The following is a 144,179-nucleotide window of genomic DNA, read 5'->3' as shown; positions in this document are numbered from 1 at the left end:
TGTACCACTCATGAATGAAATGTCAGAGAGGGATACAAATATCAAGCTTGACAACACATTACAAACACCACTTGTTCACAACAGAAACATTAATTTGGATAGTATGGCTGACAGCAACCACAGTAGTACAACTGAAGCACTGCTTTGGCAGTTACTATGTAACATAAACATGAAATTTGATCATATGAACACGAAACTCAGTGATGTGAAACACAATATGAACACCAATTTCAGTGATATAAAACAAGATATGAATACCAAAATTGATGATTTGACTCACAATCTGAACAATTTCACACAGGATCTAAATATAATGAAACAAGAACAAAAGCAAGTATTCAAGGATTTGCAAGACACGTTCTCACAGAAATTCAATGACTTAGCCAAAAATTTTCACACTGAAATTGACACAAAATTGAATGACATGAAAAAAACAAGTTAAGCATGAAGTACTTCCTGAAGTTAACAGTAACATTATGGAGTTAAAACACAAGGTAGAATCTTTTAATGACCATCATAATTGAGTAGAACAACAGATAAGGAAAATCACAGGTGCAAACACATATATTGAAGCCACACAAAACCAGTTGTGTTCGATAGTAAAAAAGGTAATCACTGTCATTAAAAAACTAAATAAAGACTATGAAGCTGCACTTCTAGCTATAGAAGAGCTTACTTTAAGAGTAGCAACATTAGAAGTTGACTCGGCATGTGCTAAACTTTCGTTTGGTAAGTTACATCATCTCTGAAAACAAAGATTCTGTAACTTGGTACGGTGATAGAAACAATAACAAACACTAACACACACACAACTTTAGAGCTTTTGCAACCCAAGGTTGCTTCATCAGGAAAGAGGGAAGGAGAGGGAAAGACGAAAAGATGTGGATTTTAAGGGAGAGGGTAAGGAGTCATTCCAACCCTGGGAGCGGAAAGACTTACCTTGGGGGGAAAAAGGGACAGATATACACTCGCACACACACACACATACCCATCCGCACATATGCAGACACAAGCAGACATATGTAAAGGCAAAGAGTTTGGGTAGAGATGTCAGTCAAGGCGGAAGTACAGAGGCAAAGATGTTATTGAATGACAGGTGAGGTATGAGCGGCGGCAACTTGAAATTAGCGGAGGTTGAGGCCTGGTGGGTAACGGGAAGAGAGGATGTATAGAAGGGCAAGTTCCCGTCTCCAGAGTTCTGATAGTTTGGTGTCAGTAGGAAGTATCCAGATAACCCAGATGGTGTCACACTGTGCGAAGATGTGCTGATCGTGCACCAAGGCATGTTTAGCCACAGGGTGTTCCTCATTACCAGCAAACACTGTCTGCCTGTGTCCGTTCATGTGAATGGACAGTTTGTTACTGGTCATTCCCACATAGAAGGCTTCACAGTGTAGGCAGGTCAGTTGGTAAATCTCCTGGTTTCCCACCTCCAGAAAGGCAACTCACTCACCCTCCACAACCTTTCCAGCAAACCTCAACCTCCTCTCATTGCACACAGACCCAGTCTCTCCCATCTACTCGATCTCCCACTTCCAGCTCCACTCCCACCAAAACCTCAAATTCTAATCAACGCTATCTGGAACCACAACACCCCAATTCAGTAGTTAACCTTTCCTCCAAACCTCTCTCCCAGTCCGAAACCTCTGTCCTATCCAAAGGCCTCACCTTCAGCCCTACTCCCAGATTCAACCAAACAGCCCTCATCAAAGATTTACTGTCCTACACTCGTACTCTCTGCTGGAAATATCACTTTGCCATGAAGAAAAATAACCCTGATCCTACTCCTAATAATCCAACTCCCCAAGACACTATCCAAATTGAACCCTGCCTGGAACAGTTCCGTCCTCCGTCACAGTGGGACCCACCTCCTCTTCCTCAAAATCACCCTCTCCAAACCTTCCAGGAATTTCTCACTTCCAGCCTTGCCTCTCAATCCTTCTTGAAAAACCTAAATCGTACTCCCAACATCATCACAGCTGAAGCCCAGGCTATCCGTGATCTGTAAGCTGACCGATCCATCGTCATTCTTCTGGCGGACAAGGGTTCCACGACCATGGTACTTGATCGTCGGGAGTATGTGGCTGAGGGACTGCATCAGCTTTCAGACAATACTACATACAAAGTTTGCCAAGGTAATCCCATTCCTGATGTTCAGGTGGAGCTTCAAGGAATCCTCAGAACCTTAGGCCCCCTACAAAACCTTTCACCTGACTCCATCCACCTCCTGACCCCACCGACACCCCGCACCCCTACCTTCTACCTACTTCCTAAAATTCAGAAACCCAATCATCCCAGCCGCCCCATTGTAGCTGGTTACCAAGCCCCCACAGAACGTATCTCTACCTACGTAGATCAACACCTTCAACCCATTACATGCAATCTCCCATCCTTCATCAAAGACACCAACCACTTTCTCGAATGCCTGGAATCCTTACCCAATCTGTTACCCCCAGAAACCGTCCTTGTAACCATTGATGCCACTTCCTTATACACAAATATCCCGCACGTCCAGGGCCTAGCTGCGAAGGAGCACTTCCTTTCAAGCCGATCACCTGCCACCCTACCTAAAACCTCTTTCCTCATTACCTTAGCCAGCTTCATCCTAACTCACAACTTCTTCACTTTCGAAGGCCAGACAATTAAAGGGAACAGCCAAGGGTACCAGAATGGGCCCCTCATACGCCAACCTATTTATGGGTCGCTTAGAGGAAGCCTTCTTGGTTACCCAGGCCTGCCAACCCAAAGTTTGGTACAGATTTATTGATGACATATTCATGATCTGGACTCACAGTGAAGAACAACTCCAGAATTTCCTCTCTAACCTCAACTCCTTTGGTTCCATCAGATTCACCTGGTCCTACTCCAAATCCCATGCCACTTTCCTCGGCGTTGACCTCCATCTGTCAAATGGCCAGCCTCACACATTCGTCCACATCAAACCCACCAACAAGCAACAGTACCTCCATTATGACAGCTGCCACCCATTCCATATCAAATGGTCCCTTCCCTACAGCCTAGGTCTTCGTGGCAAACGAATCTGCTCCAGTCCTGAATCCCTGAATCATTACACCAACAACCTGAAAACAGCTTTCGCATCCCACAACTACCCTCCCGACCTGGTACAGAAGCAAATAACCAGAGCCATTTCCTCGTCCCCCCAAACCCAGAACCTCCCACAGAAGAATCCCAAAAGTGCCCCATTTGTGACAGGATACTTTCCGGGACTGGATCAGACCCTGAATGTGGCTCTCCAGCAGGGATATGACTTCCTCAAATCCTGCCCTGAAATGAGATCCATCCTTCACGAAATCCTCCCCACTCCACCAAGAGTGTCTTTCCGCCATCCACCTAACCTTTGTAACCTCTTGGTTCATCCCTATGAAATCCCAAAACCACCTTCCCTAACCTCTGGCTCCTACCCTTGTAACCACCCCCGGTGTAAAACCTGTCCCATACACCCTCCCACCACCACCTACTCCAGTCCTGTAACCTGGAAGGTGTACATGATCAAAGGCAGAGCCACGTGTGACAGCACCCATGTGATTTACCAACTGACCTGTCTACACTGTGAAGCCTTCTATGTGGGAATGACCAGTAACAAACTGTCCATTTGCATGAACAGACACAGGCAGACAGTGTTTGTTGATAATGAGGATCACCCTGTAGCTAAACATGCCTTGGTGCACGGCCAGGACATCTTGGCACAGTGTGACACCGTCTGGGTTATCTGGATACTTCCTACTGACACCAGCCTATCAGAACTCTGGAGATGGGAACTTGCCCTTCAATATATCCTCTCTTCCCGTTACCCACCAGGCCTCAACCTCCGCTAATTTCAAGTTGCCGCCGCTCATACCTCACCTGTCATTCAATAACATCTTTGCCTCTGTACTTCTGCCTCGACTGATATCTCTACCCAGACTCGTTGCCTTTACATATGTCTGCTTGTGTCTGTATATGTGCGGATGGATATGTGTGTGTGTGCGAGTGTATACCTGTCCCTTTTTCCCCCCAAGGTAAGTCTTTCCGCTCCCGGGATTGGAATGACTCCTTACCCTCTCCCTTAAAACCCACATCCTCTCGTCTTTCCCTCTCCTTCCCTCTTTCCTGATGAAGCAACCTTGGGTTGCGAAAGCTCTAAATTTGTGTGTGTGTTTGTGTTTGTTATTGTTTCTATCAACGTACCAACACTTTCATTTGGTAAGTTACAGAATCTTTGTTTTCAGATATATTTTTCGTCTCTGTATGTGCGGATGGATATGTGTGTGTGTGTGAGTGTATACCTGTCCTTTTTTCCCCCTAAGGTAAGTCTTTCCGCTCCCAGGATTGGAATGACTCCTTACCCTCTCCCTTAAAACCCACATCCTTTCGTCTTTCCCTCTCCTTCCCTCTTTCCTGACAAAGCAACCATTGGTTGCGAAAGCTAGAATTTTGGGTGTATGTATGTGTTTGTTTGTATTTCTATCGACCTGCCAGCGATTTCGTATGGTAAGTCACATCATCTTTCACCCCATTCCTTTAAATGACACAAAATGCATATACTATGTTTATAGATTTATTTATTCCTATTCAAGAATTCATTTACGGTATTGAAGGAGTTGTCAAGGAGATACGATTTCAATTTATTTTTGAAACTATTACTGCTGTCTCTCAGACATTTATTTCATCTAGTAATTTGTCAAAAATTTTTATAGCAGCATATTTTACCCCTTTCTGTGCCAAAGATAGGTTGAGTAAAGGTTAGTGTAAGTCTTTCTTTTTTCTGGTATTATAATCATGAATGTCACTGTTGTTTTTAAACTGGTCCATATTGTTGAGAACAAATTTCATTAGTAAGTAAATGTAGTGTGCAGCTGTAAGAATTCCCAATTTTTTAAAAAGATGCCTACAAGATGTGCGACTATGAACCCCACACATTCTTCTAACCACTTTCTTTTGAGCAGTGAATACTTTTTGTCTAAATGTTGAGTTACCCCATAATATTATTCCGTATGACATCAGAGTGAAAGTATGCAAAGTATGTTAGCTTACTGATTTCTGTGTCCTCAAAATTGGCAATTATTCTGATTGCAAAAGTTGCTGAACCTAGTCTCTTTAGAAGATCCAAAATATGAATTTTCCAATTAAGATTCTCATCTATGTATACATCCAAAAACTTAGTATGCTCTACCCTGTCTACTGACTTCTGTTGATGTTTATTGAAGGAACTGTACTTTTTGCAACAGAAAAGTGGATGTACTGTGTTTTTTCAAAGTTTAGAGCAAGCCCATTTGCAGAAAACCAATTAATGACTTTTCCAAAGACCTTATTTGTATCATTTTCAATTGTAGTTTCTTTTACCGGATTAATAATGATGCTTGTATCATCGGCAAACAGTGTCAGTTCAGCTTCCTGTTTCAGATAGGAAGGGAGGTCGTTCACATACATCAAGAACAGAAGGGGATCCATGATTGAACCCTGTGGAACACCTAATGTAATTCCACCCTGGTTAGATAAAGTGTCAAACTTATTTAAATCACTTGACCCATATAAGGAAACTTTTTGCCTCCTGTTCTGTAGGTACAACTTAAACCACTCATATGCTATTCCATTTATACCATAGAACTGTAATTTCTGTAACATAATGTCATGGTTCACACAATCAAATGTTTTGGACAAGTCACAGAAAATTCCTATTGGTGACATTTTACTATTTAAAGACTCTGTTATGTGGACAGTGAAATTGTGTATTGCTGTCTTAGTGGAACAGCATTTTTGAAATCCGAACTGTGATTTACTAAGTATCCCATAACTGTATTATTGTAAGTTATACACAGATGTAGTAGAAAGTGAAAAAATTAAACATTAACCTACAAGCAGTGGAGGATAGGATACACAATCTTTTAGAAGAAAATATTACCGTATCTCAAAATATGCACATAAATAATGCACAGGCCACAGTGAACAAACCACAGCCTGTCAGTATTTATCCACAAATTGTCACGAGTCCTACAGCAGGTACCAGTGCCAGTTGTAGAGTGCAAAATGTAAACATACCCACAACTCCAATACCTGAGCAATTACCAATCGGAATTTCGGGTAACTACAATAACAACATACATACGACCAAAAATGCCATGTGTCTATCAACAATTTTTGCAGATGAAGGTTTGCTGAGACATCGACAGTTTCCAACATTCACTACTGTAGGTAAAAGAATGAATCCAGTAGTATTTATCAGTGCTTTTCGTCATGTATTTCCACGCAACTGGATGGAAGGACAGAAAATCAGATTTGTCGTGGGATATATGCAAGGTGACATTTTTTTATGGGCGGCTGAATGGTTGAATGTTTCAGCACTTATATTGAATTTGAATGAGCTTTCCTCGACAAATACTGGTCTGAGGCGGTGCAAGAAAGACTCAGACGCAAGGTTTTCAATCCGCACCATTCAATGGCAAATACGGTAGTCTATATGGATACTCTGAAAAATACCTGAACAAGACAAGCTACTGGATGAACCCAATATCACAGGTAGACATGTTAAAACATTTTGAAAAGTCATTTACCATCGCACATTAGAGGAAAATTAGTCACAACGCCAGAGCACAACGCTGAATATTTTCTGTCAGTGCTTGATTCTATCAACTTAATCTATGAGGAAAGATCTGTATCCAACAAAGCAACATAAAATCAGCACAACAACAACATAGTTATGTAGATCAGTCAGTAAAACGTGATCTAAACATACAGCAAGGGTGGTACAAACAACAACAAAATTACATACCTAGAGGTAATGAGTATGGTAATGGAAATAGAAAAAACAAATGATTTAGGACTAAAGGAAATTTTCAAAACAACAGAAGTAATTTCAGTGCACGAGCAAATTTCAATCCACCAGCAAAAGGCCCTATGCCAAACACGAACAGAAACAGTCAGCCGCAGCAGTGGCCGACGCGTGTCAACAATGCCACTCCTTACGCTGCACCGCAGCCGATCTTTGGGCAGCTAAATAATGGCACAGCAGCTAACGACACAAATTGGTGAAGTACCCACACAGTGCAACTGACTGAAATTACTCCAGGTAATGAATTAAGTCACACTACACCTCCAGAAAACACAAACTGGTCGTAGTTAAGCCCCAGGCTATTGACCTCTCTGGGTGTGGGAGCAAAGCAAAACTACAAGCATTCAAACGCATAACAAACAAGGTGACATCAAGGATGATCTGTATCAGCGTGAGTTAGATACAACAAATAATATCCAAGAAGAATAAGTACAAGCAATCATTAGTGTGAAAATATTGAATATTCACATACAGTTAATTTTAGATACAGGTTGAACTACCAGCCTAATGTCAAATGCATTTTTCTGTGAAATGAAGAGAGTCAAATTCCCAACATATCCTGTCCAAAATTTCAAGGTGCAAACTGCTACAGGCAGTACGACTAAATTGGTTAAACATCAGGCACTTATTCCATTACAAATTGAACATTTTACAGTGAAGTGTAATTTTCTTTTATTGACAAACTTATAGTTAATTGTCTTATTGGCATGGACATGTTGAGAACATACAAAACACAGACTGACATAGGTAATGGTAAATGAGACTTTTATGTAGAGGATCAGATTTTTTAAATTGATTTAGTCAAAACACCTGATGAAAGAAATGAAAACAAACCAGAATGAAACATAATAGCACAATATTCCTTTCCATCTGTATGTCTCACAAACAAATGTGATACTGAACAGAAGCAAATACCGAGGTTAGTTACGAAATGATAGAACGGAAACTAAGTGAATCACAGATATTAAATGATATGCAATGACAAGAACTTTCTAACTTGTTATTTAAGTATGCAATTTTTTCACTAATGAGCCAGGAGTAATCAAGGACTATGAATATAAATTTGAAGTCCATCCACATGAAACATTTTGTGTTATGTCCTATCCTCTTCCATGGGAAAAACGAGAGGCAGTAAGGAAAGAGATCAATCATATCATTAAACAGGGAATTACACAACCTTCATTTTCACCCTATTGTAGTCCTATATTACCAGTAAGTAAACTGGATGGTTCTGTAAGATTAGTTCTCGATGCTAGAGGTATCAATAAGATTATAGTACCAGTATGCCTAAGACCAGACAACTTGGACGAACAGCTTTTAAACTTTTACAATACAAAATATTTCAGTATACTCAATCTCAAGATGTCCTACTGGCAAATAAAGCTTCATGAAGAAAGTCAAAAATATACAGCAATTTTTTGTGGTGACAGAAGTTACAAACTCCATGTTCTACCTTTTGGACTGAACATTAGCGCAGGTTTGTTTATGTCTGCATTGGACAAGGTTTTAGGACCAGAATTGTTTAACAAAGTCACTGTTTATGTAGATGACCTACTAAGAGCCACACCCACTTAGAACATATCAGTCTCATTGAACAGGTGTTTCAAAGATATGCAGATTATGGTGTAACAGCCAATTTAAAAAAGGTTTGTTTTGGTAGAGAGCAAGTCAAATTTTTAGGACATGTTGTGTCACAACACGGTATATCACCTAATCCGAAAAACATTTGATGCCATACGCAATTATCCAGCTCCAAGGAATAAAAAACAACTAAAAGCTTTTTTTAGGACAAGCATCTTTTTTTCGTAAATTTGTACCGCAGCAACTGATGAACAGTGATGCATCGCTCAACTTGTTACGAAAAAATAGGTCTTGGTTTTGGGACGATAAGTGTCAAGAGGACTTTAATAACATTAAGCATGCATTAGTCAATGGAAACATTCTTAGCCATCTTGATATGTCCAAGGATTTTTGTCTATGCACAGATGCCTCATCTCAGGGGCTGGGGGCATGCTTGTTCCAGATGTGAGAAGAAGAAGGTAAAGAAGTACAAAAGGTCATCAGTTTTGCTAGTCAAAAGCAGAAAGATCTTACTCTGAGTCAAAATTTGAAAGTTTAGCTGTAAGATGGGAATTTAAAAAGTTGGAATTTTTTTGTGGGGCGAGAATACCAAAGTTTACTGTGACCATCAGTCATTGTAATTTCTTTTACCATGTAAACTATTACACTGTAGATTAGCTAGGTTGTGTCTGTATTACAAGAATTCAATTTCGAGGTCATTTATATGAAAGGAAGTCAGAATGTTATTGCAGATGCCTTGTCTAGGTTACCACAAGGTTTAGAGGAATTTAGTGAATTAACAGAGCAAGACGCAGAACTCAGAACATTATTAATGTAAGGTACAACACGACAGTCTGATTACCATAAGTTTTGTAAGCAAATGAAAATTATACAACCACAAGATTGCAGATGGAGTAAAGTCATGCAAAACCTTAAGCAGGATGAAGGTAGAGAGATAAGTAAATGGTATCAGGAATACAAGGGAGTTTTGTTTCAGAGGAAACATGAAAAACCTGATCAGTGGTGCGTGTGTGGTCCTGAAGATTATATCGACAAATTTATAAGACACACACATGAAGTATGGGGACATTATGTAGGCAAATGTACTGAAAAAATTGCAACACTTTGTTATTTTCCAAATTTGAGAGAGCGAGTCCTACAGGTATTAAAAAAATGTGCAATATTTCAAAAATCAAAACAGTCTGCTTTGTCAAAATATACTGAACTACACCCAATACTCACAAAATACCCTCTAGATATAGTATCCCTGGACAAAGCTGGTCCATATCCAAGAAGTAAAGGTGGAGTTAGATACATAGTAGCACTATACGATATTTCCTCGAAACATAATGTTTGCCATTAAAAATGCAACAGCCACAAATATCAGAAAAAGAATTGAGGGAGACTATTTGAGAAGAGTAGGTAAACCAAAGGTACTACTAACTGATAATGCTTCATATTTCGTTGGGCAAAAGTGGAAACAAGGCATAAACAGGGCATAAAGCACATATTACTAAGCTTTTTTCATCCAGTAGCAAGCCCAGTAGAACAAGTCTTTAAAGAATTCAACTGGTTTATTAGGACATACACCCCTCACAAACACACCCAATGGATAGAATACATAATTCCTTTCATGCAAGTTGTCAATAACCTTCCACATTCTTCAACAGGTTTCACACCTAACAAATTGATGTTCTGGACAAAACAAACAAATGAGTGGGAGTTGCCCATACCGAAGGTACCCTCTACAGAAATGACACTACAAGACAAAATCAAACAAGCCATGGTTACACTAGAAAACAGGGCCGAGTAGAGAAAGAAAATTTATAATAAGACACTGAAACGTGTTACATAATTTTTTGAAGGGCAACGAGTCCTCTCACGGACGCACCCTAAATTGACAAAATTTGGCAAACTGAATAAGAAGTGGCAATTACTCTATCCAGGACCATATGCAATTTACAAAATACCATACCCTGGGATGTACAGATTAGTCTATGAGAAAATAGGGGGAGACAAGGGTCTCCACCCTCACAAAAATATAAAAGCTATTATAGAATGATGAAACTAGGTAGCATTTTTTCTTTCTATCACAAGATACTTGTACATAGTGTAGATAACTCTTAAATGTAATTTTTCTTCTGGGGTGTATTTTAAGATAAAATAATGTGTATAGGCATAAGTAATTCTTTTGATTTGTATACGTAGGCATAAAATTAAAAGCAATGAGAAGTAATACACCACTTCATGGGAAGCAAAAGGATATACAAAATTAGCTTATGTCTCAGCTGTCCATGATCTACAATATGCACTGACGTCAGTGGTAGGAGAGGGGGTATTGACCCGTGTTCAAGTGCAACAGACTGGCAGAAGGCACAACCAAATAGGAAAGAAATATGTACAAGTACCTAACTTAAATACAAAGTAAACGGAAATACTATGCAATTACATCTATTGCCTAAGAACTAAGGAACCAATTGATATGTGTACACAGAGATTTAATTAAATACTAAGCTATATACAACATATTTACAAGCAAAAGGAAACATTATGAAAAATTATATGAGACATGTAAGCTAAGGAGAGACGACAAAGTACCATTAGAAATGTCAAATAATTTTCTTTGCAGAGCAAATGATCATAAAGGGAAACAGAATAATCGAATGTCTATAAATTTAAACAAAGTATGGAAATATCTGCAGGTGGATGTAATGACCAAATGTATCAGTGGCACTGAGCTAAGTAATGAAATTAGTTTTAAGTTTTTTTCTTTCAGTGACCAGTGCATCATCATGGTGCAGAAGAAGAGAATTATGTTGAGAGTTGCAGGTACCAAATGAAGAAATGGATTGCACCTCAAGTAAACTATTTAGTTATAAGGATATTTACACAAAGGTCATAAGGCAATGAAAAATAAAAATATGTAACATCACAGTATATCTCCATGGGATTTAGCAGTAGCTATTTGCTGCAGAGTACACATGAACATTTAAGCATGTGATTTTACAAAAACCAATTAATTTTTATCATATCACATGAAAGCTTGAATAATGACATTTCCGGGTATTTGATAAAGATAAGTCTATGATGGTAAAAACTTCATTTTTCACACTAAGCTACATGTTAACTGAAGTAAACAGCACTAACACATGAAAAAACAACACGATACTACATGAATGATTAGTCAGAACACATTATTTCCTTGAAATAAAAGTACCCTGTCAACTAGTCTATGACTGCACAAGTAACATTTCCTCATAAATCCTTGAACCAGTAAATGATTATTTCCTTTTTTTCCCTCCCAAACAAAGGAGGTGGCACCAAGCATAGTTAGGCCAGAAATGCGCAATGTTTTGTTCTTATTTCCCATGTTTTTCTCCCTCCCCTACCTAAGGAAGAAATGAGCTCCCATAAGTGTTAAAAAAAACTATCTACAAAATGAAGCATAAATATATCATACACTTGTATTGTATCATGATAATGTGTATGTAATTAATTTGTATGTGTGATGTGAACGAGGAGAAGTTGAAGCTAACAAACAAACTGTAGTAACAGAACCCAGTTAATGAAAATTTTATGACATTTTAAAACTTAAGAAGTTTATGTTCATAGTATAAGCAATGAATGGAATGTCAGCCATAGGTATAAGCTATCATGTTGTGTATATTGTTGTAACTCAAAACTAGTATGAATTTTCATTGGAAACCAAACTCCGTATGAAGAAATGAACTTTAAATACAAGCAATTTATATTGTGCTTTGGACAACTATATGAGGTGCTATCCAAAATTTTTGGGACTGGTGCTGCCACCTGTTAAAAACCTTGCCTGTGGACTAATGGGCACCATCACCCTCGAAGTAGTTCCCATCCACAGGTACACACCGGTCCCAGTGCTTCTGCCACTGGTCAAACATTTTCTGGAAGACGAATTCTTTGAGGGTGTTTATCACCGCCAGCAATGCTTCTTGAATCATCTCTAGAGTGTCGAACTGATGGCCTTTCAACTTGAGTTTCAGTTTCGGGAATAGTGCAAAGTCACAAGGTGCCAAATCTGGTGAGTACGGTGGGTGGGGTACAACCACCATGTTGTTTTTTCCAAAAAGGTCCTGGTGAGCAAGGACGTATGACAGGGAGCATTGTCATGATGCAGCAGCCACTTTCCTTGATTCCAAAGTTCGGGCCATCGTTGCTGCATGTTTTCACAAAGCCGACGCAAAACGTTACATTAGTATGTGGAATTCACTGTTTGGCTGGGTGGGATGAATTCTTTGTGCACAATTCCCTTGGCATCAAAGAAAACAATGATCATGCTCTTCACTTTGCTTTTTTGGGTCTTGGAGAGCCTGGGCTCTTCCACTGGGATGATTGCATGGCTCATGCTCTGTCCCCCAAACACTTGTTGAATCATTGCAAAGGTCTCTGTAGCATTTTTCCCGAGATTCGCACAGAATTTGATATACACGCACTGTTCTGTTCGCGGATCCATCGTAAAACTGCCGCACACCAAACACAGAGTATTATGGAAATCACTGTGGACACACAACATGTCCTCCCAGCTGAATGCCACTCCGCACACTGACTCATCAGATCTGCAGCTCTCGCCATCTAGCAGTGCAAAGATCTACTACTCCTACTTTCCAGATGGTAGCACGAGTCTCAAAAATTTTGGATTCCACCTCGTATGTGTCTTTCAAATAGTGGATGGTCAATTGGGGTGACATGAACATGCATGTGCAACAAAATAATTTCTGAGTATCATGACTCACAATGCTTGACACATAAACAAGTGAACTATATTTGTTCAAGCCACTATTTACCTCTTCGACATATGCTGTTGATCAGGGTTCTCTCCACTGAAAATGCGAGTATGATGGGTAATAATGATACCCAGGCTGTAAAAATGGAGATATTCTGCCACAGCATCGGATTTTGAACAATAAGCACACATCCTCTGCACCCAGAATGAAGACAAATACCACAGCAATTCTTCAATATGTGACACTCAGGTGAAAGTGTGACACTCAATGTGAAATCAAAACTAAGAAAATGAGTGTATGCACATGTGATGGTAGTATCTAACATGTTGGCCATTAGCATCTATCTCTTTTGCCACCAAATATGCCAGTGCGCAAGCGCGAAACCTGGCAGTGAGACTGAAGCAAACTGAACAATATTGTCAGGGCACTAAATTGAAATATGTAATGGACTATCATATTATGTGTATAATCTTTAATTTCCTATAGAACTCTAACATACATAGGATAAGCTGACTTATCCATTCGATTAAATAAAAGAGAAGCAGACGAATAAGGGGCATCGACCCCCATCGGCAAAAGTAAACGTGCACAAGCAAAAAAACACTTTATGTCTCCATACCATGTCAATGTGCAGTGTGGGGGCCATTGTGTAGGTACATGATGAAAGACCCCCAGGATATTGTAAACTTAAAATTTATTAAAAACAAAAAATGAAACACCGATCGACCATAAGCGTTAGCAAAGACATTAAGTAAGAATGCGCAGTAAGGCACGGATAAATGAAAAAAAAAGAAAAATCATAATTCTTTTTCTTTATACATGGTTTTGTTTCTCACTCTCTTTTATGCAGAAGTTCTATTAAGAAGTGCCGTTCGGAGGATGAGGGGCTACGAGTTTTGTATCATATATGTTTCAAAATAAAAAAAAATTAAAAAAAAAAAATTGATATCAGTATTAAGTATTTTTTATTCAAGGGAAGTGAAACTGAGTAAGGAAGATTTTCTTATTTATGACACACATTGGTGTACGTGAAGTCTGTTGCCTGCAACTGCAATTGAAATGTAAGAGAATAAGTTCGACAGCCTAAAATTTGTACAAGCACAGAACATTTCTAATAATGCAGTTGTGTCATCCCTTTAAAACGTTTTTCATACTCATATGTATTTAATTACTTATTTTTCATTTTTTTTAATACAACACACAGTCTGCAAACTTGGAGAAGCCATATTCGATTTACATACTTTGTTGTTTTCATATTATAAGTTCCATGTTATAGCAGTATGCCATTTCAGGGTAGTGGCACATTGAAGATTTATCACAAACACATTTCTCATTGACAGAATATGAAAGATATAATGCAACATCCACCCAGACCGCTAACAATAAAACAGTGAAGAAACAGATAGAAAGATAGAAGACAAAAGGAGCAGCATTGAGTGTAGAGGCATGCAGTTACAGAGTAGAAAATGGCAGCTTTGCATCATGCAGTAAGTTATTTCTTTTCGTTTTAATCTTCACTATTCTAACAGATTCTGAACTCTTTTTATGTGTGTAATACAAGTATGTTCTGGAACATTCAATGTTACTTATATACTATACAAGAGCACACTTCCTCAGAAATGAGTTTCTTCAATTTTGTTTCTTCTGACTGATTAAAATACAAAAGATGTAATTGTTGCAAGTGAAACAACCAGCAATAACATTTTTATTCTTGCTTGTCACAAATATTTGTCCATTGTTCCAAATATTTCACAATTTCGAATAGTGTGATTCGGCATGAACTTAAGAATACAGTTTAAATAACATTCACATTCTTGCTTGTCACAAATATTTTGCTGTTTATTTCTGAATACATCACAGTTTCCAAGGGTGTGGTTATACAACAACCTAAGAGAATAGCTTAAAATGTTGTGAGTGAAATGAGGGTCCACTCACACACAAGAGAACCTTGTATCAGTGTTATGTTCAGCATACTCAAAATGTGTCATTAACATGTCTCCCCACATGGAGCTGATATCTACCATGGTAGTTGCCCAAAAGCTTCTGGTGCTCTGATACTGAGTGTCATGGAAACATTTTGATCAAAAATCCCAGCTAACATCATTTATGGGTGTACTAATTGCTCTGACTGTTGTTGTTGTTGTGGTCTTCAGTCCTGAGACTGGTTTGATGCAGCTCTCCATGCTACTCTATCCTGCACAAGCATCTTCATCTCCCAGTACCTACTGCAACCTACATCCTTCTGAATCTGCTTGGTGTATTCATCTCTTGGTCTCCCTCTACGATTTTTACCCTCCACGCTGCCCTCCAATACTAAATTGGTGATCCCTTGATGCCCCAGAACGTGTCCTACCAACTGATCCCTTCTTCTAGTCAAGTTGTCTATATATAGTCTAGACTATAGTCAAGTCTGACTATAGTCTAAAATGTAAAGGCACCACATTTCAATTGTAAGTGGACTGGTTCAAGTTAGGTCTATAAAGCCCAACAAGATGATGTCAGATCTTACAAACATAGGTAGATCATGTAATTACAAACAGTAGGTAAACAACACAAGTAATAAACAACCTCAGATCATTGTGGACACATAGCTGAAATATCAGGAATCAATGTTTGCTGTACAAAAATACTGTTAGAATTTAGACAGCTGAAGCCAGAAAAATTGAGAAAACTAAAAACACAGTATTGCTAAAGCGAGAACATTGGAAGAAAATACACTCAGTAAGAGGGGAGATGGGAATACTTGCACTCAATATTAGGCTTTCAGGAACTGCAGACAGTGAAGCAGTCAAAAAACATAACAAAGGTACAAATTGTAAAAAAACAACCTATTTGATGTCTGCCTGAGGCAGGTTAACAGATACTATCTTTGCTTCTAGCAGTGTGGCTCTGACTTCTACTCTATTGCTTGCACCTTTGTCCCACAGTTTCGCAGGGTTGGCATGGTTAAGGTCGGATTTGGGAAGGTTAATTTAAGGGGTGGCTCTGAACAGTTGCACTGCACATGTGCTCTGGCTGGTTTGTATTATCCTGGTGGGACACTCCATTACTTTCCCCTTCGATAATGTTGTAACTCCTTGTCCATCATTACTGCATGGTTGCTACTGGCAGATCTGTGTGACATCCTCATCTGGCACAGCTCCATCATCTTGGTTGAGCTGTGAGGCTCAGAGTAATTCTATTACAAAAATGACCAGTACTTGTATTCAGCAGTGGTACACTATCAGTCACATATCCTGAGATACTACTGTCACTGTCAGTATGGAAATTTGCTTTGCCCCTTACTGCACTAGTATGTGTAGTACAGCTGGGTTTGCTGTTTCAGCAAGCTAACCTATCTTGCAACATTACATGAGAATTGTTGAATTACTGCAGTGGCAACATCTTACATTCACCTGATGTCAGCACTGCTGCAATACACTGCTCAGGCTCACACTATAATGCTCATGAATGGACATTACATTACATTATGTTGTTTTATATTGTAACACGTAGGCTATATATTTTATGATATTAGGTTAAAATCAAACAATGGAAAATCCAGGATGGAATGTAACAATACGAGAGAAGGGAAGTTGCTACTCACCATATAGTGGAGATGCTGAGTCGCAATAGGCACAATAAAAAGATTCACATAATTAAAGCTTTTGGCTATTAAGGCCTTTGTCAGCAATAGACACTGCACACACGTCTGCAGTTTCAGAGAACTGAGACCACACTGCGAACAGCAGCATCAGTGCCTGATGGATGTGGCGACTGGGTGGGGGTAAGGAGGAGGCTGGGGCGGGGAGGGGGAGGGATAGTATGGTGGTAGTGGCGAACAGTCAAGTGTTGCAGCTTAGACAGAGGGAAGGAGAGAAGGTGCGGAGGGGGTAAGTAGCAGAAAGGAGAGAAATAAAAGAAATTAAATGACTGGGTGTGGCAGTAAAATGACGACTGTGTAGTGCTGGAATGGAAACAGGGAGGGTGCTGGATGGGTGAGGACAGTGACTAACGAAGGTTGAGGCCAGGAGGGTTATGGGAATGTGGGATGTATTGCTGGGAAAGTTCCCAACTGCGCAATTCAGAAAAGCTGGTGTTGGCGGGAAGGATCCATATGGCACACGCTGTGAAGCAGTCATTAAGATGAGGGATATCATGTTTGGCAGCATGTTCAGCAACAGAGTGGTCCACTTGTTTCTTGGCCACAGTGTGTCGGTGGCCGTTCATGCGGACAGACAGCTTGTTGGTTGTCATGCCTACATAGAATGCAGCACAGAGGTTGCAGCTTAGCTTGTAAATCACATGACTGGTTTCACAGGTAGCCGTGCCTTTGATAGGATAGGTGATGTTAGTGACCGGACTGGAGTAGGTGGTGGTAGGATGATGTACGGGACTACCACTCTGTACATAATCTAACCATGGGACCAAATAAAAAAATCAAACAACCACTCAATTTCAATTGGTCAGGTTTCATGGCAGTAGATACAATGAGCATCACATTCACTTTTAAGTCATTCCAAGCTATTTCTCTCCCAACAGCTTCATTTACCTCAGTTTTGCAACTGATATTTTCACAGCCAGAAATTCTTACCATAAAATTCCTGGATACTGCAACTTTTCAATTTATTCACCTTCATGTAAGTTTTTCATGTAAACCTGAATGTAAATCAGACTTACATTATCTAATTAGTTCAGAAAAGCAGAGAAGGCTTTCAGCAAAAGATCAGTGAAATATGACAGTTTCAGAATTTTAACATCCATACTTGAGCATCATGTTCACTTGAATAAATCTGTGACCTAATGCACTGAATTCTGAGAAAACATATATAGGCATGTACGATTGCCTTGTCCCATAACCTAATGCCTGTAATTATTTTATGCAGAGAACCACATAATGAAACAGATTTAGAGTCAAATAACAAATCACTCTGTTACTAGAACCAAAAAGTGACACAGTGACCATGGAGATAAAGAAAATCAAAGATATATTTTTATAACATCACACAACACAGTTAAGCACAGATTAACATATAGAAGTGCTCAAGACAACAAGGCCATCAACAACACTCAACGTAACCAGCTCATTTTTGTCCATCAACAAACAAAATACTGAGGTCTTCAAACAGACAGTGGTGCAAGCAAGCTTACGAGATACCATTGAGATACAAAAAGTCAGAGTATATGACTATAATTGAGGAACTGACAATGATATCTACATCTATACTCTGCAAACCGCCATGAGGTGCATGGCATAGGGTATGTCCCACTGTACCAGTTATTAGGGTTTCTTCCTGTTCCATTCACATATGGAGCGTGGGAAGAATGATTGTTTGAATGCCTCTGTGTCTGCAGTAATTATTCTAATTTTATCTCAGTTCAGTACCTTCAGTATCTCTGTGACACCCTCCCATGGATTAAACCTGGGACCATTTGTGCTGTGCTTTTCCATAAACATTCAATAGTCCATGTTCGAACTGTTTATACAAGTTATTTGTAAGCAATCTCCTTTGTAGTTTGATTGCACTTCCCCAATATCCTACCAACACACCAAAGACTACCATCTGCCTTACCCATGACTGAACCTAAGTGATCATTCCACTTCATAACCCTATTAAGTGTTACAATCAGGTTGGCCAATTCCAACAGTGGCTCATTGATATTACAGTCAAAGGCTACTATATTTTTTCGTTTTGTTAAGTGCAAAATATTGCATTTCTGAACATTTAAAGTTTATTAATGGCCAAAAGAAATTTCATAACAGATATTCTTGATCAGTTTTGTATGGTAAATTGCTGAGAAGTGATACAATATTTAAAACATGGACATTTAGTTGCTAGTGAAAATATATTTCAGAAAGGTTAGGAATGTGGTGTAGAAACAAATTAATTTTGCATCTCAAAGTAATCAGCCATGCTGGTACATGAAATATGGTGCATAAATACTTTCACAACTGCCAGGCACAAACACAAATGCAGTGGAAAGCAATCACAAACACTACATCAGTTCTCTCCAGGGAAATGGAGCATTGTCCAAAAAATGTGCAAGGAGGTGTATGCATCATTCAGATCTTGTTGTGCATTCTGTGAGCCATAACTCCCACTGATACCTTGTTTCACTCTGTTTTATCCACATCAGTGGAGAAGTTTGCTGGCTACCACTGCAGTCAGTTGGCAGTGGCTTAAAGAGAGGGTGAGGTGGCTTGTGAGGCAGGTAATTGGTACCGAGCATTGGGCAGTGAGTGGCACAGTGGTTAGTTTGGCAGCATGACTCTGTGGGACATAATGGTGTGGTGGCTTCTTTACAGCAAAACTAATGTTTGGCAGGGAACGTGCCAAGGGCTGTCGGTATTTGTCTTCACCAGCCATAGTTGATCTGGGGAAGAGGTGGAGTTGCTGTCTTGCTGCACTGCTGACATTGATATTGAATGGTGAGCCATATTCCCTGCTCCACATCTGACGATCTAGTGGGCTCAAGCTCTATGCTGTCAGGCTGTTGATGCTGTTATGTCTAGCATTAATAGTTGTAACAATTTGGTGCCTCATCTGAGCTTTTTGTTTGGTTCAGACTGTACTCTGGCTGTTCTGAACATAATGTTGAGAATATATCAAGGAAGCTGACTGCTTTCTTGTAGTGCTAAAGGGACATATTTCTTTCTGTGAAATCTCTGTTGAGGGTTATAATTTTTTTTTGTCAGTTGTTATTGTGCGACTGTCCCAACTAACATGTTAAACAAATGCTGTTTAAGCATAGTTCAAAACTGTTTGATGGGTTAATATTTCTAGTTGTTGTTATGCCTTGTACAAAAGATGCTGTTGTGAGAGAACCAAACTTGACAGTTACAGGTGCAAAATTTGTATTCGGTGGCATGTTTAAGGTTCATGCTTTCTGTTCCTTTGAAAAATAATTTGGAATATGAGCACTAACTATAACTGTGCAGATAATTTAACCACTAGTGCCCTTGTTTACGACAGTGCCCAAGGTTGTAAATTGCCTGTTGGCTAATGTAGCAAGGTTTAGTTGCTGAAGCAACTTTTGTGTGTTACTAGTGTTTTCTTATGTTGTGGATCTAGCTGTTTGTAGTCTAAATGGCCTACCTAGGACACAGAGTGTGATTGTGTGACAAAGTTGGCTAAGCACCTTGTGCTGTCATAACTGGCCACTTTTTGCTCTTGCTAGTACTACTAGTAACTGTAGTTTGTAATTTGTAAAAGGGGTAAGAGGTTTATTGTTTTAAATTAACACCAATTGATGGGAGTCAGGGTTCACTGTTCAGCTGTAACCTGTTTTGTGCCAATTTGTTTAATTTATGGTAACCAGAAAGGTTTTTACAAATAAGTTTGCACCTAGTAGTAAAATGATTGGTTACCCGCTTCTTAATTTGACCTTATTGAGATCAGAGCAAGGCAATGTTTGTGTGGGGATTTTCTTTTATCATTATTAGTTGTCATGCACAAATCTTTCAGAACAAATGTCTCATTAAATTGAGTGATTAGTAGTAATCTGTGTTGCTGTTACCAGATAATTTGGTGCCAATAAATGCCTGAAGTTATTTTTGTAAAATTGTGCAACAATTGTATGTAGCAAAAGGCTAGTGGAACAAAGAAAAGAGAGAAACAATAACAGTGTTATTCAATTGCTGTTAAAGCTTCATTTTTTAAAAAAAGGAGAAGAAGAACTTTTAAGAGTGTGCTTCTTGTAAAATTGTTGCCTTGCTGCTTTATTTAAAGCTGATTTAATTGTAATAAGTTTGAAATGTTGGATGTTAGTCAGTCATTGTATATGCTAATACCAGTGGAGCTCGTTTAATGTCTTTTGGAATAAATTAGAAATTAAAATGTGTATCCTCTATTGGACTCAGTATTTCTATTCCAGCAGCCCCTGTGCTCCACTTTCCTATCTACCATTAGCAGCAGTGAGAGTGGTTGAGTTTCATTGTGGTGAAGATACAAAACTGCACACTGGTACTAGCATAATGTTGGTGTATTTGTTTTTGTATATTATATTTGCTCTTTTCTTGCCAAGCTCTGGTTCTGTTGTATCATTTTATGTTTCAGGATGGGTACTGTTGGAGTAAGGAAAGTCATCAGTGCAGTCATCCTTCAAAAGCCATGTCTCCAATATGAGCTGCGTATATGTAAACAGGATGAGGAAGGCAGTGTTGGTGAACTTGTCAAGGCTTGCTTGTTTTCTTAACCTTGTGAATAAACATTTTGGCAATATCAGTGGGACAGGTGACTGAGGCAATTCTGTTTCATAAAAATTTGTTAGGCGAGCTCCAGTATGATGTGTTGGCATTCAAAAATACCTCCCCATATCATAAGCAAATTTGGTGAGCACAGGCTCTCTATGACCATTTGGGTAAAAGAGTCATGATATTTGTTCTGTCAGTAAAGAACCCTTGGTGTTAACTGAAACTCAAAAATTGCAGGATGAAGATATCTCCTGCAACAACAGATGTTATCCTTAAGTTGATATGTTGTTGTTGTTGTTGTGGTCTTCAATCCAGAGACTGGTTTGATGCAGCTCACCATGCTACTCTATCCTGAGCAAGCCTCTTCATTTCTGAATAACTACTGCAACCTACATCCTTCTAAATCTGCTTAGTGTATTCATCTCTTGGTCTCCCTCTATGATTTTTACCCTCCATGCTTCCTTCCAATACAAAATTGCTGATCCCTTGATGCCGCATAATGTGTCCTACCAACCATTTTCTTCACCTAGTCAAGTTGTGCCACAAATTCCTCATTTCTCCAATTCCATTCAGTACCTCCTCATTAGTTACATGGCCTACCCACCTAATCTTCACAGTTCTTCTGTAGCATCCCATTTCAAAAGCTTCTATTCTCTTCTTGCCTAAACTAGTTAGTGTCCATGTTTCACTTCCATACATGGCTACACTCCACTCAAATACTTTCAGGAAAGACTTCCTGACACTTAAATCTATACTCAATGTTAACAAATTTCTCTCCTTCAGAAATGCTTTCCTTGCCATTGCCAGACTACATCTTGTATCCTCTCTACTTCAATCATCATCATTTATTTTGCTCCCCAAATAGCAAAACTCATTTACTACTTTAAGTGTTTCCTTTCTTAATCTAATTCCCTTAGCATCACCTGATTTAATTTGACCACATTCCGTTATCCTCATTTTGCTTTTATTGATGTTCATCTGATATCCTCCTTTCAAGACACTGTCCATTCCATTCAACTGCTCTTCCAGGTTCTTTGCTGTCTCTGGCAGAATTACAATGTTGTCAGCAAACCTCAAAGTTTTTATTTCTTCTCCATGGATTTTAATTCCTGCTCCAAATTTTTCTTTTGTTTCCTTTACTGTTTGCTCAATATACAGATTGAATAACATTGGGGATAAGCTACAACCCTGTCTCACTCCCTTCTCAACCACTGCTTTCCTTTCATGCCCCTTGACTCTTATAACTTCTATCTAGTAGTTTCTGTACAAATCATTAATAGTCTTTTGCTCCTTTTATTTTACCCCTGCTATCATCAGATTCTGAAAGAGGGTATGCCAATCAACATTTTAAAAAGCTTTCTCTAAGTCTTCATATGCTATAAATGTAGGTTTGCCTTTCCTTAACCTATCTTCTACAATAAGTCAAGGGGCAGTATTGTGTCACGTGTTCCAGCATTTCTACAGAATCCAAACTGATCTTCCCCGAGGTTGGCTTCTACCAGTTTTTTGATTAGTCTGTAAAGAGTTCATGTTAGTATTTTGCAACCATGATTTATTAAACTGATAGTTTGGTAATTTTCACAACTGTCCACACCTGCTATCTTTGGGATTGGAATTATTATATTCTTCTTGAAGTCTGAGGGTACTTCACCTGTCTCATACATCTTGCTCACCAGATGGAAGAGTTTTGTCATTGCTGGCTCTCCCAAGGCTATCAGTAGTTCTAATGGAATGTTGTCTACTCTTGGGGCCTTGTTTTGACTTAGGTCTTTCAGTGCTCTGTTAAATTCTTCATCCAGTATCATATCCCCCATTTCATCTTCATCCACACCCTATTCTATTTTCATAATATTGCCCTCAAGCACATCACCCTTGTATAGACCCTCTACAAACTCCTTCCGCCTTTCTGCTTTCTCTTCTTTGCTTAGCACTGGTTTTCCACCTGAGCTCTTGATATTCATAAAGGTGATTCTCTTTTCTCCAAAGGCCTCTTTAATTTTCCTGTAGGCAGTATCTATCTTACCCAAGTGATACATGCTTCTCAGTCCTTGTATTTGGCCCCTAGCCATCCCTGCTTAGTCATTTTCCACTTCCTGTCACTCTGATTTCTGAGACATTTGTACTCCTTTTCATCTGTTTCTTTTACTGTATTTTTATGTTTTGTCCTTTCATCAATTAAGTGCAATATCTCTTCTGTTACACATGGATTTGTACTAGCCCTTGTCTTTATACCTACTTGACCCTCTGCTGCCTTCATTATTTCATCTCTCAAAGTTGGTGTGATGAGAAACCAAATGCTAGTACTAATTTCAGTGAAGGTAAACGTGAACTGGAACTTCAGACTCCATTTGGAAGACTGCCTAATCCACTAATGGCTACTCTCAAAGGAGTGATGAGCTTATCTGTTGATAGTACTGACCAATTAATGGAACTTTTATGGTTACTGGCTACGTTAAATGAACAGACAAACATGTTGCAGGTAGATCATAGTGCTGTGTTACAACTTTTTTATCCATTTGCTGTGGGTCATTTAGCCAGCATTATTGCTGAGGGGTCAGAGAATGAGGATATGTTGAATTCCGGAAGTCACTTTTGAGTAAATGTCTTGGGAATCATGAGAAGAAAGAGCTGATAAATAAACATATGTATCAGTGGAGTGTGTTTTGCCATCTTAGCCTTGTGTATAGAAATTTCTGAAGTTGAGGTGGTGGCTAATATCCTAGAAGGGATGAAGCTGGAAGACAGATCAAGGGTTCTCTTTTATGACAAGCTTTTGTGTTCTACTGACTTAGGCAAAATACTGGTCAGCATTGAAAATATTCATTACGGTGACAGTAAGTGGGGAGTATTAGACATAGATTGTTGTCAGGACAGGGTGAATAATATCAATGTTCTACTGGGATGGTCCTTTGTGGCTGCTAAATAGGAGTGTTATCGTTGCGGCAAACTGGAGCATTTTGGGAGGGGGTTTCTGGTCCCTACGAATATGTACGGAAACAGCTGATGCCAAAAGAAAAGGGTCTCTTTGCCATTGTGTCAGAGGCCCCTGGTGGGTTGTCATAGAGTGTATGCTGTAAGGTGTTAGAGGCTACCATATATGTGTACCTTACTGGGTATGGAACCTGTCTGTGCCCTATTGGATTCCAGCTGTAGCGTATCTCTTCTAAATTATGCCTGATGTAAAAGTTATAGGTGAATTTCTGGGTTGCCAGGCTAAAATTAAAGAATCAATTGTGTATCGCTGCTCATGGTTGCCCTCTTGAGGTAGTAGGTCATGCTTTCTTTGAGTTAAGAATTCAGGGTTTTACATGGCCTCACAAGTGCTGGGTTGTCAAGAGATTGTCAGCTAAACTTATTCCAGTTTATCATATTTTGCAGTTGATGAAGTGTTTGGTGGGCTATACTGGTGGTCAGTTTTCCTTTTAAGTTCAGGCCTGGGGAAAGTTTTAAAATGTGCTCCCATGGGGCAGGAATCAAGGTGTTTGACATTTACCAGAAGCCCAAGCCTCCTAGTTGATTGATTTATTGGGTGACTTTCCAGAAGCATTTACCAATTGTTTAGGGGTGACCAATAAAATTACGTATCTCATAAGACTTAACGATCAGAACCTCATATTGGTTGTTTCTGCCTAAAGCGGAGAAGTTGTGCAAGGTTATTAATCAGTTGCCAGCAAATGATGTGATTTGACCTTCAGTTTAATCCTATGCAGCCCCAATTCTTTTAGTCCCTAAAAGTCATGGTGAAGGATTTAGGCATGTGGTTAATTACTGTATCTTAAACCAGAAGATTTTTTTGGAGTCTGTTCCACTACTGGAGTCACATTAATTGTTTTACCTGGCTTGTAACCAAAGTTTCTTTGGTCCTGGATTTAAACCAAATTTCCCTCACAAAGAGTCTAAACCAAGTATGGAATTTTGTACAGATTACAATCTCTCTAAATTTAAAAAAAAACCTTCTTTGGGCTAGCCACCAATGCAGGTATTTTCTCGCGTCTGTTAGATTCTTTTCTAGACGACTATATTCAAATTTCTATATAACTATTTGGGTGATATAGTTGTGTATAATGCCATTTTGAGGAACATCTTGGTCACCTATGCCAAGTTTTTGAATGGCTTAGAGAAGCTGGTTTGACAGTAAAACCTACTAAGGTAACCTTGGTTCGGAGTGAAGTTTCCTTCTTAGGACACATTGTCTCGCAAAAGGGAGTTGCTGTTGATCAAAGCTAGACTAAGGCCGTCTTACAGTTTCTGGTGCCATGTGATTAAAAAGCCATTGCTCATTTTGTCAGCATGGTAGGGAAGAGTCATAACATGTAGCATTCCAAGGATAGGAGCAGGCCTTAAGTATGGTTCTGATGTTAGGGATTTTCGATTTCAACCTTCCTTTTATTGTACAGACTGATGCTTCCAGTGTAGGGGTGGCAGCCATGCTGTTACAAGAAGAGAATGGTGAGGATGGCCTCTTGCATTTGCCTCAAGGATGTTATTGGGCACTGAGTCTAAATATTCTGTATATGAGTTGTAAGCTATGGCTTTCCTTTTTGCCCTGGAAGGGTACAAATTTTATTTGAAACATCACATGTTTTGCTTTGAAATGGACAACCAGGCCTTGAGCTGGGTGTTGGCCCACCTATGTAAGACTGGATGGATAGCGCAGTGGGTGGTGAGGATTTCCGCATTTCAGTTTAATGTCTTCCATATTAGAAGAGGGGAAAACCAGGTTTTCGATGCCTTAAGCTAGAGGCTGAGTCCAAGCAAGAGTGAAAGTCTCCTGGGGAAGCAAAGTGCATGATAGCGATTTTAACAGAAATACCATTCTTTTTTGTGAGTCCTAAGGATGAGCAGTGATGTTATCAAGAATTACAGTCCATCTGTAGTAAGTTAGATGAGGGTAAAACTATGGGAAGCTACTCTGCGCGGAAGGGCTTGCTATGGTTTCAGCCCCATGATAGCAAGAGAGCTAAGCTGTATGTATCCAGTAGTTTAATCCCTGGCGTATTCAAGTACTTCCATCAGCCCATGTGTGGGGGGCATTTGGGGTATGACAGACCCCAGCTCAAGGTGAGGGAACAACTGGCTCGAAAGGGAATGGCCTGCGACATTCATAGATTGGTAGCAGAATGTGAGTCATGTAAGGTGGTGAAATCGGATATCAGCCCTAAGCAAGCTTTACTGCAGTCAACCTGTGAATACTAACCTATGAACAAATTGTTTGTCGATTATCTAGGTCTGTTGTCCCATACACAGAAAGGAATCACTATATTTTGGTTGTGGTTACAACACCGTGGCCTTTGCTTCTAAGAGTTTTAGGAAGTTTTGTTTTGTTCAGGGAATAACACATATCATCACTACACCTTACTACACACCCAACACTCATTTACTGGAAGGATTAATCGAAATCTTAAGTCTGCTCTCATCGCATATCATGTGGGGTCACAGAGGCGATGGGATGGATCATTGAATTCATTATCCTTTGCCTTAAAAAAAATGGTTCAAATGGCTCTGAGCACTATGGGACTTCACATCTATGGTCATCAGTCCCCTAGAACGTAGAACTACTTAAAACTAACTAACCTAATGACAGCACACAACACCCAGTCATCACGAGGCCCGGGAACCGAACCCAGCAACCCGGGTGTGGGAAGCGAGAACGCTACCGCACGACCATGAGCTGCGGACTTTACCTTCAACATAGTGACCAATGAAGCACATAAGACTACTTCTGCTAAGTTGATGTTTGCATTTCCCTTGTATTCCCCATTAACCAACCTTTGGTCACTTAATGACCTCCTACTCTAACAGTGGGATCTAGAAGAGATTAAGCAAAAATGGGAGGCTGCCAAGAATAATAACAAGCTGGCACATTACCAGGAGGAGGTTAGATACAACAATGGCAAATGGGTCGCCTCTGTTGTGGTCAAGGACAGGGTTTTCCTGAAAGCAGAATCAGGGCAGCCAAGGAATTACTGATAAGTTGTTGCCCAAATTTGTGGGACCTTATGTAGTGGTTAAGAGGCTCTCACCAGTGAACTTCCTGCTCCACGATACCCAGCCTGGGAAGAGCACCAGGGCTCATCTGAGTCAGATCAAGAAGGGCTATATGAGCGAAACAACTAAACCTTCAAGAGATGGGCACTAGGGCAAAATATCTGGTTCCTTCCTCCCCAAGTTCTGCTTTAAGGCAGGGAAAGCTAACCTGTAACTCCCACAGATATCTTTGTTCCATGCTGGTTTGTCTGTGAGAGGGGAGAAGGCAACTGCTGTGGTTTGTTGGAGGCAGATCTGCATTGGGTGCTGCTGATGCTTATGGATGAGGCTGGTTCCATGACACATCAGTTGGCAGTACATTTTAGGACATGTACATGGTTTGACTTGGTCATTGGAAACTGAACAGCATTTGCCATTTACTGGTACACCCATTGTTCATGCTCGTCTTCGTAAGACACAGTGCAGATCTTTGTAAGGTGGCTGTAGTGAGGACTTAACACTGTCAGTACATAGTGTTATGAACTTGCATGTTTCCAAGTCATGATGCACATAACTTCATGTTATACCATGTATCAAAGCTTTGCAAGGGTGAATGCATGCTATATATATGTTTTCTCAACTGATCAATGAAGTCTGGCTGGTTTTGGCCAGGAGGATGCAAGGAATTCACATTAATAAATTCTGCAGCAAGCTGCAGCAATTTTCCATAGCCCTCTGATGAGGAGTCCTGTTTTCTGTGTTTTTTCGGAGACCAAGTAGGACCATTGATAGAGCTATCATCCAGTTAGCTTCATAATACATCAGTGCTGCTTTTAGGGTATGGAGCCAACATTCAGTTGTACCATTGTTCACCAGATGATAACTTGTAGTTTTGTGGTGAACAGTGCTTCAGAATTTGTAAGCTGGGCAAACAGATCACATTCACATTGCCAATGTGGTCCATTGTGACATGTAGAAGACAAACAAAACGATATATCCAACTTGACACGAAGGTGAAGGCTAGAGTTCTTGCTAAAATGTTGTCAACTGACTCTATTTCTGGCCAGCAAGTGAAGCAGTCAATCATTGTTAGAGGATAGTGTTCTAGTGGGCCTACAACATTGATATATAATCACAGAAATCATGAAATTGTGTGAGGGAAGTCTCCCAATGGTGCATGCACATGGCAGGATATCTTGTTGTGTTTGTGTTGACACTGGCTACACACAAGTCCATTAGTGGGGTTCTTTTTGCTTTTTTGACCAAACAGATTGTTTCAAGACCAGGCAAGATAATGGTCTGATGCCAGTATGCAAGTTGTTGAAGGTACATCTGCAAAATATAGTTGGTAAGAAGGGATAAGGCCTTTCACTTGAGACATCACAGTGTATCTTAACATTTGCACAAGGAATGTCGACTAGTTGCAACTCTAAAATTGAAGATACATCATTAAGGAGCTTGTGGAGCTCCTGATCTTATGTTGCACTTTGGCAAGTTGTGTGAAATCGGTGCTGCTTAACACACTGCTGATGCAAGACAGAGAGTCAACTATGACATTGTCCATGCCTGAGACATGCTTGATATTGATACTGAACTGAGCAATAAATTGCAAATGGTTGCAGTGATGCGGTGAGCAGTTGCTGCTGCTTTGTCATTAGTCATAGGTAAGTAGCTTATGATCCATGAAGAGAGTGAACTCTCTGGCTTCTAATTGAGGGCAAAATTACTTGATTACCTCACAGACTATGAAAAGTTATTGATAATACATGCACGAGTTTTTCTGACAATGGTGAAAGCTTATGTGTATAAAAAACAAGTTACTGCCATACACTATCGTATGACTGTTGCAACACTGTTCTGATAGCAGTATGGCTTGCTCCTATCACTGACACAAGGGTTGCATCCAGCTCAGGGTGTGCTAGAAGTGCAGCATTTGCTATGCTCTGTTTTGCCATTTTGCAGGCAGAGTTCATCATGTCTGTCCACTGAATTGGAGAATTTCCTTTGGCTTTCGGACCAGCAAGTGCTGCAGTCGAAGGTTCCTGTAGTTCAGCTGTATGTGTCAAATGATGATGGCAAGATTTCAACATGCCTGAGGAGCAGCATAATTCCTTAACAATATTCAGTTGTATAGTCTTCAGACTGAGTTGTGCTTTTTCTGGCAGTGGTAGTGAGCCTAAAGAAGAAATCTAGTAGCCTAGAAACTTAATTTGCGACTGGCCAAACACAAACTCAGCAGTGTTAAGAACCATTCTGTGTATTCTAAGAGTTTCAGGACTTCAGTTAGGTGGTGTTGGTGCTGTTCTGCAGTGGCCAAGAAGACAAGGATGTCGCCCAGATAGGCGAAAAGGAATAGTGAACCCTGCAGTACTGAGGCGATAAACCTTTGCCATGACTGTGTAGCATTATGTAAGCCAAATGTCATAAAAAACACTCTAGTAAACCAAATAGAGTGATGATGGCTGTATTAGGGTTGTCCTTTTTTACCACCAGAATTTGAGTGAAGATCTTAGTATAGTCAAGCACACTGAACACATTTGCACCACATAAAGCATCATTATAAACCCAAAACCAGGTGTCCCAGAAGTCTTCCCCTGATTACAAACATTCATAAGGTATAAAATATGACAATTAGACAAACACTTTTTATCTTGGATTGCTTGTGACATATTAAAATTTTTGTGTACACTGTTACATTGTTTGTTACAGGGTCCAGTGATGTAACAAGAGTGGAATTAGATCCCATTTGCAAAAAACATGTACTCAAACCAGGAGAAAGCCCAATGTGTCATCTGGTATTGTGAGACACAGTCACAAAAAACAGCCCAAAGAAAAATTCCAGATGGCATAGCAAAGTCATCCACCAGATGGTAAAAACATCGAGATGTAGTACGCAAAGTTTAAGGAAGCAGAGATTGTCAGTGATCTTCCTAGAACAGGCGGCCTAGACCTAGTGCCAAGACTATGCATACAGTGAGAAGCAACTTTTTGACAGGCCCTAAGAAGTCAGTTTATTTATTTATTTATTTATTGTTCCGTGGGACCACATTTAGGAGAAGTCTCCATGGTCATGGAACGAGTCAATACATGAAATTATAACACGATTGTAGAAACAGATAAAATGAAATATAAGAAACATATTCAGGCGACAAGTCGTTAGTTTAAATAAAGAAAATCAAGAATGTAACACTGGAATTTGCTTAATTTTTTATCTCTTCCAGGAGCTCCTCGACAGAATAGAAGGAGTGAGCCATGAGGAAACTCTTCAGTTTAGACTTAAAAGTGTTTGGGCTACTGCTAAGATTTTTGAGTTCTTGTGGTAGCTTATTGAAAATGGATGCAGCAGAATACTGCACTCCTTTCTGCACAAGAGTCAAGGAAGTGCATTCCACATGCAGATTTGATTTCTGCCGAGTATTAACTGAGTGAAAGCTACTAACTCTTGGGAATAAGCTAATATTGCTAACAACAAACGACATTAAAGAAAATACATACTGTGAGGGCAATGTCAAAATTCCCAGACTATTGAATAGGGGTCGACAAGAGATTTTCGAACTTACACCATACATAGCTCGAACAGCCCGTTTTTGAGCCAAAAATACCCTTTTTGAATCAGAAGAATTACCCCAAAAAATAATACCATATGACATAAGCGTATGAAAATATGCGAAGTATACTACTTTTCGTGTTGAAATGTCTCTTATTTCAGATACTGTTCTAATGGTAAATAAAGCGGCATTTAGTTTCTGAACAAGATCCTGAACATGGGCTTTCCACAACAGCTTACTATCTATCCGTACGCCTAGGAACTTGAACTGTTCCGTCTCGCTTATAACATGCCCATTCTGTCTGATTAAAATGTCAGTTCTTGTTGAATTGTGGGTTAGAAACTGTAAAAACTGAGTCTTACTGTGATTTAGCATCAAATTATTTTCCACAAGCCACGAACTTATATCATGAACTACATTATTTGATAATGTTTCAATATTACACACAAGATCCTTCACTACCAAGGTGGTGTCATCAGCAAACAGAAATATTTTTGAATCACCTGTAATACTAGAAGGCATATCATTTACATAAATAAGGAACAGCAGTGGCCCCAGCACCGACCCTTGGGGAACGCCCCATTTAACAGTGCCCCATTGGGACTGAACATCATTACCACTCTCAATATTGCGGAGGATTACCTTCTGCTTTCTGTTCTTAAAGTAGGAGGCGAACCAATTGTAAGCTACTCCCCTTACTCCATAATGTTCCAACTTCTGCAGTAATATTTTGTGGTCAACACAGTCAAAAGCCTTCGTTAAATCAAAGAAAACACCTAACGTTTGCAACCTTTTATTTAATCCATCCAAAACCTCACAGAGAAAAGAGACTATAGCATTTTCAGTTGTTAAGCCATTTCTAAAACCAAACTGTACATTTGACAGCAAATTATGTGAATTTAAATGCTGCAGTAACCTTGTATATACAACCCTCTCGATAACTTTAGCAAACACCGATGGCGTAGAAATAGGTCTATAATTGTCAACATTATCCCTGTCTCCCTTTTTATAAAGTGGCTTCACTACCGAGTACTTTAATCGGTCAGGAAACCGACCACTCCTAAAGGAAAAGTTACAGATATGGCTAAGTACTGAGCTAACATACGTGGAACAATACTTCAGTATTCTGCTAGATACCCTGTCATATCCATGAGAGTTCTTGGTCTTTAGTGATTTAATTATTAACTCAATCTCCCTCTTGTCAGTATCATGGAGGAGCATTTCAGGTAACAGTCTCGGAACACTTTTTTTCTAAGAGCGCTATATGATTCCCTGTTGGGACTAGGTTTCTATTTAGTTCACCTGCTATATTCAGAAAGTGATTATTAGAGTGTGATATTAGAGTGTTATGGGAGTTGCAAATTCCGAAGACATTAGTGCACCACATCCTACAAAAATAACTTCCTTTCCATATGTACAAAGTCCTAGCCATAAGTCGACCCCACCAACAGAGTACAGTGCACATTATGACTTAGCTGTTGACATCCTGATTGAGACAGAGGAAGGTGATGACTATTGAAGTATGTCCTTTTCTCAGGTGAAGTCACATATCAACTGAATGGTGGTGTTGACCAACACAATGCCAGGATCTAGCAATCTGAGAGTTCCCATGCTGCTTTAGAGACCATCATAGACAGCCCTAAGCTGAACATGTGGTGCGATCTTATACACAATAAAATCATATGACCTTCTTTCTTCAGTGAAATGACAATCACAGCCAGTAACTATCTGTACATGTTGCAGTTATTTGTTATACCACAGATTAAGGACATTCTCGACATAATTTTCCAACAATATGGTGCACCACCTTGTTGGGTGTTAGATGTTCATGCCTATTTGGATACAACATTTCCAAGATGATGGATCAGGCTTGGTGGTCCCATCAACTGGCCTCTGCAATCTCCAGACATAACATCACTGGATTTCTTCCTTTGTGGTTATGTCAAGGACTAGGTTTACCAAACAGTGTTGAACAATGATGTCAAATCATTGTGGTGCAGAATTAATGACATTATAACTTCCACCCCCCATGAAATGCTGACGAACACTTGGGTGAAATTGGAGTATTGCCTGGAAAATCCTTCTGGCAAAAAGCAACACACATCAAATGTTATTAATTGTGTGTGTGTGTGTGTGTGTGTGTGTGTGTGTGTGTGTGTGTGTACACAAATACCTAAATATGTTACCAGCACTTCAAGATAAGACCATATGTTTTCTGTCTTCTGCATGTTTGTAATCGGGGAAAGAATTCGTGGACACCGTTTAAACTTTTGTGCACTGCAGAAAAATATATTTATTTAACACAACACAGAAGGAATATAACCTTTTAAGAAAAGCAGCTTAAGAGAAGATCTAAATATGAGTAGAACTTTCTCTTTAGTCGAATACTGTGTAACTACTCTATTGACACTGAAGAAGGTTGCACTCTTGATTACTACATAGATACTTACAAACACATCAAACAATATTTATTAGGGAACACACAGAGCCTCTTTCCCCTATCCATTATATATTTTTTTCCTACATAGCAAATAACATCATAAACTAAGTTACTCTGAAGACAATGAACTCTTCCAGGACAAACAGCAAGGTTCTCACAAAGGAAAGTGAACAGTTAGTGCAGCATTGGACTTAATAATTACAAAGATAAGGCATGGGCAAAAGGACAGAGAAAGTATAGCACCGACACTCTCTGACCTCAGCAAGGCATTTGACTGCATCTAGTCACCAGAAACTGTTTAATACAGTGGCATTGGAGATGATGTTCTGCAGCTCTTCAGTCTTATTGTGAAAATCAAAGGCAGGTAGTATCAGTCCACTGAGCCATTTCTCTAGAACAAAACTTGGAGCATGGCATAGCCCAGGCAGACTCTGACATGAGGTTCATGTGTATCAAGTCATGCAACTGCCAGTTTGTCACTTCTGCAGGACAGGATAGCGCTCGTCACTTCTGCAGGGCCAGATAGCGCTCCTCCTTGCACACCTGGAGTAGGTCACACGAGATCATTTTCAACCAGTATGTGTTTATGTGTCTCATCAGTCCAATACGAAAATCAAGCAGCTTTCAGCATGCTGCAAGAAATACGTAACAGGAACATTGAAATAGCAAGCTATCAACAATGTGAAACACAAGATAGTTTTCTAGTGGTTACTGTAAAAATATTCAACACTCTGCCAAGAAGTGCAATGCCTGCTGCCAGAAGCATTCAAAAGGAAATTTGCACTTGACTTGAAACAGTAGCCTTTATGCTCCCTTGAAGAATTTTTCAACAGTGACCAAATTGATTGGGCGAAATAATATTATTTTAATCCGTTTTGTATGACCTTATTGTGAACAATTTTCTTCATAGATTATATGAAAAATTGTATCTATCATCTCCGTAACGCTTTCGCGATTACTAAATGATCCTGTAACGAAGCGCGCTGCTCTCCGTTGGATCTTTTATATCTCTTCTATCAATCCTATCTGGTACAGATCCCACACTGCTGAGCAGCATTCAAGCAGTGGGCGAACAAGCGTACTGTAACCTACTTCCTTTGTTTTCGGATTGCGTTTCCTTAGGATTCTTCCAATGAATCTCAGTCTGGCATATGCTTTACCGACGGTCAACTTTATATGATCATTCTGTTTTAAATTACTCCTAATGTGTACTCCCAGATAATTTATGGAATTAACTGCTTCCAGTTGCTGACCTGCTATTTTGTACCTAAATGATAAGGGATCTATCTTTCTATGCATTCGCAGCACATTACACTTGTCTACATTGAGATTCAATTGCCATTCCCTGCACCACGCATCAATTCGCTGCAGATCCTCCTGCATTTCAGTACAATTTTCCATTGTTACAGCCTCTCGATACACCACAGCATCATCTACAAAAAGCCTCAGTGAACTTCCGATGTCTTCCAAAAGGTCATTTATGTATATTTTGAATAGCAACGGTCCTATGACACTCCCCTGCGGCACACCTGAAATCACTCTTACTTCGGAAGACTTCTCTCCATTGAGAATGACATGCTGCGTTCTGTTATCTAGGAACTCTTCAATCCAATCACACAATTGGTCTGATAGTCCATATGCTCTTACTTTGTTCATTAAACGACTGTGGGGAACTGTATCGAACGCCTTGCGGCAGTCAAGAAACACGGCATCTACCTGTGAACCCGTGTCTATGGCCCTCTTGAGTCTTGTGGACGAATAGCGCGAGCCGGGTTTCACACGACAGTCTTTTTCGAAACTCATGCTGATTCCTACAGAGTAGATTTCTAGTCTCCAGAAAAGTCATTATACTCGAACATAATACGTGTTCCAAAATTCTACAACTGATCAACGTTAGAGATATAGGTCTATAGTTCTGCACATCTGTTCGACGACCCTTCTTGAAAACGGGGATGACCTGTGCCCTTTTCTAATCCTTTGGAACGCTACGCTCTTCTAGAGACCTACGGTACACCGCTGCGAGAAGGGTGGCAAGTTCCGTCGCGTACTCTGTGTAAAATCGAACTGGTATCCCATCAGGTCCAGCGGCCTTTCCTCTTTTGAGCGATTTTAATTGTTTCTCTATCCCTCTGTCGTTTATTTTGATATCTACCATTTTGTCATCTGTGCCACAATCTAGAGAAGGAACTACAGTGCAGTCTTCCTATGTGAAACAGCTTTGGAAAAAGACATTTAGTATTTCGGCCTTTAGTCTGTCATCCTCTGTTTTAGTACCATTTTTGTTACAGAGTGTCTGGACATTTTGTTTTGATCCACCTACCGCTTTGACATAAGACCAAAATTTCTTAGGATTTTCTGCCAAGTCAGTACATAGAACTTTACTTTCGAATTCATTGAACGCCTCTTGCATAGCCCTCTTCACACTACATTTCGCTTCGCGTAATTTTTGTTTGTCTGCGAGGCTTTAGCTATGTTTATGTTTGCTGTGAAGTTCCCTTTGCTTCCGCAGCAGTTTTCTAACTCGGTTGTTGTACCACGGTGGCTCTTTCCCATCTCTTACGATCTTGCTTGGCACATACTCATTTAACGCATGTTGTACGATGGTTTTGAACTTTGTCCACTGATCCTCAACACTATCTGTACTTGAGGCAAAACTTTTGTGTTGAGCCGTCAGGTACTCTGTAATCTGCTTTTTGTCACTTTTCCTAAACAGAAAAATCTTCTTACCTTTTTTAATATTTCTATTTACAGCTGAAATCATTGATGCAATAACCGCTTTGTGATCGCTGATTCCTTGTTCTGCGTTTACTGTTTCAAATTATACAATGCTTGGTCGCACAGATTACGAAGTTTATATGACTAGCTTTTTTTTGGTTACATATATTAAGTTTGTTTGTTTATTCATTGGATATGTCATCGGTTTACACACACACACACACACACACACACACACACACACACACACTGTAGTGCCTCAAGGGTTTTGGGGTAAATTCTAGAAACATGGATTTCCACCATCTCGAACACCAGATATTTTTGGTACGAGTGTGGGAGAGTGAGAATGTTTCTACCGATCCACCTGTTTTTATGTGCAGGTCGAAAGTTTGTTATTAGAAGACTGTAAGAGGGGCGAGTCACTGACGACAAGTATTAGCCGCCAACGCCAAGATGGTGGCTAGTGTAAGAATTCAATATGTGTTTCAGAGAAAAAGTGTGAATTTTGCTGTGAAAAAGAAAAATTGTGACAGTTGTAAGGATCAAATTATAAAGCTCAGCGGATGTGTGTCTAGTTTACAATTTATTACCAGTTCCTTGAAGATGGATTTCAAGAAACTTAAAGAAGAAAAAAGTGAACGGAACATGACAAAATCGTACGAATATGTCGGAGAATAGGACGAAAGTGAAGTACAAAAGACGCAAACAGATAATGCAAGATACAGAAAATGGCGAAAGAAACATAAATGTAGTGAACGAAAATTACTTTCAAGCTCTTTCAACTACAGATTGTGACAGTGTTCTTGACAGTTCAAGTGTACCATGTGGAAAACCGAACAACTTTGTGAATGAGGTAAAACATGGAATATTTCCGCAGCAGTTAAGTAAAAGATCATATGCGAAAGTGCTCACGAAAAATCTCCCACTGTTCAGCTGTTCTACTGAGATAATATCGACCTTTGTTAACAAAAAAGACATAATATATAGTGCCAAACACGACTTCGCTTACTGCAAAGGTAGGCAGAAAACAGGTAATCTCGGAACAGCAGCAAATACCGGTAAAATTGAACTGTATGCCGACAGCCAAGGGCGAAGTATAGCCACTGAATTTCGGCGTACAAGCAGTCAGAATTTTAATTTTAACTGTACAATAAAAACCAGGAGCAAAATTCACTGCTGCTACGTAAATGAGTCAAGAAAAAATTTCCTTATTGAGCAAAAAGGACTTTTCCATCTTCCAGGCGGGATCAAATGATGTCACCAGGAACCAAAAAAATGATCTCTTTATCTCGCTAAAAAGAAAACTGTATGAGCTGAGAGGAACAAATGTTATCGTTTTTTCAGTGCCACGCCGTTACGACTTGATAGAATGGTCCTGTGTAAATAAAGAAAGTGAAACTGCAAATCAAGAGATGCAAAATATTTGCAAGCTGTTTGAAAAGTAACATTTGTGAACGTCAGCAATTCAGGGAAAAGATTTCACACAACACACGGTTCTCATCTAAATGTGCTTGGAAAAAAACGTAATAGTAACAAAAATTTTAGAACTAGTAAATAAAATCTCAAATGTGCAATGTGATGATAGAAAATTCATACCTCTCATGGACATGAAGTGTGTGTTACCTGGAGACTCAAATGTGAAATCTGCTGTCAATGAAGACAAATGTGAAATTTTATTAATGCAAGTGAACACTCCAAGTGTTAATAATTCACAGAAAGGCACAGCAGTTGTGGAACAACAAACACCAGAAATAAGAAAAACAGCAGCAGCACCATCATTATCAGCAGAACCAATAACAGCAGCAGTATCAGAACCAACAACAACTGGAGCAGTAAAACAGCAATGCTTAAGGAGGAGCCAAAGGAAAAATACATCTGTGTCATTCAGTGATAATTTTTTATGATTTCAAGCTAAGAAGAAAATAAAAATGCGAAAAACCAACCAGCTAACTCACAGATGAGTCACAATAACATCCTATTTTTAAACATTCAGGGTCTTGAAAGTAAAGTTGAAATTCTGGAGGAGTCATTGCCACAGAATAAGTATTCTTTCTTATGTCTATCAGAACATTGGCTTAAATCAGAACAAATACAATACTATGTACCAGAGGGTTATAAACATGGAAACAGTTTTTGCAGTACCGTAATGGTGGTACTGTTATCTATGTTTCAAATGAAGTAGACTTGAGGAGCACTAGATCTTAGTTGGGCATATGTAGAGAAACACTTTGAAATTACCAGGATCATATGGGATATAATGAAACTTATCATAGTATGTATCTACCATTCCCCTGACTCAGATGACAAAACTGTTTTAGATAATTTAGACAGTGTACTCTGCTACATAACGAAGTGGAAACAGTATGTAACTGTAATTCAAGCTTTGATGTAACATGTAACAAACACAGTGTAAATAAGTTACTGAATATGCAAAGGCAGAACAACTTCCATCATGTAAATTCAGAACCAACAAGACTAAAAGTGTGCTTGGATAATGCTTTTGTCAACTGTGCTTGTGAAATGTACTCCCCCAAGGTAAAGGATTTTGTTTTCTCAGACCACTTCATATTAACAGCAGAGTTAAGACATTTTATAAAAGGGGATGAGAGCAACAAAACAATCTCATAAAACTAACACACCAGCTGAGCATAACAAACTGAGACAAATTATTTCAAAACTGTGATTCGAGTGCCCAAACAGTTTATGAAACATTCCACAATTACTTTACAGGTACTTTAAAAGCCTATCTTGTTCAAAAGAAATATCATAAAACAAGAAAGGATAAATTGTGGTACACGAAAGAACTGGATAATCTAAAAAAAATAGGCTACTGCTGTTGAAGCACCTTGCCAAAGTAAACAATTCTAATGAAATTAATTATCTCGAAAAAACCACTAAGAAACTGTATAAGAAAGAGTTAAAATTGGCGAAACAAAGATACAACACAAATCTCATAAAAAATAGTAAAAACCAATGCGAAACAGCCTGGTCAGTAATTAATACTGTTAAAGGTGAAGTCAGAAACTTTGACAAGACAGTCCCAATACCAGCAGGAACATTCAATAAATATTTTATAAGCTGTGCTGATGATATAAAAAAGTCGATCGGTAAACCCAATGTAACATGTATAGATTCTCTTAAGAGTGCAAACCTATATCATAATAGGGCCAGATCATTATTGAAACACTTTAAACAGTTATGCCAACATGAAGTTCTTAAAATAGTCGAAGAAATGAAAAATACATACAGTACAGATATTTTTAATATGTCAAACATTCTATTGAAAGAAATCATACATTACATTGCAGCACCATTAACATATTCTATGAACCTGTGTCTCATAGAAGGGGTTTTTCCTGATCCTCTCAAACTATCCAAGGTAACTCTGGTCTTTAAGAAGGGTATCAAATCGGATCCTGCAAACTACAGACCAATTTCACTAATTCCAGTACTAGGAAATGTCTTTGAAGGCATAATATATCAGCAGATGTATAAGTACCTAGAACTAAATGGTATGTTAAGTGCATCACAGTTTGGTTACAGAAAAGGGAGGTCATCTATACATGCCATAGAGCTCTTAGTCAGAGACATTTTAGCAGCATTCGAGAACAATGCTCACACACAGGTAACCTTACGTGATCTGAGCAAAGCTTTTGACTGTGTTGACTACTCACTTTTGCTCTCTAAACTTGAGTACTATGGAATATGTGATAACAGTTTAAAACTCATCAAATCGTACCTCAATAAAAGGTTAGGTTAGGTTAGGTTAGTGGTGTTTAACGTCCTGTCGACAACGAGGTCATTAGAGACGGAGCGCAAGCTCAGGTTAGGGAAGGATGGGGAAGGAAATTGGCCATGCCCTTTCAAAGGAACCATCGCGGCATTTGCCTGAAACGATTTAGGGAAATCACGGAAAACCTAAATCAGGATGGCTGGAAACGCCTCAATAAAAGGAAACAGGTGGTGAGTTCAGGAAGTCATCTGTCAAACACACTTGAGGTTCAACACGGAGTGCCACAGTGATCTAAATTGGGATCACTTCTTTTCCTTGTACACATAAATGACTTACCAGGAAATATAGATGTAAAGACATATATGTATGCAGATGATACAACTTTTCTATCTGTAAACCATGTACTTGATAACCTTGTAAGTGATATGAAATTGGCAAGAGAAAATGCAACATCATGGTTTAATGCAAATGGTTTACTATTAAAGGAGGAAAAGACCCAGAATATGTGGTTCAGTCTATCAAAGACTGCAAAAATAGAAAAACAAAAGGCAAAGTTTTTAGGTATCATAATTGACAACAGTCTAACATGGAACTCTCATGTTGATCACATAGTGGTTAGGTTGTCAAGAGTTACATGTTTGTTGAAGAGACTGATGTGTTGTGTGACATTTGAGTATGCAAAGACAGTGTACTTTGCCTTTTTTCAATCTATTTTAAGGTACGAGTTAATACACTGGGGAAACAGCAGAAAAATAAATGAAATTATGGTGACCCACGAGAAAGCAATCAGAGCAATAGCTAAGGTAGATAATAGAACACATTGTTCATTAAATATAGAACTTTAACTGTTATTAATTTATATATTCTTGACAGTGTTAACTACATACTTGCTGAACTACCTAATTTAAGTGTAACAAATCAAATTTATGACTACTATACAAGAACCTGAACTTCTCTGCTGTTGCCACAAAATAGATTAGCTAAAACTAACAACAGTCATAAGTATATGGCAATTAAAATATATAACAAATTGTCTAAAATGCGTCAATCAAGCCTAACAAATTATTTAAAGAAAATATACATAACTTTTTGTTATCTAATCCTTTCTATTCATTAGAAGAATTTTTAGAAATGCCCAATATCAACTAAAATATGTAAAAATTTATTTTCTAATATTAATAGGTTAAGTGAACCGACGAAGTGTATTTCATGTAAAAATGCTGAATGACCAATAAAGAATCTGAATCTGAACAGAAGACGTGTTGAAAACTCAAGGAATAATTATGTTGTATTCTGTGCTCTTTAGTGTCTGTGTTGATTGTTAAAAGACTAATGAACTATTGAATATAGATTTCTATGCACATTCATGTATTGGACTCGATCGAGACTAGAGAATTTTCTCTTACTTCATGTCTTTGCTCTGCATGAGGCAGGTCCGTAAATTACTGGATTGTTACTGTGATATTGTACTTGTGTTTTATCGAGTTTGATGTTGAAAGACACCGGTTGACTTGCCAGAGTTTACTTACTTATGTCAAAAAGAGTAAATGTTACTTTGTGTTGAGAGACGAAAACATAGAAAGAATGAACTAAAAGTGTTCCTCGAGTACACACATTATTGCAAGAATAGAGAGGTAGCTTAATAAATTCCTGTACATGCTATAGTCTTCGGAGAAGAAGCTTTCAGAGATCGACATAGCTGGTCACCCAGAGAAGAGGTTCGGCTGCACACAACACGTAAGTCAACTGCGAGAGACATGTGAGTCTTGCACCCCAGTACCACACTGTCTTGTGTGGTCCAAGCCGGCCGGTGTGGCCGAGTGGTTCTAGGCGCTACAGTCTGGAACCGCGTGACCGCTACGGTCGCAGGTTCGAATCCTGCCTCGGGCATGGATGTGCGTGATGTCCTTAGGTTAGTTAGGTTTAAGTAGTTCTAAGTTCTAGGGGACTGATGACCTCAGAAGTTAAGTCCCATAATGCTCAGAGCCATTTGAACCATTTTTGTGTGCTCCAAAAAACGTTAGAACTCTGCTGCTGAAAATCAAATGCAGGTTGTTGTTCTTGTAGTTCTAGAAGCTTTGGAAGTGTACCTGTCAATAACTGTTTTCATTGTTTTCAAAAATAAAGTAAAAACGCACTGAAATCGAATGGAGTACAGCAGCAATTACTGCGCAATAACTGCAATAGAATGCTTGTGTTTCGAAGTACTTCCACCAGGGAACGGTGGAGGTAGGAAACTGGCAGAGAGCCTGTATATAGGGTCTCTCTCTATAAAGTGGTTCAGTAAAGTACAACCAAGCTGAACTTTTTGTGGCGCGACAAAAGTTGCCCCTCTTAACTTGCGCCACTAAAAACTGGGATTTCACACATGCAACTGTAACCCGCCACTAGCTGTGGCGACATTTTTGTTGCACGTGTTGCCATGAGGCATGGTGCCTCACATCAGTTCTTCTCTGGGCATTTAAGACAGCAGAAGGTGAAATGTTGCAAGCAGGCATCTTCCGTCCCTCAGACAGCTCGAGTGTGTCGCCCATAAAATTAGTATAAAAAAAAGGAAAAGAAAACACTGTATCATGAGACTACATGGGGCACTCTAGGTCTCTGAATTCTCTGACGATTCATGATAGAAACCTCATGCCATACATTCAGGATTTCATACATTCGTTCTTGGGCACTACGATTTTTAGTTTGATTTACTTCCACAAAGTTTATTACTAAATCCTCAGGCATCCAGATGACATTGATAAAACAGAAATTATTACACCCTTTCCCTTATTCGAGTTCTTGGTAATGCCATAAGCATGGAAGAAACATGGCAATGATATGGCAACATTTTATTGATGGAGTGCTTTTCAAGAAGGCATTTTAATTATTTTTTTTCTGACTACTCCCACAGTCACGAACGACACCGTGAATTCATTCTCACTGCCCTCTGTGACACAGGTATGATTATCAATGAAGACAAATTATAATATTGGAAACATGAAGTTACGTTTCTTGAACACACTCTCAACTTAGAGCGACTGTGCTGAATTTGTGCACCAACTGCCGTTACTGCAAATTTCCCACGATCTTCACCCGTTCTTGAGTATCTGAACTTCTACCGGCGACGCTTACCCGATTCAGCAGAAGTTCAGGACCTCTGACTGACAGCCTGGCAGGCCCTCACATCCAAGGGAAATGAAAACTCATATGGACCACAAACATGAAAATAGTGTTCGACTGCTCTAATGAGTATTTTGTGACAGCGGTATCCCTAACACATCCTGCAACATACGCTCACTCCTTCATCACAGCTGACACCAGCGACTAAGCTATCAGGGCGGTCGTCTAGCAAAAGGTGGGAAGTACAGCACAGCTCCACAGGCTCCTCTCCAGGGAACTAACAGCACCCAAAACAAAATGGTCAGCATTTGACCATGAATCACAGGCAGTATATGAGACAATATAATACTTTCTGGAAAGTGCAAAGAGACGCCATGTCATCATTTAAACTGACCACAAACCACAGGCAGACGCCATACGCCTCCTGTCAGAAATGGTCAACCGAAAGCATTTCTGCCATCTTGACCTGATTGCTCAGTATTCTACTGACGTCCAACGCCTGCATGGCGCAGATAGCATTGTCGCCTACTACCTTTCTCAAGTGCAGACAATCTCTCTCATGTTGGATTATGACAGATTAGCAAATGAGCAAGAGTGGGACTTGACAGTTCCTCCTTTACCCATGGACAATTCTTCCAATGTCAAACTCAAACAGGGATCAATCCCGAGGTTGGAGATCAACGTCCTTTGCAATGTGTCACAAATCAAGATTAGACCAATCCTACCCACACCTATGTGGCAGGCAGTCTTTGACCTCTACACAATCTTGCACATCCTGGTTTTTGGACTGGCGATCTGGCACGTCATCAAGCGCTTTGTTTGGCCAAATGTTGGACATGACTGCCCTGAATAGAGCGCTTGTGCCTTGATTGTCAGAGAAGCAAGGTGGACCAACTCATGCAGACGCCCCTCGGCTGTTTTGAAATATTATGCAGACACTTTTGCCATGTTTATTTTGACCTTGTGGGACTTCTGCCGAAGTCGGAAAGGTACAAATACCTTCTGTGAATAGTTCACCGAGTTTCACCATGGTTAATGGCTGCTCCTCTGATGGAAATAACCATGGAATAAACAACCAAGTCCTTCACAACTGGCTAGATATCACGTTTTGATACCATCACCACGGATCAGGGCCCCCATTTCGAATTGGCACTCTTCACTGCCCTCTGCATTTTCTGTGGCATCTCCCGCCACTGCACCAAGGCAAATCATCCCTAGACTAATGAAATAGTGAGATGGAGACACAAAGACAGCACTCATGTGCCATGGGGGTGCACTGACTGTGCCCCTTCTGTGGGTGCTTTTCGGTGTGAACACAGCCTTTAAAGAGGACCTGTCGATGCCATTCACAGAGATCCCTTATGACGAGATGCTAACGATTCCAGCATAATTTTCGTTGTCCACACAGTCTAAGGAGGATCTATTCACCTCACTCACAGAGGTCCTTTATGGCGAGATGTTCATGCTGCCAGCAGAATTCGTTGCGTGTGTGAACTGAGTCTACTACGAGTCTACTACAGAAAACGACTGGTGTGGATCCTCATCACCAAAGAAGATACAAACAACCTACAGGATAACAAGACTCTCGACATCTCTCATATGAGCACACTGTAACCGATAAAATCAGAAACACTCACAGTGATATACTAGACTTTCAATCAGATGCAGTCACTGTCAAACTAGTTGACACAGACCTCTAGTTACAAGTAACACATGTAACCCCACAAACCACAAGCACGATAATTGTTATTAGTTTCATCAGGACTTTATGTCTGCCGACTATAGTGGATTGTGTGACAGGGTCTTCACAAATCTCCCTGGCAAATGAAATTACCCTGCCGGTATATATGCCGAGCACCTTGTCGACCATGGTTATGTCTCCCCATCAGCCACTACTCACAGATGATTCACCACCATTGTTAGTGGAGCAACGACCAACGCTCACACCTGCCACCTCCTGTTATTTCCAACCACATCGGTTTATGCCATGATTTGCGCCATATGAAATGTACACAATCCATGAGCAACAGCCAGTGACGATAACAAGCAGCTTGCACACCTGGTAGATTCCGAATTTGCACCATACCCTCCAGTGCTCCACACTTTAGTGGGAAAGGGGGGAGGGGGGGAGTAGGGCACTCAGGGGACATCAAGGCAAAGAACATCGATGACCCAATATGGCTGACTCGAGGTGTGGAGCATCTGAGCTGAATAGTCCAAACTGGTATATTCGTCGCCAATTAGTAGCTAACGATATGTTGTTGCCAGTCTTGTTGATGTAGTCTCTGAAGCAGAAAATTTAAAATCTCGCTATGACCCCTCCTGAAATTCGCAAATGAAAGGTTGTCGTCACTTTTTGTTTCTTGTGTGTGTTATTTAGATACTACTTCACATACAGTCGCTTTTGCGTTTTCTTTTAATGTCACTTTTTCATTACAAACCATGGAGCACAGGCTCACAAACAAAGAAGGGATCCATAGCAGACTGCTATCACAGTGTGGCAATATGTAGACACGAGAACAGCCATGTGTACATGCGTTCTTTCCGCAATTTTTTTGTGCATGCCATTTTATTTCCTTGTGTCTGTGGGGCACATGAGGAAAGAGGCACAATGTGGGCATTCCTTTACTATTTTCATATTTATAGATCGCTTCAAGCATTATTGGAAGTGAAATCTGATAAATATGTGAACGGTATATTTTTGTGTATGTAAGGTGTAACAATTTGTACAGAAACCAGATGGCAGTTATAAGAGTCGAGGGACATGAAAGGGAAGCAGTGGTTGGGAAAGGAGTGAGACAGGGTTGTAGCCTCTCCCCGATGTTATTCAATCTGTATATTGAGCAAGCAGTAAAGGAAACAAAAGAAAAATTCGGAGTAGGTATTAAAATTCATGGAGAAGAAGTAAAAACTTTGAGGTTCGCCGATGACATTGTAATTCTGTCTGAGACGGCAAAGGACTTGGAAGAGCAGTTGAACGGAATGGACAGTGTCTTGAAAGGAGGATATAAGATGAACATCAACAAAAGCAAAACGAGGATAATGGAATGTAGTCAAATTAAGTTGGGTGATGCCGAGGGAATTGGATTAGGAAATGAGACACTTAAAGTAGTAAAGGAGTTTTGCTATTTGGGGAGCAAAATAACTGATGATGGTCGAAGTAGAGAGGATATAAAATGCAGACTGGCAATGGCAAGGAAAGCATTTCTGAAGAAGAGAAATTTGTTAACATCGAGTATAGATTTAAGTATCAGGAAATCATTTCTGAAAGTATTTGTATGGAGTGTAGCCATGTATGGACGTGAAACATGGACGATAAATAGTTTGGACAAGAAGAGAATAGAAGCTTTCGAAATGTGGTGCTACAGAAGAATGCTGAAGATAGGGTGGGTAGAACACGTAACTAATGAGGAGGTATTGAATAGGATTGGGGAGAAGAGAAGTTTGTGGCACAACTTGACTAGAAGAAGGGATCGGTTGGTAGGACATGTTTTGAGGCATCAAGGGATCACAAATTTAGCATTGGAGGGCACCGTGGAGGGTAAAAATCGTAGAGGGAGACCAAGAGATGAATACACTAAGCAGATTCAGAAGGATGTAGGTTGCAGTAGGTACTGGGAGATGAAGAAGCTTGCACAGGATAGAGTAGCATGGAGAGCTGCATCAAACCAGTCTCAGGACTGAAGACCACAACAACAACAAAAGGTGTAACAAAGTTCACCAATTCTTTGAAAGGTTTTCGTTCATTCTTTAAAAATTCACAAATTTATCTGTGGGGACCTGTTCTGACGTTTTGTCCTCGCAAATGTACAGTGGCTCACAAGCTTTCCCTTGTAGTGACAGTTTCAAGATGTACTCGTATTGATGTAGTTGTTGTTTGGTTTACCTTTCTGTCAGTTATTCAATGCTTCACATCATCTGCATTGATTCGTGTTTTTGTAACTGTAAGCTGTGGTTGAGAAAATGTGAGAATAAATCTTGTTTTCTCCAATACCCACATACTTGGTGACCCCGACCTACTATGGCACACACCGAGTGAGGTGGCGCAGTGGTTAGCACACTGGACTCGCATTGGGGAGGACGTCGGTTCAATCCCATCTCCGGCCATCCTGATTTAGGTTTTCCGTGATTTCCCTAAATCGCTTCAAGCAAATGCCGGGATGGTTCCTTTGAAAGGGCGACCGATTTCCTTCCCCATCCTTCCCTCTCCCGAGCTTGCGCTCCGTCTCTAATGACCTCGTTGTCGACGGGACGTTAAACACTAATCTCCTCCTCCTACTATGGCACATCTGTGCCGGCTTCAGCATTATATGCAGTTTTGCAACATTGAAGCTTGTAACTTCCATGCGGTCACTCCCAAATAAGAATGAATGACTCACGAGTAACATTGAACTGGCAGCAAGCAGTGTAGTTAATAGGATGATGTGTAGCCACCACCATTCTAGTAACACAATTCTCTATTATGGTTTGCCCAGCTAGAAAGTCAGTTCATCCTTGTACAAATATCGGCGGACAAGACTAAATACAGCTATGTGGTTGCAGCACTCGTGGAGGATATAATAGCAGAAGTCCAGGATGTTCTAGCTACGCCACTGGATACCAAATGGTGTGAATTCATTAAAAATGCATTGATCACATGCTTGTCGCAGTCAGAAGCAAAATTACTAGAGAAGCTTTTGCACACTTAGGAACTCAGAGATCACAGTCCGTCTCAATTCCTAAGACCTTTACGCACATTGGCAAAGAACAGTGTAAGTGATGATGTGCTATGGACTATATGCTTGTCCTGACTGCTGTAGGATACCAAATTCTCACTGCGCATGTGGACAATTTAAACACACTAACACAAACGGCTGACAGGATAGCTGAAATGTATCCTGCATCAAGCGTCACAACAATGATGCTGCGACAAGAAAATGTGCCCACGGTGATGCAAGCCTGCCTGCAATTGCAACTGACAGAACTGACTGCACAGGCAGCTGCATTACGAACAACACACATCCATCAGTGGCCATACCACCACCGTAGTTGAATGCCTTCTGCACAGGATTTATCTTGGTACCACAGGAATTTTGTAATGAAGCATGGAATAATATGCCATCTTGCAATTGGAAGCATGAATCAGCCAACATAGGTGCAACAACTACTTGTATTACGAACATGCGCCAACTTTTGTGATGGACTGCGATACAAAACGACAGTATTTGGTTGGTACAGGGGCAAAAGTGTCTGTATACCCAGCAAACTGCCTAAAACATTGGAGAAGTGATGCTAGCTGTCTGTTTGCAGCTAAAATTACAATGTATGGTCATGTAACATTATTCCTTAACATGAGGGAACACTGAGTTTGAATGGCAGTTTATAGTGGCAGATATATCACAGCCTATTTTGTCCTTCTGCCACTTTCTGCCAGATCTGCAATGTCAGAAATTAATCGATTTCACTGCTAATCGGCATTCACCATGGAAAGTCTGTTGTGTCACCGCACTAGTGGTATGCACAGTCACGGGCAATAACTTGTGCATATGGTTACTGAAAGGATACATTGAGATCACTTAGCAGTCGCCTACTCTCCCACTGATCCAGCACACAACCTTTCACCATATTCTGACCACACCAGAGCCACCAACTCACGTTCAGCCTAGATATTTGATACCTGAAAAGCTAAAAGTGGTAAAACAGGAATTTCACATTGTGCTCTCAGAATTTCTAGTAGCAGCTGGGCAACACTGACTCATGTCATGCCTAAAAGAAGAAAGGATGGCGCCCCTGCAATGATTATCGCCGACTCAATGAAACAACCATCACAGACTGGTACCTGGACCCACAGTAAGACGATATTTTCTACCATTGACCTAGTCTGAACACACTATCCGATCCCTGAGGATACGGAGAAGTTCCCAAAAATCAGTGACGACGCCATTCGGCCTATTTGAATTCACCAGGATGCCATTTGGACTGTGTAATGCAGCTCAGATCTTCCAGCGCTTTATGGATGAGATGCCATTAGGTTTAGGCTTTCACTATGTGTATATGGGTATATGTTGGTGATGTCCACATCACAAGAGGAGCACTTACAGCATGTGACACAAATATTCGACTGCATACTCACACAGGGACTAGTAATAAATTCTGCCAAGCGGTTTTTGGTGAGAAAGAGTTGCACTTCCTAGGATATTTGATGAATGCACAGGGTATTCGACCACAACACAAAAAAGTAGAGGCTGTAAGCAAATACTTCAGCCTATCTCAGCCAGAGAACTATGACAGTTACTACGGGTAGTAAATTTCTACCAAAGATTCATTCAATAACAGGACCACTGAATGAACTCCTTAAGAGCCCACCAAAGACAAAACACAGAGTGCAATGTGCTAGTGAGGGAGATACTGTGTTTGAGGCTGTGAAAACAGTTATAGCAGAGACCACCCTATTAGCACACCTGATCATTGACGCCCCACTTGCACTCTTGGTTTATGCTTCATCCATTGTCATCTGTGCTGCACATCAGCAACAGATTGATCAGTATTGGCAACCCATTGCATTTCATGGTCATAAGTTGTCACTATTTCAACGATGTTGGCCAACATTTGACTATGAGCTGAACACCGCTTACGCCATAGTCAAAACATTTAGACATGCATTAGAATTGCGACAGTTCATCATCTATACAGATCGTAAGCCGCCTACCTGTGCCTTTAAGGTAAAGTCAGAGAAAGCATTGCCTAGGCAACTGCGACACTCAGATTATATCAGCCATTTCATGACCAGCATTGCGTTTGTGGAAGGGAAGCTAAATGTTCCAGCTGATGCACTTTTGGGTGTAGAAACAGTGAATGTCATTGCTTATGACACCGCACGTGTGGAAGCAATGACAAAAGCCATTGATTACGACGCCCTCGCACATGGGTACCAAAGTGATAGTGACCTGCGTGATTTATTGCAACAATCAAAAGAATTGAGGTTACAGCTCGTGACATCATCCAAAGGAAATACAGAGCTACACTGTGACATAGCATATTTGTGGCACAGCAATTCAGAGCACAGGAAATAACATCAATGCACACTCTGGCGTCGGGGAGAAATGTGGACTGTCAGATTAGTCAAACAGAACTTCATATTTCCAGGTATGCAGGTATGCATACAGACTTTGGAACAAGTGGTGCAAGGACCCAGTCAAAGGGAGGGACGGAGGTCTAGGGTTTCCAGGAGTTCCAAACCTCCGCCTCCCCCCACCACTCCATCACCTAAATGAAATTACTTAAGACCTATTGACTGTGTAGCGAAATTAAAAGATATTTTGATTTTCCATCATACAATGAAAAGGGATACAAATTGTCGATAGCACTATAAGCTGTCACCCATCCCTGCTTTAGCCAAGACAAAATATTGTACATTGTTAGCCCTATTTCAGATAATTTATTGTTTTGTTATTAGTTCAGTTCCTACTTGCACATGAATGTATTGTAACTGATACCATTCATTATTTTTGTGCTGTGTTCTATTGTAACAGTTTCTAATTATGGATATGTTTTTAACAGGAAACAAGTGGAAAATTGAAATCATTGTGGCAAGTTAAACATATGTACACAGTTCTATGATAGCCTAATTACCTATCTACAGCTGTTTACACTGAGATGACAAAAGTCATTGTAATCTCTAAATATCGTGTTAGACCTCCTTTTTCCTGGTATAGTCCAGCAACTTGATGTGGCATGAAATCAAGTCAGTTGAAGTCCCCTGCAGAAATATCGAGCCATGTTGCTGCTATAGCTGTCCATAACTGTCAATGCAGGATTTTGTACAAGAACTGACCTCTCAATTATGTCCCATAAATGTTCAATGGGATTCATGTCGGGCAGTCTGAGTGACCAAATGATTCACTCGACTTGTCCAGAGCATTCTACAACAGTTGTGGCCCAGTGACATGATATTGTTGTTTGGAAACATGAAGCCCGTGAGTGGCTGCAAATGGTCTTTAAATAGTCAACCATAAGCACTTCCAGTCAATGATCAGTTCAGATGGACCAGAGACCCAGTTCATTCCATGTAAACACAGACCAGACCATTATGAAGCCACTGCTATCTTACACAGTGCGTTTTTGACAACCTGGGTCCATGACTTCGTGGGGTCTGCACCACACTTGAACCTTAGCATCAGCTCTTACCAACAAAAATCGCGACAAGTCTGACCAGGCCATGGTTTTCTAGTCGTCCAGAGTCTGACTGACATGGTCACAAGCCCAGGAGAGGCACTATAGACGATGCCATGCTTCCAGAATGAAATTTTCACTGTGCAACAGAGTGTGCACTGGTATTAAACTTCCTGGCAGATTAAAATTTCCGCATGTCTGTATATGTCCATATCGCTGTTCAATGACTTTTGTCACATCAGTGTAATGTTAGCACTGGATTCATTATTTGGAGGCTAGTAGAACTTAAGGGTTGCAGTATTTCAGTATTTCACAACCCAGTGGGTCAGCATATATCCTTATAAATAACAATGAATTAAAATTAATGCATAAAAATACTTTTGGATTTGTCTGTATCTCCAAAAGACCACGTTGATCAACAAAAATATCGCGCAAACGGCTAAGGTTGCATTTCTTTAAAATTGCTCAAAATTCTTTCAGTTGTGCCCCAAATGTCAAAATATTGCCCAATTTGGTCACCCAACCGTGCTCAGTTAAGAAGACCAGTTGCGATATTCAAAGCTGGAGTGGGTTTTGTGAGGAGGAGAACAGGTATGTAGTGCATTCTAAGGTCTGTTCATATCTAAAAGATGTTTTCAATGGGCTGCTTGAATTCATCTGAGCCGACTCCACACCCTGCGTGCCACCATCTCCTTCCACCCCCCCCCCCCCCCCACCCCCACCCAAAATTCGTCCGGAATCTGTTTATGCTCTTATAATACTATAACGTCTGAACCAACAAGTCAGGGCACAATTAAATCTTAAAATGTGCAAGCATTCATCAAATTACCAAACATGTACAATCAAAGGAAAATTATGCACTATCAGAATTCATTCTTTTGTTGTGATGCATTTTCTTTCATGTTAAACAGTGTACAAAACCAGTTTTCCCAATTCTCCACTGATGAGGGTAGCTCTGCACATTGAGCTGCCGAGGTAGCACTCCCTGGATTCAGAAGGCAAGGTGGTTGAAATACATCTGCTGGTAGCCTTGAAAGTGGTTTTCTGTGGTTTCCCATTTTCATTTTAAAGAAATGCCGGGATTGGTCCCATACTATAAGCCACAGCCAATTCCTACTGAATTTCTTTCTTTCCTGAGAGATTCCAGTTCTCTTAAAGATGCAACCTTTCTGTTTAAATGAAAACAATGTATTGTTGGCGACCCAATCATCTCCCTGTAGACTCCTGCCACTAAAAGGGATAAAATAAATAAATAATAATCCATATTCTCCTCATTTAGGCTCACGTGTGTGTCTGTTGGGTCACACTTTAATGCAGAAACTTATCTTTCTACATTGCAAGAAGTGACGCTGCATACTTAAAAGAGCAAATTTAGAAAAGTGAATAATTCCAGACCCTTTGCATTTTCGCCATCAAAACTTGTTCTAGTTTCTCTGTTGAACAGAGCTCTTCTTTTTTCCAACAGCCCTGTTGGTGACAATCATGGTGTCCCAAAAAATTTGTGCTCGTCCATTTCTGATCACTTTCTCAGCTCATCTAGATCTACATCTACATCTACATCTACATCTACATGGATACTCACCAAATCACATTTAAGTGCGTGGCAGAGGGTTCATCGAACCACCTTCACAATTCTCTATTATTCCAATGTCGTGTAGTGCACGGAAAGAACAAACACCTATGTCTTTTAGTACGAGCTCTGATTTCCCTTATTTTGTCCTGGTGATCGTTTCTCCCTATGTAGGTCGGTGTCAACAAAATATTTTCATATTCAGAGGAGAAAGCTGGTGACTGGAATTTCATGAGATGATTGAGCCGCAATGAAAAACGCCTTTCTCTTAATGAAGTACAGCCCAATCCTGCATCATTTCTGTGACACTCTCTCCCGTATTTCGCAGTAATACAAGACGTGGTGCCCTTCTTTGAACTGTTTTGATGTACTCCGTCAGCCCTGTCTGGTAAGGATCCCACACCGCGCAGCAGTATTCTAAAAGAGGACGGACAAGTGTAGTGTAGGCAATCTCCTTAGTAGATCTGTTACATTTTCTAAGTGTCCTGCCAACAAAATGCAGTCTTTGGTTAGGCTTCCCCACAGCATTTTCTATGTGTTCCTTCCAATTTAAGTTCTTTGTAATTGTAATTCCTAGGTATTTAGTTGAATTTATGACCCTTATATTTGACTTATTTATCGTGTAACCGAAGTTTAACGGATGCCTTGTAGCACTCATGTGGATGACCTCACATTTTTCGTTATTTAGGATCAGCTGCCAATTTTAGCACCATTCAGATATCTTTTATAAATCTTTTTTCTATTTGTTTTGATCTTCTGATGACTTTATTAGTCAATAAACGACAGTGTCATTTGCAAACAATGTAAGATGGCTGCTCAGATTGTCTGCCAAATCGTATATATAAGGAACAGCAAAGGGCCTACAACACTACCTTGGGGAAGCCAGAAATCACTTCTATTTTACTCGATGACTTTCCGTCGGTTACTATGAATTGTGACCTATCTGACAGGAGGTCACCAATCCAGTCACATAACTGAGACGATATTCCATAAGCACGCAATTTCACTGTAAGCTGCTTGTATGGTACAGTGTCAAAAGCCTTCTGGAAATTCATAAATACAGAATCGATCTGAAATCCCTTGTCAATAGCACTCCACACTTCATGCGAATAAAGAGCTAGTTGTGTTTCACAAGAACGATGTTTTCTAAACCCATGTTGACTGTGTGTCAATAGACCACTTCCTTCGAGGTAGTTCATAATGTTTGAACGCAATATATGTACCAGAATCCTGCTGCATATCGATGTTAATGATTTGGGCCTTTAATTAAGTAGATTACTCCTACTACCTTTCTTGCATATTAGTGTGACCTGTGCAACTTTCCAGTCTCTGGGTATGGATCCTTCGTCGAGCGAACAGTTGTATATGATTGTCAAGTATGGAGCTAATGCATCAGTATAATCTGAAAGGATCCTAATTGGTATACCGTGTGGGCCAGAAGACTACTCCGAGGATATTTACTTCTACGTTACTCATGTTGGCAGCTGTTCTTGATTCGAATTCTGGATCATTTATTTCGTCTTCTTTTGTGAAGGCATTTCGGAATGCTGTGTTTAGTAACTCTGCTTTGGCAGCACTGTCTTTGATAGTATCTGCATTGCTATCACGCAGGGAAGGCATTGATTGTTTCTTGCTGCTAACATACTTCACATATGATCAGAATCTCTTTGGATTTACTGCCAGGTTTCGAGATAAAGTTTCGTTGTGGAAACTGTTATAAGTATCTCGTCATTGAAGTCCACGCTAAATTTCGAGATTTTGTAAAACATCGCCAATCCTGGGGATTTTTGCCTCTGTTTAAATTTGGCATGTTTGTTTCGTTGTTTCTGCAATAGTGTTCTGACCTGTTTTGTGTACCAAGGAGGATCAGCTTCGTCGTTTCCTAATTTATTCGGCATAAATCTCTCAATTGCTACCGATACTATTTCTCTGAATTCAAGCCACATCTGGTCTACATTTATATCATTAATTTGGAAGTAGTGGAAATTGTCTCTCAAGAAGGCATCAAGTGAATTTTTATCTGCTTTTTTGACTAGGTATATTTTTCGTTTATTTTTGGAGGATTTGGGGGTTACAATATTCAATCTCGCTATGACACCATCTCCCTCAGCGACAGCGTTAGCCAAATACAGCGCGTGGAACGTGCAGCCACCTGGGAAGTCTTTCGCCACCTGCTACGCCCGGGGGTGACCTCCCACTCGACCACTGGTGAGGGATCAACCTCAGTGCGAGCAGTAACTGGGCTGTCAACCGGTGAAGACCGATCGGAGGACAAGGCCGTGATGGACGTCCGTTGCTTCCCCATAGCTGTCCCACAGCAGTGGTGCCCATCCACTGCAGCCTCAAGCAGTTTAACTGAAGCCATCACAGCTGAAGCTGAGAGCGAAGTGTCACCATCTCTGCTTGCATCGACACACACAAAAGTCGCCGTTCCTGTCCATACTAAAGACTGTGGAAAACTAAACTATGCAGACAAACGGAGTATCGGCACATGCTGCGCAACTCTGCTGTAGACCCTGACGAAAAACGCAGGAACTGTGTCTAATAAATTAGATTAACACTCAGAGATTCAAAAACCTAACTACCAAAGGACTTAGGTGAAACTAAATAATTCGCCCCTGTTTAGGAACTTGTAATATGTCACAAAATCGATTTACTTTCCCATGCAAACGAAATTCAATCTGCGTCATCGTTAGCCCTAAAAGGGGCGGGGTGGGTCATATAGTATTCCGTTTTTTGTCCTCATAAATGTACAGTGGCGCATAAAAGTTCCATGCAGTGACAACTTCGGGCTGTATTGATGTAGTAGATCTTTGGTTTATTTTTCTGTTAGTTATTCCATGTTTTACATCGTGCATGCATTCATGTTTGTATAACTGTAAGCTGTTATCGAGTCTGTGTGTGAATTAATGTCGCGTTTTCTCCGATACCCACATATCTACGTCTGCTACAAGTTCTCTTAGCATCGAGCGTCGACATGTTCGCTACAAAGACGGAGTTCTAACTGACGCGTTCCAGTTATAAATGCTGCCCAATAATATTGTGCCCAATAAACATTGAGTGTTGAGAGATCCCTTAGCGTAATAAATGCTAAAAAAAAGTAGGGAATCTTGTAGGCATCCATGTGGAAAACTATAAATACTAGCATTGCCTCGCCACTATACTGCGGAAATACTGATATTTTTTGAAATAAGTGTCTTCGGTAACGATCTGTCTGCAAAAACAAAAAAATGCAATATCCATAATCACAGCACAAGAATGCAAATCATCCTGAATTTAGTAAATGCAACCTCTTTTTTTTATGTGCCAGAACAGAGCTGTCAACGTGGAAATGGGAATGTAGTAACTGAAGATTTCTTAATCGCTTCTTTAATTGGTCTGCTAGAATGGCTACCGCCAAGGAGGTTACGCTACCGCAAGATTGAGCAAGGAGATTACAACACAGTCTAATTTGAACTACTTCGCCATCGAAAAGAGAAATGTAGTCTTTGGATGGCCGTATCTTGGACGTTGAAATATCTTATGTTTTGTAACAGTTTGTGGCCTATGAACTATGTGTTTACGTTTTAGATTTGTGAGTTTACGTTGGCTATTTAAAGAATGATTTGTATGTTCTACCACTACGCGAACACTAGAACTTCGTGGGTCCCTGTGTCGTGAATTATGCTGGTTGAAAGTTTAATAACCCAAGCGAATTTTTATTTTTATAGCTTGAATTCTGTAAATTTCTGCGGAAAATAATAAAAACTCCAATGAAAGCTAACTTCTTGATCGGTAAATATGACTTTTCACAGCCACACTTCCGAGGACGTGAAGTCTCCAGTTACTTCTGATGCATCGCTTGCAGATTTTGAGTCCCCACAGCTAGTGACAAAGTCTGTGAACGGTCTGGGTGAATCATATGTAGTCATTGCGGGTAGTAAACCATTATCGATAATCATTAAAAAATGTATTTTGCAAAATTCGATTAGTGATTTTAACAATTTTACTTCAAACAGTGAACAGTGTAGTGACAATGGAAATAACCAGCTTTCTGTGGAGGAAGATAGATATTCACGGCATTGTCTGGAAATTGCGTGCGTTTCGAGTGAGGAAGCGACAGCTCCTTGCTTTAAAAGTTCTGAGCTACATCTGGATTCTATTTCGAAAAGTATTAATGAGTGCGACGCAATCGCGGATGGTAGTGCAATATGTGAAATAGATTGTGGTTTGGTAAATGGTTCACAGAACTCAGACATTCCCTCTGATGCTACATGTAGTCAGCAGGAAGACAACTACATACCTTTGTGCGATGTGAATGAACTCAATGGTAAACGAAACACAATAATGCAACTGGAATCGAGTTCAGCGTGTTCGGCTACAGAAAATTCCATTGCTAATGCTCGTGAATTGGAAGAAGAGACTAATGTTGAAACGCTATGCACACCTGAATCTGAAGTTTATGTAAGGTCAGAGGATACAAACGTAATTACAGAAACAGATTCGAAGATGTCTGCCAGCCAGATACATTCAAAGGAGAGTGGGCTATATGGTACTGTGGAGCCTATTCTCTTAGACGAAAATGCAGTTTCTAGTTTGTCACCAACTTTTGCTTTTTATGGCACTGTGGAAGGCATGTCTGATGTGATTATATCTCAGGATAATATTAATGACAGTGATGTGCTTAATGACACACACATTTCATCTGCAGGTTCACCTGCGAGTCCAGTTTTGGGAAGCGCTTCGAAAGTTCAGAAAGGTACACGAACAAGGAGGGGTGAAAACAGCTGCCACTTAAAAGTAAAGTGTGTTGAAAGGCTCCATAATGTTGCCAGTTGTGATACTCCTCTGTGTTCATATCAGAGAACTGTTTCACATTGCTGTAGTAGGGAAGGTGGTGGAGTTGGAGAGCATGAAACAGATGGTGAAGCAGCCCATCAGTCACTGCCATCAGATAGGCGAAACTTCTTAGAAATTGGTGTGTTGAGTCTGGAAAAACAAAAAATGCTAAATATTTTGGAAGATAGCTGTCCAGAAACCACTGTGGAATGTAATAAAATTGGAAGGATTGATGAAAATAGCCCAGTAACTATTCAGGAAGGTGTTAATGATGGTTCTGTAATTGGTGGAAATGTGAGGAAAAATGATGAAGCTATTTACCATCAAAATATAATAAACTTTAGTGCTGGGTATAAAAATTTGAACTCATTTAAATCCTGCAGTGATACTTCATTAATATTAAAGAACTGTTTCCACAATTCAACAAGATTACATGAGGATGAAAAATTTGGTGCATCTGACATCTGTAGTAGTGCTGTCCCAGGAGCAAACTCAATTCTTGGAGGGAATTTACACCAGGAAGAAAAAACATTGTTGTCAAATGCTGGAGAAATTGAAACAGCACCATCAAGTGTGTCTTTTAACACCAGCATTCATTTGGAAGGCAGAATTGTTCATGCAAATAATGTCTACAACATAACTCCTGATACTGATAGAGCTGTGGCAAATTCTGACATTAAGTTATTGGCAGGTGATTGTGTTCATGAAACACAAGAAATTTCTAGCAGTGAGATCTTGGAAAATGGATGCTTGGAAGAAAAATATGATGAAAATCAGACATCTCAAGTCAAAGAGAAGTGTAATGACTTTAAAGTTCCAATGGAAGAACGCAGTCAACTGGACTGCCACTCACAGAATGACAGATTTTCACAAAACTTGCTGGCAGGCGTGTGTCCAGCATCAGACACAGTTCCTGAACAAGATAACCGGGAGGCCAGTGAAAAGTGTAACAAGCCTTTCATTCGAGATAATGAGGACAGTTGTACCCGTAGCGACAGTGTATTTGAAGACTTTTGCTTTGATTCAGTTAAAGAATTTGACAATGATTATTTTGACCAGCTTCTGGACAGTCCAGTCATAGATACATCAAAAGTAGGTGATAGGGCTCGATATCTATCAGTGTGTGATAGTTCATCACCAGATCCGAAAGGTGATCCTGTAAGAAATGATTTGCAAATGGATGTCGGTGATAGTGTCAGTTGTAGTGATAACACTCTGCAGGAACCAAATTTTATACCTCCGGAGGACAGTCTGAATTGTTCTGTGACCATAGAAAGGACTTTTAATAGTGCAAGTCAGTTGGAAAATTCACCACTTCTGTTTGCATCAGATGATGAAAGTTCTGGCAGCCAATGGGAAGGCGCAGAGGCAGCTTTGAAAGGTAAGCTATCTGAGAAACTTAACAGCTTCTACAGATTGCATTTCAAATTTTGATATGTAGTTGAACTTAAATTTTGTACTATTGTACACTAACATTGATAGTTTAGTTTATTAAGAAAGTTCTGATTAGTTTTACTTATGAAATTTTTAATAAAGATCATAAAAGATTTCCATATCACTCAGTGATTTTGTTGGTTTTAATAGCCAGTGAACCACTACATAGATCTAAAGTGATCATGGTTTGATGTAGCAAACAAGAAATCTTTTATTACATTAGTATATGCACATACTATTCAGAACACGCACATGACCAAGAGTAAGGAAGGTCTTCCAAGTGATTTTGCTAGCTTATCAGTGATCATCTGCTTTGCTGGGATTTGTTCCACTATAATTTGAGCTGAGTCTTTTTTTTTCTTTTGTTCTTCTTTTGTAGCCACTTGTTTCGGATAAGTCGACTGCACCTTTGTTATCACAATAAAGTTTAATAGGGTTGTTTTCAGGACATAGAAATATTTCCTTTTCTGACATCTGTAGCCCACATGCCTCTTGACAGGCTGTATTCAGTAGGTGATAATGCTGATGTGGGTTGTTCCTTGCTGCTCCAGGAAATTACAGCACCTTGTGATTTAAACAGAAAACCATCCTCTTTGTCTGCTGCCCAGTCTGCACCACTGCATCCTGTGACATTTTGATTCTCTCCTCTAGAAAACTGCTGCTTCAAATCCGTAGTCCCTTTCAAATGACTGTCTGCCAGTTAGGCATGCCTGGATCATTGTTAAAGTGACTTACTGAAAATTAACATAGGGCCTATCATCAATATAAATTTCAACAATTATTGTTATTTCCTTTATTCTTCTGACACACACATGAATCTGCTGTACTTCTTGTGAAGTTCAGTTTCAAGAATGCTTCATTAGCGTAATATTCCAGTTGCGACTAGCTGCTACTTTTGTTTTGATCCATAAACTACTTTCTTAAGTCTCATGATACATTTGTCCTTAACAGTGATTTTAACATAAATTTCCTCTTTCGCATTGTCTTGTAGGAATGCCGTTACAAAATCTAAATGATCTATGTGTAGGTCATATTTAATAGCTAAACCAAACAGATTCCATGATGAATTACAGCAGATGTCTGCAGGATATGTCTCTTCCTAGTTTAAACCATGTGTTTGTGTGTGTGTTTCCTTTAATTACTAACCACGCTTTGTATATAAAAATATGTCCTTGGAGATTCTCTTTAGTTGTGAAGACCTGATTGGTGTCAATTGGCTTTAGGCCTATATCTGGAAAGCTGTGTAGGGGGGGATTGCTTTTTTTCCATGTATGATTGTCAGCATATGACTGCAATTCTTTAATTGCCTGAAGTATGATGGATGTGAATTCTCTATGCCTGTAGAGTAATAGGTCACTTATTCATTCTCAATTGGTTTCTCTATTCTTCATGAAAATCTGGGTGCTTGGGTATGCCGTGAGGATGCAGAATTTTCATTTGGGTCCAATGAATTTGAATCTACTGAGCTGCTTTGGTCAGGTAAAATTCATCTTTGGTTGTCACCATTCTTGTCACTAGTAGGCTTCTGATCCATCATTCATAATTTTGGGAATAATTTCTGGCACATGAGACTTTTTAGGTGGTGTTATAACATTATTACTCTGAACAGTATTTTCTTTAATTATCACCACTATTTTCTTCAAATATCACCTCTCTCTCCTTTCTTAATTTTTGTTGGTAGGGATGAAATAGTTAATATACCTAACTCTGTTCACAACATTTTACCAGTATGCATTTAGAGTTCTTCTGATCCCATTTATGCCTGCTTGCTATATCTATATGAACAAAGGCCTCACTACCAAATAATGTTTCTTCAGGTGACATGCCTTTTCAAGATTTAGTGGGTGATATGTTAGTGAGGTAAACAGCTTTACAGACTACTTTCTCCCTGTATACTTTTGGTAAGCCTGAAGCTGTCCATTTCTTCTAACATTCTACTATACCTGCTGCACTGTTTTATTCCAGTGTCTAGTGCACATTCACAAGGTCAGATTTAATTTCTCCTTTTTATTCTTTAATAATATAATTTAATTTCTACTCTTTATTCTTTAATAATATAATTTGATTTCTGGGTCATTTCATGTCAGTTCAACCAGGGGCTCCAGCTCATAGTCTCAGAGTTGACTGAAATTCAGTACACTAATTCTACCATGTGTGGAACACTCATGTACAAAGTATTAGTTTCCCCCACCAATTAGTTCTAGAATTATGACTTGTGAAAGAAGGTGGTGTGACCTGGAAATTGCAACCCGCATCTGGCAATCTATCTTCAGACCCAACTTCAGGTCTTAATAACTTTGGAACTATTCCACACAGTCCAGTGAAATTTTTACAACCCAGTAACATCCATTTAGCGAACACACTCCATGAATCAAAACACCAACAACATATTTCTGAGGGAAAATAAAAAATTCCAAAATGTGATTTAAAAAAATGTAATATGTTAAAAGGTACATATTGTAGGTGCCATCTATGCTAAATATAATTCACTCAAAAAGGGTATAAATTTTTTTTGTGGTAAGCTTAATGTGGCCTAAACACACACAGAACTCATCATGCCCATATCAGTCACAAAAACTGAGTTACATGCACATGAAAATACAAAAATTTGAAAAATTACCTGAAAAACATGGATTTTCGAAGTGTGGTAGCACAAAAGGGACAAGTGGTATCCAAGCCAAATTTCACACACTGCATAGTGGACCATAATGATATATATCTCAAAATTTCAGCATGTTATTGCAAGACATTTGTGTACAATGGAAGTTGACAGATGTAGCCTATTTGGTGATGTGGCCATTGTTCCACAACACAATTTTGTAAAAACATATCGTAAACTGTTCTGCCTCTTCTTATCCTCTCCCACAACTGTTTAATCACTAAGCAACAACATATAGACAGATTAACACAACCCATCATTAATGTTTACTGCACCTTAACTACTAAAAACCATTCGATTGTGCTTCGAACAGAAGTTCTCCCACACTTTAGCTACTGTACTCTGTACATTGAGTGGCAAATTTTAGTGTCTTCCTGACACTGTGGTAGGAACTGGAACTGTCATAAGAATATGTTCAAAAGGAATCCAACACCTGTCTGCCAAACGTGGCGAATGAAATGATCTTGCTGGTCCTGCTAGTGCCATGAAGTTCACAAATACATCACCTTCTGCTTTACAGCACTCTGCAACACATCCTAAGTACCATTTGTCATCATAAACAGCAATAACATAGCAACCTGGTTGTATGTTTCTGCTTTTGCTTCTGAATCCCGAGTCAGACACACTGTGGAGAGACATGTTGTGCATGAACCTATAGTTATAATAACCGGACAGTCTGCTCATCTGCACATTGTCAGAGTCCGCTGGAGAGAAGTGATGATGGCTCCTTGTGCCTGCAACAGTTTTAACATGTCCTAGTCTGCTTTTTAGCAACTCTTTGACTGATTTCACCTCATCTTTTGAAACATAGAATGATTGTATGCCAGAGATATTTTTCTGTACCCAGGTAAATAATTGAAGAGATGTTAGAATGTGACCTTCTCTAGGGTGCTGCAGACTAGCTCTTGATGCCATGCACTTAATGGTAGCACCAATACCACCACATACATTTTTACCATGACTTGTGGTGAAAAAATTCCATTCCGCGTGAATCTGAAATCTTGGTAATTCATGCATAAATTTTTGAGATTTTTACAGTTTTTGTACTGACTAGCTGCCCCATCACTGAAGTATCTCGCAAAATGTATGTGAGGCAGCTTGTTTTTCACATATACCATGACAGTGCAAATGTGGGCATGAACTGCAATGGCATCATGAATTAGTCACCAAAAACACACAGGTTCATGACATTGGCAGTGTTTGTAATTCCAAACGTAAGGTTTGGAAGTTTTTTCAATGACTTTCTACTTCTCTTGGATTTTGCGTGACAGTTCCATGCAGTATCACCATACTTATGTCAATTGTAGCATCTCAGTCCCTTAAAGAAATTGTGCACAAAGTTTTTTTATTCTTTTTTGTTCACTAGCTGCATCACTATTCATAGAGTGACAATACTTTTCCTCCTTCACTTCCTTCAACAATTTAGTTTTAATAGAGTCTTTGCTTACTGGTATATCTGAATTCTCTAGGCTCAGAATCATTGGTTTATAGTCATCCTGTCAATAAAATGCACATTACCCACCCATATTTCATTTCAAAACTTAGAGCATTTCACTTATTAGATGGGGTAATTATTTGGCATATAAGTTCTTCTACTGAATTGAAGCTACCCAGTCGAGCTGTGAGAAGTGTAGTAGCAGACTTCTTCTATAAAGTCGTGAATCTTCACATAACTCTTTCAGTTTGACTCCCCCCCAGCCCTCTGTCTAATGTTCTGAATGCAACTGGCTGCCCTACTGTAGCTCCACATCGTCCCTGTTTGCTCCCACAAGCAGCACTTTACTGTCCCCCACCCATACCCTGCTATCTCTCCCCCTTCCAGTCTCCTTATGCACACCACCCACATTGCTTCTCTCATCAAGCTCAGTTGCTTGCAGTCTGGCCTCGGGAGCCAGAGACAGTGGTAATGTGTGTGAGGGTTGCATTCTCATGAATATGTCTGTGTGTGTGTTGCTTAATTTAGAATAAGACTTTTTTCCAAAAGCTTACTTGTTTAGCAGTCTTTTTGCTGTTCTTGTTTGTGGCTCAACATTTCCACCATATGGTGAGTAGCTACTTCACAAAATTGTCAAACTAATGTGAGTCATGTGTAACCTCCACTCACCGACTGTTTTCTAAATTACTACTTGAACTTTACAGTAGCTGTAGCTTAGTGTTTTCTCACATAACGTGTGTTTGCTTTGGCATTTCACACAAAACTAACACCTTTTAACATTAAATAGTCCTTGGACTACACTCAGTTCAGTCTACCACCACAGTGAAAACTCGGACACGCGCGCGCACACACACACACACACACACACACACACACACACAGAGAGAGGAGGGGGGGGGTGGTCATGGAAGCAATTTAAGGCTATCTTTCATGACCCTTTGTAACTAGGAATAAACTGCATGGAAGACTGAATGGTTTCAATTTTTATGATCCAAATACATTGCCCTTGATTGATTACCTAAAACAATCCTCTGTTCACTTTTCAGCATTGGAAAATGAGATAATGAACTCTGGTGTGGAGATTTTGCCAGTTTGTTACAGTGAATTGAGAACTAGCTTTGGAAATGAATTTCAACCTTTAAAAAAGGATGAACGTTGAGTTATAAATACTGTCGAGAAAATGGACTGTAATGTTTTGCATATTATGCTACGTAATGTTGAAGCATTTAAAACCAGTATTAACTAGTGTTTTGCCCATCTTTGAAGCAGTCCTCATCAGAGCGACTAAACTGTGAACTAGCCTATATGAATATATTTCTCTCTCATTTGTTTTGGACTGTGACAGAAAAATGTGAGAAATGTCACTTGGAATGTGCTTAGGAGAACTACAGTAGGGACTGTGGAAGGTATACGATCTAACACTTTTCGTTGCCTGATTTTCTGAGGAACAAATATACGTGTAAAAGACAGATTCATTGTTTACCTTTTTATAGATTCCAAGCTGTTTATAATATTGCAGAGCAACCTTGTAGCCGCTTTCATTGTAATTTATGTTCATATGTGATGTTTTCAGTTTTTAATTTCCTTTAAGTACTTTGGAATCAGTGAGGTGTTTTATATTAGTTTCTATTCATATGAGGCAACGGGACATAAAATCTTTTTCATTGTGGGAACATGCTTTTTCTACCATCGTTGTCTTCCATGAGAATGAATTAATAACAGCTGATCCATATTTTACTCTAAATATCAGGGATGTTTAATGTAGAATTTTTAAACATTATGAAAATTTACAGGTTTTGACATAGTTTATTTTATAAGTTATTTTTAAGAGTGGAGTTAATTACTCTTCTTTCAGCTGAAGTCTTGAGTGACTACTTACACTTACAAAAATTTGTTTGTAGCTTAGGAGGAAGGGGGAAAGAGACAACGTGGTTTTAGTATCAAATTGAAAGCTTTGAGTACTGTTCAGATTTTGTTCCTTCCTCTTTGCCATTTCTTGAATATGGAGCACAGCTGAATATTGTTTACATTAAGTCACGTAAGTTTAGCTTAAATTGTAACTGTTAATGTGATTATGAGTTGTATTACTGTAATAGCTGTCACAGATTGCAGTCTGCTGTCTTACCTCCCTCAAATTCACTGCAGATCCTGAGGTTGTACAGGTTTGGGGTAAACAGCAGTTTAAATTTTTGCTACCAAAGTGACCCCCCCCCCCCCCCCCCCCAAATGAACCATGGACCTTGCCGCTGGTGGGAGGCTTGCGTGCCTCAACGATACAGATAGCTGTACCGTAGGTGCAACCACAATGGAGGGGTATCTGTTGAGAGGCAAGACAAACGTGTGGTTCCTGAAGAGGGGCAGCAGCCTTTTCAGTAGTTGCAGGGGCGACAGTCTGGATGATTGACTGATCTGGCCCTGTAATTATAACCAAAAAGGCCTTGCTGTTTTGGTACTGCGAACGGCTGAAAGCAAGGGGAAACTACAGCCGTAATTTTTCCCGAGGGCATGCAGCTTTACTGTGTGATTAAATGATGATGGCGTCCTCTTGGGTAAAATATTCCAGAGGTAAAGTAGTCCCCCATTCGGATCTCTGGGCGGAGACTACTCAAGAGGACATCGTTATCAGGAGAAAGAAAACTGGCGTTCTACAGATCGGAGCGTGGAATGTCAGATCCCTTAATCGGGCAGGTAGGTTAGAAAATTTAAAAAGGGTAATGGATAGGTTAAAGTTGGATATAGTGGGAATTAGTGAAGCTCGGTGGCAGGAAGAACAAGACTTTTGGTCAGGTGAATACAGGGTTATAAATACAAAATCAAATAGGGGTAATGCGGGAGTAGGTTTAATAATGAATAAAAAAAATAGGACTGCAGGTAAGCTACTACAAACAGCATAGTGAACGCATTATTGTGGCCAAGATAGACACGAAGCCCATGCCTACTACATTAGTACAAGTTTGTATGCCAACTAGCTCTGCAGATGATGAAGAAATGGATGAAATGTATGATGAGATAAAAGAAATTATTCAGGTAGTGAAGGGAGACGAAAATTTAATAGTTATGGGTGACTGGACTTCAACAGTAGGAAAAGGAAGAGAAGGAAACGTAGTAGGTGAATATGGATTGGGGGCAAGAAATAAAAGAGGAAGTCGCCTGGTAGAATTTTGCACAGAGCATAACTTAATCATAGCTAACACTTGGTTCAAGAATCATGAAAGAAGGTTGTATACATGGAAGAACCCTGGAGATACTAAAAGGTTTCAGACAGATTATATAATAGTAAGACAGAGATTTAGGAACCAGATTTTAAATTGTAAGACATTTCCAGGGGCAGATGTGGACTCTGACCACAATCTACTGGTTATGAACTGTAGATTAAAACTGAAGAAACTGCAAAAAGGTGGGAATTTAAGGAGATGGACACCTGGATATACTGAAAGAACCAGAGGTTGTACAGAGTTTCAGGGAGAGCATAAGAGAACAATTGACAGGAATGAGGGACAGAAATACAGTAGAAGAAGAATGGGTAGCTTTGATGGATGAAATAGTGAAGGCAGCAGAGGATCAAGTAGGTAAAAAGACGAGGGCTAGTAGAAATCCTTGGGTAACAGAAGAGATACTGAATTTAATTGATAAAAGGAGAAAATACAAAAATGCAGCAAGTGAAGGAGGCAAAAAGGAATACAAACGTCTCAAAAATGAAATCGACAGGAAGTGCAAAATGGCTAAGCAGGGATGGCTAGAGGACAAATGTAAGGATGTAGAGGCTTATCTCACTAGGGGTAGGGTAGATACTGCGTACAGGAAAATTAAAGAGACCTTTGGAGAAAAGAGAACTACTTGTATGAATATTAAGAGCTCTGATGGAAACCCAGTTCTAAGCAAAGAAGGGAAAGCAGAAAGGTGGAAGGAGTGTATAGAGGGTCTATACAAGGGCGATGTACTTGATGACAATATTATGGAAATGGAAGAGGATGTAGATGAAGATGAAATGGGAGATATGATACTGCGTGAAGAGTTTGACGGAGCACTGAAAGACCTGAGTCGAAACAAGGCCCCGGGAGTAGACAACATTCCATTAGAACTACTGACAGCCTTGGGAGAGCCAGTCCTGACAAAACTCTACCATCTGGTGAGCAAGATTTATGAGACAGGCGAAATTTCCCCAGACTTCAAGAAGAATATAATAATTCCAATCCCAAAGAAAGCAGGTGTTGACAGATGTGAAAATTACCGAACTATCAGTTTAATAAGTCACAGCTGCAAAATACTAATGCGAATTCTTTACAGTCGAATAGAAAAACTAGTAGAAGCCGACCTCGTAGAAGATCATTTTGGATTCCATAGAAATGTTGGAACACGTGAGGCAATACTGACCCTACGACTTATCTTAGAAGAAAGATTAAGGAAAGGCAAACCTACGTTTCTAGCATTTATAGACTTAGAGAAAGTTTTTGACAATGTTGACTGGAATACTCTCTTTCAAATTCTGAAGGTGGCAGGGGTAAAATATAGGGAGTGAAAGGCTATTTACAATTTGTGCAGAAATCAGATGGCAGTTATAAGAGTCCAGGGACATGAAAAGGAAGCAGTGGTTGTCAAGGGAGTGAGACAGGGTTGTAGCCTCTCCCCGATGCTATTAAATCTGTATATTGAGCAAACAGTAAAGGAAACGAAAGAAAAGTTTCAAGAAGGTATTAAAATCCATGGAGAAGAAATAAAAACTTTGAGGTTTGCCGATGACATTGTAATTCTGTCACAGACAGCAAAGATCTTGGAAGAGCAGTTGAACGGAATGGACAGTGTCTTTAAAGGAGTATATAAGATGAACATCAACAAAAGCAAAACGAGGATAGTGGAATGTAGTCGAATTAAGCCGGGCGATTCTGAGGGAATTAGATTAGGAAATGAGACACTTAAAGTAGTAAAGGAGTTTTGCTATTTGGGGAGCAAAATAACTGATGATGGTTGATGTAGAGAGGATATAAAATGTAGACTGGCAATGGCAAGGAAAGCGTTTCTGAAGAAGAGAAATTTGTTAACATCCAGTATTGATTTAAATGTCAGGAAGTCGTATCTGAAAGTATTTGTATGGAAGTGAAACGTGGACAATAAATAGTTTAGACAAGAAGAGAATAGAAGCTTTCGAAATGTGGTGCTACAGAAGAATGCTGAAGATTAGGTGGGTAGATCATATAACTAATGAGGAGGTATTGAATAGAACTGGGGAGGAGTTTGTGGCACAATTTGACTAGAAGAAGGGATCGGTTGGTAGGACATGTTCTGAGGCATCAAGGGATCACCAATTTAGTACTGGAGGGCAGCTTGGAGGGTAAAAATCGTAGAGGGAGACCAAGAGATGAATACACCAAGCAGATTCAGAAGGCTGTAGGCTGCAGTAGGTACTGGGAGATGAAGAGGCTTACACAGGATAGAGTAGTGTGGAGAGCTGCATCAAACCAGTCTCAGGACTGAAGACCACAACAACAACAAAGTGACTAATTTTGCAGCCTTGCAGTAGCTGCTCAATGTATATGATTACTGTCACACTTTTCGAAAGACCTTAGGATTGTGGAGTTTATATTTTGATCAGGACATTAGAGATGAGCTTGAGTTCTTTATTATGAAAAATGTCATCTACCTGTTATTCCCTAATTGACTGTTTAAATTTGTCTGTTGACATACCTTGGAAAACACATAAATGAGATAACTGCTCCTATTCTTAGCTTTTATCTTATGAGCTACATCTTTATGTTGAATGAGTTTTTAGTTGCATCATATTTTCACTTTTCTTAGTTCTTTTTTGCTTTACATACTCTGAATATGCTGTAAGTATTCTCTGATTGTTGTTTGTGTGATTATTTGTAGCATTAATAGTAGAATGTTACATTACAGAAAATAAATCCCCATCAAGAACTGTAACACCTGTAACGATGCACAGTACTATTATTGAAGCCTTGCATAGTAAGCTTCAGAAAATACAGGAGTTACTTCTTGGGATTCCTCCACCACCATCAATCACAATGCCTAACCACACAGTTGAAGAAATGCTAAGACTGATCAAGCAGAATGAGCATCTGATGGTACAGAAATCATTTACAAATAGTGGAAACGTGCCAGGTAATATGCAAGTTCATAATCTACTTTCAGTAAATATTTAAGATCCAACCAGACAGGGAAGATGAAAGAGCCTTGTTGGACGTCATTTGACAATCCATCAGTAGAAATCATGAGTGATTAATTCAGTGTAAATTATTTTTATGAAATGTTTATATTTCCAGGATTTGCCTTCATTAATAATGATAATAATAATAATAATAATAATAACAATAACAATGTAATACTCATTTTGAGAGTAGTAGACTTGCATCTAGATCAGTGTATATAAATTAAAAGCCAAATTGTGGTGTAGAATACTCAGTAGGGCAAGCATAAGATAAGGCAGTTCATCCACAGGAGACAACCTTACTATGAGCATTATTGTGTAAGTTTCTTACTTTCAAAGGAATGGCTGTGCCAGTGGTGCCAGCTACCATCTGTCACACTTTAAATGTTGCTATTGAATGAGATCATAATCTCCAAGCAAAATATGTGCAAGGAGAGCCATACATAATCAAACATGAGATATTATGTGTAATGTCATCAGTTAAAAAAGAAAATCCTAAGAAATTTCCATTTGACATGTGGTGCCTTTCTTGTAGTGTTACTTTGTAAGTTGCTGTGACCTCCCTAAAGCTTCGTGTTGATTAAACACAGTCTCCACAACAAGCACAGCCCTTTCTAGAATTTTTTTTTATGCTCTGATTTGTTCAGGATCATAATCAGACTGCAGTTCTCAAGAAGTCCATCAAATTACTTTTATAAGAAATGATTTTTGGTAGACAAGTTACATCACCTCAGATCTGCTGTTGAACTGTTGCATGGCACTTTTTTCCCATTTTTTTCTTCCAGGTGTTATTCTATCTTGTGCAAGCTTGATAGCTATTACTAAGTATTTGCATGATCGTACAGTTTCTATAGACTTGCCATTAACTTTGTATTTATGTAATAACTAGTGTGTCATATAATTATCACAATCTGTTCCATAAAATATCTAAATTATATTCAAACCATGTTGGAGGATTTTCAAGACTATCAAGAAGTAAGGCAAAGACAGTATGTTACCTTGCGCCTTGAATAAAGTTACAATTAAAACTGCTGTAAGGAACAAAGTGTTTCAAGCAAGCTCCTGTGTAAGTTATAAGTAAAGTTAATGTGCCATGCTGACAGCTCATTAAATCTGTGGAGTGGCTAAAGGCAACTGTAGCCAACACAGAGGTATAAATGCTGAGTGCATTGTCCCATTAATACTAATTGTGGACTCAGTCTCCATGTAGGTCCTCTCATCTTCATTTATATGTCACTGCTTAGTGAGGAAACGGAAACACGAATCATCCATTTGATGATTTTCGTTGTAGGTCACACAGGGAGGTCAGTGGCGTGAAGACATGGGAGGTCACACGACAGGATGTGCTACTGTCCATGTCACCAATCATGCAAAACCCAATGCAGTCATTTGTTCATGATAAATGAAAACCACTGTTGTCATGAAAATTGATCCATTGTGCGTATTACCTCATCCACTGTTTTCTGCCCGTGCTTGATGTATATTCTGTCCACAGTGCAAAATGATTACAAAAATTGCAACTTGGGTTAGCCAGTCTAATGCGTTTAGAATCCCCAGTTGAGCAGGACATTGTTGGGATGACTGAGGTCATCAGATGTGTGCCTGGAAATTTGTCCATTTATCCGTCAACAAATCCTGACCATGTTTCAGGTAGTGTGGATAAAATTATGGCCTCAGTTGCATGAGAACTGGGAGGAAACTATCATAGACAGTAAGATGTCTTATCTAAGCAGAAAACTGCCGTAAGTTGTATTTAGCAGTTCAACCAATATTGTCCAGGGACATAATACTGACTGGGAAGAAATCACACATAGGGTTCCCAAGGGCCCAATCTGAGGTCCACTATTTTTCCTCATATATGTATATGACCTATCTAATACACAACAACCAGAATTAGTTCTTTTCGCAGAAGACACTACTGTTGTAATCAATCCAGGCAGCATTAGGGAGGATGATGGTTCAATCGCACGTCCGGCCATCCTGATTTCCCTAAATCGCCCCAGGCAAATGCCGGGATGGTTCCTTAGAAAGGGCATGGTCAACTTCCTTCCCCATCCTTCCCTAATCCGATGATACCTATGACCTTGCTGTTTGGTCTCCTCCCCATAAAGAATCCAATCCAATCCAGGCGTACATACAGAAACAGAAGAAATGGTAAACAGTGTCAAAGTATCATTGACTGGCTTTCTGAAAATGGTCTCAGCCTCAATTTTTTTAAAAAATATGTAACATATTCTGTTCTGCTCATCTCGGGGTACTACACCATTGATAAGTGTAACATAGGATGAAAACTTCAAAAATCTTAGGTGTCCATATTGGTGAGCATTTAAACTTGGCAGAAGCACATTTTGGAACTCCTAAAACAACATTGTTTAGCCACATTTGCACTTAGAATCACTGCAAATCTTGGGGAGAGAGAAAACATAAAGTTGATATATTTTTTATATTTTCATTCAGTAATGTCAAATGGAATAATGTTTTCATTAAGAAAGTAAGTCTTTGTTGCTCAGAAACGTGCAGTTAGAATAATATGTGGTGCTTACCCACGATCATCTAGTAGACATCTGTTTAAGGCGTTGGACATTCTGACTGCTGTTTCACAGTATATTTATTCCGTCATGAAGTTTGTTGTAAATAATCCACTACTATTCAAAAGCAACAGTGATGCTAGAAGGAAAAATGGCTGGGTGCCATTCCTGCACAACCCTCTGCCCTCCCAGGATGTAATTTTTGTACGCCACCAGTCTGCATCTAGTATCGTCTCATCTAAAAGTGTGAGAATGGTTTCAAAATGTGTGAAAATTGCGTAACTGAGACAGGATGAGTGTAGCAGCCCACTATTCATCTTGTCGCAAGAGGCAAAAGCTACCAAATTGCGCCATTTATTTCATTTGGGAAATGAACCTTAGTAAAGCCTTATAGATTAAGTGGTCCACATTTAACACTCATTTCCATCCACCTGTGTTGCATTTCTGTTATCTACTTAAATTGGTGAACTCAATGTCATTCCAAAAACGCCTAAACATATTCATATATTACGTGAGTGATAGTGTGTCAGTAAATATTCCTGTGACGGGATTATCAGGGGAAAAAATTGCATTTTGAAAAATAATGTCGAATAGACTGTCAGTTACAGTGACTAACAGTCATATCACTGTTAAGCCTGAGCATACTGCAGAGCAGTACCTCAGTGGTGAAGTCTCATAGCCCTGCAGTGCTTTATGGGCTTACTTATTTCTTTTTGTCAGGATAAGCTATTGAAGTTGTACAGACTGTAGCAATGTACAATGTTCACAGTATTCTCATTTGTAATACCTACAGTGAAGGTACTACAAAAGGAAGGAAGGAAGAGTGGTGATTCCATTAACAATGAAACATTAGATAGTGAGACCTCCGACTGGACAAAGAAGGTGGCTTAATGGCTGTACAGTTTCAAGCAAAAACTGGGTATGTGACTGGTCCAACTCATCTTTCTTTGTAAAGTTTCACCGTTGTCAGTTTTTGCTACTTATTGTCATACACACTTATACAAATTTTACCTCAAATGCACTTTTCAGCTTGGCATCCCAAGTGGGAGCCATGAATTGTGATGCCTCATGTGTAGAAATTTACAGTTGTGATGTCCCTCTCAGTTTGGTACCTCAAGCAGTGGCTTGTGACGCTTAGGCCTATAACTGCTCCTGGTGTGGTGAAACTACTTTAGTGATCTTACAGAATTAATCTCTATATAGAAAAGGGAATATCCTGACTGACTCACTGACTCATCACCACACATCACAAACTGCAAAGGGAAGAAAGTTGAAATTTGGAGAGGGTACGCATCGTTTAAGAATGGATTTTTCTAAATTTGTCCCCGAAGGAGGTGAAGTAGGGGATGAAATATTATAAGGAAATTTTGCAGCTATAACTATGAAAACTGGCATTTAATTTCTTGGTCAGAAATAATAAAAATACATGTTACAGTATGTTTGGAAATTTGAGTCTTAAGTGGGTGAAATAGTGAGTGAATATTTGTTTTGAAAATAAATAGTTATTTAAGCAGTACTATTTTTAAAGCTACATCTATGAAAATTTGACTTCTCAATTAGAAATTAAAAAAAAAAAGAAAGAAAAAGAAAGTGTTTCAGTGTTTGTGGAATTTCAACCACGAAGGGGATGAAATAGTAGAAGAAACGTTTTTAAGAAATTATTTCATTGTGAAAGCATTTCTAAAGGTAAATCTATGAAAATTTGTATTTACCTTCTCAGTCAGAAATTAAAAAAATACATGTTTCAGTGTTTTTTGAAAATTCATCCACTAAGGGGATGAAATTTTTAATGGAAATGTTTCCTTATGAAAACATTTTGGAAGCTAAAAAAAAAAGTTGGCTTCTTGCTTGGAAATTAAAAAAAACCTGTTTCAGTGTGTTTGGAACCCCTGAGGGAGTGAATTTTTATGAAGATATTTCGTTCATACTGCCTACGCAAGTGAAGCAGTGAGCACTAAGTTAGTTGCATAAAAAATTTCTTCAAACACATCAAGTAAATGGTAAAACTTATGAAACCTCACACTTCCTGCAGCTGATGGGGAAAATATAGTATGAGTTTAACCTTTATATGATATTTTTTCAGTAACCTATTATGTATTGTTCCTAATGATCTGTGGCGAACTGAGTTGCTGGTGTTACGCTAGAAGAGAAAAACTTGATGGTCATTGCTTTTCATATTTCTCCCATTTCTGTTTATATACTAGCCTTTTTCCTGCGGTATCACCCAAGTTTGCGTTCAACACATGTATGGAACACACCACCTCCTCCCCCTCTCTTGTGTCCACCTCTTCCTCCCTCGGTCTGCCTACCTCATCTCCCCACCTCTGTCTATCTGTCTCCCTCTCCTCATTCTGTCTCTGTCTCTTCATCTCTTCCTCCCCCTCTCTTTGCCCATTCCCTACACTCCCTCCCTCTGACTATATCTTCCTCCTCCTTCCCTCTAACCATATTCACCTTCACCACTTTCTTTACATTTCTTCCTGGCCCTCTTACTTTCCCACCTGCCTGCTACCCCTCTATACCCTCCACGTGCCTCATGCATCACCCCTCTTCCCCTCTCGCTGTCTATTCCTTCCCCTCTGTCGCTCTGTCCATCCTCTCCTCTATTCATCTCACCCTGCCCCCAGCCATGGCATGTGTATCCTCTGAAATACAGTTGAGTAAAACGGGCTGATACTACTCCACAACAAGCCTGTCATGCAGAGCAGACTACACATCAGGGGCTTGAAAATCATTTATTTGCCTCTGACATGCAGGTTTCCATGCAAAGCAGGTCAGTAAAGCCTGTCATATATATAAAACAGATAACTATTCCTCTCTGTTTAGTGTTACTCTCATTTTACTAGTTGTGAAGATTAGTTGTGTGCCATTGCTTCAATCTATCGAGGATGAAAATGATTGTGTAACAAACCTCTGAGAAGTGTTGTTTTCTGACAATGTCCCCTATTTCAAATTACACACAGCAATCCAGTTGTCAAACAGTCCTTATCATGGTTTCATGTCCAGATAATCGTTATTCAAGGAAATATTTTGTTTACTGAGCTTCAGTGTAACTGGTTAAGAACTAATCAGTAGTTTTATTTATTTTTAAAAGAGGAAAATGCTGTAGTGTCAACAGTCCTAATGTCTACATTCTGCCAAATGTTGCTAATGAAGAGAATGTCGGAGGCTTTTCATTTAATTGTTTTTTAAACAGGTGAGTTGTTATGAAAATAATTTATTTTCCAATACCACCACAAGAGTTATCAGTTTTGGAAGTCACCAGCCATTTACAGTACATAAAACCAGTGCTGAGCTTTACACCAATCACTGAGAAAACAAAATCAAATAAAGTGTAGTTTCATCAGTGGTTGGAATGAACCATGGCATCAGTTTTATGATCTTTTCTTTTTAACATTTCATTCTCAGCTTGGGTGTAGTTGGGTGGGCCTTTGAGAACATTGTGTCCTAATGGGTCAAGATTCAAGCTGTGTTGTACCATTGTGGCTCTGTTTATTTGTTTGTTTAGATAAAGTGGGACAGCTCTAAAATTCTCCATTGCAACAAGGGAAACCTCCAAAAACCTTGACTGGGAGTGCTAACTGTTGATGCTACTTGTCTGCGTGCATAGTGGGCGCAAACTGTTCTGTCAGTCACACTCTGGTATGAGCTAGCAGTGACATGAATAGACTCGCGGTTCGCGACCATGTCACCAGATGAAAAGGTCTGACTAATCTGTGAGCTTGGGGGGGAGGGGGGGGGCAAACACTGCTCAGCATTCCCCCACCAACTCTCAATGGCAGGTTTCCCCATGCGCTCACACTACAAGAAAGTCAATGCCTGCTTGCCTGTGACAAGTCTGGCAGACAGGGACACTTTATGTCCACTGCAATTACCCTTTTGATGTCCATGTCTGTTTTGCCAAATTTCACTGGTTTTGCAGTGTCAGTTGTTTTAGACATGGCATGGCTGCAATCTGGAAAGACCTTGCATCCATGCCAACATTCCACATGTTGTACTGCACAACCATACACACAGACAGATTGTTCTTCCAGTGACAATTGTGCGAGTTGTGGTTACCAGCACATTTGCCACATCTTGATGTGTGCTGGCAGAACTCTGTCTTGTGACCGGTGAATCTTTGTAGTTCCACATCTGGTCCTTAGGGTGGAGCTTCACCATTACCTGTAAGCTCAAAGGCTTCTGCACCTCAAATATCTCGGTGCAGCCTAGAGTGTGGTAGCCATTGTTGACTGTTTTTGTGGCCTAGATGAATAGGGGAATTTCCTTTTTGTTGGTCCAGTTGTGCAAACAAACTGCCACACACCATAATCCGAAGTTATCCATCCCCATCCTGACCAACTTTTTGTTCACTGACCATGGTGGGTCCATCAGTGGGGTGTGTTTATTGGTGTCTTCAACAGTACTAGTGACATTGGTTGATCTGTGGTGTACTGTTTTGCAAGATCCCTTATGTGCTTGTAGTCATACCTGCAGGTTACCATACTCCAAAGTATGCTGTCGCCTAAGGATTTGATCTCAAACTCAAATGCTGTGACACTTGTAAGCTTGTGTACTTCAGTCCAGCAGTTGCCCATGTACTTGATGCAAGGAACGAAGCATCTTCTGCAGTGCCCTTCTGATACTGGGCAGTCAGCTGTGGAGCATTTTTCCACTGCAGGATTGCCCTTTGTCCTCACGTAGCAGAACAGACTATAATCCTTCTCCCTCAAGAATTCCAAGGTATCTTCAGTTAATTCTGCCTTCCAACAATGATCGATTGTCAGTCTGTCATCCGCCGTGTCCGTTATCATACTGTTTAGCACTACAAACTCCATGGTGGCAACAACTTCCAACTTCTTGGCAGACCTTCCACACTTTTTTTTCCCCATGCAGCTCAGCTCACATGATGATTTTGCATCACACCATAAAAAAGCACTCAACAATTTTGCCAATGCTGAGCAGTACAGGTCAATCCTCAACTGTCTCTCTTGTTCTGCTGAATCTTATGATGTGAAGATTGCCGGAAATGGCTGATTTCATGTTCAAGTTATTGTGAATGTACCTGAAAATAAATTATTTTCAAAACATGGAGTCACTACTGGCATCAGTATGACTGAAATGTTGTTCTTTTCAAGATGAGTTGATTAATTTCTAGTAGAAATATTATATTTTGGTCCAAAATGAGGCACATATTTCCACAAAAATTCACGATAATATCAGTAATGGTGGTAGAGGGGCCTTATCTTTATCTAGTGAGTTCACTTGCTTTAAAATTCAACACTTGCATAATTCTATATGTTCCATTGTTTTTTATTGTATGATCTCCTTTTGAGAGCAAAAATTCAGTAAGTAGAATTCAGAATTACACAGTTCTTTTTACTATACTCTGTTGCCATACTTGTACTGCACATTTTGAAATATCGACTGTCTTTCTTACAGCACAAACTTATTTCTGTGTGTGTGTGTGTGTGTGTGTGTGTGTGTGTGTGTGTGTGTGTGTGTGTGTGTGTAATTTGCTTTGTCGCCATCATTAAAGATGACATGTTTGTTAACTTTTTTGCATGTTCTGTGGATCATATTTGTGACAACTTGCTATAATGTAGAATGTGTCACTGTGTTTACAAGTAAGATACATTGTCTTTCTGAAAACTAGATTTATCCTAATTTAAAACAAATTTTGATAATTGTAACACAACCATGTACAGATTCACCTATTGATTAATAGTTGTTAAGTGGAAATTAATTTAGTTTGTTTTTAAAACTCTTATTATCTGCAAACTCATTAATTCACAAGGAAGTGGTCGAGAATTTTTGCAACTACATCCTGTGCTCCTTTTTGTGCAAAAATAAAGTGCTATAGTATTTTCAAATTGTGCCTGAATGTTCCCAATAAAATGAATAGTAAATTTATTGTGAGGCTGTTGTTAATAAGCTTAATTTTTTACACAATTGCGTAATTGAATTTTGAGGTTGAACACAAGATTCTTTTTTATCCTTACATGTTTCTATACAGTGAGTACTGTGTGCCCATGTGTGGAATAGGCCCAGAAAGTTATTTCATGTCATTGAATGGAAGTATGCTAAGTAAGCTAATTCTCTCGTGGTTTTATTTTCAAAATATGCAATTAAACATACAGTAACTGTCACTGAAGTAAAAAAATTTAAATGCTCTGTAATATATGGCTTCCAATTCTAGTTCTGATCAGTATTCACTGCCTGGAATTTTGAACACTCAGTTTTAACTATTTCCTTTTGCCATGCTGTACTATCGTCAGATGTAGAAGTAACTTTGGGTGTGCCCCAGCAAAATTGTGTTGAGACCCTTGCTGTTTGTGTTTTATATTAATGACTTTGCAGGCGATTTTAATAGTAACTCAGACTTTTTGCAAGATGATGCAGTTATCTGTAATGAAGTACTGACTGAAAGAAGCTGCATAAATATTCACTCTGATCTTGATAACGTTTCAAACTGGTGCAAAGATTGGCAGCTTACTTTAAATATTCAGAAATGTAAAGTTGTGCGCTTCACAAAAAGAAAGAGTAGCATCCTGTGACTATAATATCAATGAGTCACAGCTAGAATCAACAAACTCGTAGAAATACCTGGGTGTAACGCTTTGTAGGTATATGAAATCAAATGACCATATAGGCTCAGTTGTGGGTAAAACAGAGTATTGAGGAAATGCAATCAGTTTACAAAGGATATTGCTTACAAATCACTTATGCTCCCCATCCTAGAATATTGCTCAAGAGTTTGGGACTGTTACAAAATAGGATTAACACGGGATATTGAATGTATGAAGAAGAGAGCAGCATGAATGGTAACAGGTTTATTTGACCAGTTGGAGAGCATCACAGAGATAGTGAAGAAATTGAACTGATGGACTCTTGAACACAGACAAAAACTATCCAGAGACAGCTTTCTTGCAAATTTACAAGAACTGTTTTTGAATGATGACTACGTGAATTTGCTACAGACTCCTATGTATTACTCACATAGGGATCACACGGACAAGATCAGACTAATTACAGCACACACAGAGGCATTTAAACAATCCTTCTTCCCACACTCCATACATGAATCGAACAGGAAGAAACCCATTACTGGTACAGTGGGACATACATTCTGCCACACACTTTGCAGTGGTTTGCAGAGTATAGATGTAGATGGGTATGGTTATTGACGGTGATGTATCATGCCTTGTACAGAATTGGATGAACTGTGATGTGATTCTTCAGTTTCTCCTGTCGTATTTGTTGACCAAACAGTCCACAAGTATACTGCTGGTTCAAAGTGTCCAACACGTACAATATTTCAGCGATGAGACATGTTGCCATTGTCAGATGCACTCACGAATTGAGTTCCTGAAGGCGTGCGGCCGACTTAATATCCCTTGCAATCGCCATCCTCTATGTCTGTGGTCTGCACCCATGGCTGCACGTGCCGGAGGTTGCGGAGATACTAGCATTGGCGTCAGTGATATCATTGATGTAAGTTTGGTGCCTGCTCTGGTCGCCAGATCGATTTGTTTGCTAAAAGTCTTCTTAAGTAAACTCAGTGCTTGTTCCCAAATCTTGGTAAGATTATAGCCACAATCTCAGTTGATAGGATCGTCCCTGATGTGAATTCCTATTTCTTCTCTAATGACGCTGTCCCAGTATTCAGAAATTTTTGCCGATAGCTGGTAAGTTTGTACTCCATCACATGATTGTTGGACTAATAGTGCTCTGCAACCATTGACTTGTTGGGATACATCAGTTGAGTGTGCCTCTGGTGTACTCGGCAACATCAGATCAGAAGTCTGTGCCGAGAGCTGGTAAGTTTATAATCCATCACATGGTGGTTGGACAAATAGTGCTCTGCAACCGCTGACTTGTTGGGATACATCAGTTGACTGTGCCTCTGGTGTACTTGGCAACAATCTTCAACGGTGCTCACTGTCTGTCCAATATATGTTTTCCCACATTGACATAGAATCCGATATATGCTGGTGTTCTGCAAACTGAGATCATTTTTGTCACTTCCCATTAATGCTCATGATTTATTGAGCAGCTTAAAGACAGTTTTTACTCAGTGCTTCTTCAGTATGCATCTGATTTTCCCGATAGTGCACCCATGTGTGGTATAAAGGCAGTGGCTGAATCTTCCTCCGTGATTTCTTACATCTCCACAGGTTGTACTGTTGTGGGTGGAAGGCGTGTCAAATCTGCCATTCTGCGTACCTGTTTTTTAAAAATACAGTTCTAGGGTGTTCTAGCTCCTGGGGAGGCATCTGAAATGGTGTGCACCCTGTGTACTAGTGTTTTTAGTACCCCATTCCTCTGTTAAGGGTGATGGCAGCTTTCTGCATGCAAAGGTAGGTCAGTGTGTGTTTCCTTCTGATACACCCTACGGCCAAGGATTCCATCAGCTCTTCTCGTGACCATGATGTCCAGAAATGGTAATCTTCCTTCTGCCTCGGTCTTTATAGTGAATTTGATGTTGGGACATGTGGAGTTCAAATATGTAAGGAAGTCAAGGAGTTTGTTTTTGCGTGGGGCCAGATGACGAATGTGTCATCCACATAATGGAAAAAACACATGTGTTCCATTTGGTTGACGCCAGGGCTTCCTCCTCAAAGTACCCCATATACAAAATTGTGACCAGAGGCGAGAGTGGGCTGCCCATTGCAACTCCTGCCATTTGTTCACAGTATTCTTCATGAAACAGAAAATATGCGGAGGTCAGGACATACCTAAAAAGGTTGGTGGTCTTATAGTGTAATTTCTGACCAATAAGTTCTAGTGACTCTTACAGAGATACCCTACTGTATAACGAAACAATGTCAAAACTCACCAGGATGTCCAAGGCTTTTACTCTGAAGTTGTTGAAGGGTTTCACAAAATCAACAGAATTGTGAATATGATGAGTGCATTTGCCTACGTAAGGGCTTAGTATTTCCATCATGTATTTTGCCAGCAAATATGTTAGTGCCCTAATGTTATTGATATTGGGATGCAATTGCACACCATCTCTTTGAACTTTAGGGAGTCCATAAAGTCTTGGCGGTACAAGTCTTTGAGGTAACAGTTTCTTGGCAGCCCCCTTAGGTAAATCTGTGTCCTTGAGAAAAGAGCCCTAGCCTTGTTCTCTGCTGTCTTTGTGGAGTCAGCATTGATCTTTCTGTAGGTATTGTCATGTACCAGGCTCTGCATCTTCTCGATGTAGTCCTTGTGGGAAAGGGTAACAGTAGTGTTGCCTTTTTCAGGGGGTAAGACGACAATCTCAGGGGACTCTCTCAGGCCCCAAATAGCTGCCATCTCTCTGCTGATAATGTTCAGCTTCGTAGACTTAGTTCTCATCAGGTTTCTCAACATACTTCTTCGGCTGCTTCAGGCGGTAGTCGCACCACAACTTGTTCAGCTGCACTGACGATGTCCATGACTGGTGTGAACTTAGGGGTGGGAGCAAAGCTAAGGCCCTTCTCCAGATCGGAAACCGCATTATCACTTGGCTCCATGTCAGTCAGATTGTTGACCGTCTTTGCATGGGGCCTCCAGTGGTGATGCTTTGTCAGAGAGACATGAGAATTTTGATATTTGATGTCCTGTGGCCTTCCTATGGATTGTATTGGTTGCCACTCAGGTAATAGCATCAAGACAATCCCAGGTCCAGGAATTAAAATGATTGGCCAATTGTAAATTTAGTGTGAATAGCACTTGGGAGTTGTACTCAAGACTCTGGCAGGTAAAATGCACTTTCATGTACCAAAGCAAGGCTGGCCCGCTTCTTGATTCTCCTGGCTGCTGCAGAATCAATGTGATGCATTACCTTAGAAAATGTGATTCTTCATTTTCTCCAGGCGTATTTTATGACGAAATAAATCTCGGGTGAACAGCCTGGTATGAGTGTGCATAGGACACAATATTTCGGCAATCGACCACGTTCCCATCATCAGGTGCGCTGATGTACTGACTGGCGGTGGGCCGGTGCCATGTATATGTAGGACAATCCCCCCTCCCAATCCTCCGTCAGGTGCTTCCTATGAGTCTATGCGGTCTGTGCACCGCGTGTGGTCCAGGTACAGCGTCTGTTCTCCTGCTGTCTGGGCGCTGCGTCCTAGGCTGTTCACCCGAGATTTATTTTGTCACCTTAGCAAAGTTCGGCACAACATGTTGGGCATGACATCTCTTCGGAAATGCAAGAACTTGTCAAATTTCTTCATGCTGTGACACATCTCGTCCCCGTAAAGATTCTGTTTTTCCTGGTGTATTTGTTGATTGAACAATCCACGGTTGTACTTTCAATTCATAGTGCCCAACAGGCAGAGTATTTTGACAATCAGGCATGTCACCATCGACACATGCGCTGACGAGCTGAGCTCCTGCAGGCTTGTGGCCTACTTATATCTCCTGCCCCCACGACCAGGGTAGACAGACAACTTATATCAATGCTGTCACAGATGCCAACACTAGCATCTTCACAACCTGCAACGTACGACCGTGGGCACAAACTGTGGACGGAGTGGCTTGCGGGGGTGGGGGATATTAGTTGGCTGCATGCCCTTAGGAGCTCAGTTGCGTCAGTGTACCTTATGATTGAGATGTCTGTTCGCTGAAATGTTGTGCCCATTGTACACTATGAACTGGCAGTACACCCATGGACTGTTTGATGAAAGAACAGTGTCTTTTCTAAGTTAGGTGACAGACTGTTTACACTGAGAACCAATGAGTAATACTTCTGAATATTTCATGTATTGCTCCTTCTGTTGTTGCAGGTCTGTTGGGTTTTAGTATGGTGCCTGATTATCAGGAAGGAAAATTATATTTGCTGTAACAATGTAAGATGGAAGGACATTTATGTATTACAAGATCAGGAGTGGTCCCAGAATTGAACCCTGTGAAACACCAGTAGTAATTTCTCCCCACTTTCAAAAAGATTTGGCATGAAAGCTATACGACCTACCTAACATGTCATATGAAGTTATTAGTTTACATTGCACCTCAAAAGAAATGCTTATTAATTTTTCCACTAGAATTATGTGATTTACATGGCCAAATGCCTTAAGTAGATAACAACAAATGCTAGTAGGTGAAATCTTGCCATTCAGATATTTTAATAAGTAGTCAGTGAAATTGTACATGGCATGTTCAGTGGAAAAGTCCTCCTGAAATCCAAATTGTGACTGACTCAGAATTTTATACTTGTAGGTAACCTCATTTCAACATATATACTTTGCTTTACATTACAAAACTTTCGAGGAGAAACTTCGTTCTGAAACGGGTGGACAGCTATTAATACTTGTTCTAATAAAGGTTGTATACGACCCGGGAAATCCGGGAAAAACCCAGGAATTTTTCGGAATTCTGGGAATTTTTCATTGTTTTAGCTTTCAGTTAAATTTTTGTGATTTCGACTGATAAGAATTGATTCTCTAGCAAAGAATGTTACTGTATCCTGCTACTGGAGAATGATACTGCAGCAGTAAAATATAAAGGAGAGGGGGAAAAAATAAAACTTCAGTGGCAAAGGAAATGCGCCATTTACAACAACAAAACACCATGCACGCACAAGCATCTGCAAACAGCAAGAATATGTCAAAAGGCCTTAGGGCGAAGACTATGTAATACTTCGTAACAATAAACTGCTATGAGCGTGATGTCACAACTGTTTACATTAGGTACGTTTGACCAGTTGCCAATGGGCTCATGCGCATGCGCAATTGACTATCGTATGAGCAGTACTTTCTCCCCCTTCCGTTACTTTAAGTGAGGTCGTTAGTTGTATAGGCAGTAGCAGAAAGCACCCACATGCTAACGAGAAAAATTTTTCTCTCGCACCCTAGCTGCAAAATTCGCGCATGCGCAGAGTTGTAGTAGTGCTGGGATTAGTCTCCACGTGACCCGTAGTGATTTCGCTGTTTCCTCCTTGTTTACAGCTCCCACGTCAAATGAAAACAAAACGGATTTCTGTGGCCGGGAGCTATCAAGTGAATTAAAATACATTCACATAATTACGGAGGGCAAAAATGTATTATTGGTTTCAGTTTTCTGATTTTAATTTATTTCCAAGTTTTTAGCAGTCAAGCATTAATCGCTTTGCAGAACAATTAAGTTATTTCTGTCAGTTTGCTAAAGAAATTTGTCCTTATTAATCTTTCCGCTGAGGCAATCAGTTTATTCGAAACAGAAGTGTTTCATTATGACACACTACTAGCTAGTTCCAACTGTTTGCTGAATTTAAGGTCCATGTTTTCATCTTCTGCCATGTATGACAGTATGCCATAATGTTGTTGTGGCCTTCAGTCCTGAGACTGGTTTGATGTAACTCTCCATGCTACTCTATCCTATGCAAGCTTCTTCATCTCCCAGTACCTACTGCAGCCTACATCCTTCTGAATCTGCTTAGTGTATTCATCTCTTGGTCTCCCTCTATGATTTTTACCCTCCACGCTGCCCTCCAATACTAAATTGATGATCCCTCGATGTCTCAGAACGTGTCCTACCAACCGATCCCTTCTTCTAGTCAAGTTGTGCCACAAGCTCCTCCTCTCCCCAATTCTATTCAATACCTCCTCATTAGTTATGTGATCTACCCATCTAATCTTCAGCATTCTTCTGTAGCACCACATTTCAAAAGCTTCTATTCTCTTCTTGTCTATACTATTTATCGTCCATGTTTCACTTCCATACATGGCTACACTCCATACAAATACTTTCAGAAACAACTTCCTGACATTTAAATCTATACTCGATGTTAACAAATTTTTCATAAGGAACCAAATATGATATGGTATAGTACTGGTACTCTAAGAAAATTTTCATCCCAAAAACCACACTGAAAAGCTTAATATCAGATGGGACCTACTTCATTGTGAATCTGGAAATAACCAATGTGCACTTCACGCCGAAATATGCATTTTAGTATGGTTTACGAAATTCTGATGCTTTTGGAGTATCCTCTGATGTCCTGTTTCTTTTATGGAAAAATGTAAGCTCTCTTAGTGCTTTACACATACGAATATACGGGCTTCCTACACCACTTCAGGTGTGCATGTGCAATAATGTCTATTTTCTGGCGGTCTCTGACAACTGCTAAATCGAATTTCTAACAGTCTCGGGATGGTATTGCGAACAATGATTCAAAAAGCGTTATTTTTCAAAATTAATTTCTTTTTACGCAAGATGAATTATGTTAGTGTGAATTATGTTAGTATGAGAAAGTGGGATGAATTTCTTAAATCACAGTGTGTTTAAAACTGAACACTTTTAAATTTACTGGCACGTTTGTGTCATATATATCTTAAAGTATAACACACACAAAAAAACATCAATATTACACGTGAAAGCTTAGCTTCTCTTGTAGCTTGTTAATCTTCAATACCAATATTATATGTGAAAGCTTAGCTTTTCTTATAGCTATGCTATGTATATTAATGTAAACCATTAACTTTTCCTCTTTGTGTGTTCGTGCTATGTAACAGCGATCTTGCTGTTGGTTGACTATAACACGTGTCCTATGCTCTGGACATCGGCTGGTGAGATCGCGTGGCATGAGATACATCTGGCTTACAAAAGGACATAGCAATCTCCATTTGAACACTCCAGAAACTAACGTCGTGTGTTTGGGCAATTCAAATTTATACTTTCTTAATACGAAAATATGCAGCGTATGTGTTCCTGCACATCAAAGGTCTTTCCAAAACTTCTCTCCTTTTTTTCATCAAAAGTCTTTCCAAAACTTCTCTCCCCAGGTTTTTTTTTCCTCCCCTCTGGGAAGTTCTACGCCAGTGTATAAAACGTTGTGTATAAAACGTTAACCATTCAAAGGATTGATAAGTTTTACAGTTCTGAGGGGAAAGATCTACGGAAAACCTACTGTCACTTAGCATGGAAAAAGTGTATTTTCGCCCGGGAAAAGTATATTTTTTAAAGGGGACATCTGGGAAAAATCTGGGATTTTTTTTTTTTTTTTTCCTTGTCCGTATACACCCTGTAATACCTTTCTTTAAAGAGGGGCCCTAGCATGGCATACTTTACTGTGTCTGAAAGTAAGTTAGGAAAGTGACCCATTAAATAGATGGCCAAGTACAGTAGCTATATAAGATTATGCTTTTAATATTTTCCGTTTTTCTGGGTGTTACTTATTTCCCTAATTTCTCTGAAAGAAGTTGGTTGATTTTGAATGGATTTTTTTTTGCTATTGATTGTTGCACACTATACCACTTTTTCATGTGATCTAAGTGTACAGAGTGCTCAGTTGCACTTAAAATGTGATTGTTAAAGAAGCATGGCATATGAAACTTCGTGTATTAATTTCCTTGTCAACATACAACTGTCAAATGGTGTTTTTTTAGTTATGGATTGTGTTCTAAATGTTAGTTGCCATTGCCTTCTTCTGACATATTAACCACTTTGATATGAAAACTTAAGGACAAAAGTAACTTTCACATGATGTGTCACTGCCGAGTAACATAGCTCGATAAAACTTGGACTGTACATAGGTAGAACTGCTACAATACAGTACAGGTAGTAACTGAAAGAAATATGCAGTGAGACTAAGAGAAATGACACTTTTTTTTCCAAGGTTACACCAAAGTCTCCATGGTTGATGACAGTCTTCTGGATGTTACAGATGGTTTTTAAAGGCGTGTGTAATCACCACTGACAGCAGTGCCTGCTCTGCAACTTGCTCTCTTTCTGGCCACGAGATTGGTAAAGAGTACTTGTGGTAGGGTGTTCTATTCCTCCATATCATGGCCTATGACTGGTCATTGGTGCATGTTGACATAGTATAAACATCTCTCCAACTTATCCCACATGTGTTTGATGGAATTTAAGTCTTGGGGGAAGGGGGGGGGGGGCAGTCCATTCGCCAGGTATCCTCTCATTCCAAGACTGCATCCATCTGCAGTGTTCGATGCAGTCATTCATTGTCATCCGTATTGCCTCTTTTCAAATGATGCATGTCGTAGAGTGCATTGATGGTCCAAGAGATGCTTGATCCAACAGAAGTGGTTCTGAGGGTTATAAATGGAATACTGGATTGCTGCAAATACCCCGCTACAAATAGACATGAATCACAACCACATGTTAATGAACAGTAGAAGTGTATAATTAAGAGGAGGATTGTAATGAGATTTACTTCAACTTCTCTCAGGGAAGGATCAGTAGCATAAGTAATAGCGTTAAGAGTGGTTCAGAGGGAGAGGAACAGAATGTAATAATTGAGGAAAAATTAAGGTAGAGACAAAAAGGCCATTGGATAACCCTGGAAATACTCCGTCTTGGCAAAGAAAGAATTCTGTGGGTTGGATAGGAAGTGAGAAGTAAAGATTTCAGGGAAATGAAATTATCAAAGGCAAATATGCTGGATCAGAATGAATAAGAAGAGACTCAACAAAACAGAGAGGGATAGTCGTAGGAAACATTGAGAAGTTGTACATGAAGATTAAATTTGCACATGTGAGGTTATCTCATTTAAGGTTTTGTACACTGGGAAAACCTGTCCCAAAGCATGACAAAAGAACCAGAAAGAAGTGAAGTGCCATAAACAAGTGATTCATTAACGTGAAATTCAGCAGAGTGCATAATCACCTGAGAGACAAGAAATCAGCAGGAGCAGATAAGATGTCTTTTGATACACAATCTTGAAGGACATTCAAATAATTTAAAATCAGAGATGGTACAATAGTCTGTATTAAAATTGAGTGAAAGTACAAACCCGCAATAGCTGTTTATTGTGTTTTCACTGTATGACAATCAGTTTCATACCCTGGAGGTATATCTTCAGGTCATATCGGCATGTAGAATAAAACTACATAAGTAAAAGCTCTAGTAGTTAACATAACCTACCAAACAAAGAAGACAATAAAGTGATGTACTCATGAAACTAATATTTCATCTGACACAAATTCTAAGGTACAAGTGACCATAAAAACGTGTCACTCCCTGGTAAACCGGGCGAGGTGGCGCAGTGGTTAGCACACTGGACTCGCATTCGGGAGGACGACGGTTCAATCCCGTCTCGGGCCATCCTGATTTAGGTTTTCCATTATTTCCCTAAATCGTTTCAGGCAAATGCTAGGATGGTTCCTTTGAAAGGGCATGGCCGATTTCCTTCCCACTCCTTCCCTAACCTGAGCTTGCGCTCCGTCTCTAATGACCTCGTTGTCGACGGGACGTTAAACACTAACCACCACCACCACTCCCTGGTAAAACCTTGGATGCAATAAACAGCTGTTGTGAATTTGGACGTTCACTCAGTTTTAATATAGCCTGTTTCACCATCTCTGATTTTAAATTGTTTGATTGCCCTTCACAATATCTTTTGAGTTGTAGAAATCCGTGGAAAGCTGTGGAATAATTAGACTGCTTGACTGTGTCTAAGGAAAAGTCAGTCGGCTTGTTGGTTGGTTAGTGACATGTTAACATGGATCTTTTGCATGATAGATCGTAATGATGTGGAACAAGTCATTTTATAATCACATTGCAAATTAATTTGTCAATATGGTTACACTTTGAACATTTTTAAGTTGTTTATTATTATTATTATTATTATTATAAAAAGAAATAAAGATTACAGATGTGAGTTAGTAATTCCCACCCACCATCTTTTACACATTACAATATAGAAATGCTTCTATGGAATAAAATTGGTCATCATATTTCCAAAAATGCTTCATCTTCATGCTGCTAAAGATGAAGTGATGAAAAAATGTGAAAATTTGGTTCAGTCAGTTTATTTTTAAACTAATGACTTGAATAATATACAGAAGTATGAAAACTAAAATAATGGGAACCAAAATTATTTTGGTTTCAGAAAAGGTAAAGCTGCAGTGAAACAATTCTGACTTTGCACTCAGGAGTGGAAGAGGAGTAAAGGAAAATCAGGACATATTCTTAGTATTCATGGATGGAAAGAAAGTCTTTAATAATGTTAGGTGGATAAAGGTGTTTGAAAACTTGAGACAGTGAATATGAGCTATAGAAGAATATTTATTCTCTACTGTATGCATGTGAGACTATGAAAGTGGAAGATCAAGACACACACACACACATCTTTTCATGAGGGGGGGCTTGTAGCTTGTTTCATCGGTGTTTCAAAGAAGCAATGGGGAAAGTTATACAAAATTTTGGAATAGGCACAAAAGTGCAAGATGATCAAGTACAAACACTAAGATTAGCAAAGCTCATAACTATTCTGGCTGAAAGTAAGGGAAATTCAAAAAGCTGGTTGGTTCAGTTAACAGCTTGTTCAGTTCCAAATATGGATTAAGCATAAGCAAAGTAAAGATGAAAGTAATGACAAATACTAGGAAGCAGATCAATGACTATATTAATATTAATTATTGGAACAACTTGGTAATTGTAAAAGTACTGAAAGAATTTAATCTATGAAGCATGATTACGCAGGACTTGTAAAACAAGGAAGATATTAACATTTGTATGGATAAAGAAATATTTTTTTTCGTGAAATTGACTTGATTGGTATGAAATAAAGACATGTAATTAAGACTGTGAAGACTGGCCACTTAGAAGAATGTTGGGCCAAAAAAACTGGCCATTTATGCCATTATTTAAAGCATTTCTGACATATGTATAATTGACATAGCTTCAAGAGCAATTTACAAAATAAAAGACGACCAACCTTCAAGATGTATTTTTCATATTCACTTTAGTTTCTTGATAAGTACACATTTTAAAGTAATGGTGGCAGAAAGTACAATTATCTTTCCAAAGAGAAACTGTGAGGAGAGTTAATGAGCAGTTTCTCCCTTTGAACTTCTAAAATTTTATTGGCTCACCATTCGTGACAGCATCTGTTACGTTTGCTTTTTTTATTTATAATTCTAGAAGTTGACAACAGAAGGCAACACCCGTCAGCTACAGGAAGCACAAAGCCTGTACATTGTTCTCATATGAAATGAGTCCAGTTTCTGAGTGATACACACATTGAGAAAATTTCAGCCCAAGCTATACTCAGCTGCAATCTTATGAACGCAGCATTGTGATCCGACCTATGCTTGAGCTTAGTGTCCAAAGTGTGGAGGAGGAGGAAGTTTCTGAAAGGGAGCACAGCATTGAATGGAAGTTGGAAGTGAAATGTTGACCATGGGGTATATGGAAAGGAAGAAACAGAGAGAATTTGACATTTGATTATAAAATGTAGAAAAAGTAAGTGGACAGGTGATATGTGAAGAAAGTATGAAGAAAAACATTCCTGGAAAACCATTATCAAGAGGAGGAACACATTAGTAGTACATCTACTACAATATCGAATGTTTGTAAACTTGGTGCTGGTAGGAGCAATAGAGGGAGAAGTGTTGTAGGGAATGTGAAAAACAGATTGTGGAGGATGTTGGAAATACACTTATATGCTGTTAGAGAGAGAGAGAGAGAGAGAGAGAGAGAGAGAGAGAGAGAGCACACAAAAATCATTTTTCATGACAAATCTTAACACTTTGTGGCCTGTGACATAAGTAGGATGACATCAGCCCTTGTACTGCCCATTGGTCAAACAGTTGAGCTCACATGATCATGGCATGTGGTTTCACGGCATTCAGTTGTGACCAGGTTGTGCTTGGCTGACATTTGGAACCCTAAATTTATGAGCCTGTGCTCCTTGCCCCCATATTCAGGGAACTGGCAATGGAGAGATCATTGATGTGAATAACTACCCAGTGCCTTGGGTTTCTCACTGGGTACATGCCATGATGTGACACCACAGTCATCTGGGCAAAAGAGGATGATCCTTGCTTTTAGGTAGATATGTGTAATGTGATTGCTCACAGGTATATGTAGAGTTGACAAGAATAATGCAAGATACTAGGAAACAAAGGTTGGTATCAAACTTTTTAGAGCACTCTTAACTACAAATCCATAAAAGTGCTTCTACGGAGCATGTCCTGCCTCTCGTTGTTCTTGCTGTCATTATGTAGAAGCACGTAATGGAGTTAGCCTTAAATAGTTGATTTTTATGTACAAGTAGTCCCAGAAGGAATGGTCAGTATTCAAGGACGTGACAGAATGATCATTCAAATGAACACACACACACACACACACACACACACACACACACACACACGCACTCCACTCTTATTGCAATAAAAAATAATTTCAGGCAGCTTGTATAATGTTTTTCTTTTGCATTTGTCATTTGTGAACACTGACCACAGGAATTTGTCTCTTCTTCGCCATCAATATGTCAGACACTTGTGAAGAAATGAGAAACAAGTTTTCCTATGGGTGTTACAGATGTACTCATTTTTCTGTTGCAAGTCTTTATGCAATCAAAATGATGTTAGTGTGTAAAAAACAGTATTGTGGATAGCATAATTACATATAAAGTTGCAATTTATTTTTAATTTTGAGTAAAAGATACACCATTGCGCTATATGGTTACTTTATTCAAAACAAACAACTGGTTTTGTAATGTTAGTTACACCATCAAGTGAAGTCAGTTACAGCGTGAGACTGGAGAACAATTGATATTAAACTTCTCCGCTTCCTAGAATTTCACTCCATGCCAAAAATCATGCTGCAACCCACAACAGATTAATGTAGAAGGCGGACTAATAACTGCAACCACGTACTAGTGGATCAGATGAGTGGAGTACAGGGCAGCACTGTAGCTGCCCAAAATGTTTTGATAGAAATGCTGAATCGTGAGATGTAATGACAGATGTTTTGGTTCACGTATTGTACCTTTTGAAGTGTATCAAGATACTAGATGGGATCAGTCACAAACTTGAAATTTAAGTTTTTTTTCCTGTTACTCATGAATTCCTCATTCTTCATTCATAACTTTTTCCCATTTTCTTTTTTGAATCTAAGCTGCTTTCAAATGTCAATTATATTATCTAATAAGTCACTGTTTCAGAATCATGTGATCCAAAAAGAACAAACGGTGCTCTTAGAGATGTGTTGAATACCAGTTGGCCACAAGTAAAAGATTGTGCTTTCTTTGATATACAGTGAGTACTCTTTCATACTTAAATTAAAATTAAAAAAAAAAAAACTTTTGTAATCTTTAGGCTATAAAATGTGAGATTATGTGTTTTGCGTATACCTTTATCTTTATTTAAGCTGTTGGTAGTCATGTAGTGTAATATCTTTATTTGCCTTTAAAATGTAGTCATCCATAATTTTATGAAACTTTGAAATAAGTTGCTGAACAGTTGCTGTACACAATGCCCCATTGTGAAATGTAGACAGACTGAACGTTTGTCGGAATGTGTACTAGAAACTTTCTTAATGTGTATTTATTTTAGTTATAATGAACTATTATATACATGCATGATATATTTATTGTGTTTTAGAGGCAGAGTATAAAAATGTGTGAATAAAAAATAGACGACATCTTTTAGTATTCCATATTTGTCAGCCACAGGGAAAGAAATAATTAGGGACAACAGATGGTGTCTATACTTTGTGGCATAGCGTCTGAAAGAAAAGTCTCAATACACTGAATTTTACCAAAAAGCTTTGTTGTTTGAAGAAAATATGGTTTCACAATACTAAACTCAAGTACTGAACAAAGTTTGTGATGACCTCTATGTAAAATGATGAGCTTGTAATATACACGTAATGAAATTTCCGAAAAATGCTAGAATGAAAAGACAGAAAATTTAAAAAAAAGAAAAAATTAAGACAGTAATGTAATCACAAGCCCAAGAAAGTAATTGTCATTGAAGAAACTTTTGATTCACTTATTACTTTATGAGCATATACCATCAAACCTATGACTGTTGCTTCTCGTGCCAGTAGTACAACCACACTACTTGCTTCCATATAACTTCCTCAATTGCTCCAGCATTCATGTAACACAGCACTGATTGTGTCTTGTATTTGGAAAAAGATGAAAGTGTGGAAACAATTAGTGTGTGGCTTGCTTATCCTGTTCTGAAGTGAACAACATTTGAAAATCATGAAAGTCAGCCACTTTCTCGACCTTTCACTTCATAGTAAAGAATTCTGTGCCAGAAGCTATTTTGTGTGCTCAGACACAGATAAGTGACATGAACAGAAATCATGCTCCTTAGACCACAGTTGCCTCCATGCTGTATATCAGCAAATCAGTTGTACACAGTACTGGAAACGTCAACAAACTGATCGCCACATGAGAGCAAAAAGTAACAAAAAATTTTTTTTGAACAGATTGCCAAAATGTTAAGTAGTTCTGATATTCCTTTTGAAGGAAGACCTTAAGGGAAGAATCTGAGACCAAAAAGAGGGTGATGACATCTACTGGCAGAACCAACCAGTCACTAGCCCAATGGCTTGCTGTTTACAGTGAAATTAAAATATCTCCAAATACATGAGAATGAGCTAAAATTCTTAGTTTTTGGAAGATATTATGTTTACTTCCAAGAAGCACTTACAATTTTTGACATCTGAAGGCTAAAAAATTGTTCATTCTGTATAAAATATGACTTCAGTTGAAGTTGAATGGTCAGCTGTGTAAATGATATGTGTCACTGCTTACTTCTTACCCTAGCCACCAACTACAAGTAGCCACTATATTTGCAAATGGGTGTAACAGGTTAACTGAATGTTTCCTTTAGTTTGCACCTTAATGAAGATGCAGACCTGGAAGCTCTCACTAACTTGGTTGCGCAGTTCTCTCACCTCTCCTCCTTTATGGGGTTGTTGTAGGCAGCTGATCAGTTAATGTGCTCTCCAACCCCATTCGGGCATTGTTCAGTGAGAAATAAAAGTTTCCATTTGAGTCGTCATTTGTTGATTGATATATGCAGGGTGATTCAGCTACCCATAGCAATGCCTGTTTATGCAACCAGCAATGTTATATTTGGCCTTCAAAAATCACGTGCAGGATTTTTATAGTCGCTCACTCTTTACATGCAAGCTATTAGTTCTGCAGAAAAAATGAAGAGGACCTGTTTGTAGGAAATGTAATGCAGTTAAATTTTGTACTGGGATTTGTTTTCCACTGGAGGTCACAGTTTTCTTATTACTCAAGAAAAAACGTATGAAAGTGACCTTCAAATGCTCCCGCATCCCCTTAGTCATCCTCCAACAGTCAGGATTTTTAGTATGTTGTTCATGGCACTCCTTCCTACCACTGTACAAATTATTCTGATTACATGAACTATTCCTGATGTTTGACATTTTTTGGTCACTATTGATTGGGCTGTTATTCCACCAGCATTGTCAGCTATTTCATTAACATCATTAATTTAAATGTGTCTGTGAGGATAATGAAACAAAGATGACTTTTTTAAGAGTTACATTAAAACTAATTATGGTGACAGTTTGATCCAAAATTAGCCCTTACAAGCACAGTAGTTTCATAGGCAGAGTGCTTAACTAATATAACAATGTAATTTTTTGTTTTATGCTGTTAAAATTCACAAAATTATTAGATAAAATTTACACAGATATCAGTTTTACATTTTTTAAGTGGTCGACTAAACTGGTGGCATAATAAGGCCAGTGAGCGAAGACCAAAAAGTGTTGAAAATGGGAAATGATTCATGGAGTTGCAAATTTTTGTACAGTGGTAGGAGGGAGTGTCATGAAACATACTAAAAATCCTGACCAGTAGAGGGGGTGCATTTAAAGGTCCTTTTTTGTATGTTTTTTTTGAATAATTTGAAAACTATGGCCTCTAGTGAAAACATATTCCAGTACAAAATTTAACTACATTAAATTTCCCACAAAAAAGGTCCAGTTCATTTTTTCTGTAGGACTGATAGTTTGCGCATAGTGAGCCAGAGAATGTGAAAATATTACACATGGTTCTTGAAGGCTGGATATAACATTATGGGTAGCATAAAATGGCAACATCAGGGGCAACTGAATCACCGTGTATAGTCACTTAATTAAGTGCTGAAAGAGAAGTTACCGAAGTGATTGCCCTTCGAGGAATATTTACAAAGATTCTGAATATTTCCAATGATTTTTCCTTAGTGAGAGGATTGGAACACAAAAGCATCTAAATTCATGAAAGCAGTTGAATAAGAGATTGAAAGAGAAATGATGACTGAACGTAAAATCTTGTTGGTTGTAGGACACATCATGTTCCTCTTCATCTTCTTCTTACATGATTGATGTCTCAGTCCCTCTGTTGAGATCTTATTCAGGATCTTCCGGGGTTACTCATTAGTTGGACACTGTCAAGGACCAGGGTACCATTCGCTTATAAAATGGAGTTTTCCTGTGCATGTTCTGAAGAGTTGATGTTATTGGATGAACTTCTTTTGGCTCCTACTGATGGTCCATCAGATTATATAGATAACAAAACAGGTTGAGTGGGAGGAATGTTAACTGAAACATCGGTGTCTCGCTGCAGGTGCGATTTCCTGGTGCTTGTTTGCAAACGAGCAAATTGCTTGGTTCTGTTGCACTGGGTATGCTCTAGGTTGGCCATTAGCCAGCTTATAAGAGCACCATTTGTTCTTTTCCTGAGAAAAACTCCAGAAAATCTTTATTTTCAAGTACCGGTACCAAAAGTACCAGTTTTGGGGATGGCCATTTCTACAATATCTATTCATGGCAAATTGTGAAAATTTTTACCCCATATTCTTAAGATGATGTTCTCCGGGAACCTTGAAACTTTTTTTTATATCATTGTCCATTAAAAAGATGCAAAGGTTGATAGTTATCTTAATTATGCACATATCATCTGGGCCGAGGCATAAATTTTGTTTTAGCTGCCATAGTGAACACACAGCATGGTTGTGGTTAGTCTTTTTTTTTCACCATTATAACCATATGATGCAATATGTCTGTATAATGAGCATTTCACGCCGATCCAGGCCGTCTTGACCTGGAAATTTTTCGATGGTTCCATCTGGTGGCATAGGCACCTTACAAAAAATTATTTTGTCATACAAAATTCTTTGTGCTTGCAAATCAGACACCATATTTTTTGGTATACTGTATGTGTAGCCTGAAATGTTGCGCATTTTTATGCAGTGTGTATATTACATGGGACAACCTGGAGAAAACCGGGAAAAACACGGGATTTTTTAGAATTCCAGGAATTTTTCATTGTTTCAGCTTTCATTCAAATTTTTGTAATTTTGGCTGGCAAAAACCAATATTCTAACAAAGGATGTTATTGTATCCTGCTACTGCAGAATAATACTGCAGCAATAAAACATGAACAAGAGAAAAAAATGAAAACAAAGCATTTGTTGCAAAGGAAATGCGTCTCATACAACAACAAATCACAGTGCTCATACAAGCGTCTGCCAGCAGCAAAGTATGTCAAGGGCTTTAGGAAGACTAAGCAATGCTTAACAACATCATAACGACTCTGATGAGCATGACGTCGCAAGTGTTTACATTACATTCTTTTGAACAGTTGCGAGCAGGCTCATGTGCATGTGCAGTTGAGTTGCACAGCACCTAGCATCCAGTGCATGTTGGTCTATTGATTATTCACATGATTTTTAAACACATCCCTGTTGATTTTTTAACATTTTTGAACAGATTCTAAGTTGCTTTCTGACTGAATCATTAGTTGATTTTTGAATGCATTCATAGTGTACGTGATGTCTCTGCCAGAGGAATCCCGGTTTTATCTAGAAATAAACTTTCCTGCAGACAAAAGGGGATGGGGCTATATGAGCTGAGAGGAATAAAGCTGAACGGGTGAATGCCAATTGCTGTTTGTTATGTGGTTGACTGGGTTTGTGAATGGTCAGCTTTGTTACAATTACTAGTGAAATCCATATATTCAGACTACCAGAGTGGAAATAAATGACAAACAGGAATAACAGATAAAGATTACGTATTATCTTCTCGTGGTATCCAATAAAATGCAATTTTGACAGAAAGATTTTGGCCAGATCGCTACACTAGTAAGGGCCAGTTATATAGTCTTTGGTTAGCAGCCGCTTAAGTTGAATTCTGGAAGTAGCGCAGAAAACACATTGTACGAACACATAATAATGCCCAACCAGAGAATAAATGTGGGACAGCTAAACTGGTGATTGTAGCAGGGTTAGTGAAGTTAACCAGAGAATAGTTACAGAATTAGTGAGGACGAGATTGTTAGAAGGAGGAAAGAAAAGAAACGGAGACACCACACAAATTATGGAAGAATATGACAATTCCCAATTTATACAGAAATTTCGTACTACCGCATTTCAATCTCATTCTTGAGAAGCTGGAGCGTATGAATGAAATGTGAAACTATTTCCTAACATAAAGCTTTTTGCTTTTAGTAGACCTAATAGGCATTTGATATTGGTACTTTGTGCTATGAAGATGACCATTTGTGCCAAAACAACCACATTTATTTGATGTGTGTTACAGTTGCAGCAATATTAGACAGGCCTATATCGTTTTGTATAGCAGACAGTGACAAAATAGACGTAATCAGACCGAGAAGTCACACCAGTCATAGGTATTATTTGTATTAATAGCTTTTTCAGTATTAGACAACGACATTTCGAGTTTTCCTGTAGGAAAACGTTTGTCGACCTTTGATGAGGTAATAGATTCTTTTGCAGAAAGGAAAGCATGCCATGTAAAGCTGTAGCGAGATTAGAGAGGGGGACAAAAAGAAAAAAAAAGAAAAAGAAAAGAAAAAAAAAGTGTCTTACATTTTCTCGAACATGTGTTTTATGTATCAGACTGTTCAGAAAGATGTGAGCTACAACAGGAACATTTTTTGAAAGGTCGATTTTTTACATTTTTGGTTCAGATGAGGAGAGCAGCCTGATTTGTAGTGGGGAAGTGGACAGTCTCCATGTGACCCTTGTTTACATTTAGTGATTTTGCTGTTTCCTCTTCATTTACTGCTCTCATGTCAAATGAAAACAAAATGGATTTCTGTGGTCGGGAGGTATCAAATGAATTAAAATACATTTACATAATTATGGAGGGCTAAAATGTTGTTAGTTTCAGATTTTATTTTATTTTCACCTTTCTGACAGTCGAGCATTAATCACCTTGCAGAACAATGAAGTTATTTTTGTCGATTTGCTAAAGAAATTTGGCTTTCATTAATCTTTTCCGCTGAGGCAGTCAATTTATTTGAAATGAAGTGTGTAATTCCACACTATTGTCTAGTTTCAACTGTTACAGAATTTCAAATGCACGTTTTCATATTCTAGCACTTATGGCATTACTCCATACTAAAGAACCAGACATGAGATTATACAGAACTGGTACTCCAAGAAAATTTGCATCCCTAAAACCATAATGAAAAGCTTAATATCAGGTCGAGGCCTACTCCGTTAGGAATCTGGACATGCGAATGTGCACTATGAGCCGAATTATCCATTTTAGTGTGGTTCACGAAATTCCGGTGCTCTTGGAGTATCCTCTGATGCCTCGTTTCTTTTATGACACAATGTAAGATCTTCCAATGTTTTACACGTAGGAACATAAGGGCTTCCTATGTCATCGTAGCTGTGCAAGCATGGTGATGCCTGTTATCTGGCACTCTTTGGCAACTGCTAAAATGAATCTATTTCTAACAGGTCATAGTAAAATACTGCGAATGGTGGTTTGAAAAGCGTTATACTTTCAAAGTAAATTTCCTTTTACACAAGATGAACTATGTGCGAGTAAATTTCTTAAATCACAAAGTGTTTGACTCTCATTTAAGTATCAACTCTTTGAGGACTAGCCATTTAGAAGAATTTCGAGATCAGAAGATCAGACATTTAAGTCATTATTAAACATTTTACTGGCACATTTATGTGATGTATCTTAAAGTGTAACAAGTGCAAAAAAGATCAGCATTATATGTGAAAGCTTAGCCTCTCTTGCAGCTTATTAATCTATAGGTAGCGGAGAGCGGGCATGGTAATTATGACGATAAATAATCACTCGCACTCCCATCACTTACTATGAAGACTTTTATTCTCGCAGTGTATACACAATGCATGTAGCATAGAGCGCGTACTACAGAGAACTGATCTGGCAAAGATACAGTTGTTCTCACTGCGGTAGGGTAGCGGTATTATTGGGGGATGAGCCAGTGGTTCTACATCCCCACAAATCTTTGAGACCAATATTATATGTGAAAGCTTTGCTTTTCTTGTAGCAACACTATGTTCATTAATTTAAACCAATAACTTTTCCTATTTGTGTGTTCACACTACTTAACAGTGATGTTGCTGTTGGCTGACTACATCACTGTCCTGCACTCTGAATATTCACTGTCATTGGTTGGCGAGATCAAGTGACTTGAGCTGTGACTGGCTTACAAAACCGCATCACAATCTCAATTTCAATGCTTCAGAAAGTAACAGGCGGTGTTTGGTGGAATTCGCGTTTATACTTTCGTAATATGAAAATATGCAGCATACCTGTTACTGCACATCAAATATCTTTCCTACACATGTTTTTTTTTTTTCCCCCCCCCTCTTAGTTTCATTTTCCAAAGTGCCGAGAAATTCTACACCGGTGTATAAAACCATAGCCATTCAAAGGATTGATAACTTTTACAGTTCCGAGGGAAAGTATGCTGTCACTTAACACAGAGAAAGTGCATTTTCGCATAGGAGAAAATGTATTTTTAACTGGGAAAACCAGGAATCTTTTCCCTTGTCCCTGTAAACATTCTGTTATGTAAATTAATATAAAATGAACCAGCGTTTTGATAGGTGGTGATTTTGTGTTAACTTTATATTACGCATACTTATTTATTGTTTATATGTGTCACAGTAAGTAAATGTGTCATAGTATGTAAATAAATTGTCAGAACTTTACTGACTTACAGAAGTTTTTTATATAAAAAGCACATCCTGCTGTAACAAGGAAAAGAAGGGAACTAGCTGAAACGTGCTTCAATTGGAGCTCCTCCATAAAAGACCCTGACAGAAAAGTGGGGAACCAAACCATTAATCTTGCATACCTTTCTAAAAACAATGTAAAAACATCTTTTGAAAAACGTTATAGTCTTTTCAGACTTGACATGTGTCTTGTACAGCATACCCACCGATCTGTACATGGTATGTAATGAGACTATTGAACCATATTTCACATTTCACCTCATTCTGCTTTCGTCACCCAAAACTTTGACATTCGAACAAGTTCACCCTTTTTTGCGCTGAAGGAGAGACGGCAATGATGGGAAGAAGAGGAGACAGTACCAGTGGGTGAGAAGGAGAGAAGACAGTGATGGTGGGAGAGAGGAAGTAGCAGTGAAAGAGAAAGAGATATGAATGAAAACAATAGCAATGGAAGCCAAAGACAGAGGAGATAGTGACAGTCAGTGAGAGTCAGTGTCAGCAAAACAGGAGAGATAGATGGATAGAGATAGTAGCAGTGGAAGCAGAAGACAGAGGAGACAGTGTAAATGAAAAATACAAATGAATAGTGGCTGTACATAGGCTTGGAAGGTCTGAACACCTACTCCTCCCCCCCCCCCCCCCCCATACCCCCCTCCCCACCCTACCCCTTCCACTTCCCCCCCATCACCTATACCCACATGCTAAAGTTTCGCAATATAGAGGTCAAAATCCCAAGAAAATCGTCCCCAAGGACATATGGAGAGGAGATGATGGTGGTTCAGGAGAAAGATGGCAGCATGTAAGTGAGAAGGAAAGAGACAGTGGCAATTTGAGAGGAAAAAAGGGGCAAAGACAATAGCAGTGGGTCATAGAGGCAGTGGAAGTAGCAGAGAAGAAGACAGTGGTAAGGAAGAGCAAGAGAGAGGAATGAAGACAGCGACAATGGGAGAAATAGACAGAAGAAAGTGCCAGTGGGAGAAAAAGGAGACAGTGATAGAGAGGCATAGTGGCAGTCACTGTGAGAGGTCAGAGTGTGATGGCTTTATTATGAAGAGAGACTGGGCAAAAAGATTTAGAACGTTCTGTGTTAAAAGTGTGTCCAGATGTCAAAATTTTTGGCGAGGAAGGTGGAATGAGGACTGAGACGACTGGTTGCCCATTTTTCTGTCAGAGTCTTTTAAAGAGGAGCGCATTCATCTTTTTTGTGCTCTGACAGGAGCATTTTTCAGTTGGCTACATTTGTTCTTAGAAATTGTAACCCTATTCGTGGACTTACCTTCTACAAATGTTGCTTTCCTTGGCTGGCACAGATTATGTAGAAATCTGAATCTTGGGTGCAGTCCTCCTTATGTTCCACTACCATAGATTTCATTTTTGTTTTAAACATGTGTGACATTTGTGCTCTTTTATAGCTTCTTTTACTGCCCAATACCATTTAACCTACATTCACTTTGCCACAGCCACATGTCAGTTCACAGACTCCTGTGATCTGGAGGTGACCAGGTGCATCTGTATTGTGTTAGAAAAAAACTTCTATTTTATCCTGACTGAAAAATAAGATCTCTATACCATGTTTCCAAAGAATTTTGGTTATGAGGTCAGTAATGCTAGAAACTGTCAGTAAGATAACAAAGTGAGAAAAGTGCTTCCTTTTCATCCTTCTTACCTTTAGTAATAACATTTGAAAGCCCTGTCTTGGACCAACCATTGTAGCTGCTGGTTTTCAATATCTCCTTTCCAAGTTGTTGTTGTCACACATGCAGAATGCCTATGCAGACAGTGTGTTGAGCACTACTTGCTTCTGGGCTCGTTGGTGATGCGAAGTGGCATCTAAATACCTATCTGTGTTTGTATGCATTCTATCCCCATTGTGTCCTAAGTATTGTCAGATCTCCTGTAAGCCAACACATCTAAGTATGGGAGACCTATCTCACTATATCCAAGATGTAGATGACTCTGGTATAAATCTCATTTAAGTAAGTGTGGAATCTATAAAGTTAACATTTTAGTGCAGTGTTCCTCTGGTTCCTTAACGTGGTATCAGGAGGTGAATTAAAGTCTGATTGGGAGTTAAGACTTCCTGTTATTCAGTGTTGCTCACCTTAACATTTCAGCCCACCTACCAACCTCTTCTGATAGAATTTCATTTCTTGAAGTGCTATAGTTACTGCTGGAAATGAAGTGTACAAATCCAATGTCTAGTTCTCAAAATAAATATGATGCTTCTGTTAAACAGTGTGTCATATATTGCACTCTTGTTTACAGTAACCATTCAATGCAAAAGTACTTCAGCATTCAGCACAACACAATTATGTTGATATGAACTAAGTCTAAAATTGGCCTGTCTTATTTAACAGATTCCAACTGAGTAAATGTAGAACAAATTTTCTCTTGTACCTGTGTTGTCATTAGCATCATCACAGCCACTCTTTCTCTATGGCACGCACTATATCTCCAAGGCAGAATCCGATAACACAGAATAAACTACGTGACTTTTAGATGTAGTGAACATGGTAAATGTTTATCGTCATCCTGGCTTGCAGATGTGCTGTGTCCATCCATTCCATGATACATGCCCATAAATAAGACATACATCCAAACAGTAGTTTATCTAATTCATTTTAAAAATGAGCTTTTTATAGTGGCAACCATTATTTGTCAGTTTGAAAATGCTTGTGCAGCACATCACATCACCAATGTGATGTGTTATACTACAGATTCCTTCCCTTAGGCAAATGACGTCGTCACTACTGTTAAACGTTAACCAAACAGTTAATATTCAAAGTTCAAAACCAGTTTTCACCTTTTCGTTAGAAATGTCAGTAGTTTGTATATATTTGATGCATAATCAGTTCTGCAATGCATTTCATTTGTAGGAAAAATCCTGATTCCTATTTATTACTTGCTGACTGCCCCCACAATGTATTATAAACTAGTAACTGTAGGCACATATTTACCTTAATATCATTATGATTAAGTTTCTTATCATTTCTACCATGCAATCATTCTTTTACTATGTATGTGGGACCCCTGATAACAAATATTTATGTTCATACAGATCATTAAACAGTTTTTTTTTACAATATATTGTAGTTTTCTCTTGTGCACCATTCATCACCAGGACCTGCAGTCCAATAGCCATTTAGTTAAATCATCCATTTTTCATCAAATCAAGTACATTTATTCCAGAACACAGGCTTTTCTAGCCTTGCTCATAAAACTTTCCATGGACTAAATTGCTTAAACCTCCCCTTAGAAAATTCTTACAAACCCAGCCATATTACTTATCTTCTCTAATAAAAATTTAAAAAAATTAAAATGAATATGAGAGACTGTAAAATTCACAGAGCTATACTGGGATATTGCCCTGCATAGTTGTTACAGGGAACAGCACATTCATTGTTACGAATGCAGTTTCCTCATCAAATGCCTTCAGCATTCATAAACTGCCACCAAACCAGAGGAGTTACATGTTTTGAACAGTTAACAAACATTTACTGTCTGGCGTTCTGTAGTTAGTTACCTATCTTTTTCAAATGTGGATAATAGCAAAGAAAACTTAATCACTTGCATGTCATCTTTAAATTAGCCTATTGAACAGATTAACAGATTCAGGTAAATCCTTCTATTTTGCTACTTCGGAGGGACCTCTAAACAAATGGTATCAACTTGTGTAGTAATTGTCAAGATTCACCTCTTTCTGCTGAAAAACCACCCTCAAACAATCTTTTACTGTTCCACAATGGCAGTGTCCATATTTATGTATCATCCCTTTTCTCTCAGGTTTAGGCTATCTTTTTCTTCTAGGTCCACCTGTCCCTTCCAGTACACCACACATACATACAGAATAGGGTTCACTATCCTGTTGATAGCATTTACAACTCTATCTTCTTCTTTTACGCATATGTATTGAGATAACCTATTCATACCTGGTTTTTAATCTGTTTTGTTTACTGAATATGTGTTACTTTTCTGTACATAATCAGTCACCATTTCTCTGTACATAATGAGTCGCTACTGTAAATCTGAATGCCCTTCTATTGTGTAGTTCAACAATTGTACCTGTATGTTAGCCTGTCATGTCTACACTTCCTAGCTAATGGTATATCTACCTTGATCCCCCTGTCAAATGTGAGGGAAGTAACATCCAGCTCAGACTAGAATAAATAACTCGTCTGGGTTATGCAGTCTCGTTAATTTCTATTGTGTGCCACATACTGGTGTAGAACTGTTGTAGTTGTAAAGAAATATTTCTTATGACACACATCTTTTGATCACATCTACATGTATTATAGAGACCTTTCTCTTTTCCACTCATAGGGTCTACTAAGAAAGGACCTTCTGGGTGTGCAATCCCCATAATTTTGTATGGATCTTCATAACAGTGGAAAAACTTGCTCATTTCTTTCTTTAATTGTGAAGTATGATGGAAGACTGTCACTAGCACCATGTCACTGAGTTTAAAATTAGGGATGCTTGCTTTTAAATTACATTCTTGCACTCAACATTGTGCACATCTAATCAATTCCTTTCTATCTATTCTTGTAAATACTTCATATATTTCAGGCCAAGAAAAAATTTTTAAGAATGGTTTTCTCTAAACTTTTTATTCAACACTTCTACTGGGAAAAGCCCACTTAATAAATAAGGTAATACATTAAGATTAATTTGAATCCCTGGAACCTCAGGGGCTCAGCATTCGTTTGGTTTCCTGAGCTGAAGACTGGTGAGCACCACCTATCCTCTGTTACCATAAGATCTGGGCACACTTCAGTGACCACTGTACAGCGTGGCAGTGGAGTACTGTGTGTCATAGGAAACGGGCATCTCGACGTAACCTCTTGGGTTACGAGAATGGTAAAAACCTCAATAAAAAACATCTCTAACTCAAGGTGTGTGGCATGCCAATGAGATGCGTGGCTGTTAAGGATGGAACAGTCATTAGTGGGCAAATCCTGAGGAACCTGTCACTCCTCAGTTGTACTAGGTTTACTCAGGCCCCTGGGGGGGGGGGGGGGGGAACTGTTTAAGTAGACCCTTATTTCCCTAGCTGCTCATGGGGCTGAGATGGAACCCTTGAAATCATCTTCTCATCCCAGTTTGTTGGGTGTACTGCCTGGGAGTACTCACAACCATTCATCTGAAAGAATGAGGAGGCTTGCCCTCTTATAATCAGAATCAGCTGAATTTCAGTAACAGGGCACAAGGAGTCAGAAATTAAAATGTGTTTCTGGTGATCAAGAGGAAGTAGGGGATGTTCTATATCCATAAAGATTTAGGAGGACTTACTGGCATCTTAAAGTCTGTTAAACAACTGCATAGTGGTTTTGTGTTGGTCAAAACTAACCAGTCAAAGCAAGTGAAACTTCTGAAGAAATCACACAAATTGGATGATTTTATATTGTTGTTGAGTTGCACACCTCTTTCAACTCAATCAAGAGAGTGGTCACGTGCTGTGATATCATGGACATGGACATAGCAGAGATGAAACAAGATTGGGCATCACAGGGAATAGTGGTTGTGGATCAACGAATGCGAAAGAATAAATTGAGAAGACAGCCACTTCCATTGCCACCTTTAATTCTCCAAAGCTGTCTGAAGATATTGTGGCAGGGTTCCTCCAACTTACAATTAGGTCTTAAATGCTTAACCCTATGCAATGCTATAATTGCTAGTATATTGGCCATACAGCAATCAGTTGTGGAGGTGAAGTTACTTGTGGGAAGTGTTGAAAAGTAGTCCATGACACTGAGACTGACTACCCATCTCTGGTGATCTGTATCAATTGCTGTGGGAGCCACCCAGTCTAGAGATGAGACTGTCCTGTTTTTTTTACTGAGGAATGCAAATTCAGGGACTAAAAGTGACCAAGTGGATCCCCTATGCTGATGCCAAAAATGAATAAGGTAGAAAAACCTTCAGTCTTTGCCACCTTGTACGCTTCCATAGTACAGAAATCTTTTCCCAAGGTGGATGCTTTGATGGAGGCAACGTCCAGCATACCACTATCCACCACAAGCACCTGTACGTGCCAAAGCAAACTGAATAAAGACATAGCATTCCAAGCAGCTATGAAAGAGACCAGCAACAGTTCTGCAGTGAGTGTCAAGAAGACACATGAAAAGCAGAACATCTGCTTTCCCCATCACCCTCAAAGGGAACGGGAGCAGGTAAAGGGTCACAACATTCAGATCAAAAGCTGTCCCGGATGCCTTCAGACATCATTCTGGCACGTCTGACTGATGAGGAGGACATCATAGAGTTAGATGCCTGATCACCAGACCCAGCAGACTCTCCAGTCCTCCATGCTCTACAAGTGCCTCATCTCCCCGGTACAAAGACAGTGTTAAATTAAAACCACACCACTGAAATGGCTCCCATACTACAGTGGAACATGAATGGTTTCAGGACTCAGGTGGCAGAACCCTCTGTACTTGTGTGTACAAGGTACACATTTTAAAGACATTGAACCCCTTTGCTACAGGTCTAAACTTTCCACTGTAGTGATGACCTGACAAGGGGAAGAGCCTAGGGAGGCTTTCATGTGTTTGTCAGTAATGCTCACCAGTGCTCTGCTCTCCTTCTGGCTACTGACCTGCAAGTAGTTACACTGAAATTCATGCGTGTTAGAGGATCACTTTTTGCTCACTGTAGTTACCTTCAAAAGATGCAGTGGACTCCGAGGCTCTCACAGGTCTTATGGAGCAACTCCTCCAAACGTTTCTCATACTGGGTGGCTTCAGTGCACATAATGTATTATGGGGCAGACACTTGACTTGCCCTCTGGGTCACATTTTGGTTGGTTGGTAGATTTGGGTGGAGGGGACCAAACAGCGAGGTCATTAATTAAGGAAGGATGGGGAAGGAAGATGGCCGTGCCCTCTCATAGGAACCAGCCTAATATTTGTTTGAAGCGATTTAGGGAAATCACAGAATACCTAAATCAGGATGGGATAACGCTGGTTTGAACTGTTGTACTCCCAAATGTGAGTCCAGTGTGCTCGCCACTGCACCACCTTGCTTGGTCCACATTTTGGAAAGCCTCATGATGTCTCACAAACTGTGCTTCCTCAAAACAGGTTCCCCCACTCATTTCTGTGCTGTTGCTAGGTCATTCTCAGCTATCGACCTCTCTGCATCCCACTCTGCTTTCATCTACAAGATGGATCATTAGCTGCCTGTGGAGCCACCAAAATGAATGGTTAGCAGGTCTAGCTGGATGTAGTTCAGCCTGCTATCTGTGTTAGAAAACCGTGACAGCATCCAGGAATTGGTGGACCACATCATACGAGTGATTCATCATGCTGCTGACTTGTCTATCCAAAGTCCTCAGGTCATCTTAGGAGGTATCCTGTTCCTTGGTTGACCAGTGAGTGCTGTTCAACAATCTGGGACATGCATGCAGCTCTTCGAGTTTAATACTGCACAATAGCTGACAACCACGCAGCCTTTTGGGTCAATGCATCGTTCAGGAAATTAACAGGAAAAATCGTGGCCAGGGTTCCCGGACTCCAGGACAGCAGTGCTGATGCAGGGGTGTCTCCAACAGTGCACAGATGATGGCAGAGCATTTTACAGCGACTACCGTTGATGCCAGCCAGGATCTAACGTTTTGCTGCTACCATGTGACTGCAGAGAGGGACAAGTTGGACTTAAGGCACCATAATTCTGAGTCTTACAACTGCTGTTCTCCACGTGGGAGCTAGAATTGGCACTGTCTGAAACTCGTGATGCTGCACCCAGTCACGGCCAAATCCGGTACTACATGCTTCGACATTTGCCAGCTGTGTCAAAGGAAAGCCTCCTTGAATGTTTTAATTTTATATTGCAGACAGGCAACTTTTCTAGCTCGTGGAGAGAGGCAGTTCTGATACCTCTTTTCAAATCAGGAAAGCACTGCATATGTCCCAGTAGTTACCGGAGTATCACTGTAATGAGCTGTGTAGGAAAGATGCTGGTGTGAGTGATTAACTATCGCCTGGTCTGGTTGTTAGAGACTGGGCAATTCCTTAGCCACACTCAGTGAGGGTTCTGGAGATTTCCGTCCATTGTCGACACCCTGACCCTGCTAGAGGCAGTTATTCAGCAGGCTTTCCTGCATGAACATCACTGTCTAAGCATATTTTTCGATATCAGTAAGGCACTACTTAGAAAAACAGTATTCTTATGCAGCTCCCTTGATGGGGCTTTCATGGCCACCTCTCATTTTCATGTGGTCCTTCCTGTCTAACCGGGTTTTTAGGTCCTGAGTTTGGTGACATGCTATCAGATCATTCTGAGCAGGAGAAAGGTGTTCCTCAGGGTAGTGTTTCATGTGTTACCCTCTTGTGCCATAGCCGTAAACTGTATCATGCCTGTAGTAAGGAGTCCTGTAAAGTGTTCCTTATTTGTGGACAATATTGCTGTTTTCTGTTCCTCCTCCAGTGTTGCAGCTGAGTGAAGTTGCACAGTGGTTAGCACGTTGGACTTACACTCGAGGAGACGACGGTTCGAACCTGCATCTGGCAATCCAGATTTAGGTTTTCTGTGGTTTCCCTAAATCACTTCAGGTCATTGCCAGGATGGTTCCTTTGAAAGGGCATGGCCGATTTCCTTCTCCATCCCTGACACAGTCTGAGCTTGTGCTCAATCTCTAATGACTTTGATGTTGATGGTACATTAAACCCAATCTTCCTTCCTTCCTTTTCCAGTGTTGCAATAGCAAACTGTCAGTTGCAACAACTTACAGTGTGGAGGTTAGAGGAGTGGACTTCGAAGACGGTTTTTCAGTTTTCTGCAGATAAGTGTGTGCATGTGTTCATTTTAATCATTCTTATCATATTTTTAATTTACATGAATTGCATATGTGAAACACCATTCTATATTTTAAAGACCCAGTGAGGTTTCTGCTCCTCATTTTTTTACTCCAAACTATCGTGGTTACACGCCTGAAAGATCTGAAAGCCAGAACCCAGGAGGCACTTAATACCATAAAGTGCCTTAGCCATAGGTCTTGGGGGGGGGGGGGGGGGCAGTCTGGGGTTTTCTGTGTTTGCTGCTGCCTATGGATGCACAGTGTGTGGGTCAGGGAGGCCTTCTTAACTGAAGATTATTGATGCTATCCATCTTGAGGGAATTAGGCTTGCCACAGACGCTTACAGGACCAGCCCCATACCCAGTCTCTGTGCTTAGGCTGTGAAACCACGACGCACCATCTGGTGGCAGCTCCTCATGGTATGTCAGGCATGTAAGTTCCTTGCAGCTCCGACTTCACATGTATACCATAGCTGCTCATCCACCTCTGGAAGCCTTTTCTCTGACTGTCTACAGGCAAAAATGTAGTTAGGGATCCACAAGCAGTTTGTGGTGGAGTCACTTGGTGTGGAGCAAGTACAACAACAAATCCTAGGTTTTAACCATCTGCCACCCTGGTTACTGCAGAAGCCCAGAGTAATTTTAGATTTGGTGCAGTACAGGAAAGGGTGCACTCCTGCAATGTTTTAATACTTTATTTAAGGACTTTTAACTGAGCACCACACCTTTACAGCTGCTTTTATGGATGGGTCAAAAGAGAGGACTCGGTTGGTTGCTCTGTTGTTTTTCCTGGATTGTGTCCTCAAGGTCCAGCTGCCTCAAAACTTTACTACCTTTGACACCAAATTATATGCAATATTGTGGCTGCTGGAGCAGATGAGATGAGATGAGATTCGAATACTAAAGTCCTTGTCTGTTCCAATTCAATGAGTGCCCTTCGTTCTCTGCAACAATTGTCCCAGCTCATGTAGTAGCCCAGAATATCTAGAATGCCTTCCTCAAATTACAACATCTGGGGAAGGAGATGTCTTTCTGCTGGGTGCCAGGGCACATGGGTATTGCAGGGAATGAAAGGGCAGATGTAGCAGCCATAGAGGCGTGTCGTGAGGCTGAGCTAGTTAGGTGTGCCATAACCCTACATCCTGTCACCTCGCTGTTGAGATATCAATGGGAGGATGAGTGGCTGGAAGTGGCAGAAATTAAGCTCCATCTAGTAAAACTGACAACATGGCAGTAGCATACCCCCTTTCAGCCACTTCAAGTGGACAAGATCTTTCTTACTCGTCTTTGCATACGCCACGGCCCTTTGATGCATGGCTTCTTGCTTGAGTGAGAGGACTGTCCAATGTGTGGTGCACAGATCACTGTGTGCCACATTTCATTAGACTGTTTTATTTTCTGACCAGCTGTCAACGGCAGATTTGACGACAGATCTGCGTTCTCTTTCAAGTAATGTTCAAATAAATGTGATGAGATTTTTAAGGTTTTGTGATTTGTGCAATATGTTTCCAAAAATTTTAGGGAGATGTTTTTAATGTGTTAACAGGGTGACTGGCTCACCCACGTTTTTTGTAAGTGGTCAGCCAGTCACCTTTTTGTGTGCCTCTATTTTAGTTCATTCTGTTGTTTTATTTCTGATTTAATTCCAGCTATAGTGCTTTTCACCCTTTCTCCATTGTCTTAAGGCTAGTGAGGTAGAGTGATTGTGTGGTAAATGTGAGTGAGATGGGAGTGCATGAATGAGTGTCATTTTACAGGTTTCCTCCTCACTGTGATAACATTTTTGTAATTTTATCCACATTCTTTTCTTTTAATATGCATAAAGATTCTAAGAACCTCACTGTTGGGTGACTGTAAGCTCTAAAACACACACGCAACTTGGTCATTTCCTTTTGCATCTACATTTCATCTATCTTCTTGGGAATACTTTTGTTTCCCACTCTCTGTAAGAGCCCATATAATCTTAGCCTTGATGTTTCTATCCAGCTGTCCAAGGATTCCTCTTTCACACTTTCCCTTAACCTTTCGTTCCTCATCTTCTCTCTCATTATTATACCTATTATACTTCTGAGGAACTTCATTTCACATGCCTGCACTCTGCTTGCTTCTCTTTTCTTCATTAACTATGTTTCAGGTGCATAGGTCAGTATTGGGATGTAGTAGCTTCCACATATCTCTTCTTTGCTCTTTTGTGGTACATCTTTGTCCCAAACCACGCTCCTAACACTTCACAGGAATGTTTCCGTCTGTCTGCCACATTCACTGATCTCTTTCTCGTTTCTTCGATTTTCCTCTATCGCACTTCCCAAGTGCTTGACACTCTCCACCTTCTTCAGTTGCTCACTACCAATCCTTATTCCACTAGTTGGTCTATCTTCTTTCTTTCTAGTTGTGACCATGATTGCACATTTGTTTACATCAAATTTCATTCTATACTGTCTCACAGTTTCTTACAACTGTTCCTGAATCCCCTGCTTGTTGTCTGTTTTTCCACTCCTTTCTTTTCTAGTGCTTCTCAGACCTTTCTTCTACAGACACTACCAAATGCCTTTTCTGTATCGAGAAATGCCATCACCAGGTCTTCCCTAGATTCATAGTTGTGCTCATGAAGCTGCCTCACTGCAAATACGAGGTCAACCATTGACCTCACAAGTCTGAAGCCATGCTGTTCCACTCTGTTTGTTCTCAACTCGTATTTGGATTCTGCTTTCCAGGATCTTTTCATATTCCTTGGCATAGTGTGGTATCAGTGTGACTCTCTTGTAGTTCTACAGTCCTTCCTACAGCACCACCCTCATAATACAGTCACTGTTTCCCAACTTCCCTTGCTGACTTCAACATTTCAACACTTACTTCGTCCATATCTGGTGCATTTCCTCCTTTCATCTTGTCCATTGCCATTTCCATTTCTTTCCATGTCAGGTCCTTTTCTCCCCCAGAGTTTACTTCTACTTCCTGTAGTCTATCATCATCATCTCCAAGTCCATTTAGATTTAGCAAATGCTCAAAGTACTCCTCCCACACTATCTTCTGTGTCTCTTTGTTATTAATCTCATTCTCCTTTTTATTTATCATTGCTGCATCCTCTCACAGACCTCTCCTCGTACTTTTGTCCACTCCATGCAGTACATTCTTAGTTCTTCTGTTACCTTCCTCCATCGTGTTTGCCCAATCTTCCATCCACTTTCTTCTCTCCTCAGCCACTGTCTTATTTGCCTCTTTCTTCTTTTTCTGGCACTCCTGTCTTGTTAATTCGGACCTCTCTCAGAACTACCATCTGAAGACCTTGTTCTTCCTTCCCCACTACTCCTTGGCTCTCTCAGTCCTTCAACGTGTCTCATTCCTTCATTTTCTACCACTTGTTCTTCTGCATACATCTACTGCAGCTTCTAATGTAACACTTCTAAAATGTATCCGTTCCTCTTCTCCTGTCCCCCCCCCCCCCCTCCCCAATCATTTGGTAACCTTTTTCTTATAATCTCCTGGTATTCTTCCTTGACTTCCTTTTTCTTCAGTTTCCATACTTTAATTCTCCCTTCATGGTTCTAAGTCTTCTTCCATTCTGCAATGTTACTTATAATATGTTTTGATTGCAAAATATTTATTCACATGACCAGTTTTCGTTCCTCTAGAACCATCTTCAGATCTGCAAATTTCGGTTACAGGAGTAACCTGCCCACACTCAGCAACCTTCACATGCTGCGTCACAATGTGACGTGCTGAGTGTAGACGGGTTACTCCTGTAACTGAAATTTGCGGATCTGAAGATGGTTCTAGAGGAACTGAAACCGGTCATGTGAATAAATATTTTCAATCAAGATGGATTATAAGTAACATTGCATAAAAAAATGATTGCAGTATCCCTGCAGACATTATGTCTGTTTTTGCAAAATTCTTCCATTCTTTCATTATTCTCATGCTCGTTGCTAGTAGCTGGTGGTGGTCACTGTCTAATGCCTGTGACGGTAGGACCTTTCTGCCCATTACAGTCACTGAGCGAGGTGACGCAGTGGTTAGCACACTGGACTCATATTTGGGAGGACAATGGTTCAAACCTGCATCAATCATCTTGATGTAGGTTTTCAGTGCCTTCCGTAAATCACTTTAGGCAAATGCTGGGATGGATCCTTCGAAAGGGCACAGCCAACTTCCTTCTCCATCCTTCCTTACTCTGTTGGGACCAATGAACTCGCTGTTTGGTCCCCTCCCCCGAATCGCCCACTCCTCCATTACAGTCATCTTTGTTTCCCAATCATAGAGCATGTAATACACCAAAGATTTCTGCGCTAGATTCCTGTTGTACCACTTTTTTGTGGTTCTCTTTCTTCTGAAACCATGAGTTACCTATCAATACATCATTTGTCTCTCAGAATTACAGCAATCTTTTGCTTCTTCATTTCTGCTTCCCCATTCTTCTGCTCCCAGTACATATCCATACCCTTGTCTTTCACTCCCTACATGTGCATTCAAGTCTCTCATCACTATTACCCTTTTTGCAGTCAACTGCTTTTATAGTTCTTCCTCAAAGTCCACTTGGGGTATGTACATCTGAACCATGTCTGTACCTCTTCTTTTAGACCATTCCTCAAACAATGCCCACTCCCTTTTGTCTTCCTTCTACGTTTTCACTCCTATATAGTCTGTAACCTTTCTTCAGTTCCCTACTGCCTTCTCTTTTCCATCTTGTCTCTCCCATACCTAAAATATGTAGCTTTCTCCTTTCCATCATACCCACTATCTTCTCTATCTTTCCTGTCAGTGTTCCAATGTTAAAAGTTCCAATTCGTAGTCTGTTTGTCCTGGTGTGTCATTGTATTTTAGATCCATCCTTTCGGAGGCTAGTTTCCTTGTTGATAGCTGGTTGTTAATCCACTGTTGGCTAGCTAGGCCTATCACAGCTTCACAGAGCCTCATTGATCACCACTTTTTGGAGTTCCTACAGAGCCTTCGTGGCTACCGTATTGATCCCGGGGCACTAGAAGTCCTCACTGTACTTTTTTGCTTTAGGTCATCCCCTACTTTGTAGTGTTACCCACATGCCTTAACTTGGATGAGAGGTTGGTCTTCTGAGAGACTCACAATAAAAATAAAAACTATAGTAAGCTTAAGTACATCCACTTATATTCCACCTCTCCTGACAAAGACTGTGCTCAAGGCTTAAATATTCATTAGTATACTCATTACGGTTTAAGTAGCTTTCTAAGCTAAGTTTCTGAGCATGTTATACTTAAGTACACTCCCATGGATATGAAAATGTTTGCTTAAAATCATTAAATGAGTTTGTTACTTCGAAATCTTCCGTCATTAGGGCACCAATAGCTTCTCCTGTTCCTTCCTCAACCTGTCTAGTTGTTCAGAGATTCCTTTCGTGGTTTTAGTTAAGTCATCCCAAATTTTCCGTAGTTCACTCTGTTCAGCCTGTTTCCACCTTAGAGTGAGGTGTGTCTACATACGATTCACTCCTTCCTTCTGCTTTATGACCATTTAGATGACCTCCAAACTAGTAGGTGTTGAGTTTGAAACAATGGGTACATCGTAATCTTTGCTTCAATTCAACACTCTCTACTTGCTTGTGTGCCTAAGATTTGATTGTGTATTATATTGAACTCCTGCTCAGTTAATTATTTTAATTGTTAGAAGTGCTGTTTTACACTTCTTAAGTTGCACATTAACTTCATTTTGAAGTAAATCACACTGTGTCAATATTTCTGAATTTATCTTCTCTGGTAAGGTTGGAAGTATCGTATGTTACTACAGTATGCTATTTTGTATTTCTTGCTCTTTCTTACATGATTCATTGATATGTTGTGTGGATTTTTGTTGCTTTTATTTCATTCTATAATTCGATTTTAGTATTCTTTAGTGCCAAGCTTGTTTGCTCGAGTGTTGTGTTAGATTGTCCAAGTGTCATGTTTGTTATTGTTATATTAACAGTTATCTCCTATAGGTCATTACTGAACTGTGTACTAAATTTTCTAAACCAAGCTGGGACGTCTGCATTCATTTTTCTTGTCACATGTTTAATTGGCCTCAGCCTAACATTGTAACCACTCTAGTTATGCATTTGTAGCACACCCACTAACTCTAGTTGAAAAACCACTTTCACTCTTTCACAATATAAACACAACAGAAAAAAATAATTGGAAACTATTCAACTCAGATTTTATACAGATCACCAGGCTCTTGCCAAACATAAATGCCGATGGGAAACTGTATTGATGTGTAAGTTGTGCTGTTTCACCAAAAATGGGTGCAGTGCATTGTTGATGCTGCCGCTGTTGCATAGCGATGAGCTGCAGCTGGAGTCCATGACTGCTGTTCTAGGCTGGTAATGGGATTATTGCAATTGAAGCCCCTTCGTACTCATAGTTGAAATTTTCTGATTCATGGGCTAGTTGTTTTCTTCTCCATCATAATTGTAGTCAAAGGATTCAATAATTGTTCATTGACTACCCAAATGTCATCAGAATTATTGACTTGCAGTGCTAGCATTGGATTTTGCACTGCAGCATAATCTTGGCTGTTGATTTTCAACACTGTTGACAACAGATATCAATTTCTGCAACTCTGCATACTCAAAATTTACCAATTCTCTTTAACTCTTAAGCAGGCTTGCCAATTTTCTTAACATGACTGAATACGTGACGTACTTTGTGGACATGTAAAGAACAGTGTTCTTTATGTTATCAAGGTAAACATGTACGAGCTAAACCACAGTGTAATGAAACAACAATTAAATAAAATGGATATTATATGAGCTAAATCACTGTTTAATTAAACAATAATAAACTAAACTTTCAATGCTTCACTATGTTGCTGCTTACAAGTGTTGCCTCACAGTAATGACCCACTTGGACCATTAAACAATGAAATGGCATCAGATCCCAACCAAATACTTATTCGATTACTAATTATGTTGTAGACAACTGCCTCATTATGGGATTGTGCTGCTAACACAGAATCTGTTGCATTTTTTTGTATGAATCGTAAATTTTTTCTCACCTAGCTCGCTTTTTATTTTATATTACTGCTGTTCACTTGGACATTTGATAACACAGTTTACCACTGTGTTAGCTGAAGTAGTAATGAAGGAATAGGTATGGGCTTGCAATTGTAAAACAACAGTGGAATGGTACAAGACAATGTTATATGTGGTTGTTGCACTTTATGCGTAGGCTCCCTCTTGAGAGTTAAAAGCTCATATTTCTGTTTACTATATTTCTTCTTCATCAGTTTTATTTACTGTCAACTGTAGTTGTTCTGGGTTGTTCTTGATGGTTGCCACATGCAATTTTACACTGGTTCTCTACCGTGATATCGGGGAGGGGGGGGGGGGGTGAAGAAAAGTATGATTTGGAGTTGTTGTTGTCTTGTGTCCAAAGACTGGTTTGATGCAGCTCTCCATTCTTACTCCATCCTTTGTAAGCCTCTTTGTCTCTGAGTAATTACTGCAATCCACATCTTTCTGGATCTGCTTACTGTATCCATCTCTTGGTATCCCTCTATAATTTTTACCCCCAACACTTGCCTCCAATTCTAAATTGGCACTTCCTTGGTGTCTCAGAAACTGTTCTATCACGCAATCCATTATTTTAGTGAAGTTGTTCCACAAATTTCTTGTCTCCCCAGTTCTGTTCATTATCTGCTCGTTAGTTACGTGATCTGCCCACCTACATTCTTCTGTAGCACCACATTTCAAAAGCTCATGTTCTCTTCTTGTTTAATCCATTTATTATCCATGTTTCACTTGTATACATGGCTACACTCCATACAAATATCTTCATAAAATATTTCTGAATACTTAAATCTATATTTGATGTTAACAAATTTCTTTTCTTCGGAAATGCTTTCATGGTCGTTGTCAGTTTACATTTTATATCCTGACCATCATCAGTTATTTTGCTCCCCAAATAGCAAAACTCATCTACTACTTTAAGTGTTTCATTTCCTAATCCAATTCTGTCAGCATCATCTGATTTAATTCGACAACATTCCATTATTCTCATTTTGCTTTTGTTGATTTTCATTTTATATCCCTCTTTCAAGACACTGTCCTTCCCATTCAACTGCTCTTCCAAGTTCTTTGTGTCTCTGACAGAATTACAATGCCATTGGCAAACCTCCAAGTTTTTATTTCTCCTCCCTGGACTTTAATTCCTACTCCAATTTTTTTATTATTATTTATTTATTTCCTTTACTGCTTGCTCAATATACAGATTGAATAACGTCAGGGACAAGCTACAACCCTGTCTCACTCCCTTCGCAACCATTGCTTCCCTTTCATGCCCCATAACTGAAATCTGGTTTCTGTACAAGTTGGAAATAGTCTTTCATTTCCTGTATTTTACCCCTGCGCCCCTCATAATTTCAAGGAGATTACTCTAGTTAAGACCTGCTGTTATTCAATCCTGCTCATCATACTATTTCAACTCACCTGCCAAACTCTTTGGATTGAACTTTGTTTCTCGAAGACTTGCACTTACTGCTGGAAGTGAAGAATACAAATCTCACATCCAATTCTCAAAATAAATACAGTGTTTCTGTTAAACAACATATTATATATAGTTCTTTTCTTTACAGTAACTACACAATACAAAAGTACTTCATCATTCAGAACATCACAATTATGTTGATATGAACTAAGTCCAAAAATAGTTTGTCATATTTAACAGGTTCCAATTGACTGAATGTATAACAAATTTTCTGTTGCCCCTGCAATGTCATAGGCATTGTTACTGCCACTTTCCTCTATTGCACACATCACCTTTCAAAGGTAGAACCTGATGACACAACAAAAACAATCAATTATTGATAGAATTATTTAATTGGATAGATAAAAAATCTACTCGCCAAACGGCGGCAGAACACATACATAAAAGATGCTTGTAACTGGCAAGCTTTTAGAGTGTGCACGCGCGCACACACACACACACACACACACACACACACACACACACACTCTGCATCTTTACCCTGCACAGTGTTCTGATACTTATTAAATGACTTATATTTTGTGGCTAAACTAAAATAAGATCTATCACAATAGTAAATTATGTAAACTGAAATTTGTATAGAAATAGGTCTAAAATTGTCGACACTACCCCATTCTCCTTTTATAAAAAACAGTTTCACTATTGAGCACTTTAACTGTTCAGGAAACTGACCGTTCCTAAAGGAAAAATTACAAATGTAGCTAAATACAGGGCAGACACATGCAGCACAGTGATTTAGCATCCTTCTAGTTGCCCTGTCATATCCATGAGAATCCATAGTCTTCAGCAATTTAATTATTGACTTAATGTCCCATTTGTCAGTTGCACAAAGGTGTGTTACAGATAGCAGTCTTAGAATGCTATTTGCTTAGAGAGTTATATGATTCCCTGTAGAAATTAAGTGTTTATTCAATGCACATACTATATTCAGAAAATCATTGTTAGATTATGTACATACATCTGCATTATCAGTAACAAAAACATAACATTCATATAGACTATATCCTCGACCCTGTGCTGTTGGCCAGACACTTCCTTCATGGTTGACCATATTGTTTTCAATTTATTTCAAGAATAAGCTGAACTATTTGCATACCACATACCTTTTGCGTTCCAAATGACATTTTTAACCTTCTTACAGTACTTTTTGTAATGGGTTACTGCAGCCCTATTGTGACTATTTCTAACATTTTGATATAATTCCCCATTTTCTGTGTGGTATCCTTATCACATCAGCCAGCCACCCAGGTTGCCTTTGGTAGTATCCTGTTTTAAATGTTCTAAAAAAAATCAGTTTTGAAAAAGCATGAGAAATAATCTATGTCGTCAGCACTTTCAACATCCTGCCAGTCTTGTTCTGTAATGAGGTTTTAAAAAATCCTCTATTGCTCAGGATTAACATTTCTAAATAGCTGCTAATTATATTTAACATGCATATGTATGTGGGTGTGCATACCCTTTTACTAATGGAATTCTCCTCTAGTAATGAAGAGTGAACAAAAATGTTGTCTGTAGTGGTCCTGTTGTCCCCCTGCATATTGGTTGGATAAAAATACATTCTGCATCAAATTATGTAAATTTGGAAGCTCTTCCAAGATTATTTTATTTGTACAATGACTTATAAAATTAATATTAAAGTCAGAACATCCAACTAATTTTTGCTACTTTCTATAAAGTGAACCGAGAAGTCTTCCTAGCTTGAACAGAACTGTCTTGAATTCAGGAGTTGAGGACCTATAAATAACTATATACAACTTTAGTTTCACTAAATTTAACTAATTCTGCACAACATTCAGTGACCTTTTAGTCCATTGTTTTGGTACCTCAACAGATTTAAATGGAATATCATTTTTGACATACATGGCCACTCCCCACTTTGCAAAGAGCTTCTTGAAAAATAAACAGCTCATCTGTATCTCAGTATCTTCTGCAACAGCTGGGTTGTAATCATTCCAGGATGAATGATGTGCCCATTTATAACTTTTTTGGTCTCATAATAAAACTCTTATTTAAATGTTAAAGATATCGAAATTACATACATATTTTTTAGATTTTTGCTGAAATAATTTTTTTATGTAATTTGCTTGTTTTGTATTTATGTATGGGCACAAACATGTTGCTGTAATTTTAGTATGTAAAAAAAAACTTTTTAGTTAGGATATCTTGTATATTGATTTATGTTTTTGTTTTATCCTTCGTGCTCACATTTTCCACTTCAAAGGGAAAAGATGTGTAATTTCTGCTTGTGTATTTTTCATGCTATACTCTGAGAGTTTTGACACATCCATAAAAACAGCACTGTCAAGCAAAATGACATAAATACAGTGTCACCATATATATCTACATTAAGTAATTTTTTATATAAATTTGTGAAAGGTACAATCACGGTGCTGTATCCGAAGAACTAGATCGGCAGTATCAGAGACTTCAGGAACGCTTTGTGGGACGTGAAACTGCATCCAGCTGCAATCCATGGTTTACAACGTGGAATGCAAGCAAAAGCTCAGTAAGATACCAACGAAGTCTTGGACAGTCTCCTGGAAGCCGGTTGAGTCATCTTGCTCGCCGTCGACAGTCATTCTCTTCGTGCAACTTGCAGCCTGCCAGTATATCAGGAAAATTGCCGGGAGTTATGCACAGGAGTGCAATAGAGCGTCGTGTTATTATGGTAGATGCAAAGTAAGTAGCACTAAGTGAATTATAGTTTACACATTGGACACTTTTTTTTATTTACTCATTTCACTTCAGTTTAAGATGACTCAGAAAATACAGTCCTTATTTAAATACTTAATTGAAATGTACTAGCCGGCCGGGGTGGCCGAGCGGTTCTAGGCGCTACAGTCTGGAACCGCGCAACCGCTACAGTCGCAGGTTCGAATCTTGCCTCGGGCATGGATGATTGTGATGTCCTTAGGTTAGTTACGTTTTAGTAGTTCTAAGTGCTAGGTGACTGATGACCTCAGAAGTTATGTCCCATAGTGCTCAGATCCATTTTATTGAAATTTACTGTTATTGGAACACAGGACATTAACAGTGATTATTTGAGTGGAATAGATTTCAAGGTCACATCATTGTGCTTTATGCTGCTAGCCTGCAGCACTTTCAGCTTTTTAATGTAATATGTTCATGCTCCAATTTTATGGCAGGTAGAGTAGGTGCTATTCTCCCAGGTTCAGGGTGGTGCAAAAAGAATGCGCGAACTACAAGCTAATGTAATTAGATTTATTTTGATCACATGTAAAATGCATTTGCACCAGTGCACTCTAAAGTTACCCAGTTTAAGAACTGAAGTTATTTTCTTAAAGATAACATTTCATCAGAAAGATCTTCATACACACACATTAGAAGCCTTTCTTTAACTTAACATATATTGCAACCTTCAGATCATCGATTGAACGAGGTTTGTGGTATTAAACGTGGCATTTTAAATGAAAAAAAAAGAAGAAGAAGAAGAAGAAGATGGAAACAGACAGATCTGGTGAGCATTCAGACTAGTGGAGATCACCGAAACGTGTGATCGAGTATTGAGGAAATATTTATAACAACTGTTGTGGATGCATTAGCCATGTGGACTATAGCTCCATCTTGTTGGAGCCACATTTCTGCCATGTTCGTTCTCAAAGCCTCAAGTTGTGTCCACAAGAAATTGCGTAACACTGCAACATAATTTTCCCCAATGACCACTACTTTGGGAACTTCACACCACATGGTCACGTTTGCACTGTACAGTGGTTTGTGATACAATTATTTTGGATAGTCTGCTGCCCAGTAGTGACAGTTCCGCTTATTTAAAAAACCGTCCAAGTGAAAGTAAGCTTCATTGCATTATCAAAACATCGTCAGTAGCAAGAACACCAAGTGTTCTTTCACAGAACAGTCTCCTTTTGTCAAAAGCCCATTTGTGATGCTTCTGTACCATCATTATTTTAGAACATAGATTTTATCTATCCAATTAAATAATTTTGGCAATAATAATTGTTTTCCGTTTTACATTATGTTATAAGGATGGAAGTGTAACTCTCAGTTCAGGATGCGCTGTAGCAAGCGACGTGACACGCCCAAATGTGTAGCACACTGCATAGTGGAGTGACGAGACCTTGAATAATAGACACACTTACTCTGTTGTCATTTTCTGTAGTTCAGGCGGTACAAGGACAACCAGCTGACTGGATTGACAACTGATCCAGGTGTGCAGAAGGAGTTAACCAAATGAAATATTGCGTTGTGATTAGGTATCGTACCATTAGGCTCAAGGCTGAACTGTGTACGGAAAAGCCATTAAATGGTGATAAAAGATTCATCACTTTTGAAATGATATTCAACAGTGAAAACAAGATGAAGTCCATTGCGCCATTGTTACTGAAATGAATGCCACAACAGGCAAAATAACAGCACTCGGGGAGTGATTGACTGCTCCCTTCCACTTCTCCTCTGCAACTCAAATCCATGCATTCATTTTGCATCGCCCTGTACCAAGGTATGTGGGAATTTTTTAGCAATGAACTGGTAAACGTAGCAGACAGTGAGATAGGACAATAATACGCACTGTAGCACAATGTGAGCTTTCACGTAAGTGTAATAATACCTCATTGTTACAGCACAAAGCAATGAGTTATTGAAAGAAGGGGTGATTGGAAGTTGCAGAGTTGTGATGTCAGGATATTTCAGCTTATTAGGAAATGTTCTGGTTGCACAAATAACATAAAATTTTACTAAACCCACAAGAATACCCTTTAATCAACTTTGTTGATATTTCAGCATGACCACTAGAATGCTTTGATTTTGAAGGTTTTATTATGAATTTTACTTCTTTTGGTATCAGCAATATACATAAAGTACTGAGGTATTTGTCGCATTACAGGCATCTGTTACCAATGTTTCATCTACACTTAAAGCTATCTTCTCTTTCTTTCTAGTTCTTTCAGCCTCCTCTTTCTCAATATCACATATTGTTTTTATTTTGTTGCTATCTTCATTTCATAGTGCATTTTCTTAAATGTCTGGATTATTTTCTTTAATGTTATGCAGTATTGATTGTAATGAACTAAATAATATTCATTGGAGCTGTTCCTGGCTGAAAGATAATAATTTTCTTTTTTGCTACAAGATAATTTTATGCCTTGAGTAATTCATGGTTTTCTTGTAGGCATTTGTTTAATCTGATTTACTTTTAGAGGAAAACAGTTTTCAATCAAGATACTTACTTTATCAATGAATGTGTTGTATTTTTCATTCATCTCCTGACCACTGTAAAATCTCTCCAGTTCATATCTTTGAACAGTTTGCTAAAATACTTAATTTTTTATATATTAACTGCTCTTCTATACTCAGATTTAGTAGATTTTTTAACGTGCTTAGTGTTTATACTTTGAACAAGTAACTGCATGTTGTGGTCTGGTAGGCTGTTGATTTTTAGGTTTTGTGATACCAGGTGGTTATAATTAAAGTGCAGCTACTCAAGTTTAGGCTGCAATTATTATATGGCAATGAAACTTGGTAGATATGCTAACACATTAATGTGGAACCAATTTACACTTGGGTGGGGGGGGGGGGGGGAGGCAAAACTAGTTCCAATTTCGACCACCAGATGAAAATCTGGCACTGTACAGCATCTCCTCGGCATCTCTGGTGCACATACTGAACAAATTGTGTAAGCAGCAATTAATAAAAAAATCAGCATTATGCTTTTCTCACTTGTTTGACCTTTCCTGCTCATTCCCATTCCTAAGCCATTTTATTTGGAAACATTTGTATACATCTTTCTTGCATTCGTAGTGTCTGATTTGCACCTGGTGACCAAAATTGGTACTAGTTTTTTGCCAGTTTAAATCAGTTCTGCATTATTGATTTTGTTCGTTTGAGTCTGAAAGGTGATTCTGAGTATCAGAATTGAAATTAAAAATGATTAGTATTTTCTTTTCAACAAATCTCTTCTCCTTCCTTAATTTTCATAAAATAAAATCCGTGTAAAATACATCAGTGTAGGACTTCTTGTTTCACCAATTACTGCAGATTAGCTTTTCAACATTTTCAGTATCTAAAATCTACATGAAAAGTGATTCAGTGATTTATTATTCTTCTGTTACTCATTGATTAAAATAGTTCTTCCCTTTCTGAATGGCGATGAACTTTTGTGATGGGCAAGTGAGTACAAACATCTTGTTTGAGCAGAAGTTAAGCTCATACTAACAAAAGAGTTTACATGAATTAATCTTTGTTCTTCTTTTATGTTGTTATCTTGCTCATCCATGGTTATACGTAGTAATATGGTTCTGTCATGGTATTGTATACAACATTGGTGGCTCCTACTGTGACATAAGAATTTTGGCCGTCAGTTTCCATCCACTGCCCAAGGTGTATCTCATACAAATAATAACAATCAAAAACAAATATTTTAATGTACAGAACATTCTGGTCGAGAGTTACGAATTATTTAGGAATAAAGGAGACGACTCACTGAAAGGCAGAAGTGCTGCTTCGTCAGTAGGTACACCAACAAAAGGTAGAGAGCTTGGCTAGCTTTCAAATTGCACTACCTGATAAATCTTGCATGTTGTGCTCTGCTTCATGTTGTGCCACTGGATGTTCCACCTTGTTTTTGGCAACAGTTTGGCAGTGGCCATTCATTCTAGTTGACAGCTGGTTGGTTGTCATACCAATGTAAAATGCTGTGCAGTGGTTGCGGCAGAGCTGGTATGTAACGTGGCTGATTTCACAGGTGGCCTGGCATCTGATGGGGTACAATAAGCCTGTGACGGGACTAGAGTAGGTGGTGCTGGATGACTGGATTGGATGGGTGTTGCATCTGGGTCTTCCACAGGGCTATGATCCTTGTGGGAGGGGATTGGGGGTGGTAGTTGCATAGGAGCGGACTAGGATGTTGTGGAGGTTGGGTGGGTGGCGGAACACCACTTTGGGAGAGGCTGTAAATATCTGGAGTAGGATGTCCCTCATATCAGGGCAGGATGATAAATAATCAAAACCCTGACGAAGGACATGGTTCAATCATTACAGTCCGGTTGGTTTTGGGTGACTGGGGGGAGGGACTTCTTTATGGTCGGTTCTTGGAACGGATGTGAGGATCCTGATCCTGATCCTGTGTGTGTGTGTGTGTGTGTGTGTGTGTGTGTGTGTGTGTGTGTGTGTGTTTCCTACGAGCTTGAAAAAGAATGTGAATTCCAAAAGCTAGCCAGACTTTGTACCTTTTGTTTATGTACCTATCGGCGACACAGCACTTCTGGCTTTCAGTGAATGGTCTCTTTTATTCCTAAATAATTCGTAAAACAAATATTTTAATGTATATAAGATATCGTGTACATATAAATAACAACTTTTTGGACTATTGTTATCCAATTTAATCGTTATTAAAATTGTAATAAAATTAGTTGTGCGCACACTTGTTAATTTGTAGACAACGAAGGTACAGAAAATTATTAGTTGTGCGCACACTTGTTAATTTGTAGACAACGAAGGTACAGAAAATTTCATATCTCTAAAAGTTTATGAGAAAATTCCCAAATTTAAATCAGACAAATTCTGTACCCGCACAATTTGGTTAAAAAATATTATCAATGGCTGTCTTAGAGAATTTAACTATCCTAGTTGGAAAATTTACTGTAGGTGATTGACTGACAATGTTACTGACTGTAATGAATGTTTACTGGAAGACTTTTTATGATGATCTATGTAGTCACAGGCAACCACAATTTCTTTGTTTTTCACTGTTAAATAGACCAGTAGGGCTTTTCTACACCTACATCTACGCTCTGCAAACCACTGTGAGGTGCATGGTAGAGTGTACATCCCATTGTACCAGTTATTAGGGTTTCTTCCTGTTCCATTCATGTATGGTGTGCAGGAAGAATGATCGTTTGAATGCTTCCGTGTCTGCAGTAATTATTCTAACCTTATCTTCATGATACCTATGTGAGTGATATGTAGGGGATTGTAGTATGTTCCTAGAGTAATCATTTAAAACTGGCGCTTAAAACTTTGTTAGTAGACTTTCTGGGGATAGTTTACGTCTATCTTCAAGAGTCTTCCAGTTCAGTTCCTTCAGTATCTCTGTACCACTCTCATACAGATTAAGCAAACCTGTGACCAATCGTATAATCGTATTAGCCTTCTCTGTATGCATTCAATGTCCCTGTTAGTCCTATGCGGAACGAGACCCACACACTTGATTCTAGTACTTGTTGCATATGAGTGACTTGTAACCAGTCTCCGTTGTAGACTGATTGTACTTTCCCCATATTCTACCAATAAACTGAAGTCTACTACCTGCTTTACCCACAACTGAACCTATGTGATCATTACATTTCATATCCCTGCGGAGTGTTACGTCCAGCTATTTGTGTGAGTTGGCAGATTCTAACAGTGACTCATTGATATTATAGTCATAGGATACTACACTGTTTTGTTTTGTGAAGTGCAAAATTTTACATTTCTGAACACTTAAAGCAAGTAGTCTATCTCTGCACCACATTGATATCTTATCAAGATCTGACTGAATATTTATGCAACTTCTTTCAGGTAGCATTTTATTATAGATAACTGCATCATCTGCAAAATGCCTGGTTTTACTGTTAACATTGTCAGCTAGGTCATTAATATACAATATAAACAGCAAGGGTCCCAACTTATTTCCCTGGGGACACACCCGAAGTTACTTCTACATATGATGATGACTGTCCATCCAAGATAATATGCTATGCCCTCCCTCCCAAAAAGTCCTCAATCCAGTCACAAATTTCACTTGATACGCCATATGATCGTACTTTTGACAATAACCATAGGTACGGTACTGAGTTAAATGCTTTCCGGGAATCAAGGAACGCTGTGTCTCACTTGTGACAGTGCATTTCCCTAAGTTATCTGCTATTAGCCCAGATAGTTTTCCCTTCCATTTCCTGTTGAGGTGAAAGCTGTACCTAGTGTAGTCTCATCTATTGATAGTATCTGCGGGAATCAAACCAATGTGAGGTACCATAGCTGATACAAGCAGCAGCCTATCCAACTCCAAATTAACTCTTGTGATGGAAGAGTTCAAGTGAGGTCAATAATGGCAACCCAAAAGTGACACAAATCTGACATTGGTATGCTTCATTGCTGACACTATCTTTATCAAAGCACACTTTATAGAATATATACAATCTCTGTCAGTTCTATTACCTGACCTCCCACTATGACCAAGATACCTCCCTCTGTAAAATCTTTACATAATGGGTCTTTATCCTACATCTCATAATCAAGACCACCACTAGATTGAAAAAAGTTTGTGAACTGGTACTCTGGACTTATATTATCCTGTAGCAGTTGTCCAACACCTCTATCATGTGAACTAACTAACAACAATATTTTCTTTGTCCTTAAAGATTTTTCTACCTTCTTATTTCTCAGATTATTTTTGAAAGTGTGTTGTGATCTTTCTACACCTGCATATACACGAGGCTCATCTGTGTCTGACTGGTGCAACAACACAATTCCATTTTTCACATTTATCATAACAATGTCTCGTACAGTCTTCTGTCTGTTACTTCTATTAACTGTAGCCACTTCCTACCTCTTTGTACCTTTCTCCTTCCTTAACCTGGCCAGATCTTTCCTTTAGTTAGCTTGAAGAACTGTAATACCAGGCCTCATTTATTTTGCCACTACCCACAATACAGTACACTAATGGATAAAGCTACGGAAACTGTCATATCACACCCTGGAGCTAACTATCTTATGGCAAGTCAAGCACTTCTCACTCATGGTAAACTACCTAATTATGCTTAGAATAAATTGATGAGTATTGAATAAACCTCAAGAATTTGTTCAGAAAGTTAAGCCTAAGATCAAGAAATACTTTACAACTTTCCCAAATCAGGAGATTTAAATTTTTACTATTTCCCCTTAATGTACATTAGATAATATAATGGTTAATACTATTTAGTTATCTAGAACAGAAGTAAAGAACAGTGTCCCTGTTTGTCATAACTAGAAATGTAAATGAAAACAAATGTAGGTCAAAAATACGCAATTTACTGCCTATACAAACTTTTCAATACTTTGTCATAATACATATAAAAGAGTGAAACATTTGACAGTTGCTTTACAAAACACATTAATACATCTATATCCTGTCTCATATTCACTTAAATAACTTGTATTACAAGATTAACCACTTTTCTTTACACGAGTACTTACAAACAAACATATGGCTGCCTCCAGGGCTGCCAACTGTCTCAGTGATGCTCATTTAAGTGCGATACAGTGAAATGACATTACATTAATGTATTACAATGCTAATTCTAATTGTACATTATCCTAAAACATTAAAAGTTTCTGTGAAGATTATATAATAGAAGGAGTTGCCCAATAGAAAGTGCTTTAATTCAGTCTTAAGCTCAATTACATTATCTACATCACATTTAGCGTGCTCCGGTAGGTTGTCAAATACATGTGTATGCATGTATTTGGTTCCATTCAGGACTAACATTAACTCCTCAAGGTCTTTGTAGGGGTTGTTTTTGGTTCTATTATTATATTCATGCTTTTTCACTATTTTGGTAGTGAAGGAATATTTCAATGACAAAGGACCTTAATGAATATATGTATTGTGAAGTATTTGTCAGAATACCTAGTTTTTTGAAGAGGGTCTTTGCAGGATGTTCTTGAATTAACAGCAGATATAATTCTTATGTCACACTTGTGTGTTTTGAAAATATTATCCGTGTAACTTGAATTTCCCCAGAAAAAAATTCTTTACCCATTAATGTGGACATGAAAAATTCACATATGTGCAATAAATGCGAATATAGATGTGAATTCTACCTCAAAATGCAAGAACTAAAAATTATTTAATAGATGATATTTCATAGTAAATTGTATCCAGATGAAAAATTTTATCAGAGATAGTTTGAAACAGCCTTATTTTCTGCATGTAAATATTAAAAATGTCACCAGTTTTGGTTACTAATATTGCACATCATCTGGCTAAGTCTAGTTTGGAAAGATAATGTGCATAAGAACATGCTAGCAAAATAAAAAAGTGCACAAATACGATGACATATCTGTACACTGTATTCTCTGGTGCCATGCCAGTTGTGGGTGATAGGATAAGTTGCATTATGCAACTAAGTTGCATAATGGCTCTAGGCACTATGGGACTTAACATCTGATGTCATCAGTCCCCTAGACGTAGAACTTCTTAAATCTAACTAACCTAAGGACATGACACACATCCATGTCCGAGGCAGGATTAAAACCTGCGACCGTAGCAGCAGTGCGATTCCGGGCTGAAGCACCTAGAACTGCTCGACCACAGTTCTTAAGTAACTGTAGTTTATCTGCTTAGGATGTGTTCAAAGGTAAATTGTCTGCTACTGACAGAAAAAAACCTTCTACAATTTCAGGACTACTTTTGATCAGGTCATTTTACCTGTGAAGAAATTTCTTCATTTTCTTGGTTTATCTTCACTGTCTCATTTCTTATTATGTTCAAAATAACTTTTTATATTGTTGCTGGCAGAGTTTATCTTTTCTTGAAGGTGCAAACATTTTGATGTTCAGATGATTTTGCATTAAATTTTACAGTACAGTTTTGCCTGATATTCTGATCCCATTTGTAATCCAGAGTTTAGGTGTGTTTAATCTGCATCCTTTGGTTGATTAATTAGGGAAATAGTTTCAAAGTAGACTGTGTAACAGAATACATTACATTTTTTGTTTACAACAGGGGTGTTGTGTACTTTTTTCCAGCCTGTATTTCACAAATTCTTGAATTCCTTAATCCTTTTTTTAAATTTTTTACTCTTGTAGTTTTCCAATTCTTTTTATTTATGTCATGCGCTCTGATATTAAACATCACCACTATCATGGTCTGGGAGACCATTAACTATGGGGCTACACTATGACTTTGCAGTCTCATTGGATCTATAAAAACATTGTCAATAGCAGAGCTGCTGGTTCTCAGAACTCTTGTTGAAAATTGTATGAGCGGAGCTAGATTACATGAACTGGCAAGGGACTAAAATGTAACTCTAGATTAGATATGCTGTAAAACATTCAAATTAAAATCTCCACCTAATGTTACCTCATAGTATTTTGAAGTCGCTGCGTGGTCTATTGCGCATTGCCATGGTTGGTGCGGCCATCCCCATTGGAGGTTTGAGTCCTCCCTCGAGCATGGATGTGTGTGTTGTCCTTAGTGCAAGTTAGTTTAAGATAGATTAAGTAGTGTGTAAGCTTCGGGACTGATGACCTCAGCAGTTTGGTCCTATAGAAGCTTACCACAAATTTCCAAAATTTGGCAGTCAAAAAGTTAAATAACGTATCAAGTTGTTTCATAAATAATTTAAAATTACTAGATGGAGTCCTGTACATTGTGACTGTTATTATTAACTGTCCACAACACAGGCTTCAAAATGCTGAGCCCTCTAAACTCTACGAGTATCAATGTTTTCATGTTTATCACCCTTTCTAATGTAAATGGCAACTCCCCCTTTCTTCACACCTAACTGAATGCTAAGTTATATCTATCCATATTCAGCCTTCCTGTATCCATTGTCAAATGGTTTTTAAAAACACGTATTAGAGCTATGTGATTTGCAGACTGCATTTCATCTAAAGACATCAGAATTTCATCAGTTTTGTTTTTTGACACTCTGATATTTTGATGCTGTACATTTAAATTTAATCTCTCTTTTACCTTCATGTATTTTAGGCTGAAAATTAATCAATGGAAATTTCAGGTAGGAATAACAACGATTTAGGAAAAGATGGAATGCTACTTACTGTAAAGATAACATGCTAAGTTGCAGGCAGGCACCATAAAAAGTTACACATAAGCATTCATCTGTAGCCATCATCAGAAACACACACTATTCATTCACTCAAGTAAGCACACCTCATGCACACGATTGCCATCTCCAACAGTGATTTAGCGGGTCGTAATGCAACTGTCAATGTGGGATGTAAGAAGCAGTCTGAAAGGGGCGGAGAAGGGGAAGGGATAGTAGTGTGTGGGTGGGAAGAGAGACAGATGCTGTCTGGTGGAGTGTGCAGGGACTAGACTGCCAACAGATGCAGCCTCAGGAGGTTGTGGGGAAAAAAGAAGCAAAAAAGGAGAGGAGTGGGAAAAGATGGGCAGATGCGTTGGCAGAGGGTTGCAGATAAACAGGGTGGGAGATAAGAAAGGGCAACAGCCTCAACGGGTGCGGGGCAAAGTCAGGACATGTGGGGACCAAGCAGCAATCGGTATTGCAATTGTAAACTGTCGAAGCTGCGTTGTAAAGTACCGGAACTTCAAGCGCTGATAGAAAGCACCGAAGCTGAAATCGTTATAGGTACAGAAAGCTGGCTGAAGCCAGAGATAAATTCTGCCGAAATTTTTACAAAGGTACAGACAGTGTTTAGAAAGGCTAGATTGCATGCAACCGGTGGTGGAGTGTTCGTCGCTGTTAGTAGTAGTTTATCCTGTAGTGAAGTAGAAGTGGATTGTTCCTGTGAATTATTATGGGTGGAGGTTACACTCAACAACCGAGCTAGGTTAATAATTGGCTCCTTTTACCGACCTCCCGACTCAGCAGCATTAGTGGCAGAACAACTGAGAGAAAATTTGGAATACATTTCACATAAATTTTCTCAGCATGTTATAGTCTTAGGTGGAGATTTCAATTTACCAGATATAGACTGGGACACTCAGATGTTTAGGACGGGTGGTAGGGACAGAGCATCGAGTGACATTATACTGAGTGCACTATCCGAAAATTACCTCGAGCAATTAAACAGAGAACCGACTCGTGTAGATAACATCTTGGACCTACTGATAACAAACAGACCCGAACTTTTCGACTCTGTATGTGCAGAACAGGGAATCAGTGATCATAAGGCAATTGCAGCATCCCTGAATATGGAAGTTAATAGGAATATAAAAAAAGGGAGGAAGGTTTATCTGTTTAGCAAAAGTAATAGAAGGCAGATTTCAGACTACCTAACAGATCAAAATGAAAATTTCTGTTCCGACACTGACAATGTTGAGTGTTTATGGAAAAAGTTCAAGGCAATCGTAAAATGCGTTTTAGACAGGTACGTGCCGAGTAAAACTGTGAGGGACGGGAAAAACCCACCGTGGTACAACAACAAAGTTAGGAAACTACTGCGAAAGCAAAGAGAGCTTCACTCTAAGTTTAAACGCAGCCAAAACCTCTCAGACAAACAGAAGCTAAACGATGTCAGAGTTAGCGTAAGGAGGGCTATGCGTGAAGCATTCAGTGAATTCGAAAGTAAAATTCTATGTACCAACTTGACAGAAGAGAGACAGATGCTGTCTGGTGGAGTGTGCAGGGACTAGACTGCCAACAGATGCAGCCTCAGGAGGTTGTGGGGAAAAAAGAAGCAAAAAAGGAGAGCAGTGGGGAAAGATGGGCGAATGCGTTGGCAGAGGGTTGCAAATAAACAGGGTGGGAGATAAGAACGGGGAGGAGAGAAGACAGAGGTGGTGGAAACTTTTGAGTGGAGGGTGTAGGGACAATATGTTACTGGAAGGTGATGCTGGGATAATTATGGGACTGTAGAATGTGTTGTAAGGATAACTCCCATCTGTGCAATTTAGAAAGCTGGTGGTGGAGGGGATAATCCATATGGCTCAGGTGGTGAAGCAGCGACTGAAATCAATTCTGTTATGTTCAGCTGCATGTTGTGCTACAGGGTGGTCTACTGTGCTCTTGGCCGCAGTTTGGTGGTGGCCATTCATCCTGGTGGACAGGTTGTTGGTAGTCATAACAATATAAAAAGCTGTGCAATGATTGCAGCACAGCTGGTAAATGACATGGCTGCTTTCACAGGTGGCCAGGCCCCTGATGATCCTTTTGGTAAGGGGTTGAGATTGGAATTGGGTGTGGGAGTGACATAGGGATGGACTAGGATGTTGTGAAGGTTGGGTGGATGACAGAGCACCAATTTAGCAATAGTGGGGAAGATCTCGGGTAGGAGTCCCTCATTTCAGGGCACAATGATAGGTAATGAAAGCCCCAGCGAAGGATGTGGTTATGTTGATCCAGTCCACAGTGGTACTGGGTGATGAAGGGGGCACTCCTTTGTGGCTGGTTCTTGAGGGTGGTGGGAGGATTGGGGGTGTGACGGGAAATGACACAGGAGATATGTTTGCAGACAAGGTCTGGGGCCTTGGTGAGACCCTCAGTATACTGGGCAAGAAGTTCCTGTCCCCATGTAGTCAGGCAGTATGAGAGGGATTTTGTGGTGTGAAACTGATGACAGCTGTCAAAATGCAGGTACTGTTGATGGTTGGTGGGTTTAACGTGGACAGAGGTGCAGATGAAGTCGTGAGAGGAGGAAGTCAATATCTAGGTACTGTTGATGGATTTAATGTGAACAGAGGTGCAGATGGAGTCATCAGAGAGGAGGAGGTCAACAACTAGGTAGGTGGCATGCTGGGTTGAGGAGAACCAGGTGAAGCAAATGAGAGAGAATGCGTTAAAGATTGTTATGGAATGAGGATAGAGTGTCTTGGCTGTAAGTCCAGATCATGAAGATGATATCAGTGAACCTGAATCAGGCTAGGGTTTTGGCATTTTTGGGGCTAGGAAGGTCTCCTCTAGCTTACCCATAAACAGGTTGGCATAGGGGGTGCCATGCAGGTGCCCATGGCTGTGATGAGGATATATTTGTATACCTTCCCTTTAAAGGAGATGTAGTTGTGGGTTAGGATAAAATTAATAATGTGTATGAGGACTGAGGTAGTGGGTTTGGAATCTGATGGACGTTGGGGAAGGTATTGTTCAATAGCAGTCAGACTATGAGCATGTGGGTTGTTGGTGTATAGGGAGGTGGCATCAACAGTGACGAACAGGAATCCAGGAGGTAAATGGTTGGGAATGGTGGAGAGTTGGTGAAGGAAGTGATTGTTATCTTTGACATAGGAGGCTAGATTATAGGCAACTGGTTGGAGGTATCGGTCGGTGAGGCCCGAATTTCTTTCAGTATGGGCCCAATAACCGATCGCAATGGGGCATCATGGATTGTTGGGTTTGTGGATTTTGGGGAGCATGTTCAAGCCCGCATCTATCAGAACCAGTTAAACTAACTCCATATTGACCCATCTCAAAGAGCTGTTCAGATGAGCCAGTAAAAAGGTCTCAAAACAGGAATAAACTCAACATTTGTATGGCTATCTGTACCAGGTCATTCTTCATAATGTAGCCATAGCCCCAGTCAGCACTGTTTCCTGCTCCATCTACTTTACAACATTGTATTCTTTTCCAAAATCTGTGCACAAACAACGTACTGTATATCCTGTATATCCCCTATCATGTGGCCGAGACTTGCACTTGACTTGAAAAAATTTGGGACCTGATACTTGTTTCCTTGCACCCCATGTAACATCTGGCATATAGCTCTTCCATGACTGCTGTACCTTTGCTACTCGTACATCTACTGAAGTTAAAGTTTAAGTTTGTTCTACTTGCTTCTGATTGGACACTGGTCTCTGGGACAAGGATTCCTTCTCCAACGAGACCTGCTAATGTGCAATACTTTTGCCATATGGCTATCTATATGCAATGTTGTGGAAGGTTTCACCCAGTTTTCTAATGAGAAGACAGTTCATTAGTTTTCCTGGGGAAAGCGACCACTAAGTGGGAAATGCTCAGGACACTTACAGTCAGCATCTTGGCTTTTGTACAGAATAGTCATCAACCCGCCTGGAATCAGCCATTTATCTGTAGGATGTTTTCAGGCTACATCTGTTTGTACACTTTTTTATTGACATTTTCACTAATTTATTTTTATTTCTACTTTGATGAACTGTAATTTAGCATAATTATGCCTTTAGCATAGGTTTTACTGACATCTCTCTTGTATGCTCCTTGTCTCAGTGCTATTTGTTTTCAGCTGTACAGTGTAGAGTGCTTGAAAATTGTTGTTTTCTCTTTCTCCCCCCCACCTCCCCCCCCCCCCCCATTTGATAACAGTATTTGCTTTAGCACTACCTTAGCATCTCAAATGCACTGTAGTTGTTAATAGCTCACTGCACCATCAATCTCTTGGCATGATATATTTTCTGCTTTGGTTTGATTATCACCTGTAGCCTCCACAGAAGAGACAACTGATACCATTATCATGTGCTTTATTTCACCTCCAGTATATTGTACATGTATGTCATATACTGCCTGGACAGGAGATTATTGGACACTGCAGTTTCTTAGGGTAATAAAAAAATAATTGCTAAAATAAGTTGCTAATTGGGTCTTCACCTTGCAGTGATTTTGTTTCTCTTGTTCTGTATACTGTGTTTTTAAAAATGAGTATCATTGCTACCCAGACTTCATACTGAAATGAGTGCTAAATGATAAATTATCTCTTACGGTATATTGATAATTTTTACTTACGGACTGTCTGACAGCAACTGAATAAAACACAATTTTAGTGCCATACGCGTTTCGCCTTTATTTTCTGCAAGGCATTATCAGTGACCTGGAATATGTACATATGTGTGCTATTTAATTTACATTTTTGTCACTGTACCTATAGGTTATAAACAGTTCTGGTGGTTGGTATTTCCTATTAAGTAGTAATGTTTTGAACTGTACTTACAGGTTGCGTGGACGATTTCTTACATATTACGCTCCTGTTGCATTTTTGGTGTTGTTCTTCTTCTTATGAATGCCAAAAACTTACAAACACACTCAACAAACACACACAATGACAACACCATACAGAAAAGAACCAGATGGTACACCATGACCTACACACACAAACTAACACACAGAGTTGCAAACATCCTAAAGAGAGAGGGCTTCAAAATAGCATATAAGCCTGGGCAAACCCTCCAGTCACACCTAAGCAAGCCAGCTACCAAGAGGGGCAAATTCCAACAACCAGGAATATATAAACTTAAATGTCGAAGTTGTGATGAAGTATACATAGGCATGACATGCAGGAATTTTGAAACACGATTTAAAGAACATGTGAGATGTTGGAAGTATGAAACAAACCATTCCACATTTGCAGAACATTTAAAGCACCATAACCATCATCCTACAAACATGGAACAAGAAATGAAAATAATGAGAATAAGAAACCATGACAAACATCTTATACAAACACAAGAAAACTTCCACATCCAGAAAGACATGGCAGAAAACCAACATGCGATAAATAAACAAACACACATCAGTACAGGCTCCCTAATACACTTCATAAAGGAAATGATAAGATAAAACAAAAATACTCTTACCCCTTCATCTTCTGGGCACACACACACACACACACACACACAAACCATGACATACATCTTATACAAACACAAGAAAACTTCCACATCCAGAAAGCCATGGCAGAAAACAAACATGTGATAAATAAACAAACACACATCAGTACAGGCTCCCTAATACACTTCATAAAGGAAATGATAAGATAAAACAAAAATACTCTTACCCCTTCATCTTCTGGGCGCGCGCACACACACACACACACACACACACACACACACACACACACACACAGCAAAAAAAAAACACACACACAACACAAAAAACAGGTCACAGATACTTCAATAATTACACTCAAAAGTTTGGCAATAACATTCGATCTTTGGCAAAAACATTTGACAGTCGGCAACAGAAACCAAAACATTGCATTAAAGCAAGCGTTCAGTTGATAGTGCTGTGGAATGGGAGGGGGGGGGGGGGGGACAAATTGGCATTCATAAGAAGAAGAACAACACCAAAAATGCAACAGGAGCGTAATATGTAAGAAATTGTCCACGCAACCTGAAGTACAGTTCAAAACATTACTACTTAATAGGAAATACCAACTACCAGAACTTTTTATAACCTATAGGTACAGTGACAAAAATGTAAATTAAATAGCAAACATATGTACTTATTCCAGGCCACTCATGATGCCTTGCAGAAAATAAATGCGAAACATGTATGGCACTAAAATTGTGTTCTATCCAGTTGCTGTCAGACGGTCCATAACAAAAATTATCATTATACCGTAATATTACACGCAACTGAGGAAGACAGGACTACAAAAGTTGAAGATAAATTAACTCATTTGTTGTAGCTTACTGCATGATTTGCAGCACTCTTGCCAGCATGCTCATCATTATCTTCAGTTCTTTCTGTCCTTCCCCCTCCCCCCTTCCCCATGCGTATGTGCTGGTGTGCACGCATCGTGATCACCTATATTTAGATTAATTTTGTATTTAACTTTTGAGATTTTTTTGGTTCTCTCAATAGTCCTAAACACTGTCACAGTTATTGATAAAAACAGACTTGTTGTTGTGGATCTCAAGTACTCTGTTTACTGTAAAACTAGTGTTGCTCACCATGTTTGTTTTTATGAAATGAATCTCATAAACATTAGTAACCTCTGGAAGATGGGGGGGATTTTTTTTTTTTTTTTTTTTTTTTTTTTTTTGGGAGGGGGGAGACAGAGAGAGAGAGAGAGAGAGAGAGAGAGAGAGAGAGAGAGAGTGTGTGTGTGTGTGTGTGTGTGTGTGTGTGTGTGTGTGTAGTTCCTGATTTGACTGTTTTGTATTATAGGAAAGAAGAGAAACAACAGAAACATAAAATTAATAATCGCCGACTCCAGAGAAGCACAATCTGTATAGGAGAAGATGATAGCAAGTTAAGAAGTTCAAGGAGAGCACTCTTCCAGAGCCCAGTTGATGACAAGAAAGTTTCTTCTTATTTAAAATCCAGAACAGAATCCAATAATACGAAAACAGATGTTTGGGGAGGAACAACAAAGCTTGCAGAGAACAGAAGTCGCAGCCTTAATGAAAATTTCAATATAAATGGAAAAAGAGTGATGTCTGATTCACAGTCTCATCCAAGAAAGATTTCACGTAGACTGGTCTTTGATGCCTCTCAGCCAGTGGGGCATTCCTTATCACATAATGCAGAATTTAACCGACACTCATCAGTCAGCAGACAGCTGACAGAAAAGAAGTCAAATTCGTCTTATGTTAATGGAAACCATAGAAGCCAAGTACTTACACAGCCACTTTCTTCAAGTCAAGCAGCATCAAAGAGTAGAATAAGTGGCACGTACAAGAAGGTAATTCCCCCACAAGCATGAACAGCTCTTATATGATATTTAACCAGTAACGCACTTAGTAAATGTTTGAAAGTTTTTGTGTGAACCAGTCTCTTTAATATTTCAGAAATTATTGTGGGCTGTGGCTGAGGCTCTGAGGAGAAAGGGCATCACAATGACTCACCATCTTTTCCATCCTTGTGCGTCATCACTGACAAGGCTTCTTTTAAAGGTTGTAGGAAACACATTACTTGTACAGTCCAGAGAAGATACTTGTAAGACAACTAGTGAGCAGTTATTAAAAACTGCACTGCAGCATGTACATACTGTTGTTCAGAAAACAGAAGCTGGCTGCAGTTAATGATTGTAAAATCTGTTAAATTATATTAATTTTTATCAATATTTGAACTGACTTACCTGCAAAGTGAGATGCCTTATTCACTGTATTTGATGCAGAATTTGACAGTTTCAATGGAATGTGATGTATTTGCAGCTGCATCTTATTTTGACACCTCATGTATTGAAATATGTGTACAGCTCTCTCCAGAATATGTGTGTGTGTGTGTGTGTGTGTGTGTGTGTGTGTGTGTACATAGTTATGCTTATTGAAATGCATGCAGGTTCCAAATTTGCATGTTTGTGCGTTTGTCAGAATATTTAACGATCTCATGAAATTGTCTTCAGGGAAGTACTGCAATGATTGTGTTCATAGTCCCTCCAGTGTAAAATACAAATATTTTTACTATATATTGTTTATTTGTTGAAATGTATTTAGAATTCACGTGTTCACCTAAAAATTAAAGGGAACTTCTAATTACCATGTTATACATTGTGTTGTGTGTGATGTCAGTAGGTGTTCAGTTGTTTTGTTATGATCAATGTGTGCATTTGGTAGTGTGTTGAGAGGTTATAGCAGCCAAAGACTCAGTTAAAAATTGTGTTCATTAGTCAATTACTGTTCCCTCTTTTAAAAAATAAAATGACAAAATTTTTGTATGCCTATATGAGATACATCTATTATATTTAACTCAGCAAAAGGGTTTTAAACTAGCAGTTTTCTTTTTGAGAAAACACTGAAGAGTTGTGGTAACATAGAGGCCTTATTTTGTGTAAAGATATAAAACTGATTTTACTAGCCAACCTGAAATAAAATATTTTTATACTGTGAACATATTTGAGTTTCTCTCATTTTTTTTTAAATTGCAAGCATCATTCGACTCAATTTGATGGTTCAATATTTGACCCTTTTGTAACAACGTATGTGTCTTTCACAGCAAAATTACAAAGATTCTGAGTGAGTGCCCAGTCTTCTCACGTCTTTAGGAGGCAGAATTCCAGAAAAACAGATAAAAAATCTGTTCCTAGCTCTGCGAATTGTTAGCTCCTTTTTCAGGAGGGAAAGAGAGATGGCTTTGAAGGAGGGCATGTCACTCGGACCTGGGATGAAAAGGACCCACCTTTTGTGAGAATGAGGAGGAATCGAGTGAGGTGGATTGTTAGCACACCGGGCTCACATTCTGGAGGACGACAGTTCAATCCTGCGCCCAACCGTCTTGATTTAGGTTTTCCGTGATTTCCTGAAATTGCTCCAGGCAAATGTCGGGATGGTTCCTTTGAAAGGGCATGGCCGACTTCCTTCCCCATCCTTCCTAATCCGATGAGACTGATGACCTCCCTGTTTGGTCTCTTCCCCAAAATAACCCAACTCAATAAGGAGGATCTGACCAAAGTAAATACTGGTCATCCATTCTCCTGCCTTATAATTTTGCAGTTTCTGCTATATATATGAGTAGCCTGATATCAATGCATGCATCAGAACCCAGAAGAGAAACGGGTGGTGCTCCAAGGCAGAGAACACAATACCGAGCAGTAGTCGAGCTAAAGTCTGTTGACAGATGCCAGACAAGACAAAGACTAGAACAAGTGCAAAGCAGCCTATGCAACAAAAAGGTGAAAACAAAAACCTTTGCCACAGTGATGCCAACAGGCTAAGATCAAAGAGAGAGAGAGACATTCCTCAATGTGACCAGAGAGCAGAACCAAGGCCCAAGCGATGATGTTATCAAATGGTCAATAGTACAGTGACAATAGTAACACAGTATCAGACGCGAGCACGGAACTGACTGACTGTTTGCTGGGCGGCCATATTTATTTCACTGGGCTGTACATATGCCAGCTGCAAGAAATACTATTTGCCAGTGTTTTCTTGAGGTGGCGGTGCACTCACTGAGTGGAGATGTCCCTCTTTACCACAGTTGGTGCAAGATCTCCAGTATGCTTGGGAGTGAGCAGAAAAATACAGCAGGCACAAAGCGAAAATACAGCAGGCACGAAGCGAACAGATCCATGTCTGTCAGTAAGGAATGGCTGAAGGCTCGGATATCATAGAGATGTCAGATGACGACAAATCACTATGTTGCTGCAGGCTAGGGGTTGTCTGAAGTCTGCAATTTGAGGGTGGAACATATGGTGCCACTTTTGGCCTCACCGTGAGTTGTTTGTTAACAATGTGCATATTACGAATCAGTTTGCGATTCGCAAGGTGTCCTCCAACAATGGGTTATCCAGTTTCAGTGCCACTGTGCGGACCTCTGGATCAGATGCCAGGTAAACCACGACTCCGTAAATCAAGGAGTTTGTGTACAAAGCCTCGCAACCTTGATTGGCTCAAGAGAAATCGCGTTTGTGGCTGATACATTGGAAGTCAGTGACCCAGGAGCAGTATGATTGCCCAGTCTGTTTATGGTACTGGTGAAACTTGACCCTGGAGGCTATCAGATAATATTTCTGGGAACAGATTCCAGGTAAACTATGACACCATAAATCAAGGGAGTCTTGTGTACAAAGCCTTGCAACCTTGATTGGCACACGAGAAATCACATTTGTGGCTGGTACATCGGAAATCAGTGACCCAGGAGCAGTATGATGATCTACGTCCATTTCCTCTGGTGGGCTTTCAACTTCTGCGGAGCCCGACACCAGAGTTTACTCCTAAGCTTTCTAATAGTAATTAAGTTTTACATTTGGTATAAAACACCAGCATCTGTTATACAACACCAGTGTACTAACTTTAGTAAAATATCACGTTATTCTGCTGTTCTCTCGTGAGTCATGAATCCAACATATTTAAAAACAAAAGTAGGTTTCATCATCATTCAATCATCTGAATTGTTTACCATTAAATACATTTGCCCACAAGACAGTCTCTATGTTATGTGGCAGACATTCAGTATATACAGTCATATGTTGGTGGTAGGTTGTTTTGGCTTACGAGAAACAGGAATCTTAATTTTACCACCAATATTATAATGCAATGGTATTCATTAAAACGAAAAATATCTCTTTGTGGGATAAGCATCAGATGGATGTGATGATTATACACTGTTGATCGTTACAAATACAACACTAGGATGGATAGCAAGTAATGAAATTTTCTATATTGGGAATGTACAGTATAGAAGGAAGAATACATGATTAAATTCGTAGGCTGTAAAATTAAGTACTTAGAGGTACCACCTGTGGCAGTAACAATGGCTCTTACTCGACTGGGCATAGAGTAATACTGAGTTTGGATGACTGCTCTTTAAACTCTATGCCAAGTGTTCATCAGTCTTAGTTACTGGTGAGTGGTTGCTTGCTAATTTCTTGCCAGCTTATGACCAGAATTTTTAAGTGGGTCAAAGATCTGGAGAATGTGCTGGTCAGTGCAACAGTCGAACAGTTTCTGTATCAAGGTAGCTCAAGACAGTACAGGCAATTTTCAGTCTTGCATTATCTTGTTGAGAGATAACAACCGATCTTGAAGATAGGGCACAGCCTATGGCCTTAATATGTCATAAATGTAACTACAGGCTTTGTGAACCATGGATGGTCACGTTGTGTACCCAATGACACCCTGTGCCAGTGATGACAAATCCAATCTGTAATACTTGTTCTCCTCAGGGCTTCCCCCCATGAGCGAGTCCATCATGAGCTGTATACCAAACTGGGAGTCATCTCAAGAGATGGTGTAGTGCCAGAATAATTTTTTTACTTTGCAGAGGTTTGTGTGCTGATCAGAAACTTCCTGCCAGATTAAAGTTGTGTGCCAGGCCAAAACTTGAACTTGGGATCTTTGCCTTTTGTTGACAAGTGCTGTATCTTCTGAGCTACAATTTCTTCCGAGACTGCTAGTCCTGCAAGTTCCACAAGAGAGCTTCTATGAAGTTTTGAAACTAGGAGGTGGGATGCGGGCAGAAGTGAAGCTATGAGGACGGCTCCTGAGTTGTACTTGGGTACCTCAGTTAGTAGAGCACTTGCGCATAAAGGGCAAATGTTCTAAGTTCGAGCCTCAGTCCGGCACACAGTTTTAATCTGTGAGGAAGTTTCATATCAGTACACACTCTGCTTCAGAGTGAAAAATTCATTTTGGAAACATCTCCCAGATTGTGGCTAAGTCATGTCTCTGCAATAACCTTTTTTCCAGCAGTGCTAGTCCTGTAAGACTCGCAGGTGGGATCTGTGAAGTCTGAAAGGTGGGAGATGAGGTGCTGGCAGAAGTAAAGCTGTGAGGACAGGTTGTGAGTTGTGCTTGGGTAGCTCAGTCATTAGAGTACTTGCCCGTGAAAGAAAAGATCCCACGTTTGAATATCGGTATAGCGCTTAGTTTTAGTCTGCCAGGTAGTTTCACAGTGTAGTGCCACTCCTATGTCCACTGTTGTTGGGCGCACAACTGTTGGAACGCCCTTCTTTGCTGCCACATCAAAGTCACTGTACTGACAGTCCATTGTACTCCAAAAGTCTTCACGCTGTTTGTGTGGATACTAGTCTTGCTACAAACAAAACTACTTCCTGACTCAAGGTGTGTGAAGTCGCTGTGCGACCTTGTATGACCAAGAAAACTATATGTGTGTTCCGTTAGGGCAATTGAGATCCTATGTGGTGTGGAGTATGGTTCTACTGAACCCATCAGTTCCATGTTTGCATGACAATCGCGGGATTGCGAGCAATGCGAGCAGCAGTGTTGTGGAATAATGAAGCTCAAACCCAGTGAGTCATGACACTACCATTTTCAAATTGCAAAACTTTTTGCTAGATTTTTTTCTTCTTACAGGATGTAAAACATGACATATCACAACCATCCAACTTCAAATATGATTTATGAATGAGAAACCTACTGCATAACATTTCTGTAGTGCAGCATGAAGCTGGCATTATTCTTACCTACTTTGTGAAGTAGAGTTGCAATGCCAATATTTTGCATGCCCAAGCATGCTGCCCTTCTGGTGTCAATTTTAATAGTCAGTCAGCAGTGTATACGACACGGAAAACTTACTAGCATGGTGTCTCTGGTCCCCTTGACATACTTCAGTAATACCAGATTTGTATAATTATAGAGGCTTATTTTGATTCAATTCCCAAATTTTCAGAAACTGCAGCAGAACAGATGTTTTTCTACTGTGAATTAGTACTCGAAATAGACAGAGATGCTGGTCCTTCACATGGAACATCAGTCCAGAGTTAAAGAATGTGTATGACTGCTCAAATTATCCTCCTGGTGAGAAACTTTTTCCATTCTTATGCACTTGTTTACATTAGTCATTCAAATATCCCAAAGGTAATGGTAACTCAGAATTTATGAGTGAAGAACACAAGAGTAGAATACATGTTATGGTCAAATTTAGAACATGTTTAGAATTTCAGATTAGGTCTGTCAGTTCATTATAGGGCAGCTAAGATTGTGATTACTCCAAATAACAATTCTGCACATGTCGACAATGATAATATATTTGAGGTTCAAAGGGTATGGATGTTATTTGTTTATATTTTTCTGAGATGCTTTCAGAGTAACGGGTGTTTGGAAACCAGAAGCAGCAACACAGCTCATGAGAGCATTCCAAACATGTATATATGCAACGCAGTATGGAAGATTGAGCTGCCTGCTACTGCCACTGGATCATTCGTTTCATATTTGCACATGAGATGAGCACTGTTAAATTGGACATAAGCATATTGTAGGACAAAATCACATGTTACACTGGCATAGGAATCACATGGAAGTTGTGTGTGTTTGTGTGTGTGTGTGTGTGTGTGTGTGTGTGTATGTGTATGTGTATGTGTGTGTGTGTGTGTGTGTGTGTGTCATCATGTGTCAGTCTCCACACTCCAGTATACTGTCACCTCCAAAAGTATTTCTGTCACCATTGTTTAATAGGTGATTACAGGCCCTGGCTTACTGCCAAAACAAGTACATCTTCTGTGACTTTAGAAGTTAACTAGGGTTTATCTGTCAAAGTAACAGTAGCACTTATATCTGCTGTCCATTATACATGTTGTGGGTTGTGTTCATTGTAAACCCAGTGATGAATGGTGAACAGTACAGACATTGCTAGTCTCTTCACTTACCTATTATTTTCTTGAAGCCTTCAGCACCCATTTCCAACTGGTATAACCCTTCTGATGGCTGCAGCAAGGGCAGGCAGTAGTTGGCGTGGTGTCATAGTACTATTCCTTCACACGTAATAACATCAAATATTGATCAGTGGAGTCTGTCATAATTGCTGGCCATATTTGGCTGAATGTTCTGGATGGTGATCTGTGGTTTGAAATTATTAGCACAGTCTATGAACAATACAACAACAAAACTTATTGTCTAATGCTGTTTCCACATCATTTGACCACCCCTGTTATCACTATATCCACACATCTCCAATCTACTTCCTGCAAGTCTGCTACCCCACCACAAAACAACATCCTTTTTTATAACTCCACACCACTCAGAAATGGAACAACTTACTCATATTACCTGCCAGGTACCAATAAACTGAGAATATCTCCTCACTGTCTGTACAATCCTCCTGTGCTATTCAATATCCTTATCCTATGCAACTCCTGCTCCCAAACATGTGGTCTCACCCTTCCCTAGTCCCTGTTCACCATCTGCTTCTTGTACCACCACTGCTCTCCCCACTATATTCCATCCTCTAGTTAACATGCCATCCTGTTACTCATCTCCCCACATTCCCACCACCAAATTACTTTTCCATCTGAATTTAACTGAGACATAGATAGGCACAGTAGAAAGACTGTCAAAAATATAGCTTTTGGCCAGTAACATGTGTGAGTTGCTTTTGTGTGAGTGTGTATGTGTGTGTTTGCTGTCTAATTGTGACGAAGGACTTACTGGCTGAAAGCTATATTTGTGACAGTCTTTTTGTTGTGCCTATCTGTGACTTGGCATCTCCACTATATGGCAAGTAGCAACTTTCCTTTTCACAATATTGTTACATTCCATCCTGGATTTTCCATTGTTTGAATTTAACTGACATATATCCGCCTTAACTCTTTTCTTACTCAGCATCCCCACACTCATCCCTTTTCTATTTACTTCTGTGTTTCATCTAGCAGCCCTCTATCTCAGTCTGTCGCTCTCCTTCAAAACATAGGCGCCACCCCAACCATACTCCCATCTTAAAGCGCTCCATCTTCAGGCCACAAGTGGCCCATTGGGACCATCCAACCACCGTGTCATCCTCAGCTGAGGATGCAGATAGGAGAGGTGTTGTAGTGATTCCAGAATTTCTGTGTAAATTCTAGAACCA

General features: G+C 39.4%; 1 protein-coding gene across 1 annotated transcript; it reads left to right on the top strand.

Moving 5' to 3' along the window:
- Positions 1 to 56,078: 56,078 nt before the first annotated feature.
- Positions 56,079 to 137,768, top strand: LOC124606863. Its single transcript, XM_047138950.1, has 6 exons — positions 56,079 to 58,747; positions 68,787 to 69,011; positions 91,429 to 91,522; positions 118,927 to 119,229; positions 136,104 to 136,620; positions 136,727 to 137,768. Exons 1-6 carry the CDS (start codon positions 56,329 to 56,331, stop codon positions 136,958 to 136,960), a joined length of 3,792 nt encoding a protein of 1,263 aa, XP_046994906.1. The 5' UTR covers positions 56,079 to 56,328; the 3' UTR covers positions 136,961 to 137,768.
- Positions 137,769 to 144,179: the final 6,411 nt, after the last annotated feature.

Source organism: Schistocerca americana, chromosome 3 (genome assembly GCF_021461395.2).
Source record: "Schistocerca americana isolate TAMUIC-IGC-003095 chromosome 3, iqSchAmer2.1, whole genome shotgun sequence".
In the NCBI taxonomy this organism is placed as follows: Eukaryota; Metazoa; Arthropoda; class Insecta; order Orthoptera; family Acrididae; genus Schistocerca; species Schistocerca americana.
Note: the sequence above shows the minus strand (reverse complement) of the source record. Positions and strands in the feature narration are given on the sequence as shown.

Bases quoted from the DNA above. Each gene is read 5' to 3' on its own strand.
- LOC124606863 (XM_047138950.1), top strand. From the start codon at position 56,329: ATGACTTTTCACAGCCACACTTCCGAGGACGTGAAGTCTCCAGTTACT. The intron at 91,523-118,926 runs GTGAGTACTCTT...AATTTGTGAAAG, and splicing joins TGTGCTTTCTTTGATATACA to GTACAATCACGGTGCTGTAT. The intron at 136,621-136,726 runs GTAATTCCCCCA...TTAATATTTCAG, and splicing joins TAAGTGGCACGTACAAGAAG to AAATTATTGTGGGCTGTGGC.